The sequence below is a fragment of the Dreissena polymorpha genome, chromosome 4 (genome assembly GCF_020536995.1).
Source record: "Dreissena polymorpha isolate Duluth1 chromosome 4, UMN_Dpol_1.0, whole genome shotgun sequence".
NCBI classification, from domain to species: domain Eukaryota; kingdom Metazoa; phylum Mollusca; class Bivalvia; order Myida; family Dreissenidae; genus Dreissena; species Dreissena polymorpha.
The window spans coordinates 28,293,533-28,415,428 of record NC_068358.1 but is presented as its reverse complement, the minus strand read 5'-3'; the positions used below and the strand labels follow the sequence as shown (position 1 = coordinate 28,415,428).

Sequence of the window (121,896 nt, the reverse complement as noted above, 5' to 3'; positions counted from 1 at the left end):
TATGTAATACACCACTCCTTATATGTGCAGTATGTAATACACCACTCCCTATATGCGCAGTATGTAATACACCACTCCCTATATGCGCAGTATGTAATACACCACTCCCTGTATGCGCAGTATGTAATACACCACTCCCTGTATGCGCAGTATGTAATACACCACTCCCTGTATGCGCAGTATGTAATACACCACTCCCTGTATGCGCAGTATGTAATACACCACTCCCTGTATGCGCAGTATGTAATACACCACTCCCTGTATGCGCAGTATGTAATACACCACTCCCTGTATGCGCAGTATGTAATACACCACTCCCTGTATGCGCAGTATGTAATACACCACTCCCTATATGCGCAGTATGTAATACACCACTCCCTATATGCGCAGTATGTAATACACCACTCCCTATATGCGCAGTATGTAATACACCACTCCCTATATGCGCAGTATGTAATACACCACTCCCTATATGCGCAGTATGTAATACACCACTCCCTATATGCACAGTATGTAATACACCACTCCCTATATGCGCAGTATGTAATACACCACTCCCTATATGCGCAGTATGTAATACAACATTCCTTATATGCGCAGTATGTAATACACCACTCCCTATATGCGCAGTATGTAATACACCACTCCATATATGCGCAGTATGTAATACACCACTCCATATATGCGCAGTATGTAATACACCACTCCCTATATGCGCAGTATGTAATACACCACTCCCTATATGCGCAGTATGTAATACACCACTCCCTATATGCGCAGTATGTAATACACCACTCCCTATATGCGCAGTATGTAATACACCACTCCCTATATGCGCAGTATGTAATACACCACTCCCTATATGCGCAGTATGTAATACACCACTCCCTATATGCGCAGTATGTAATACACCACTCCCTATATGCGCAGTATGTAATACACCACTCCCTATATGCGCAGTATGTAATACACCACTCCCTATATGCGCAGTATGTAATACACCACTCCCTATATGCGCAGTATGTAATACACCACTCCCTATATGCGCAGTATGTAATACACCACTCCCTATATGCGCAGTATGTAATACACCACTCCCTATATGCGCAGTATGTAATACACCACTCCCTATATGTGCAGTATGTAATACACCACTCCCTATATGTGCAGTATGCAATACACCACTCCCTATATGCGCACGAATGGCCGAGTAGTTAAAATGCTAGACTTTTACACAAAAGGGTCAGCGGTTTGAACCCAGTTGAGGATTACTTTTTATTCTTTATTTAATTTTATTCTCTTTTTTACTGGGGCTATTTAGTTCATATGCTTACATTACCAAATCAATTTAAAGCATTTAATGACAAATTTAAGTTCATGCCAAAATCTGTGAAAAGGTCCCTGTAAATACTAGTAGGTGTTAATACTAGTTTGTCGCAAGAATTTAAAGCCGTTTAGTATACTGAGCTTCAATGATTGTATATGGTCGCTTACAATACAGAAATCACATCGCCACCTTGCTCTGAACAGGGACCTATGTTTGTATAGATCCCTGCTCTTAATATGCTTACCAATAATAGGTATAGTTTGTAAGATTACAAAAGTCACATAATGATTGACAACTCATATACGGTAAACAACCAACTTGAGTGAACAAAGACGTTTTTTACAGCTGTGTACTAATTACTAATAAAGAATAAATAAAGATGCATACGCTTTATAGGGAGAGCACAAAACCCCAAACACCTTTAACATATTTAATTCATGATTTATTTATCAAAGATATTTGATAAAATTATTCACAACTGTCACATAAAAAAGCAGTCACTGTTGTTATAGAGTGATCTCTATTTTGGCGGCGTCAGAGAAGTTAGTTTTTTGTTTTTAGGTTTCCCGCCGAATGTAAGTGTCGTCTGCACAGGCTGCTGCTTCAGAATCTGGTGAAAATGCAGCTGTTGTTGCTGCTGCTGCTGTTGTTGTTGTTGCTGACCTGGTGTTTGTCTCTGGATATTCTGTAAAGGGAGCAAAAATTAAGAATGGTTAAGTTAAATGGGATTCATTTGGCTTAGCATATTTTAAATAGGAGGGAAAATATTCATAACACAAAATATACTTTATTAAAAAAGTTCAGAATTAGAAGAAATCATCAGATACTTTGATTACAGTATTACACAAAATTTGACCCAGTATGGACAACAATCTGAGCCGTGCAATGGGAAAATGGGGCTTAATGCACGTGCATTTAACCTGTTTTCCCAGAACGAGGCTCATCTAATTCACATCATACACCTATAACATTTTAAAACAGTTTTCATATACAAGGTGAACTATCTCCAATGTTACCGACTATCAGATCTATGAATTGCTTTCTTCTGAAATATTCAAGACATGTTTAGGAAAGACCAGATGGATCATGAAGTCTTGATTATGGTAAGTTTAGGTTTTCATTGTTGCACTAACAAAACGAAGCCTATACTTAAATGTTCTAGACTTTGTTTAAACAGTATCTGTTCATGTATATCTGGGTACTAGATTGACCAGACAACTGACAGATTTGTAGAAAATACCTGTAGTTGAGCAGGAAACTGTGGCTGGAACACGATCTGCTGCGGTGTCAAGGTCGTGTTGATGGCCCCTTGTGCGGCCCCTTTAACCCCCACTGTGTGCCCCATTCCCTGGGCAGAAAGCAGGGCTGCAAGAACAAATGCTTATTTTATTTTATTTATTAATTATACCAAAGTTTCTTTAAATACCCGGTAGTTGTTTGTTTAAAAATGTAGCCACCAGACCATCAGGTACAAAAATGACTGCAACAGTCTATGCAGTTTTCTGTCCCTCAGTCCATAGGTTGAAAAACAGTGTCCAGTCAGTAAAGTCATCATGTTTAACGCAATTTGAAAGCATTACCTGGTAAGGGTGCATACTTGCAATAACTAGATTTAAAATTTATAATAGTCCACACAGGCTATTTTGGGATCACACTTTCCGCCTACTAAATTGGATTTTCGTTTTGAAGAGACTTCCTTAAAATGAAAAATTTCATGAAAGCTAAGAGTTATCCCTGATCAGCCTGTTTGGACTGCTCGTCTGTGACGACACTTACACATATGCATCGTGTTCTGAGAAAACTGGGAACAATGCATGTGCGTAAAGTGTCGTCCTAGATTAGCTTGTGCAGTCTGCATAGGCTTATAAGGGACGACACTTTCTGCTTTTATGACATTTTTCGTTAAAATGAAGTCTCAATCCAATTTTTGCAGAAAGTGTTGTCCCTGATTAGCCTGTGCGGACTGCACAGGCTAATCTAGGACGACACTTTATGCACATGCATTATGCCAAGTTTTGTCAGAACGCGACACATATGCATTAAGCAGCAAAGTGTTCCCAGAAAGAGGCTCAAAGGACCACAAAGGACGAGGTTAACAAAATTATTGAGATTAACATGCTTGCATACTGGTAGTGAGAGGTCCCTGTGATACAGTGGTGGCCTTGACCCCTAGGGTTCCTTGTAGACTGGTTCCAGGCTTCAGTGTGGCCCTCTGTTGGGGCAGGTTCACAAACTGGATACCAGACTGCAACTGTAACATACACAATGGATTTGTGACAGTGTCCAAAAGAGCAGGATAAACACACAAACCCATAATGGGTTGCAGTGGCATAATGGATATGGTGGCCACCTAGCAACTGGTTCGATCACAACTGAGGGATTGTCTTTAAATCTCCTCCAAACACACCTAGTACTGGTTCTACCAAAAAAATGGACTCAAGAGTTATTTTTATATCAATGCAATAAAGCTGAAATGAATAGGTTTAAACTAAAACTAAACCCCTGACACATGTTTGTACTGAAACAACATGCATGCATTAAAAACTAATTTTTGCCTGTACAAACTTATTCTTAATTTATGTTATACAGTGAAGTAATTGAAAAAAACATGTTATGCCTATATTGGTTGCAGCCTACGCTTGTTCCTTTACAGTCATCTAAACATGAGCATTCAACAGCTGTTAAGAATTGCTGAACCTCCACCCAGCAGTTAAAGAGTTTGACTCACACAATTTTAGAGAAATACATTGACCATTTGACAGAAAAGTGGATTGCTCATTCCTTCCACTTTGTGACATTTAAAAATACTAAAGGGCAAAAGACATGGGTTAGCAGGTTTATCCGTTTCTATTAGGCTGACCAAGTTTGACACTATCTACTAGTACTGACCAAGTTTGACACTATCTACTAGTACTTTTCAAGACCAATTGACACTGCATATGAGCTGCTTCCTGGAAAAACATAGCTACACAGGCTTATCTGAGGCGACACTTAACACACATGAATTAAGCACCATTTCCAGAATGCGGCCAAGAATCATGAAAAATGCATACATTTTAGTAAACCTTATTTCAAGGCCCGCATTAACCACCCCATTCCAGGCCTGTATCAACCACCCATCCTTAAGTCAGTATTAACAAGCAAATTCGTTGAATTGATATCCCCCGCCAATATGCTTCTGGACACAAAAGTATGATTTTTGACACTCAAAAAAGCCTTTTTTCAAGATACAAAGGGCCATATCGTTATTAACAGATGGTGTACACTGCCATTTGGTGTGCATCATCCTCTTATCCATATATATATACTCATACCAAGTTTCAGTGAAATCCGCCAAAGCACTTCCAAGATATGGCTCCGGACACACACAAAAAGCATTTTTTTCAAGATACAAAGGGCCATAACTCTGTTATTAACTGATAGTGTACAATGCCATTTGGCGTGCATCATCCTGTTATCCATATACATACTCATACCAAGTTTCAATGAAATCTGCCAAAGCACTTCCAAGATATGGCTCCGGACGGACGGAAAGACGGACGGAAGGATAACGCCAAAACAATATCCCTCAGCCTATGGCAGGGGGAAAACAAGACTATTTCCAATCAATGATGTCCCCTACCGGTGAAACTCAACCATTTTTAGCAATATTTCCAGTCTATTTGTTGCCATAGCAACATGAATTCTCGACGTAGGAACAAAATGAAATGACGTGCATAATCTCCATATTGCCATCTGTCCATGTTTAAAGTTTCATTAAAAAAATATTTCTATTATATTTGTTGCCATAGCAACCGGAATTCTTGACGTAGTTACAAAATGAAATGACGTGCATAATCTACTGTAAAACCATTACATTTTGTGTGGTACGAATTTTCGTGGATTTCGTTGGTCCGATGAACCACGAATTCAAGTACCAGCGATTATTTATACATTTTTAATCCGAAATCGGTCATTTCCGAATGTCATTACAGACATTTTCTTTTGTCGGTTATCCGAGATATTTGTTTTGTGTAATAATTACTTCACTTAAGTAGTATTTTGAAAGAGAGATTGTTTGATTGAGAAATGATAGTTAATACAATATGTTGTTTTCCTGATACGTGTTTGGGTAATAATACTTTTTAAATCAAGCACAGTATCTAAACTGTACGTCAACACGTTACAAGCGACCTAGTATGTTTAAATTTATTAAACTCCGAAATAGTAATAAGAAAACGACAGTTAGCAATCTATTGTAGAACGTGTTTCAAAAAAAGAGAAAACAATTTGTTTATTATCACATGATTTGTTAAGAAGTACTATAGCTTATACTAACAATTGAGTGTACTATGCTCGTTACATGTTGTTATTAACCATGTATGTAACATGTAACTTTGTTGTTGTTGTTGTATTCCATGTCACATTATAACTTGTAATTAGAGCACTCTCACTCTCCAGTGATAAGTGATTTATTAATTGATGTATGTAATTTGAACATTATTATTATTTATATCCAGCACGCATGTCTGTAAAATTTTCACGTATTTATAAATGACGATAAGCTTGTTATGCTTAAGTCAAAATAAATATTCTGTTCTGTTCTGTCAACGATTGTTCTCTTTTATGTGACGTCGTCAAATTTACAGTTTGCAGATTTATCACACGTGTATTTTGGGGACCTTATTACTCAATTGTTACTACTAGGGGACCGATTGCGCTGAGAATTGCAAATATTGTCAAAACAACATTGATGGCAATTAGCGAGCAGGGACCCACAAGCTTTATCGCTCTTATCGACAATTATCGGCAACACTTTCAAGCTTCAGTGCACATTAACCTCAAGTCTTGCTGTCAACACAGATTAGCATATTATGCTTCGTTATTACTTTGGCTGTTTTAATAAAAGTTTAATTATTATGACGGTCAGTCTTCCCCGAAAATTTGAAATCCACGAAATTACGTGTCAACGAATCAGTTGTTTTTTATTAAACCACGAAATTTCATACCGACGAATTTCTATATGTTTACAGTATATATTGCCATCTGTCCATGTTTCAAGTTTCATGAAAAAATACGAGGAACTTTTTAAGTTATCGCAGGATCCAGAAAAGTGTGACAGACAGACTGACTGACACAGAGAGCGCAAACCATAAGTCCCTTCTAGTTTCACCGGTAGGGGACAACAAGTAAATTTTAAAGCTTAAGAAACCAAAAAACAAAAGTACCCTGCAGCCCATATGAAGGGAACAATGGCTGATTACTGTAATTATATTTATTAAAAAATTTCCACAAAAAAATGCTACAATTTGAAAACCAATTTACAAACAAACACATGCAAACTTACAGTAGCTTTTTTAGAAGGATGGTGATAATTTGAGTGGGCAACATACCTGAAGTTGGAGGGGTAGGTGGGTAGAGCCCCGGATCTGCCCGGCAGACTTGAGGCCCTGGGGTACCAGTCCTGGACCAAGGTTGATGGGCATTGACAGCATACCGGTACCCGGCAAAACATTGCTCTGCTGGCTAATTACACCTGTAGGAGTGGTTGCCATGGAAACAGTCACTGTTTGGTATGGTATGCCTTAACAATGTAGAATTTTAAATGGTAAAATTAATTGAATACACTAAGTTCAATATTTAAGTTATTTATTTATTACAATATAAGTTCAAACTATTATAAAGGTAACTGCCATAATGTTACACTATACATGCTGTATGTATAGCAGACAATATTCACATTGATGGTCATTTTATTTGTCAATGCTAACCCAAAACCAACAACACAGCCTGTGCAGTCGGCACAGGCTAATCAGGGACACGCTTTTATGTCATTTTTTGTTTAAAAGATGTCCTTTCTAATTAAAGGCGGATATTGTCATCCCTGATTAGCCTGTGCAGACTGCTCAGGCTAATCTGGGACGACACTTTCCGCAAATGCATTTAGCCCTATTTTCCCAGAGCGAGGCTCTAATTCACTTAATACACATTTCCAGCTACACAACCTCACATTCTACTAGCCCCTTGGCCTACCTGTCACTACGTGTGTGATAGGCTCTAATTCACTTCATACACATTTCCAGCTACACAACCTCACATTCTACTAGCCCCATGGTCTACCTGTCACTACGTGTGTGATAGGCTCTAATTCACTTCATACACATTTCCAGCTACACAACCTCACATTCTACTAGCCCCTTGGTCTACCTGTCACTATGTGTGTGATAGGCTCTAATTCACTTCATACACATTTCCAGCTACACAACCTCACAGTCTACTAGCCCCTTGGCCTACCTGTCACTACCTGTGTGATAGGCTCTAATTCACTTCATACACATTTCCAGCTACACAACCTCACATTCTACTAGCCCCTTTGTCTACCTGTCACTACGTGTGTGATAGGCTCTAATTCACTTCATACACATTTCCAGCTACACAACCTCACATTCTACTAGCCCCTCGTCTACCTGTCACTATGTGTGTGATAGGCTCTAATTCACTTCATACACATTTCCAGCTACACAACCTCACAGTCTACTAGCCCCTTGGCCTACCTGTCACTACGTGTGTGATAGGCTCTAATTCACTTCATACACATTTCCAGCTACACAACCTCACATTCTACTAGCCCCTTGGCCTACCTGTCACTACGTGTGTGATAGGCTCTAATTCACTTCATACACATTTCCAGCTACACAACCTCACATTCTACTAGCCCCTTGGTCTACCTGTCACTACGTGTGTGATAAGCTCTAATTCACTTCATACACATTTCCAGCTACACAACCTCACATTCTACTAGCCCCTTGGTCTACCTGTCACTACGTGTGTGATAGGCTCTAATTCACTTCATACACATTTCCAGCTACACAACCTCACATTCTACTAGCCCCTTGGCCTACCTGTCACTACGTGTGTGATAGGCTCTAATTCACTTCATACACATTTCCAGCTACACAACCTCACATTCTACTAGCCCCTTGGCCTACCTGTCACTACGTGTGTGATAGGCTCTAATTCACTTCATACACATTTCCAGCTTCACAACCTCACATTCTACTAGCCCCTTGGCCTACCTGTCACTACGTGTGTGATAGGCTCTAATTCACTTCATACACATTTCCAGCTACACAACCTCACATTCTACTAGCCCCTTGGCCTACCTGTCACTACGTGTGTGATAGGCTCTAATTCACTTCATACACATTTCCAGCTACACAACCTAACATTCTACTAGCCCCTTGGCCTACCTGTCACTACGTGTGTGATAGGCTCTAATTCACTTCATACACATTTCCAGCTACACAACCTCACATTCTACTAGCCCCTTGGCCTACCTGTCACTACATGTGTGATAGGCTCTAATTCACTTCATACACATTTCCAGCTACACAACCTCACATTCTACTAGCCCCTTGGCCTACCTGACACTACGTGTGTGATAGGTGTCATGGATGTGGTTGCGGGGGACGATGTCGGGTGCTGGGTCACCATGGAAACCAGACTGGTCTGCACTGGCTGGCACTGGGAAGCAGACACAGAAACATTTCCCCCACCCTGCAGTGGATAGTGAATATACTTCAGAACCATCAGCAACAATAAAATATCAAAATCAATTAGAGCTATTCACACTAGTTTTGACCTACTTATTTGATACCAAAATACCATCATGGCCTTGAATCACTCACCTGAGTAAAAGGTACAACAATTATTCAAGACTTGACCTGGTGACCTAGATTTTGACCCAACATAACCCACATTCAATATTTGCCTCGTATTGTAAAGATTAACATTCTGGCTAATTTTCATCAAGATTGAGTCATAAATGTAGATGCTCAAATGGTAACATTGTATTTTTCTATTATTTGATCTGGCGATCTAGTTTTTGGACGCATGTAACCAAAATTGGAACTCAACCTAGATCTTGTCAAGATTCTGACCAAGTTTCATAAAGATTGGATGAAAAATGTGGGCTCAAGAGTGGTAATGAGCAAACAGTTGCACAGTGGACTCCTGACATGTAGTTAACACATTATCACTAAATGCTCAGGTAAGTTTAAATTGTGACCATTTTGGGTGTGGCATGATTTGACCAAAGGAGGCATAATTTGAGAAAACTTTTAAGAGGACTACTATATAAAATAACTGAAAATGACCAAAATACAGCACCTTTGGTCCCTCTGGTGTCAGAGAAATAGTTTATTAATAAGCATCATGACATAGAAAGTCTAGGTAAAAGGGATGCACATTTTTTTCAATTTTGTATGCAGGAAGATTCAAATCGCACATTCACAAATTAACATTATACTAAATAAAAAATAATGCCTCCAAAATTGAATGTTGTAATTTGAAAGGTGTTGGAAAACACCTGTGAGCACTTTTACGACCAGGGACAGACAGACAGACAGACTAACAGACAGACAAAAAGACATCCATAGTGATTCCAGTATAGCTTTTACTTCATAACAATTTAGGGGGAGGGGTTGGAATTTCGACATTTATGAGAAATACCCCTTAGATAAGCTGCATGTTCAACTATAGTGGGAGTTTGTAACAAGATTGTTATAGAAAATCTTTATTTAAAAGAAAGATGGCTTAAACAATTTTTCTCTTAGGATAAAAGTAAAATCATGTCCCAACTTCATAGGGAACAATGCATGCTAATTGGAATGTTGTACATTGAAAGTTTGTGATGTCCATAGTGAACAAATTAAACTTCTACTTTGCTGCAGGAGGTGTAAGAACTGTACAAGACATCAATGTAAGGCTAAACGTTCAAATATATAATTCTTGATGCATTAACATAGAAGCTTTGGACTTGTTTCAATATTTTCAGAAAAGACGTCTAAAAATGTGATCATTAAATGAAATGAAAATTGTTTTCCTAAAATAATGCATAGATCACCAACTTGTAAAATGATTAGATGCTTTTTGATGGTTTTGGTGGGTGATCACATTTTGTTTCATGAGAGCTTATCGACATTGAGACTTTTTAAGATCAATACCAGGTATAGATCTTAGTGGTTTCCCCTGCGTGTAGATTTAGGCCCTGGAAGGCATGTTAATTTCAAAAGTCTGACTGGGCAAATAGCTTTTTAGAAAAACTTCAACAATTTTACTCACAGTTTATCATTTTATTTTTATTAAGAATGAATTCAAGCTCCAGGGATGTGATTTAAGAACAACTTCAGGGGAGAAAAAGTCCCCACTTACAAAGTTCAACTAAATTCTCATTTCTATATAGATCCAGTCAAGTTTATAACTATTTGTCAAAGTTTGACATTGAAAGGGAGGAAATCAGCTGAAAGGAGGAATAATCACACCCATGAGGCTCATATAAGGGCATTAACCAGAGCAAAATATTTACTATAGATAGTTGCCCGTCTGGGCAACCTCCTGTAAAAAGTAAGTTGCTATCATTGAATACCTGAGTAGATGTGACCAGGATGCCCTGTGGGTTGGTGCTGATCATGCTGATGGGGACAGAGATGCTGCCTCCCCCGTGGACTGACAGGGACACCTGCAGACACGAGGTGATATTTGAGTACTGTTGTGGGAAAACTGGGCTTAATGCATGTGAGTAAAGTGTTGTCCAACTTTAGCCTGTGCAGTCTTCAAAGGCTAATCAGCGACAATACTTTCTGCTTTAATGTTGTTGTTTTTTGTTTAAAAAACATTTCTTCTAAACGACAAGGGCTGTTTGTAAAACAGGCATGCCCCCCATATGGGCTGTCAGTTGTAGTGGCAGCCATTGTGTGAATATGTTTTTTGTCACTGTGACCTTGACCTTTGACCTGAAAATCAATAGGGGTCATGATCAATGTACCTATGAAGTTTCATGATCCTAGGCCTAATTATTCTTGAGTTATCATCAGGAAACCATTTTACTGTTTCGAGTCACTGTGACCTTGACCTAGTGACCTTAAAATTATAGGGGTCATCTGCCAGTCATGACCAATGTACCTTGCAAGTTTCATGATCCTAGGCATAAGCATTCTTGACCTGAAAATCAATAGGGGTCATCTGCAAGTCATGATCAATGTACCTATGAAGTTTCATGATCCTAGGCGTAAGCGTTCTTGAGTTATCATCCGGAAACCATTTTAATGGTTCGAGTCACCGTGACCTTGACCTTTGACCTAGTGACCTGAAAATCAATAGGGGTCACCTGGGATGTCATGATCAATGTACCTATGAAGTTTCATGATCCTAGGCATAAGCGTTCTTGAGTTATCATCTGGAAACCATTTTACTGGTTCGAGTCACTGTGACCTTGACCTAGTGACCTGAAAATCAATAGGGGTCATGTGCGAGTCATGATCAATGTACCTATGAAGTTTCATGATACTTGGCGTAAGCATTCTTGAGTTATCATCCGGAAACCATTTTACTGGTTCAAGTCACCGTGACCTTGACCTTTGACCTAGTCACCTGAAAATCAATAGGGGTCATCTGCGAGTCATGATCAATGTACCTATGAAGTTTCATGATCCTAGGCGTTAAGCGTTCTTGAGTTATCATCCGGAAACCATATTTCTGTGTCGAGTCACCATGACCTAGACCTTTGACCTAGTGACCTGAAAATCAATAGGGGTCATCTGCAAGTCATGATCAATGTATCTATGAAGTTTCATGATCCTAGGCGTAAGCATTCTTGATATATCACCCGGAAACCATTTTACTGGTTTGAGTCACCGTGACCTTGACCTTTGATCTAGTGACCTGAAAATCAATAAGGGTCATGTGCGAGTCATGATCAATGTACCTATGAAGTTTCATGATCCTAGGCCTAATTATTCTTGAGTTATCATCAGGAAACCATTTTACTGTTTCGAGTCACTGTGACCTTGACCTAGTGACCTTAAAATTATAGGGGTCATCTGCCAGTCATGACCAATGTACCTTGCAAGTTTCATGATCCTAGGCATAAGCATTCTTGACCTGAAAATCAATAGGGGTCATCTGCAAGTCATGATCAATGTACCTATGAAGTTTCATGATCCTAGGCGTAAGCGTTCTTGAGTTATCATCCGGAAACCATTTTAATGGTTCGAGTCACCGTGACCTTGACCTTTGACCTAGTGACCTGAAAATCAATAGGGGTCACCTGGGATGTCATGATCAATGTACCTATGAAGTTTCATGATCCTAGGCATAAGCGTTCTTGAGTTATCATCTGGAAACCATTTTACTGGTTCGAGTCACTGTGACCTTGACCTAGTGACCTGAAAATCAATAGGGGTCATGTGCGAGTCATGATCAATGTACCTATGAAGTTTCATGATACTTGGCGTAAGCATTCTTGAGTTATCATCCGGAAACCATTTTACTGGTTCAAGTCACCGTGACCTTGACCTTTGACCTAGTCACCTGAAAATCAATAGGGGTCATCTGCGAGTCATGATCAATGTACCTATGAAGTTTCATGATCCTAGGCGTTAAGCGTTCTTGAGTTATCATCCGGAAACCATATTTCTGTGTCGAGTCACCATGACCTAGACCTTTGACCTAGTGACCTGAAAATCAATAGGGGTCATCTGCAAGTCATGATCAATGTATCTATGAAGTTTCATGATCCTAGGCGTAAGCATTCTTGATATATCACCCGGAAACCATTTTACTGGTTTGAGTCACCGTGACCTTGACCTTTGATCTAGTGACCTGAAAATCAATAAGGGTCATGTGCGAGTCATGATCAATGTACCTATGAAGTTTCATGATCCTAGGCGTAAGCGTTCTTGAGTTATGATCCTTAAAACCATTTGGTGGACGGACAGACCGACGGACCGACCAACATGTGCAAAACAATATACCCCCTCTTCTTTGAAGGGGGGCATAAAGATCAAGTGTATGCAGAAAATGTTGTCCCTCATTAGCCTGTGCAGACTTCACATTCTTATCTTGGACGACACTTTATGCACATGAATTAAGCCAAATTTTCTCAGAATTAGTTGACATTTAATAGAACTAGAACGTTGCCATGCAAGGAAACAAAGCTTTTGCCATTTTATTAATTTATTTACTTGAAATTACTTTTGGCAATCCCAAGCTATAACTTCATGTCAGCTACCTACATGCACATTTTTTGGCGCAATACGTTTATCCGAACTCCAGTTATTGAGCAGAAACAGTTTTTCTATTTGTTGGTAACATAGACCTTGAAGCGAAATGCTCAAAATGCATGCCCAAGCAAGGTCAACATGAAAGTTACCTTCACACACACATTCCAATCTCAATCTAGGTTTCCATGCAAGCTTACTACATCCAAAGTTTCATCAAGGTGGTGTCAGGCTGGGACGACAGTTTTCGCACAATGCATTAAGCCCTGTGTTGCCAAACCTTGGCTCATATAATTGCATTTTCTTAAGCCCGTGTATATTTAGAAGGCCATGCTTGTTGTGTTACCTGCATGTTCTGCAGTCCTTGCAGGTTGGCTATGTTCATGCCAGGCAACCCTGTGAGGTTCTGTATGTTGATGTTTGGGGGGATACCCGTGATGTTCAACATGCCCCCATGCTGCTGCTGTTGTTGTTGCTGTTGATGATGATGAACGATGTTGTTTGCTGATGACACTTGGGCTGAAGAATCTCCTACAGTTGAATATATCACTTGTTTTATGATTTCTTGTAATAGTAAAAAAAGAACCGGAGTAACAAGGTTGAACCAATGCCATGTTTTCAAATGGTATTGTAAAATGGTCGTGCTTTGGTCAGATCCAGCAATTAAGACCAGAATTAATATAAAATACTGTCAGGAAATTAAGGATCACTGGTTCTTATTCTTAATGTTTCTGGATAAAAGGTACAACCATGACCATCACAAAATTTAGATTAAAAGACATTCCAACTATGCAGTTAAAACTATTGCCATTATCTAAAATTGAAACAACATTTTGTTTTCTCTAATATTATTTTTACAAAAGTTTTATGAAAACATTGCATGGTCTGATATAACAATAGAATTACTACAAAGAATAAATATAAGAACATAAAAATTTGCTTCACTTTCTCATTCAACATAAAACACAGCTCAGTGTTTTTTGGTCAAATCTTGGACCAAACTAAGGCCCTATTCCCACTCTCAAAAAGTATAAAAAAAATTCCCAACTGCCTAAAATTAAGCAAATAAATATTTAATAAATCTCAATATGTAGTTTATCTCCATTACCTTATTTAATATAATATTGAAAACACTATTATTATCATATTATATACAGCAAATCAACAAAACCACAAATTTCCCATTTATACTCAAAACGACGATATTTTCCCAATTCAAAAGGTGTCGGTCGAGTTCCCAAAATGGTGAGAAAAAGCACCGACAACTGCTTACCTTGCACATACGAGGATATATTCACATGGTGCGTGGTCTGGGCCATATGGTGTATAGTGGAGGACTCATTGGTCAGACTGGGCTTCCTCGCTAGCTGGCCGGGCATGGACACTATGGGTGGGGGTGGGGTCGGGGTGTGTGTGGGTGTTCGGGAGCCCGTAGGCAGGGAGCCCCCAGGGGTGGAAGGCTGGGCCAGGAAGGGCTGAGTCCCCTGGGAGGTTGGGCTGGTGAACAGCTGGGCTGGAAAAGCAAGACAAGAACACTGTACTGAAATGCTGACGCAATTTAGCAAACAAGTCTCTTTCTGGAATAACTATCCATGTGCATATGGTGTCATCCCTGTTTAGCAGTCTGCACAGGCTAATCAGTGATGATAATTAACACTCAAAAAAGATATTTGCAAGAAAGAGACTTCCTTTAACTGAAAATACCATACAAGTGGAAAACGTGCCTGATTAGCCTGTGCCCACTGCACAGGCTAATATGGCACAACACTTTACGCACATGCATTAAGCTCAGTTTTCCAAGAGTGAGGCTCAAATGTATACAAGCAATACAATGTCAGTATCTTTAAATGAAATTTTAGTTTAAGATAAAACAGAAATCAGATTTATTGCATTGTCAAGTATAAACATGGGATGCCTGGAAGAGACTTAATAAGTAAATCATTTTGAAATTAGAAATGTGTTACAATGATGCCCCCACAACCCATGTTTGGAAACAGATACAGTAACAATATATTCTACAGTGGACAAAAAGATAAAGTGTGAAAGTTTCATCCAGTATAGTTCAAGTGGACTTAAAAACACAAACTTTATCGACTATACAATATATAATGAAAAAACAACCAAGGCCCATAATTCTGACATAACTTATCGCAGCCCTAAATGCCTGCTTTATTATCATATATAAACAAGAAACCGTCGGAGACGGGTGATAATCCCCAATGTTTTTTTTAGTCACAATATTGCACTATATATTCAGATAAAAGGAAACGTCTTGAGGGCACAGTAGTTGGGGGGACAAGAATATTTTAAAATAAAATTTCAAAGGGCCATAACTCTGTGAAAAATCATCCGACCAGAACCAGCTGATAATATGCACATCTCCTCTTGGTAGTGAAGCTTCCCATAAAGTTTCATTGAATTCTGGTCTTAGTTGCTGAGAAATAGCCCGGACAAGAATTGCACTATATGTACAGTAAATGGAAATTTTCAAAGGGCCATAACTCTGTGAAAAATCATCCGACCAGAACCCGCTGATAATATGCACATCTCCTCTTGGTAGTGAAGCTTCCCATAAAGTTTCATTGAATTCCGGTCATTAGTTGCTGAGAAATAGCCTGGACAAAAATTGTGCACGGACGGACGGACAGACGAAGCGGCCACTATATGCTCCCCTCAAAATTGTTTGGGGGAGGATAATAAAGGTAATTCAAGGTAAAAGTTTTAGTGAGATTCAACTGACATATAAAGAGCAGTTGAAAACACAAAATGTCTGGACAAAATATTCTATCGTGAAAATAGGAACAAAGGCTCCAAATTCTGCCAAAATAAGTTTCAGCCCAAAATTTCTTATTAACCTTGATTATGTTTATCTACATATAAATGTTATTCAACTGTGAAAGTTTGAGCAGATCACCCTGTTGTTAAAGAGGACTTCTAAACACACCTTTGGAACATACATACTGCCATACCAAGGGAAAAGTGCAATGCTCAATGCCTCCCAATATACCGAGGGAAAAGAGCAATGCTCAATGCCTCCCAATATACCGAGGGAAAAGTGCAATGCTCAATGCCTCCCAATATACCGAGGGAAAAGTGCAATGCTCAATGCCTCCCAATATACCGAGGGAAAAGAGCAATGCTCAATGCCTCCCAATATACAGAGGGAAAAATGCAATGCTCAATGCCTCCCAATATACTGAGGGAAAAGAGCAATGCTCAATGCCTCCCAATTTACCGAGGGAAAAGAGCAATGCTCAATGCCTCCCAATATACCAAGGGAAAAGAGCAATCTCAATGCCTCCCAATCAGTGGGGGCATAACAATTGTAATATAATTAACTGTGACCTTTTACATCAATGTAAAATTCAGATTATTATACATGAAACAAGAGATGTATTTGTCAGAAACACAATGCCCCCTACTGCACCGCTTTGATACATTTCTTTTTTACATTTGACCTTGAAGGATGACCTTGACCTTTCACCACTCAAAATGTGCAGCTCCATGAGATACACATGCATGCCAAATATCAAGTTGCTATGTGAAGGGACATAGAAGTTATGAGCATTTTTCGAAACCTAAACGCGAAACCTAAACGCATAGTGTGACAGAAGGACAGACGGACAGACAGACGGACGGACGATCCGATCACTATATGCCCTCCTTCGGGGGCATAATAAAAAGAAACCATAAAACAAAGATACTCAACATTAAATAAAGAGGCCAATATCAAAGTGAAAGCAGCATAGTTAAAAGAAAGGTTGGTACTGTAAAAGCATTTGTGGGACATCAAATTTTTAAGTCGCGTTCTGAGAAAACTGGTCATAATGCATGTGCGTAAAGTGTTGTCCCAGGGACAACACTTTCCGCTTTTATGACATTTTTCGTTTAAATGAAATCTCTTTTTAGCAAAGATCCAATTTAGGCGGAAAGTGTTGTCCCTGATTAGCCTGTGCAGACTGCACAGGCTAATCAGTGACGACGCTTTATGCACATGCATTATGCCCAGTTTTCTCAGAACATGACTTATTTTTTTATTTTGTGGATTAACGATCCACAAATTTAACACGAACACATTGGACAATTTCCACTGCATATTCCTCATATTTTATTTCATAATCAGTAATTCAGGAATTTAATTGTCCATAAAGAGGTCATTTTTTTAAAGACCATTCAATTTCATGCCAACAAATATAAATGATTTTACAGCATCTTATCGCCCTCTTGGTGCAATAACATACCATGTGACAGTGAAATCAGAAGGCACATGGTACCTTTTTGCACCAATTGGGTGTAATATAACTACAAAAACCTAATGTCTACAAAACACTGCCCATAACGCCATTTACCGATAGGAGGCTGAGGATTGATAGGACTGGCCATAGGAGTGTTGCTCCGGGACGCTATACTTGTCTGAAAACCAGTCTGTAGTCCCAGCTGCTTGAGCCTCTGGGACGCTGACTGTGACTGGTTGGCCATGTGAGGTAACCGTGGAGACAGGCCTACAGGAGACTGGTTTACACTGGTTGGCAATGTCAGCTGGATCTGGGCTGGTGACTGGGTGGGGGTACCTGGGGAATCAATCGGACATAGTTTTAGGGGTATTAAAGATTTGTTAATTGAATAAAAGATCTTGAACTTAAATACAAATATGAAAAAAGTGCTTATTATTGCTATAAAAGGGTAATCAAATTTATAATAACAGCAAATTACAGGCATGCGCATTGATATATAAATGAACTTAACATGCTGAACACACATTATTTTTTAAACATATGAGACCACATAGTTTAAGATTTATCATGAGTTATCTCACCCTGCTGTGAGATAGATGTCCCAAGGGGTGGAGTAGGGGTGCCTCCAGGGGGCGGGATACTCAGCTGTAGCTGGATAGGCATCTGTCTCTTCTGGGCTCCCAATGCGCCCGGGCCCAGCTCCTGATATGAGATTAGCTAATAGATTTGTTTTTGCTTTTTTGAGACGCATTCTGAGAGAAATGGGCTTAATACATGTGCATAGTGTTGTCACACATAAGGCTAATCAGGGAGCGCACTTTCTGCTTTTATGGGATTTTTCATTTAAAGGAAGTCTATCCAAAAAAAAAAATCCAGTTACACGGAAAAGTCATCCATGATTAGCAAGTAATGCATTGAGTGCAGTTTTCCCAGAAGGAGGCTCTGTTTTTTTAAAGGTATATTGATATGTTGATAAATTGATATGTTGATATATTGATATGTTGATATATTGATATGTTGATATATTAATATGTTGATATGTTGATATATTGATATATTGATATGTTGATATATTGATATGTTGCATTTGACTTGCAAAACGTATGTGATGAGCATAATAAAAACGGGGATATTAAAAATACTGGAAAATTTGATTATCCTGGAATTTATATGCAAATGTTTGTGGCTTAGTTTTTGTTAAGCCTTTCTAAAAAAACTGTTCTGTATTCAATACTAATTATTATCTATGAGCCAAAAATTAACCTTAATTCAATTTCATGTGGGTAAAGCGACATCCTAGATAACCCTATGCTGTCTGCACAGGCGGATCTGTGATGACACTTTCAACCAAAACTTAATTTTTGCGTTTAAACATAAAAGCAGAAAGTTTCGTCAATGGAAAATCTTTGCAGACTTATCTGGACAAACACCTAATGCACATTCATCAGACCAGCTTCTATGTTTTTAATTGAATAACATCGAACAACAAGTTATACAGGGGATGACAGATATTAAGTTTTATATCTTTGGCTACAGCTTTGTCACTCAAAGTTGTATAATTAACTAGAATGCTTGAAAAATGTACAAAAAATAACATTATTATTATTTCTGTTTTTATTATTATTGAAACATGTTAAATCTTTTTAAAATAGACATTCAAGCTCATATTGCATACTGATACCATTTGTATGTACAATATGTAAAATGCCAAACTGTTCTCTGTTGTGCTAATATCCCGCACTGTTCTCTGTTGTGCTAATATCCCACACTGTTCTCTGTTGTGCTAATATATTTTATCATTAAAAATGTGTTTGCATTTATATCACACTGTTTGTTCCATTAATAAATGGTTATAAAGATTTCATAAGTATCAAAAAAAGGTCCGAAACTAAAAACTGTTTGAAATCGTAATTAAAATTAATGTGCTAGAAATATTCGTGTTTAATTGTCTGTTATACACAATCAACAGACCAAAACAAGTACTGGTCGTGTACGTAATGCCGGCCACTTTTGGGACTATTTTAACAAAATCTTTTGTTTTAGGCAACTGATTGAAACTAAACTTCAAATATATAATCCTGGGTTCAAAACTCACCTAGCATGAAATTTCAATAGAATTAAATCAGTGTATGTTACTTTTATTAACAGAAATTAATGACATAAAGTATCAATTTTCGTATGGCAATTGTACCTACAAAATCGGCCACTTTTCAGTTAAATCTGCAGGTACAATTACAAAGCAATATCTTTAGACAAATGTCCTCATTTAAAGAGTACTAATAAAGGTTTACAAAAACAAAATTTTCGACTTGAAACTTATAATATATGCGACATTATTATACCAGTTCCTCTACCTAACTATTTTAATAAATATAAACAGGCACTGTTAATGGGGAACTGCAAATTCATTATTTTTTTTAAAATAGTTATTTTTTTATTTTTTCTAACAATGCTAAGAAAGTAAAAACATTTTGTTTAAAAAGTTGACTTTAGTGTCGATTTTTAGTAAACGCTTATATTTAATTTTACAACATGTAGCCTATTAATATTTTAATCAAGGGAGGTAATTTATATATTAAAAGTTTATATTTAGGTCCTGATTTTTATGTTTTAAATGTATGTTATTAGACAATTAAATGAAAATACCTTAAAGGCTCTATAAAGGTGAAGATACGTAATTATTTACAGATTTTTAAATATTTTTTTCATATTTTATTTATAAAGGTTAGCAAAAAACAATATATATATATATGCTATTGGACATAATAATAAAAAAATGAGCAATACAACTTGTTTTGAGCTCAAAATAAAGTGTCCTCCAAGTCAATTGTGTTTACAAACAATCAGTTTATTTACATCGCTGTTTACTCGTAAAAGAGAAATTGAAAGTGACTCAGGTCACCAAAAATATAACGATGACTTTTAACGTTTTCCGGTATCACTCACAAAGTAGGTCTCTTCTAAATGGTTAAAACGTTTGTAGTGAACTAATAAGTTACTTTCTGCTTGTAAAAAGTTGTTAAAATAGAATTAAAATTGAATTTTCTTTCGGCTATTTTTAGCATATGTCAACGCTCTGAGGCTACACATCATGTTAGTTGCAAAAATGTAAACATTTCTTCCAATTATGAAACGGGTTTATCTTCCATAATTCTTGACAACGTTGTACCTAAGCTGTGTTATTAGAAGTTTTTATGCAAGAGTAACTGAAATTCTGTAAAAATTAGACCAGTTGATATGCATAATAATTGGATTTGTGACCTTTATAGTCTTTAATTAAAGTTAATCAGATAGAAATTATAATAATATTATCAAATATATTTGTTTCTTATATGGATATAATTTTCGCAATGGATGATGACGTCACTTTTCCCATGTGAGAAATATTTCGTGTTATGTTAATGCAAACGTTTACAGTGATATGCTTCTTTAATTTTGCAAAATATTGAGAGTAGGGTTGGTTTTCAAGTTGATTTTTCTAAAAATTATTTCAAAATATATGTGTTTAGATCATGAAAATGATTAAACACAGGTGGCCGTTTTTTTACGTACAGGCCAGAATTACGTACACGACCAGTATACATTTTATTTTCAATCCTGATATTAACCTGCAGTGGTGTGGAGGTCACAGTTTTATTTGTGCCCATGTTGACCCCCACGTTGGCCGAGGGTAGCTCGGTAGGCAGGGTCTGGGTACAGGTGACTATTGTACGCTGTCCTGGCCGGTGGATCGTTATCTTCACCTCACGGCGACCCTCCTCCGTGAAGATCTCTCTGAACTGGTCCAAATACCTGGTGAGCATATGAACAATGTCCCAATGAAAATAACATGGCGATTAAGATTATTGAAATAGGGCCGGTTAACATTTGTGCAAGTTATTTTAGAATCCCTTTATACATGGCAAAATTAAGGCTTGTCCAGGAATTCTAAAATTGTTTTACAGCAAAATGTGACTTTTGACCGTTAAGTGTGACCTTGACCTTTTATGAAGGGAGAAGGAGTTAAACATGACACGTCATCTAATGATGGTAACCATTGTGCACAAAGTTACTTTAAAATCCATCAATGTATGGGAAAGTTATGGCTGAGACAGGCAGTTTCACACACAAATGCACAGACAGGCAGTGCAACTGGAATGTACCCGCCTTTATGCAATTGCACTAATCCCAGTTTTCCTAGAACACAGCTTCAGTTCTCTTCATAAATGTGATCAGAATGTGGCAACTTACTTTTTGACAGAGTCTTTGCTGCCAAGAAGAAATCTGAAACAAGAGATGTCAAATATTAAAGGGACCTTTTTCACAGATTTTGCATGAAATAAAGTTTGTCATTAAACACTTTTAATAGATAACTGTAAACATTTGAACTAAATAGCTAAAATAGCTGCAGTGAACACACAAGAAGAAAATTTAAGAAAGAAAACAAAGAGTAAATCCTCAACTGGGTTCGCACAACTGACCCTCAGAGTAAAAGTCTAGCATTTAAACCACTTGGCCATCCGTGCACAGATAGTGAGTGGTGTATTTTACACTTAATATAAGCAATCCTTGTTATGTCATAAAATATAACGATTACAACAGAACTCTCCACATGATCATACAATAGTGTCGCATTTTAATGTTTTATTGTTTCCAGGTTTTAAAATAGTCAAGTGATGCAGATATTGGATATTTTAGAGCATAGATAACCTTCAGCTTAACTGTTTCCTCGCAAATATCATAACTAAACAGAAAATTTGCCAATCTGGAACAATTTTTTTCATTGTGTCAATTTACCAAAATGTGGAAAGGTCCTTTTAAGAAATCATTATGATAAACTTGCTTTTACAAATCAGTAATTCACTTTATACAAGTTAAGGAATGAAAATTATCAACAAAGAGCTTTTGTAAAACTAGGTGACCATGCATAAATAAATACATATAATGTTCTTCATTTGTGACTTTGAGCTTTGCCAGACAAACATGTTTAATTGAGCGAAAAAATTACCTAATCTATATTAAATGAATATTAAATCTTAACTTTGCTCCAAATTCCTTACAGGAAGTTTTAAGTAACACAATAAAAACTCTGGCATCCAAAAGATATAGATTGAAACCAAATGTGTATGTAAAAACAGAAATATGTATGGTTAACAAATTGAGACCATTTATATATCATATGATATCTAAATAACCCTCCCTCTTTGAAACTGATGTTTAACCCTTTCAGTGCGGGAACCGAGTTATGAAGGCCTTTGCAAACAGTTTGGATCCAGATGAGACGCCACAAAACGTGGCGTCTCATCAGGATCCAAACTGTTTGCTATTTTGATAATATTCTTTGAAAAAATTGGAAGAGAATGCTAATTTTAGAAATTCAGCAGACGACATTTTAGCACACGACAAATTTCCCAGCATGCAAAGGGTTAATACATGTACATAAAGTGTTGTCCCAGATAAGCTTGTGTGGTTCTCCCGGGCTTATCATGAACGACACTTTTCTCTTGTATGGTATTTTTATGAAAATCCAGTTTAGGCAGAAAGTGCTCTCCCAGATTAGTCTGAGCGGACTTGACAAGATCTGGGAAGACAGGTTATGCATATGCATTAAGCCCAGATTTCCCAGAAAAAGGCTTAAACGAGCTCATGAGGTCTAACTAATGGTATTAGCTTGAATAGCCAGTGTTTGGAAATGGTTTGTGTCTGGCCTTGTTTCCATATTGATTGACAGAGATATTGGATAGAGTCTTGAGTGGTATCATATGTACCTATTTATCAATATTATTGGGGTTATATGAATGTATAACTAAACTAACAAGCAAACCATTCAAATGCTTTTGCGCACAATTAATTGCAGCTCTATGAAAACCTGGTAAGATCTATGGCTTTCCTAAGTTTGGAGACCCAAATGGCTTCTACTTTAAAAAAAAACTTTTTAGTTAGCAGACTGTCTGCCATAGGAGAACAAGAGATGTGTTTGTCAGAAACACAATGCCCCCTATTGCGCCGCTTTGAAATAAAATTTCAATATATCATTTGGTAGGTTTAGAAATTATCTCCCTTTTAAAGCTTATTACTTCCCTTAGATTGTATTTTTTGACTTTTAACCTTGAAGGATGACCTTGACCTTGACTGTTTGCCACTCAAAATATGCAGCTCCATGAGATACACATGCATGCCAAATATCAAATTGCTATCTTCAATATTGCAAAAGTTATGGCCAATGTTAAAGTTTTCCGACGGACGGACAGACAGACAGACAGACAGTTCAAATGCTATATGCCACCCTACTGGGGGCATAAAAATACATATTGAGACATCCACCAAGGGGGATAACATTGATTGGGATATGAAAGAAAACATTGATTGGGACATCCACCATGTGGGAAAACATTTATTGCAACTTCCACCATTTGAACAATACTTATTGGGATATTCGCAAAGGTGGAAACATTAGGACATCCACCATGAAAGTAAACAATGAATGGGTCATTATTTATCACCCTATAATATAACTCTAGTCAACTCTCATTATATACCACTAGATTTTATGCCTCTAGCCAAGAGTAATGTTTTACCCCTTGATTGTATAACTCCAGTCAAGTATAATTATTTACATCTTGATTGTATGATGATAGTCAAGTGTCATTACTAACCTCTTGATTGTATGCTGATAGTCAAGTGTCATTATTTACATCTTGGTTGTATTACTTTTGCCTAGTGATATTATTTACCACTTGATTTTAAGCCAAGTGTTAGTATTTAAATTTGACTATTAATATAAACACACAATTTATTAATTGAATCTTTGATGGACAGGTGTCTACTGGCTAATTCAGTGCAGTGTAGCCTAATTGTGTGCAGTGTATCCTAACCTGCAGGTGGCCCCCACAGACTTGTCCTCCCTGTAGTCATGGTCGAGGTAGAGCTCCCCAATGTGAGCGTCGTCACTGGGGCGGTGGAGGATGGTCAGTTTGGCCAGCAGCTTCTTGTCCTGCATGCCGTCACGCTCCAGGACATGCTCCTCTAGAAGACTCTGTAAGATTTGAGGCAAGAATATATATGAGCCTGGAAAAACGGGGCTTCATGCATGTTAAGTGTTGTCCCTGATTAGACTGTACATTTTCCACTTTTATGGATTTTTTGGTTGAAAGCAGGTCTGTTCAATACAAAATCCAGCGTAGACAGAAAGTGGTGTCCCTGATTAGCCGGTGCAAAGGCTTATCTGGGCTGACATTTTATGAACATTCATTAAGCCCAGTTTTCCCATAAAAAGGGAGTTTGAAAATTGATGAAGATGAAGCTGCAGAAACAAGGTGTCTTGATCAATATCATGAACTTCTCCCAACACTCACCAATAATTATTTGTTTCCTATTATTCAAAGTATTAAATCATGAAAAAGTCCTGACACTTTTTCTAAATAAGTACAAATAAAATGTTGGTTTCCCAGTTTCAGGACTGGGTTTTTGTTTAAAAATAAAATCATTATTTTGGAATGATTGAAATTCACCATTCTCCAACTACAGCTTGTCACCATAGGGAATACACCTTGATGTCACATGTCATAATATGTAGCAAGTTGATTCTACAAAGAATTGTTATCCCTTGGGCGTGGCCAGTTTTTATCACAGGGGCATCGTTTTTTAACACTTGGGGCAGGACCACTATAATATCTTTTGAACCAAATAGTGCTTCATGCTTGCAGGAAAAGATCTTATTATATAATAGTTATTATGATATATATGTATAAGTGTATATAAATCATTCTTCCTCAGGGTGTACAAAGTTTTGACTGTAGGGGCATGATTTCATCAATTTTTGTGGGGGTTCACATTTCACTGTTTAATACCAAATATCAAACCTATGGGCCATGAGGTTTCAGATGAAAATGGCTTCTGTATGCCATAAAAGTCTATATTAACTTTGTGAACCAAAGGGCGTTTCCACTTTTACCCATGCCTGTTGACTCCTGGGGAATGATTACAACAAAATGGAGGACCTCGGTGCTATGTCACATGCCAAATAGCAAACTTATAATATGACAAAGATACATCCAAGTTTGAATATTGTATGCTGAACAGGGCAACAAAACGTCTCTGGAAAAGGTCTTGTCTACTTACAAATGGACATAGCTCACCAGGGGGTGTAATAAGAGACACAACATACATGTGTTACACATGGAAATAGGATGAATCTACAATTCTTATTTTAGGTGCAACAATTGAGCCTAATTCTGTGAAAACTGGGCTTTATGCATGTGTGTAAAAGGAATTTAGGCTTTTATGGAATTTTTTGCTCAAAGGATGTCTCTCCTTAACTAAAATCTAGTGCAGTCAGAAGGTGTCCCCACTGATAAGCCTGTCAGGACTGCACAAGCTCATCTGGGACGACACTTTAAGCTCATGCATTAAACCCAATTTTCCCAGAACAAGCCTCAATTAAAGAAAACTATCATTCTGGCTAATGACTTCATTATTCTGTGGAAAATCAGAACTCCAATCAGTTGTTTAACTGCTGATAAAACAGACAAACATTGAGAGTTATGTCATAAACATTACTAAGACCCCTGAACCCCTTTGTCAGCTTTCTTTAAGAGCGTGAAAATCAAGCATGTTTGGGGTCACTTCGGATTGAAAATCTCTTCATGGTAATGACAAATTTGAAGCTTCAATTTAATTTGTTGAGATATGAAAGGAAGTAGTTTGAGTCACAAACAAATATTTTCTGCGGACAAAATTCCGTCTGATAGAGTATACTATACTGAAATTGCTATGGCATTCCTATAACTCCTTCATGTAGTATCAAAGCATTAAAAATGGGGTTCATAACATACTGCCTATACCAGTGTGTTAGACAGTCCTAACATACTGCACATACCAGTGTGTTTTCCTCCATAAATGTCCTCTCCTGTTTCTCTTTAACCTTTGCAAATTTCTCCACGTCTATGACTTCTGGGGTGGATAGAGGAACTTGCTTCTGTTTCCAAAAGTCCACAGTCTGAAAACAGTTGCCAAGAAATGATTGAAACAACAGCTTGCGCAGATTTTGAAAAACTGTTACACCAACAAAATATTGTACTAAAATTAAACAAGAGATTAGGTGATGGCATACAGTTTGTTTTTTCCACTGTATGTCTGTCATCTTACTGCAGTCATAGGGCTCCCTCTGGCTCAAAATTTTCTGTAGCCAAATTAACCTTTTATGTCTTTATCCTTACTATTTTTGATATTTTATGGGTGAAAATATAGAAACCTTGTTGCCAAATAGATTTGTTGTAGTAAAATTTCTTTATTTGTAGCCATTTGCTGATTTGGTGAATGGCAGAGAAAGCCCTAGATCAATTAACCTACTCTTACTTTTCCTGGGTAAGCAGATTTACCTGCACTTAGTGTACATACTCAAGCCAGTAACTAACAACTGCCATACTTCAATTACAAGTAGTGGGAGAATGGAAGTAGACATGATTTTGTGAGATATCACTACACAAGTAATCTTGACACATGCCAGGAGTCAAACCAGATGTTCATAGTTTATTAGTTCAGTGCTATATTGAGGTTGCTTGCAGAAAGAAAATGAGTTTTGTTCATGTTTAAAACTGATTTTATGAATGTGCATAAAGTGTCATACCAGATTAGTCTGTGCCATCTTCACATGCTAATTAGGGACTATACTTTTCTGCCTTAAGTGGATTTTTACTAAGAAGAGACTTCCTTTAAACAAAAAATACCGTAAAAGGGGAAAGTGTTCTCCTTGATTAGCACAAACTGCACAGGTCAATCTGCGACAACACTTTACCCACATGGATCAAGCCCTGTTTTCCAAGACTAGGGATAGAAAAAGATCCATGATTAATAAATCAGAACAAATGTTTTTTTTATGTAAAATGTTATAGGACATTAAATCCTCACAGTTTTACTCAACTTGGCCCCGGGTGAGGCTGTCTTCTTGTCCCGTCTGCTGGTGGTGATGAAGTCATGAAGTTGCAACTCCCGGGGGGCTGGAGACTGGGCAATCTTACGCTTCCGATTCAACGCAGACTGGTTGTACTTTTTCACTGATCTGCACAAAGAGTTATGCAAAGAATACAAAATTACATTTACATATTTCTTTTCCAGAGATGGCCCCTACAATAAGTGGTGAAACCCTACATTTCCTTAATAAGCTCACATGCTCTCTTTACAAGATGTATTTAAAAAACAACAAGGGAAGGCATCCATGGATAGCTAGGCAAGGCAAGCATGACCCATATGTAAACAGTTTTTATGGTGTACAGAAGAAACCCCCTCCGGAAGAAACCCCCTTCGCTAAAAACGGCAGGGCGGAAGAAACCCCCTTTCATAGTTTGCATACGCGGAAGAAACCCCCTCGCTAGTTTTGCATAGGCGGAAGAACCCCCCTCGCTAGTTTTGCATAGGCGGAAGAAACCCCCTTCCATAGCGGAACAAACCCCCTTCCAGACGATTTAGTTACATTCAAACGCACGGTAATTGTTTACAGAAATTCACTTTCATTTTCAGAAAGTTCCCGGGAAGCATGATTGCATGATTCAATTTTTTTTAAAAGACGAATTCTTCGGTTATTGAAGGAAAATATGTACCAAATATCTTCGTCACTATCGGCTCTGGGCGCTAATTTTTTGTTTTTGTTATTTTTATCAATCTAGTACAAGCTAACGCATATAAAATGGTATAATCTCACTGAAACGAGTGCAAGACAAATTCACACGAGCATCTCATCATTAACAACTTGTGAACATACGGCCGGTACACCTCTTTACTCAGCACATAACAGTTTGGAAAAACATTTGCGCACCTTCATTTAATTATATAAAAGGTCCTTTAATGTACCGGCTATTGTAGATAATGATGAGAAGTTGTGTCATGATCGGCGCCTTTGCGGCTCGTGTGAAGTTATGTACAGTTTTGTTTAATTACATTAGCACTTCCGAATGTAAATGTTACCGCAACGTTGAAATATTTGTGCAGTGTAAATTCTATTTTGAGTTGACTCTTTTCTCAATAAAAAGGGCGCGAAAATTATGCAGCATAGAAAGCGTGGGTGTATTGAGCGTTGTAACAAGCACACAACTAGTCAGGGGACTGACAAGGTTTGTGTTAAAGAAGTTATTGAGAGCTTTTATCGTTAATAGTCGGGATTTTACTACCTCTGCGGGAAAGACTTAACACTTAGGAAGGGGGTTTATTCCGCCTCTCTGAAAACACGAAGGGGGTTTATTCCGCCTGTCTGAAAACTCGAAGGGGGTTTGTTCCGCCTATCCAAAACTTACGAGGGGGTTTCTTCCGCGTATGCATAATGTGAAAGGGGGTTTCTTCCGCTATGCCGTTTTTAGGGAAGGGGGTTTCTTCCGAAGGGGGTTTATTCCGGTAATCAGTTTTTATCCCAGTCATTAATGCATAAATCAACTTACAGCATGATATGAGCATATCATGTGAAGTTGCCATACAACTGAAACAAACTAAATAAGTGAAGCTAAAAAGTTTTGTTAATTTTCACTGAATAGCACAATTTTAATATACTAAAGATAGGAAACAGAATTCTGGACTCTCACACATCAGCATCAACAGTCACTCCAGACCGGAGTAGAATGCATGTCATCCACAGAGAAATGTTTATAATGGCTCTGATTGTTTCAATGTGGGCTACTTGAACAGAGCTGTTATGCATTATGCTCCTAAGGATTACAACAAGGGATACAAGAGGTTACAAAAATCATTAACCGGTTAACCTTTTGCTGTAACCGGTTATTAACCGGTTAACCGAAACACGGTTAGTACTAAAATGTTTAAGTATTTGTTAAAAATGTCATACCAAGCGTACATGTACTCTCTATAGAAACGAAAATTATTTGAGATCGCTTGCATTGATAGCATATAAGTTTCTTAATAAAAATGTATTAAAACATTTATTTAAGTAAGTTTGTAAGTGTATGCTTCATATTGTTTTTTTCCTGCGTAAAAGCATATTAGTAAAAAGTTTAAAGAACTATACAATTTTTATTTTCACGTCATGAACTTATTTTTGGTTGGGTCGCTTATATAACGTTCGCGTCGTTACCCGCTCACAAAAATGGTGTGTATCTTTGTTCATTCTGTTTTTATTTTTTTATCTCAAATTAACTTAATATTTTTTCCGCTTTCAGTTCGACATAAGAGGGCCATGTGTGTTCAACGAAACCGCATCACTTCTTATTCTCTAATTAAATATTTTATTGTTTGCATTATAGCGTCTGTAGCCAAACTATTATCATTACAAGTACGACGTTAGTTAACTCAACAAGATTTTAAATACGCATGCATTTCTTCATAAAATTTTTACTTATAGACACTTTATTTTCTCGAGCAATCAGTGTTGGATATTGGTTAACAAAACATCAAAATAAGCTGTCCAATGTCTCATTTAATTTTTATCATGAGTTCGATAAAAGTGTCAATTACGTCCTCCCTCATAGCCCCCACTCCCCGCATTTCGCTCGTTAAATTTTCGCGAGCTAAACAAAAGTGCCAATTATCAAAACGCACCCCCTATTCGTTATCACAAAGGTACTGATTTATTGTTTTATTACTTTGTTTGTTCACACGTTATTTATTATCGGCGATGGTGCAAGCATGTTGTTCTAATTAGTCGCCAGTGCATGTTGGCAGTATGTCACGCACAAAACGTAAATAGTACAAATTATTCCATGAAAAAAACATAATCAATTTTTTTTCTTCAGGTTAACCTTTTCCTGAAAATGAAACTGGTTAACTGGTCGCTTCGTTAGGTTAACCAGTTAACCTCTTGCATCCCCAATTACATATACTTTAAATACAAGGATCAAGAAGGAAACTAAACATTCAACCAGTATAAACAAATATGCAATATATGCATGTTAAATGGTAAAAGACCTAAATCAAAAGAAATTTCATTTAGAATAGAATTTTCAAACAGAAAAAAAAGGGTTTTATAAGAAAATTTGTCACTTCAGACCGTGTTCTGTAAACAAATATAACACTTCTAGCACTAAATAAAATATATATAGGATTTGGCACGAGTTGTCATATTATACCATATTTTCAGTTCAGTTCAGAATTTTTTTAAGTAAGCGAGCCTTTGCCTATGGTATGAAATGACGAGTGTACAATCTTTTTTACAACATGCTTTCAAATGAGCAAATTAAAAAAAATTAACGCAAACATAATGATAAATCCCGAATGTTGTTTATATTTTGTGACGTCATTTGATGTTGCAACGTCATTTCAGCAAAATAACAAAATGCGATTTGTCAATCGAACAAAAATAAGTCAATGAAAACGCTTAAAAAGTATATTACACATGTGTAAGATAAAAATATATGTGATGGTTATATTACATGCGAAACAGGGTATGGCATGTGATAAAAAGATATTCTATAATTAAAAGGTTAATATTTTTTTCTGTAACAGAATAACTGCACATAGTAGAATCCTGTAACATATTAACTGCATGTAGTGATACCTTTTCAGCAAAGGCGTGTTCATCTTGTTGCGGTCATACTGTTGCTTGTTGGCCACCAGGAGGACAGCGGGGGAGGGGTCGAGGCAAAGGGGCTCCTCTGTAGCCAGTAGTAACCGACTCTCCAGCAGGTACAGGTCCTCCTGGGTCCACAGATGGCCGTCACTTGTGAGGTTGTTGATGTCGCAGAGCAGGGTCTGACAGACACAAGTATAACATCAAGAATTCTGTCTTAGTGTGTGGTTAAACACATAGAATGAAAATACCATTTCAGCCTCATTCTGAGAAAACTTGGCTTAATGCATTTGCGTACACAGGCTAATCTGGAACAACACTTTTCAACTTAACTGGATTTTTCGCTATGCAGATACTTCCTTTACAGTAAAAATACCATTAAAGTGGAAAGCGTAGTATTTGATCAGCCTGCACAGGCTAATCTGGGACGACAGTTTACGCACAAGCAATAAGACCTGTTTTCTCTGAGCAAGGCTCAATTCTGTTGTATTGTATGGCTTAACAGATATAAGTTTGCTAACTTTCTCATTCAGCTCCAACTAAACTTGTGCTATGAACTACAGATATTACTCTGTAATATTAGTTTTAGGACGTTATCTATTTAAGCCAAAATAATTATTTTGTGTGACCCCAATCTTAAGCAACTCAGATTCAACCTATAATTAATGACTCCCAATTTTAATGCATTTCATTTTATCAGAATTCAGTGAAGCTTCCCATAAAGTTTCATTGAATTCCGGTCATTAGTTGCTGATAAATAGCCCGGACAAGAATTGCACTATATGTACAGTTAATGGAAAATTTCAAAGGGCCATAACTCTGTGAAAAATTATCCGACCAAAACCTGCTGATAATATGCACATCTCCTTTTGGTAGTGAAGCTTCCCATAAAGTTTCATTGAATTCCGATCATTGGTTGCTGAGAAATAGCCCGGACAAGAATTGCACTATATGTACAGTCAATGGAAAATTTCAAAAGGCCATAACTCTGTGAAAAATCATCCGACCAGAACCCGCTGATAATATGCACATCTCCTCTTGGTAGTGAAGCTTCTCATAAAGTTTCATAGAATTACGTTTATTAGTTGCTGAGAAATAGCACGGACAAAAATTTTGCACGGACGGACGGACGGAGAGACGAAGCAGCGACTATATGCTTAAAAAACAATTTAAGGGTCCAAAAGCATAGTGACTTAAACAACAAGTAAACTGAGCATTTCCTAATATACTGATACACATAACTCTTAACACCTCACTTCCCAACATTTCTGGTGTCAGGTGAATAAAGAATACTATTAGCATACTTAATTTGTGTACACAAAATTATTAAATATATTTGGGCTCTTCTCTTGAATAGGTTTAAATGTTGAATCTCAATTTTCAAATGACAACAACATGCTTTTTAAGACTGGCGGAATTGGAGACAACAATAAAAAGGGAGCTTACCTGAGGATTGGGTTTCAGAAGCACATACTGCATGTCAAACGTGCCGTTTGTGGAACGTCGAAAGTCCCTGATCTCAACAATCACACAGCCGCTGTAGAAAACGTTCACCTGACGAAAAAATACCCACATCACTTAATAAATACCAGGTATCTTTTCTTATTTTTTCCCTAAAACTTTTTGTAACAATAATGTTTGAAAAGTAGATAAGAAAGTTGCATGTTGATACCTGTGCTTTTTCTAATACATCCACAAGAAATGGCGGCAGCTGAAAAGAAAACCAACAACAAGATGAGTAAATCTTAAGATAAGCAATTCAATACCAGGTATGTTACTTTATATTTTGTATTCAACACTTAATGCCAACCATATTAATGAATACATGATAATTGTGTATTCTACAGTTTACTGCAGGAATAAAACTTTATACATGATTGTGTATTCTACAGTTTAATACCAGACATAAAACTGAATACATGATAATGTATCTTATATTTGAAGAAATAAGGCATAATAATTTTAATGTCTTTTCAAAGCCTGTCAACTTTTAGAAAGTGCCACAAAGCAGACCACAAGAAAATATTCAACTGTAGGTCAAAACAAAACTCTTTCATGAAAACAAAACAGCAAATCTTAACAAGATCAATAGTAATACAAGTTTTCAAAAACACACACACAAAAACGCACAGTTGACATTGTTTTATGTTGGTAATTAGAACACTATAGCCACTTGTCCTAATGCATCAAGACACGCAAGTGTCTTCTACGGTTCAGAAACTGAAACACAAAATTTCAGCCTAAATGTGGAGACATTACCTCTAAATAATTATGTCCCTTGTTTATAATATTACTGGTATACATGTACAAAAATCCCAACCAATTCAATGACATAAATCTCAATAAATCTCACCTCAGAATCATCAATGTACTCCAGAAGCTCTGTTACCTGCAGAGAAACAACCAGAGAACACTTTAAATGTCTTATTCTGAATACTATTCACATAATGCTCTCTGTATGGGCAGTGATTGTAACATGGTTCAACAGTGCAATCACTATGTATCTTGAAGGTTGGCTGTAACCTTTTAGAAGCAAAGAAAATGCAAACCTTCAACATGAAGGTTGGCTGTAACATTTAAGAAGCAAAGGAAATGCAAACCTTCAACATGAAGGATGGCTGTTACCTTTCAGAAGCAAGTGAAATACAAACCTTCAATGTGAAGGTTAGCTGTTACCTTTAAGAAGCAAAGGTAATGCAAACCTTTAACATGAAGGTTGGCTGTATCATTTAAAAAGCAAAGGAAATGCACACCTTCAACATGAAGGTTGGCTGTAACCTTTAAGAAGCAAAGAAAATGCAAACCTTCAATGTGAAGGTTGGCTGTTACCTTTAAAAAGTAAAGGAAATACAAACCTTCAACGTGAAGGTTAGCTGTTACCTTTATGAAGCAAAGGAAATGCAAACCTACAAATTACAATTTGAGGGTTGGATGTTACCTTTAATGACCAAATCAAATACACATCTACAATGTGACGGTTCAAAAGTCAGCAGACTCTTCATTTATATCAAACCTTGACCATTTTTTCTCCTCTGTCTAAAGAGAAACATAGTATGTATGCTGTTTTATGTACAAGTAAATGTGTATCACTTATACACTTTAAAGTAGAGAAACATAGAAAGTAGTGCCACACACTATTACATGTACACCTTTAATTATGGTTTCTTTGACACCAAGCTGTGCTCTTAATGGTAACAGATAATACAAAATAAACACTGGCAAAATATACGCTCTTTTATCATTTGAGTAGTGTTCTGGGCAAACTGGATTTAATGCATATTCGCAAGGGGTCATCTTAGATCTGGGTTGGTATTCCAGAAACATCTTAAGTCATATCTTAAATAATTTCACTGAAGATAAAAAAATTGCAATGTTTTGTATTTCTTTACTAAATAAGGAAACACATGTTTTTTTGGTATTCCTAAAATAGCATTGGCATAATGATGCTATTTAAATGTCTATCTTGATGCCAATCTTTTGCAATATGAAATGAAACACTTAAGAAAATATCTCAATTTAAGTATAAGAATAAAATTTAACTTAAAATGCTTCTGGAATACGACCCCAGTGCAGTCCGCACAGGCTCATCAGGAACGAAACTTTTCACTTTTATGGTATTTTGTGTGTAAAGGAAATTTCTTCTAAGTGAAAATTCAGTTAAGGTCAAAAGTGTATTAAGCCCAGTTTTTCAACAGAGAGGCTGATTTGAATGCTGTCTACATTACATCATATGGCAGTTTGCATGTTTCCATTTCCACTCCAGTTTTACTGCGCAGCATCAGGGAGTACCCCTCGTTGCCTGCATAGAGGTTCAGGATGAGACAGGAGAGCTTCTCCCTGCGTACCAGCTTCTTCAGGAGGTGGGTGTTACACTGCAAGGCCTGAATCAAGACAACTGTCAGTGTGATTTGCAGTTTGATCAAGCCTAAGGTAATGGGTCACCCCAGGATTGTTTCTAAGTAAGTTATTTTGAAATTCAGCAATGGGTACTATAAAAGAAGATATCTATAAAAAAAAGATAGTAAAAGTTTATTAGTACTAAATATATTTTGTTTGCAATGAAAGATATTGATTAAAGACATGCCTAGGAATTGAAGAAGTTCTTTAAAGGATCACCCAACATACATAATTGAAAAGTTAAATTGAACAGAATGTTTCAGACAGATTGTTTGAAAAAAAGGCTTGCTATGTGAAATTGAGGCTTAATCCATGTGCATAAATGTTTGTCAGAGATTAGCCTCTTTTTTTGTAAAAATCCAGGTTAAGAAGAAAGTGGTTTCCCTGAATAGGCTGTGAGGTTTGTACAGGCTAATCTGGGACGACACTTTACTCACATGCAATTTATCCTGTTTCCCCAAAGCACGCCTAAAATGTGAACATAAAATGATGGACAATGGATTACTGATGCAGGACAGATTACATCAGCACACCATACAGTGTTTCATGCTAAGGTGATTTAACCCTTTCCCACTAAGAAGCAAAGTAAAAATGGTTAAATACAGAGAGCATAAAACCCGAACAGCCTGCGAGTAACTAGCAGTCTGTTCAGGTTTTATGTTGTTTGCTGCTCATCAGTAACTAAGGGTTGGAAATGAAGCCTTTTAAACTTGAATCTAGTAAGAAAGGTCTGTAATTAAATTTAACTTTTGAAGGGACTTCAATTGTGTCAAAATATGTATCTAAGTGGTAATGGGTTTAACAGGAGGTAAAATATATCTTTTGCATTGCTTACTTAAAGTAAAGATTTTTCTTCTTAATTAAAAATAATTAATAAATTTTGTTTCATTGACTAGTTTGAAAACGCCAAATTATGTTACTCAAGGTAAGGCCACAACAAATTGATGATTTGTTCTACGGATTTTTGCTTCCCAAAAATGGAGCGAGCGAGCGAGCGAAATAAATATAAATTTATTTTTATTCTATTTTTTGTTAAATCACAGGCGAGCGAAAAGCAAACAATAAAAAATACATATATTGTCTATGTAAATTGATATATTTTGCCAAATAAATGCATGATATCTGCAAAATACCAGTACAAGATCATTTAGAAGTAATAATTGAGTTTAAGCCATTATCAAATGTTTGTAAAAATAAATAAAAAGTCTCTAATAGCTGTTCTGATTACTCACACCAGGTAGTGATTACTTAAATTTAACATGGTACATGTAGTTTTAATTATCAAAGTTATATAAGAAGTTCAGTTTTCTGTCAATCATAGTTTAATAACATGACACAATAAATACTACAATAAATATCAAGCACAAGCAGTGATTTTTCTTCGCGTCTTATTTTACGGCCTGTCTTTTTGATTGGGGATAACGTGCGATACCATGAAATTGGGAATATTGAAATTTGAATCATTATTATTATGATTATAGATAACAGTATACCAATTGTTAATAAATGCATGTTTAACTTCTTTCAAAAATGTATATTATAAAGTGCTAGGGCATGAAACTGCTGTATGATAAACTCAATAAACCAATTGAGTTTATAAAAAAAAATGACTTATTTTTTGGAAATTTTGGTGAGGCTTTTAAAAGAAAAAAAGTTACTTTTTGGGGAAACAGCTTTTTTTACAATTTTCAATTTGGACACAGCCTATAAGAGTCTGTAATTTGGGGCAAAACACTGATACTGTATATCTCGAATTTGTATTAGTTCTAAATATCATAGGTTATGGTAATATACAATACTCGATGCATGACTTTTGTTATTTAAGCACTGTAAAAATTAGAAATGAGAAGTTTAGGTTTTATAAGGTAAAAGAAAACATAACTTCCTAATGAAAGAAAAATAAGAAATGGGTAGTTAAAGTTTTGTATTTTTATAAAAAAAAGTCAATCAAATGCCAGTAAAGTTGTTTAGGTCCGGTCCAGAAAGTTTCTTCACTTTCTTACTTATGCAAATTCATGTTTTAGGGGCATAATGTACACAAAGCACTTAGTCATCGACAGATTGAACTAGTAGATAGGTGGCTCGTACAATTTATGTTATACTCGACATGTTTTTGTCCAGTTCAACGGCGACACTCCTTTGCATGTTAATTTTTAAATATTTTAACTTTATCAGTACCAACAAGTTTATGGCAGAATTTTACCAATCAAACGCATACCAGCGACATTTCACATCCTGATGTAGATGCGGTTGAAATTATAAAATAACTCAAACCATCAGTGATGCAATGACGTATTGCCCCGAAGGAAAATTAACATTTCAATTTGTGTATTTTGCCGACATGACAAGACAGACGAACGCTGCCATTTGTTTTTACCATAAACCAATCTAATAACGCAAAGTGTTATAACACTCTATATCGTACAATACGTACGCTAAATGAAACTAAATCATTTAATAAATAGGTGCACAGGAAATTTTTTGCTGAGGGCGCAAAATAAAAATATCTTTATTTAGTTTTAAGATTTTTAGGTGCGGCGAATCCATCAAACATTCAATCAATTTGCTGTGGCCTAAAGATTTGGTTTAGTCTGGTGTTGATGATGGTACACCTTAAGCTGACTTTCCCAATTACCCCCCCCCCCCCCCCCCCCCCGATCAATGGGATGTAAGTTGTTCGTTTATGCGCAGCGCAGTATGCAGCCACTATACATGGGCTTATTTCCCTCTCTTGTATCCATTTATACTCCTGGGTCCTAGGTTGAGAGGATAAAGCGGTGGCCTGAGCGAGATTCTTACCAGGGACTTAACGATTCTTAGACCAGCATTCTACCACTAGACCAATACACCCACATGAGACAACATGTCTGCTTAACATATAACTATACAAATTTGAGTAGGATTGGTTTACAATTAAGTTTTTTACTTTAACATAATATGACAAGAAAGCATGACATAGTTACTTTTACAAAATCGCCTCACAATATGAAGTGTAATGAGTCCTCTAAATAAAATATTGACACACCACAGATATTAATGAATGCTTTCATTGGTCATTTATTTCTCTGTACAAATGAAAAAGCATTGAATTTGCTATGTTATCCAATTATCAGTTAACAGTATGCTTATCTTTTTAACATTGAATTTAAGGCTGAACAGTAGAACTGTTTACCTGGCCTTCAGGCTGTTTGCTAGATTCTTCGATGTACAGATCCAACAATTTTTGATGGATGGATTTGCTGGGAATAAACACAATAATACAATATGTATAAGAAACATTATTTTTGCCTGTATATGTGCATTTTGACAAGAGACAGTTGATTGCAATGAGATGAATTTAACCATAAAATTGTCAATTTATTATTATTTAAAAGTAAACAATCTTGATATTTTCCTTTCCAAAAGGTAAATGAAACACTGGCCCCAATTTCTTAAATGTGTCTTGTTCTGAGAAAACTGGGCTTAATTCATGTGCGTAAAGTGTTGTCCCAGATTAGCCTGTGCGGTCCACACAGGCTAATTAGGGACGACACTTTCCGCTATAATGGTATTTTTAGTTTCAAGAAGGTCCCTCTTTACCGAAAATCAAGTTTAGGCGGAAAGTGTCGTCCCTGATTAGCCTGTGTGGACTGCACAGGCTAATCAGGGCCAACACTTTACGCACATGTATTATGACCAGCTTTCACAGAACAAGACACAAATATTCTTCAGTCTGTTTTAACAAGATAAGCTTAAGCTTCATATTTTTTGGTATTGCAATCACAACTGCCGAAATTCAATTGTTAAACAATCACAAGTCCACACAGGCTAATCAGGGACCACACTTACCGCTTGAACTTGATTTCCCTTTTTACAAAAAATTCATAAAAGCTGAAAGTGTTATTCCTGATTAAACTTTGCAACCTGCATTAACCCCAGTTTTCCTTAAACCAGGTTCATTTAAGAAACCAGAGCCAGAAAAGCATCTGCCTTGCACTATGTTTACATGAGTGTTTCTACACTAGCCATATACAGGACACCTACTCTTTGGATGTTTGTGATGCAGTGCTGGTGATCAAAGCTGCGGGGTTCTGGCGGCCCATCTCCACCAAATACTGAAAACAATAACAATAAATTCAGGGATAAACTCGATTAATTGACGAAAAATGAAATCTCAGTAAATGCTCTGATAATTATCAGACAATTGGAAGGTCAACAAGTCTTCCAGTGGACATTTTTTTCTGAATGTAATTTATAGCACACATCATGTTTATGTTTTGTATAAAATTAATTGAAAAAACTTAACATACATGTTGCCTTAAAGGACATGATTATTGTAGTTAAGATTTTTTAACACTTGAATTAGAAATGTAATGGTTATAAAAAAGTGTGTAAAATCTCTGACATTTAAACTTAGATATCATTCAGCACATTAACAGTCATTATACAAACAGGAACTCTCACCTCTGCGTAGTCTACAGATCGTTCAAGGGCTGTCATATTGCTGTGAGTTTTTACACACGTCTGCAAAGAAACAGGCAAAAATCTTGTAGAATTAGTTTTGAAATGTCCTTAGAAATTAGTGATTTCATGCATTATGGCATTTATTCCAGTTATACCGGTAAGTGAAACTACTTACCGGTATGCCAGGAAGTGATAACTACACTTTTTGAATCTAAGGTAGTGGGAAAAACAATTGAGCCTTAAAAACCAATCTTAAGGCATGTGCCTAAATTTTGTGTCTAAAATGGATTTTCACTAAGGAACTTGAATGCAAAAATACCATTAAAGTATCATTTTTATGATAAGTACCCATGCAAGTTCTATTGCCAGGTCAGGAATCGCTCTCATGCTCATCTGATTCGAAGTCCAGTCCTATTCCATTTAAAATAAGATTTGAAACAAAAAATTTGACCACTATCATGATTACACTGACTTGTCCTTTCAACACTGCTTGACTACAGAGGACAGATATGAGATTTCTCAGACAATCTTACAAATGGGCCATGCTCTGTTAAATGGGGGTATAATGCTTGTGCATAAAGTGTCGTTCCAGATTAGCCTATGCAGTCCGCTTAAACTGGATTTTTGCTCCCAAGAAACTTTTTTTAAAGAAAATACCATAAAAGCGGACAGTGTTGTGCCTGATTAGTTTGTGGGTATGCACAGGCTAATCTGGGATGGCACTTATGCAAATGCAGTAAACCCCCTTTTCACAGAGCACGGCCCATGTGTATATGCACCAATGTAGAAAGCTACAGTATTAGTACTGGTTATCCCCACGCTTTTTGAAAAAAAGGTGGGGATATTGTGGTGATCTCCGCCGTCCGTCCGTCCGTCTGTCCGTCCGTCCGTCCTGGCCACTATCTCCTCCTACACTAAAAGCACTAGAACCTTGAAATTTACACACATGGTAGCTATGAGCATATGTGCGACGGTGCACTATTTGGAATTTTGATCTGACCCCTGGGTCAAAAGTTATAGGGGTTGGGGTGGGGCCGCGTCAGAAATTATCACTCATTTTTTTAGGTTATTTTACATTTACTTCTTTATTTCTACACCGATTCACTTCAAATTGATACTGGACCTCACCTATGACAATACGGTCAATCTCAACCATGCATGGCCCCATTCCCAACCCTGGGGCGCCCCGCCCACATAGGCCACACCCACCAAAAATTTCCATTTACTATAATTTTTTCATTTCTACACGGATTCACTTCAAATTGATACTGAACTTTTGTTATGACATTAGGGTCAATCTCAACTATGCATGGCCCCAATCCCAACCCTGGGGCGCCCGCCCACATAGGCCACACCCACCAAAAAAATCCATTTACTATAAAAAAAATTTAGGTTATTTTACATTAACTTCTTCATTTCTACACTGATTCACTTCAAATTGATACTGAACCTCTCTTATGACAAAACGGTCAAACTCAACTATGCATGGCCCCGTTGCCAACCCTGGGGCGCCACGCCCACATAGACCACACCCGCCCAAAATTGCCTTTTACTATAATTTCTTCATTAATACACTGATTCACTTCAAATTGATACTGAACCTCTCTTATGACAATACGGTCAATCTCAACTATGCATGGCCCCATTACCAACCCTGGGGCACCCCGCCCACATAGGCCACACCCTCCCAAAATTGCCTTTTACTATAACTTCTTTATTTTTACACCCATTCACTTCTAATTGATACTGAACTTCTCTTATGACAATACAGTCAATCTCAACTATGCATGGCCCCATGATCAACCCTGGGGCGCCCTTGGGTCAAACATGCGGCGTGGGGATACGCGTCGGCCTCTGCCGCGCCATTTCTAGTTACCAGCTAAATTGTGATCAGAGATGAAGCTGTGGAAATTTATAACAGATGTGAACTCCTGGGCCTAGTCAAATACATGTACTTTTACAGTTCTGAAATGAAAATCTTTGCAGGAAATGTGTCAGCACAGATTCTTATAGTTCTATAACTTTGCAAAAACACAAATTTTCAAGTTCCTTCATATAGGTAAACGCATGACGTCACGCGCACCTGCAAAGTTTAGACTCTGCACAATGGTTGGCAAAAAGAGATGGAATTCATGTAAGCGCATATATAGACAGTAAACATAATCATCGATTTTATTGATAATCATGCACTATATCTAATATAATTTTATAAAATATATCTGAATAAAACATAAGCATGCAAGAAAATACATTTTAGGAATGATTTTATTGTTGTTATTTTTGTTAAATTTACTAAAAACTAACTAGAACTAGAGTAGAACACAATCTACGAGCTCGGTATGTGGTTACCACAAATATATCTCTGGCTAGCACACCATTTAAGATTTAAAAAAATCTCAGAAATGTAAATTCATCAAGAACAAGCAAATTCGTAGAATTGATATCCCCCTCCAATATACTTCTGGACACAAAAGTGTTATATTTGACACTAAAAACAAGGGACAAAATTGTCACAAAACCAGGTTTTCATTGTGAAAAAAAATCTGATAAAGGGAGACAACTCAAACTGAACTTTTGAAATGAACAAAGAAAATTAACCCCCTTTGTAAGTTTGTTTTAAAATAAATCTATTTTTAGTCGTGGCGACCTTGACATTGGAGATATGCACATGAATTATTTTTTTTTGACCTTTGACCATGAAGGATGACCTTGACCTTTCACCACTAAAAATGTGCTGCTTCATAAGATACACATGCATGGCAAATATCAAGTTGCTATCTTCAATATTGCAAAAGTTATGAGCAACGTTAAAGTTTTCGGACGGACACACGGACGGACGGACGGACGGTCAAAATTTGTGTGCGTATGGAAAGGCGTTGTCCATATACACATGCATACCAAATATGAAGGTTATATCTCAAGGGACATTTATGGCCATTTTTGACCTTTGAACTCAAATGTGACCTTGACCTTGGAGATATCGACGTAATTATTTCGTGCGACACACCGTCCAATGATGGTGAACAAATGTGCCAAATGATTTTAAAATCTGACAATGAACGACATAGTTATGGCTCGGACAAGCTCATTTATGGCCATTTTTGACCTTTGAACTCAAAGTGTGACCTTGACCTTGGAGATATCGACGTAATTATTTCGCACGACACACCGTCCAATGATGGTGAACAAATGTGCCAAATGATTTTAAAATCTGACAATGAACGACATAGTTATGGCCCGGACAAGCTTGTTCCGCCCGCCCGCCAGCCAGCCAGCCAGCCAGCCAGCCAGCCAGCCAGCCAGCCAGCCCGCCCTCATTCGCCAATCTAATAACCAGTTTTTTCCTTCGGAAAACCTGGTTAAAAACATTTTTTGATAATACAAAGGGCCATAACTCCGTTATTAACAGATGGTGTACAATGCCATTTGGCGTGCATCATCGGCTTATCCATATAGATACTCATACCAAGTTTCACTGAAATCTGCCAAAGCACTTCCAAGATATGGCTCCGGACATAAAAGTGCCGGACTGACTGACGGAAAGATGGACAGACGGACAGAAAGACGGACAACGCCAAAACAATATCCCTCCCCCTATGGCGAGGGATAATAAATTTAATTTAATGAAAGAACACAATTAAGGATGAAAACAAACAACAAATAGATCGATTTTATGTAAGCAACATATATTTGTGATTTTAACCTTAATATGTCTGTAAAAACTTACCATGTTTCACATTAAATAAATTCTCTCTGTAAATGAAATTGCTTTTATTTAATTGTTCACACCAATTTTGATGCTGTTTGTTTCATCATGTTTAATCCGGTGTTTAATTGCATCTTTGTTTATCACAAACTGATATCTCGTTATGATCGGATACTGTCCGGACAGTTACAAAGAAAACATGGTGTCATACACCCAGGGACCTATACCTGGGGTGCCTGCATAAACCACATGTGGCAGATGATTTTATGGTCATTAAACACAATTTATGATACCTCCATGTCATCTCTTGGCATATTGAGCAGTCATTTAAGCCAAATATGTAACAGTTGCTTTAATAAAATATGTTAACATATTTAAAAAAAAATGAAGACATTAGTCCGAAATGTATTAGCAGGATTAAGTGTATATATATATATTAGCCAGTTTAATCATAATAAACAGTGTTTAATAACTATAAATAAAAAAAATAGTGCAATTTTACTGCTACACAATTAATGTATTTAACGATTACCGGCCAATATAAAATCGGCAATTGCGTGTAAACATTGTATGTTAATTTTAATTACAGCAGTGCACGGAACACCATCATGAAAACAAGCAATCAAAAATACTTGCGTAAAATAAATTAAATATATAGTGTTATTTATCATAAAATGCTTGATTGTTACATGTATCACTCCTAATCACTTAGAAAAACAAGAGATGTGTTTGTCAGAAACACAATGCCCCCTAATGCGCCGCTTTGAATTATTTTTTTGACCTTGAAGTACGACCTTGACCTTTCACCACTCAAAATTTGCAGCTCCATGAGATACACATGCATGCCAAATATCAAGTTGCTATGTTCAATATTGCAAAAGTTATGAAGAAGGTTAAAGTTTTGGTTAAAGTTTTTGAATTTGTTTTTATGACCTTTGACCTTGAAGGATGACCTTGACCTTTCACCACTCAAAATGTGCAGCTCCATGAGATACACATGCATGCCAAATATCAAGTTGCTATCTTCAATATTGCAAAAGTTATGACCAAGGTTAAAGTTTTTGGTTAAAGTTTTGGGACACACACACACATACAATGATAGACAGGCCAAAAAAAATATACCCTCGATCTTTTGATCCAGGGGCATACAAATTCAATATACATGCAAAGATTGTTCAATGTGCAGAATATGCAGGTTCTTTTCCATTTGTATTCTTGAAATTATTAATATTGTAATTCAATGGAAACGAAACAAAAATTCATTCAATGGAAAAGAAAATGATAAAATTTAACAATTGTTATGTATTCCGCTTTTTAGGCCTTTTGTTTTATAATTGATTAAATGAACCACTTACACATTCGATCGCTGATGAACAATAACAATATCCGCACCACTTATAATTGTGATCAAATAAATATATGTTTCATTATTTTTTAAATATCATTAATAAAAATTTTACTATAAGAAAGAATACGGCTTATTTATTTGTTTTGTTTGTGGGATTTTCAGTATTTAGTCTTCCGATCACGTTTACTATTGGTATTTTTATAAAGACGAAAATATATTTATAAATAAAAATGTATTGGTACTAAATTTGATTTATTTGCGCTATTATTTAAGAGATTTGATGTTTATTTCGGATTATTTTATCGTTTTATTGTCTAAACAAAAGTCCTTTATACATGTTTTACATTACTGTTACCAGTGTTTTTTTGCCAACCCAGGCTTTTTCCGCTCCATTTTGGGAATACTCCACACTGGAATTTTGGGAATTTCGCGTCGTGAAAACCCCCATTTTGGGAAAAAAATTATTCGCAAAATTGGCTCAATTGGGAAAAATTATCGCATGTAAATAGTGTTTCTTATATTTCAAAGAAGCCGTTAACTGGTAAATAACGACTATTTTGATAACTTATTATTAAAATTTTACAAAATATTATGAACATGTGAGATAAGTGCAGGTTTTTTAATCTGCATTTGGGGAAAAGGCCTGGCCTTTTTTGAGGTGAAAAAATCGTGCGAAGCGCCGGATTTTGAGGAAAATAAGGAAAGTCTTAAATAATCATTAACATATTTTACAGTTTTAAAAACAAATTCAAGGCAATAGATAATATAATTATGCAACACTTTCTCATTTCTACACCAGATCAGGTTAACTTATATATTTTAAGGTATAAAAAAAAAATTTTTTTTTTTTGTTTTTTGGGGGGGGGGATTGGGATTTTTTTTTTCAATTGGGAAAAAAACAACCAGATTTGCATTGGGAATGGAGCCGAATTTCGGACCCGTGGCATAGGGAGGAAAAAGCCTGCAACCAGTAAGTGCGCATGCGCGGAAAATCCAGAATGTAAACAATAACAATTTACATCTTATAATAGCATCTATGCCAATGTTATATGAATCTGAAGAGTTTAAGAAACTTTAAGCAGACGCCCACACATTCTGGAGTTCAGCATACTTGGTCCAGCAAATATTACCAATGCAAACATAACTTCGTAAGTTAGTATTTGCAAAGGGTCAATTAAACTTGTTTTGCTGAGTAAGTTCATCAAAAATTCGCTACATCAGCCAAGGAAGGGTACCACAGGACTGAAGACAAGCCAACGTCACTGCCATCTACAAGAAAGGAGCTAGGCAAGATCCTGCCAACTGCCGTCCGGTGTCCCTAACCAGCTTGTGTTGTAAGTTGCTTGAGCACGTTATCGTCAGCCAGACACTCAAGCACCTAGACAAGCATGCAATCCTACATGACTGCCAGCATGGCTTCCGGGCCAGGAGAAGTTGCAAGACGCAACTTCTAACCCTCACCCACGAGCTTGCTGAGTCAATTGACAAGCGGATTCAAACAGACCTGATCATACTCGACTTTAGCAAGGCGTTTGACCGCGTGCCACACCAGCGTCTACTCAAGAAAGACAACAATTATGTCATCAGAGGAAACACCTTAGATTGGATATCGTCCTTCTTACACGACAGAACGCAGAGAGTTGTGGTCAACAGGAAACATTCGGAAGAGGTCCCAGTAGTCAGTGGAGTCCCTCAGGGTTCAGTGTTAGGACCTCTATTGCTCCTAATCTTTATCAATGACCTACCTGAGGGGCTGCTGTCAAGAGTTTGCCTCTTCGCCGATGACTGCATTCTCTACCACCAGATTAAAACTGACCTTGATCGTCAGCTTCTCCAAGCGGACCTGGATGCACTAGCCAGATGGGAAGCCACCTGGGGTATGGACTTCCACCCACAAAAAAGCAGTGTTCTTCGAGTAACAAGGGCTACATCCAACCTTATACAGTCTGAATACGTACTAGAAGGCATCAAACTATCCATCGAATAAACAACTAAATACCTAGGTGTGGATCTTGACTCAGAATTGTCTTGGAGGCATCACTATGACGGAGTTACCAAGAAAGCAAATAAAATGCTTGGTTTCCTGCGGCGAAATCTCCGAAACACCTCTCAACAAACCAAGACAAATGCTTACATTGCGTTAGAACGATCCAACGTAGAATACTGCTGCACAGTATGGAATCCACACTATGTAACTCACAAGTATCAGGTCAAGATGGTACAACGTCCTGCAGCGCGCTTTATTACCAACAGATTCCATAATACAAGCAGTGTTGATAGTATGCTGGAAGAGCTCAACTTAGGAACACTAGAATCACGCCGCATAAAACATCAACTGACAATGCTGTACGGCATAGTGAACAAGCTGGTTGACATTGATGCCAACAAGTACCTGACACCACGAAAAAAGATGCCTAGACACCCGCACGGATCAGGCTTCTTACCAGTCACTCCTACATCTGATACCCTCAAGTACAGCTTTTTCCCACGCAGTATACCACTTAGGAACAATCTACCACCATCCGTTGCTGAGGCCCCCTCTCTGGCATCCTTAAAGAGTGGGCTATCCAGCCTAACCTTCTAAGTGGACACCCTTCCAGTTACAAATTAAGCATTCAGATGACGGACTTGAACTATGTTAACGGGGTCTTGGGCCCTGGTACCGTCACGGTAGTTGCAATAATTCAACTCTCAGCTTTTTAACCCAAAGGTTAGCTGAGAGTTGCTATGGGCCGGCTCTTGCCCATGGGTGCAAAATTCAATCAACAATGCAATGGTTAAGGAACACTGAAACTGCAAGATCTTATCAACGTTTACCTGTCTAAACCACAAACTCATACGAATGGTACCATGAAAACAATAAAAAATTGCTTTTTATTGACTTAGTTTTGCTTTCAAAAGCTGTATCAGCCATATTGGAAAATGGACCCCAATATTGGTTAGGTCGCAGTACACCAATATTTTGCACATCTTGTTATGTGTTGGAGCCTACAAAGTCGATAATGATGTGTTATTCGATACAGAATACACTGTTTCAAATTTAAACATAAAACATGTCAGCGAGGAAAGTGTGTTGAAACATTGTCTAGTTTTTACAGGGTGCATGCAAAGGATAACATCCGTAGGTTGCCATTCAGGTTAATTTAACATGTTAATGAAGTTTACGCTTCATTTTCCTCAATTTATCTCGAACGACATCTGTTTAGTGAAGCGCACGGATTCTCTGCGCTGAACTGCACCCATGTTAATGAAGGGGTGCATATGGACTGCCAGAGCCGCCATAGCAAAAATTATCAAAGACTCTGGGAGTCCGTTTATATGGACTATCAGATGACGGACTTGAGCTATGTTGGCGGGGCCTTGTGCCCTGGTAGTCGCAATAATTCAACTCTCAACTTAGGCTGAGAGTCGCAATGCTCTCTCTCTTGTCCATGGGTGCAAAATGTTATCAACAATTCAAAGGTTAATGAACACTGAAACTGCAAGAGCTTATTAAAATTTACCTATCTAAACCACAAACTCATCCAAATGGTACCATAAAAGCAAGAAATAATTGATTTGTATTGGCTAAGTTATGTTTTGTATGCTGTATCCGCCATATTGGAAAATTGACCCAATATAGGTCAGGTCGCATTACACCAATATTTTGTATGTCGCGTTATGTGTTGGAGCCAAAAAGTTAATAACGATGTGGTATTCGATACAGAATACACTGTTTCAAATTTAAACACAACAATGTCAGTGAGAAAAGTGTGTTGAAACATCGTCGTGTTTTTATCAGATGCATGCAAAGGATTAGTTTTTCTTGAATGCTCTGAGCTTTTATGAGTACATACGTACAGCTCAGAGCTGGGAGTTGGATTATTGCAACTAGCAAAGGATAACATCCGTAGGTTTCCATTCAGGTAAATTTAACATGGTTATGCAGTTTATTCATTATTTTTCCTCAAGTTGTCTCGAACGACGTCTGTAACTCTGTTTAGTGAAGCACACGGATTCCTTGCGCTGAACTGCACCCATGTTTATGAAGGGGTGCATATGGACTGCCAGAGCCGCCATAGCAAAAATTATCAAAGGCTCTGGGAGTCCATTTATATGGACTATCAGATAACGGACTTGAGCTATGTTGGCGGGGCCTTGTGCCCTGGTACCATCACGGACGCTAAATTGGTCTTGACCTGATGGCTGTGAAAAGTAACTGGGGCCTCTATTACAATTTCTTACTTTTTACTTTACTTTCTTCTACCTTTACTATTGTAGCTTTACTTTATACTCTTGCCTTGCATACCGTCAAAGAAATGTCAAGCCATGACAGTTTGATGCAATCATGTAGATGTAGAAGTCATCCTACAATTACTCCTATAAATATGAGGTCGAGGTAGCTTACGTCTAATTATTTGGACTAATCCTACAATCAACAATGTACCCTTTAAGGCTTTAAAATACTCCTATAAATATGAGGTCGATTTACATCGGTAAGCGGGGTAGCTTACGTCTAATTATTTGGACTAGCTTTAAAACTGATTTTCACTTACAAGGAGACTTACATTTGAAGCAAGCAAATGTTTCTACCTCTATCAGCGTGTTGCTCTATTTTGAAACTTGAAAACTGTTTTACATTTCCAATCAACCAAAAAATATTAATTAACTGAAGCACAATAAAACACCTGGATAAGTTTACACTGTGCACCGTTTCAATGAAAGTACATCGACACACCTCAAATTAAACTTGTCCCATTTTAATAACAATATTAAACTAACCTACTGTTATTATTTCATTGGTCTACATTGATCCAGGAAGGATTAAATAGGTTTAAATAAAGTTATGGATCTTTTTACGCATGTTTATGAGCGCGAAAACACACAATTTACAACTTTTTTATGCCATGGAGTATGTGGTGTTCAATAGTATAACGACGTCCATGGCTGCTACCACAACAACAAGGCCGACAACAACAACAAAGGTCGCGTAAACTTAAAAGTAATGTTTTATTGCTTACTAAAAGTGTTGAACATGCACAGCAAATTAAAAATATTAAACATGAGGTTTTTTCTTTTATATTTGAAAAGTTTTTATAAATAATAAAACCGACAAGCTTTCCATGGCAATTTATTTGAAATTGCATAGTAATCGGATAGACAGTTTCGGACAATACGTGCAGATCTGCTAGTTCTTCTTGAATGCTCTGAGCTTTTATGAGTACACATGTACAGCTCAAAGAATTCTTGATAAAAGCAAATTCCAAGTTAAAAATTAAGTCTGAAGTTTGTCTATTAAATCGAATTCAATCAACTTAATACAGTCAAATTAATACATTTTAACAAACACAAAATACCTCAGTGACATCAACTCATTTACCATTGACATCAATTTGCTATGGCGGCTCTGGGAGTACATATGAACCCCTTCATAAACACAATGGCAGTTTTGCTCACAGATTCAGGGCTCGAATTTAACTTTTTTTTCTACTTGCAAAAAATTGCGAGCAGCTTTAATACCAACTCGCAAAATCAAAAACATTCTCGCAAATTTTGATGGAAACATAAAAAACCCTTGGTTTTTAGTTTAGTTCTATTTAAACAAAATAAAAGTACTTAACATGTATACACATTTTATTTCTGCAACCATACAAAGATATCAGTTCCTTGTACCACAAGGGCCCACATTAGGTTGATCGACCATTTTCATCTATAACAAGTTTTAGTCTTATTTTAAGTTATTTTTTCCACTAATTCACTGTTTTCATAGAAGGATTTAAAATCTGTTTTTTCTAACTAAACGGTTAACTTTGCTTTATCTTTTGTATTATGTATATTTTGTGTTATTTCCGTCTGTGGGAATAAAGTGACAAGTTATTTTTCGCTTCAATGAACATGTGTGAATAGTCGACTGTTTCACTTCCTTTGTACCAATACCATCCGCGTGTCTGTATATACCAGTCTACATACAAGGTGCGCGCTTACGCATAAGGGTTCTTGGGCGTTCTATAAATTGACCTAAGATTTAGTGATCATGTGTCGAGCAGCATTATACCTACTCATTTCTTTTCACTATTTACTTGCAAAAAAATACTAGTGGCTTAAAACTTGACTCGCATTCGGTATTTTTTACTCGCATTTTGCGAGTGTGCGAGTGTTAATTTCGAGCCCTGAGATTTCATGGGCATCACTAAACCGACATTGTTAGTTATCTATTAAGGAAAGCCATTAATAAACTTCAAAAACACATTAAATTTACCTGAATGGCAGCCTATGGACGTTATCCGTTGCATGCAACCTTAAAAAAACAGGAAGGTCTTTCAAAACACTATGCTTGCTAACATTTTCCTTTTGAAATTTGAAACAGTGTATATATTCAACACCTGTTTGACATCATTTTTTACTTACACCTAGGTTACATTAAATATCAAGATGTGCAAAAGATTGGTGTACTGCAACCTAACAAATAGCAACTTTTTTGTCAGCAACATTACAACATTTAATTCCCAGCATTTTCAGTGGTGATCAAATTTTGCACCATTGGACAAAAGACGGCACATTGCAACTTTCATCAACTATAAAGCTGAGAGTTGGATTATTGTCAAGTAAATTGTTTTAATTTGAGCATTAAGGATAAATTTATGATCTGTTTGTGTTTATTTATGTCAGAAAATAGTTAATGTTGCTAATTATACCTATTTCCATGAAAAATCTTGTTCCAGTTGCAACTCCTAACGACCCTGAGGGTCAAAAGATGGGTGTTGGATTATTGCAACTAGCAGATCTGCATGCTTAAGTAATAATGACTGTAGAGCTCCAGATAAGATGCATATCTGCATATTTACGCATTGAAAAATAAAAAAAAAACGCTTTAAAAATTGGCACAGTACGTATTTTTACCCAATACAAACCTTGGTACGTATTTGTGATCGATTTAAGTGCGTAACTGGTTTAACCAATAATCTAGTTGAGTTTTTAGTGAAGGTTAATTTTTAATCAAAAGAAAGTCAATCAAAAGTACCTTGCAATCAAAATGTCGTGTTCTAAGTACGAAAAAGGGACTTTTAAAGCGAACATCGGCTCCTGCAGGAAGTAACTGTATATTACAAAATGCCAATAAATAAAAAAATAAATCTTATGATGCTTCTAGAATTGTTAAAATAATTTAAAGCGATCTAATTGTTCATGAAGTTTATAGTTAACTTACATAGACCACATGTAGAAATCTAGTGTGACTTAATTTTCAATTGTACAAGCAGAGCCATAATTTAGTTTAATTGCGAAATGACGTTTGTGTACTTTATTGATACTATATGCAAGAAAGACCCAATCAAGACGGAGATACAACTCATATAATTTGAATATTTTAAAGACAGTCTGTTAACATAATCATTTCATTTTTTTTGTTTGCACTTATTACAAAAAATTAAAAATATTTCTAGATTAAACATGCAATGTACTATGTCAGTTTTCTATAGAAAGGGAAAATACCCCTCAATATTCCTAAATACCCTTTATGGCTGAAACAACGGAGTAAAATACCCTTTAACAATAATATCAGGGGGTAAAATTATCTGGAGCTCTGAATGACTGTATTTATATAAGTATAGGCCATGTGACAGATTATGTAATCAGAGTGCACAGTAAACTTTAAATGCAAATAAGTAATATAAATTTTGAAAATGAATTTCTGTATATGCATTGGTTGAAATATTATCAAAATTAAATAAATCGTACAAACACATAACTTTTGTTTATTAAAATGTCTTAAATACCAAACATGTTTCGGCCATAGTCTTCATCAATAGTACATCAATATAAACAAATACAAATACAAAGGAAGTATTTTTTTTTTAAATATTAGTCAAACTTATCATACATCAGAGTGATTGAAATACTCATTTTTTAAGAACAGAGAATAATAAGTTGTTTGTTATTGTCAAAAATGAAGACTTTATACACTAATTCAGGCATAAGCAGAAGCCATATACTCTTGGTTAAGAATAAACTATATAACATTTAGCAGTGTCATTGCCATTTTGCATTTTTAAGCATCCATAAAGTAGGAGGTATTAAGCAAAGTACTTGTGAGTCTTAAATATAAATAACAGTCTTTGGGAGATAAATTATTGCCCGTTGATCTAGAGGCACATTTCACACCACTTTACGGTTTAAACAAAACCTTAATTTTTTTTCTTGACTATTAATCTAATTGTTCGAGCCATATGCCTAAGCCATTTCCAGGCATCAGTATTGGAGTCGGCATGAGTCTTTGGTGAAGGTAAACATTCAACATCTCCATATCACTACATTTTCTACAGGTATTACATTGAAACTTCACACATGTTCTGTGAGCTCACTGACCAAGGTACACAACTCCAACTTGCAAATTAAGAGAATTATGCCACTCAATGTACTTTGAAAATTCATGCAACATCTCCATACATATATCTCCAGTTCCACAACAGACATTGTAATACAACTTCACATGTTTTCAGGTTCTTTATACACTGCAGTTGCGTTATATGGTCAAGTTCGAAGGATATTACTTGTCAGGTCATTCATGCATATAAATGTATGCATCAGTATAGTTTTTTCGATTTAAAAACATGTTAGTTAGCTCCTGTAGTGTATTATGTGTTATATCCATATGATATACATTCAAAAAAAGGAAACCTTTTCTCTGAATCAGGGGTGTCTGAAGCAAATTGACATTGGGGCGGCGAAGGTGGGGGTCCATGATTTTAGCATCAAATGGCGCATTCTGGTGCGTTTTTATGCCTGATACCTGACCTTATACACATCTATTGCAGGCATATTCTGAATGACAAAAGTTGTGAAAGACAAACAGAAGATGGAGAAGTGATCTCCATATGTCGCAGTTTGTACTTTGTAGCAGGCGACACAATAGGGATCATGTGTGTTGAAAGAACATTCTTTGGGATTTTTTTCCCTAAATTCCGTTTTGGAAATATGAAATTTTTTGCTTGGTTTTGAGTAGACATATTGAAATGACACAAAAGTTGGTAAGAAACATTAAATATGTTTATTAGAATTATCGATTTACCTTGAGTTATTACAATTAATTCAGGTATCTTTAATATTGTGATAATTAAGGACTATTGGATATCGGCACATTTTTTTATATCATACTTTCCTTCATATTAATAAAATGAAGCAAAGGCCTAGATCATACTGACAATTTATTCCCAGGTTTAATAACTCAAGAATAAAGGGATTATTGTTATAAAAGAGACCTACCAATTAACAACATAATTGAAACGTACATTACCGCGGGTGGGTGATGACAAACAAAATACATGTGTTTTAACTGCGAAAGTGTGAGTACCTTGCTTTGTGGTAAAGATATTTACAAAAATATGGGTATTGAAATGAAAAAAAGGTCTTTGTGGAAATATCATGTTTGCCAAAAATAGTCGCCGCCCCAGCTCCGACGTCTCTGTGCATTAAAAACAAGACTTGGAGATAGGTTAGTATTGATCTGTAACATTTACAGTTATTGTATACAACTTCACATGGGGACAGTGTGTTTACGGCTTCCCGAGTGCTGATTGGCTGTTAGGATTACCAAGAATCATGTCAGTTTAAAGCAATATCAATAGAGAATGTTGCCATCCCCCTGCCCCATTTCCAAAATGGTAAAAAAACAAACAAAAAAAACCTGAACATTTAGGAGCATTACCAATATATTTTGATAAAATAATAATTTGTAAAAATTCAAGTTTGAACATTTGTGGTAAATCTCGTTATAAAGTTCAAGCATTCAAATATCAAAATAAATACAGGTAAATAAACATTATTAATTTTGCATTGCTGGAAAAAGATAATGGTTTTCCATGACTGTTTTTAGCTCACCTGAGCAGAATGTGCTCATGGTGAGCTTTTGTGATCGCCTTTTGTCTGTCATGTGGCGTCAACATTTTGCATTGTGAACACTCTAAAGACCACATTTATTGTCTGATCTTCATGAAACTTGGTTAGAACATTTGTCCCATTGATACCTTGACTGAGTTTGAAACTGGGTCATGCTGGGTCAAAAACACTGTAGAAGCCACATTTGATGCCCAATCTTCATGTAACTTTGTCAAAATGTTTGTCTAAATGATATGTTGGTTGTGTTAAAAAATGATTCCGGTCTGTTGAAAAACATGGCCGCCAGGGAGCGGGGCAGTATTCCTTATATGGCTATAGAGAAACCTTGTGAACACTCTAAAAGTCACAATTTTTGCCCGAATCATCATGAAACTTGGTCAAGGCATTGGTTTCATTGATATCTCGGACAAGTACGAAAATGGTCAGATCGTTGAAAAAACATGGCTGCCAGGGGGCCGGGAAGTTTTCTGTATATCTATATAGTGAAAACATGTGAACACTCTAGAAGTCATATTTTTGGTCCAATCTTCATGAAATTCGGTCAGAAAATTTGTTTCTTGGATATGACAGTTGAGTTCAAAAATGGTTTGGATCGGTAAAAAAACATGACCGCCAGGGGGGGTCTTTTTCCTTATGTTTATATAGTAAAAAAGCTTGTGAACACTCTAGATTCCTGATTTTCTGGCAGTTTTGTCTGAGTTTTCCTCTTCCTTCCTTCTGGTTTACTTCTTCCAGACATTTTGTGAAGCTTTTGTCTTATAACTAAGAAATATATCTGCAGATTAATGTAGATTTTTTAATTTCGATTTTATCTGTAGGTTTAAGCCTTGGAATCCAATACCAGAAAGGAAGTGATATCAGAACTTCCTATTTATAAAATGAGCAGTAACTCTTACTCAGGAATTTGAGAGAACTCTTTATTCATAACCATTCTAGTATGCTCAAGATCGATACTCTCCCCTGAAGGGTCCACATTTCTGCTAAAATAAACTGGGTTTTATTGTTTAATTCAATAACCCACATTATCAAATATTTCTGTTTTAAAGCGGATTTATTGTTTTTTTAATTGGGAAAATAATTGCAAGGTGAGTCTGAAAATACTTCATGTTTGTTTATAAACAAGGCTCTTAGGGTGTGGTCGTTTTTTTGTATGTCTACAGTTATTTATAGCGAAACATCGTGACTACTTTCAGTCACATTTTTAGTTCAATCTGAATGACATCTGAGTGCAAATGTTGTTATCATATCTTGATTTAGTCTACTGAATTAGTTTTAATATCATCTTCACACATAGTGACAATCTTTATGAGCATAATATTTTTTGCTCATGGTGAACTTTTGTGATCACCTTTTGTCAATTGTCTGTCTTCCGTTGTGCGTCATGAATATTTGCCTTGTTAACACTGTAGCGGCCACATTTATTTTCGGATCTTTATGAAACTTTGTCCCAATGATATCTTGGACGAGTTCAAAATTGGTTCAGGTCTGTTGAAAAACATGGCCGCCAGGGGAGCCATTTGTTGTTCATTCTTCATGAAACTTGGTTAGAATATTTGTTCCATTGATATCTTGGACTGCAAAAAACAGGTCATTTCTTTTTATCTCAGGTGAGCGACTTTGGGCCTTTCAGGCCCTCTTGTTTAATAAAATCATATAATTTAAAATCATATTATTTGTTTAGGCATTTGTTTAGCATAATATCAATCTGACTTTTGAATTTGACCAATAACAGCATTTTTTATAATTGAAGTGTATTGAATAATAATGCATCAAATATATTTTTCATAGTTTTGTGCATTCATTTGATTTTGTTTAATTTTCCACTTCCTTACTGTGCCAGGGGGCATGTCCACATGTCATGAGTGGGGATTTGCTGTGCCTGAATTAACTATAGACATATGAAGTGTTTAGTGTGATAAGACCATATGTTGGAGTGTAGAGGAGTTTCATAGAAACATTATTTAATTAAATAGGATTTATTCTTAAGTAGTAAGGTATTGTTTTTGTTTATAAAGACTTGATAACAAGTTTACCTATGTTATATATTTGTTATATATTTGTTCCTATTGGAAAAAAAGAACTGCAATTGATAGTTAAATTAACTTTTACTATTTTCCAAATGTATATTTGTGCAATTACAGAAATGATCTGTTAATGTGTTGAATCTGCAACTTTTGAACTTATATTGGTATAACACTTGTAAGAGTATTTTTCAAACAACTTTAAATGTGTATTGGTAAAATAATTTTTAAGAAGATTTCTCTGTTGGATGATGCAGAAGTATCTGACATTTGAAATATGATGACTGTTAATATTTTTATTTTGCTGTGAGTCCACGTTATTCCAGTTTCAGTTAAATGTCAGTTTTATGGAATGGTATGATTTGTTTTATAAAGTGAAACGTAAGTTGTAACTCAAAGATTGCTTAGGCAGTGCCAGGTATTATCACAGACTGAAAAACACATTACGCGGTTGAAATATAATATTTGGTGTGTAACATTGGGGGTAAAATACAGTGATGCGCCTTGGGTCACATTACCGTAGATATATAGACTTGTGTATCAAAATGACTTAAATATCTGTCTTAAAGTTAAACAACAAGTCACAGAGATGTTATATTTGGCATGCAGTACCATATGATGGTTCTTTACTTTTTTTTCTAGTCATCCCACTGGGTCAAAATTGGCCCCTCTTTGTGGGTAACTTGTTCAAATGTTATAACTTCCAGGATTGAAAATGCTTACGGTAAATTAAAAAACATGGCCACCAGGCTGGGGGTGCAAGTTTCCTTATATGGCTATAGTGGAATAATGTGAAGTCACATTCTTTCTGAAATCATATTGAAATTTGCTTGGGACATTTGTTCTTATTATATCTGGACCCAAATTGAAAATGGCCGGGAAGCATCCCAAAAGCTACTCAGAACAGTTCAGTCCTTCAAAGTCTTAGGTGAGTCAGCAGGTCATATGATCTTATGTCTGTTTTCTTGCAGGAGTGGGTGATAATGAGCCGACTGGACTGGTTCTGGAGATGGTTTATTGTCACGAAAATCTACACCAAAGGCTGGGGAAATCCAGAGGACCTCAAAAGGTTTGATCTACTTATAAGCGGGTTTATTTGTTTCATTTTTATCATTAAATTAAAAAAGTCTGCTGGTAAATAAGCCAAAAATATCAGTGAAGATAGTTAAACGTGACAAGACCTAACCTTGGTAAAAATATATTTTTTTACAATCACAACTTCCAAGGGTAATATAACATTATTAAAACTTAAATAATCTTTTAGAAATTAAAAAAAATTCTAACATCAACTTAACTTGTACACTGTTTAAGTATTGTTACTCAGTTATTTCTGCATTTCTGTATTAGAATAGTGCTGCTGCGCAAACAGCTTGGGAACAGAGAATCTCTAGAGAGGGTTTTACCTAAGGACTATCCTGTGTACATTGACAAGGTTTGTACGGACCATTTGAGCCCAATACTAGAAAAAATGTGCGAAATAAATGTGGGTTTAATGTTGTCCTTGATAAACCTGTTCAGTGTACACAGGCTTATCAGGGACTGGGCTTTCCTTCTAGACTGGATTTTTTTTTTGCCGGAACAGGGATAATTTAAATGTTTGATCAATGTTTGTTGCAGCCTCATTAGGGAATTGCAGTCTGCAAAAACACAGTTTAAATATTCACTTTTAGCTTGGGTTTTCCCCTGTATATATATATATTTATAGCATGTTTTTTTTTCTTCTGATGTACCAACTACATATTCTTCTCCAGTAAGTAGAAATCAAAATTATAGACCGTTACAAGTTTTACCAGTCAGCTATGATTGCCCATAATTTTGTCATAATTTAACCATATTTATTAAAACAAAATAAAAGCCTAACAATATTTTGTTCATGTACCATAATAAATCAGTACAAACAGATGGATAAAATATTAAGTTCACAGTCTCCTCATGGTCCATTTTTGATGACACTTTTCTATAAGTAACTATTCTCATTATAGAAAGACCCTAATGTTAGAATATAATGAGCCACATTATGGGAAAACAGGGTTAAATGCATGTGCTTAAAGGGTGGTCCTTGATTAGGCTGTACAGTCCACGAAGGCCAAACAGGGATAACACTTTTTGTGAGTTTTGTTTAGATGAGACTTTTTTAAATGTAAACTTCCATAAAAGCAGAAAGTGTCATCCCTGATTAGCCTGTACAGACTGCACAGTCTTATTTGTGACGACACTTTATTCACAAGCATTAAACCCTGTCTTCCCAGAGCATGTCTCAATCTAGTTATCCTGTATTTCCAGGAGACTGTCAGTGCCGATGGCAGACTATTAGAGGGCCACTTCCTGTGTCCAGTCAACGAGCACTGCCCGGGGATCATGCCCAAGGAAGTGGAGACCGCAAGGTATATTGGCAATCATGTAGTCAGAACAGGCTGATTCTACACACTATGACTTGGCCATGGATTGAAGGATTTTCAAATTAATGTGCACACAAATCTGCTTACTGTGAAACCATTATTATTCGTCCGACATTAATTTTCGCCTTTTTCGTCCTTCGACCTATGGACGAATTCAAGATCCGGACGAACAATCATGTCCCATATTTGAAACAAATAAGACTGAATTACCGTAGGCATGAGGCATTAAAATCCAGCGTAATCCATGCATATACACAGGGCTCGAAATTAACACTCGCACACTCGCAAAATGCGAGAAAAAAAGATTGCAAGGTAAGTTATAAGCCACTAGTGTTTTTTGCAAATAAAGAAATAGTGAAAAAAAAACGAGTAATATTGCTTAATGTGTTCGACGGCGTGAACGCTAACCCGTAGGTCAATTTTTTGAACATCCGAATACCCATATGCAGAAGCGCGCACCTTATTTGTTGACTGGTATACTTAAAATACAGATACACAGATGGTATTGATACAAAGAACATGAAACAGTCGACTATTCACACTCAAGTTAAATCCGGTTTTGACACAAAGGGGTGTTCATTATACAGTGTACTGACAACTGACATTTCCTGTAAAACGCGAATGCAATAAGGCTGTATCGACTGGTCGACTTCGTTTAGGTATAATAGTGTTGATTAGCGCTAATTGTTAACAACTTTATTACCCATTGTGTGTATTGTGTTTTTCAGGGGTGTTGCAGATTATACAGCCTACACACGGCGAATCCGGATTAAAGACAATACTATTTAACGCAATTAAAATATGACGATGTGTGATCAACACCTGACTGAAATATATTCTGCGCTTTGTTACAAATTAATAAAGAACATTTTGATTTGTGTTTAGTTGTTTGGTTTTAACTGCATCTACTATTTTTGTACATATACATAAAACCCGTACCTTTGTTTTTTTACGATTTTTTCGCAACCGCGTATTACATGTATTACAAACAAATCGAACGTTGTTTTTTTTCAAAACCAGAAATGGACGAATTTAAGAGCGGACGAAATAGTCATTTTTATGAAAAGGGCGAAATTTTGTGCCGACGAAAATAAATGGTTTCACAGTAGTTGATGTGAATTGTCTCAAAATGTTAAGTTAAAGGTTCAAAAGACTAAATGACTTTTTGCTGGTGTGGTATTTAAAGTTGTTTAATAGATTTTAAGTCATTGGGAAAATTTGTTGAATTGACACTAGAGTATGTTTATAATGAATCACATCATTAGGCACAACTACAGGTGGCATAAGGTAACATCTGTTGTGTCTGCTATCCAAGCATAATTTCTTCAACATTATAAAGGAGGACATTGGTTGCCATTGTATTATGAAGCCAATGCAAGTGGTTGCTTCTTTATCAAGGCTGCTAAAGTAACACAATAACCACTATCAAATATGTCATAATCACATGAGAACTAATGAATGTCTTTCGAACAATTTGATAAACCATCTGTAGTAACTGATGTTGGGTTTGTTCTAACGAGACTCTTGTTCATGCTATTGTATTCTTGCTGTAATCACTAGCTGTTGTGTTTTTGCTTTTGCATTCTTCAGCTTGCCAGTCTTGATTACATCAACAGGTTTGAGATGTTACCATGGTAACATTGACAGTTTTGAGATGTTACCATGTTTAGATTGACAGTGTTGAGATGTTACCATGGTCCATTATAAGGTTTGAGATGTAACCATTGTTACATCGACAGGTTTGAGATGTTACCATGGTTACATTGACAGGTTTGAGATGTTGCCATGGTAAAATTGACAGTTTTAAGATGTTAACATGGTTATATTATCAGGTTTGAGATGTTACAATGCTTACATTGACAGGTTTGAGATGTTGCTACCCAACAAGTGGAAGACGGACCTTCATCCTATGTGTCTGCACATGGGCGGTACAGGAGATCATGTGAGTAGTAATATCTTACCTCAAACAGAGAATATGTGTTTTTCATTATAGCTCCTTTTAAAAAATAATATAACAGCTAATTATTGCATAATGTAACTTTATGTCTGAATGGCTTATAAAAGCCCTAAGCTTATATAATTATAATTTATTCTCGTTCCGTAGTATTCAGGTTAACAAGTGGATACTGAATAATCTCTGTTCAATTGGTCAAATTATAATATAAAAAAACATTGTGAAAAATCAGTATCGCAGGACAGTATACTCTAGTGTATTATCTTGCAGGGTTTTGGTCGGCGTCGGCGTATGATGGCCAAGCCATTACTGAAGGAGCACGGGATAGGATCAGTGATACTTGAGAACCCGTACTGTATCCTTTCTTGCTTAAGTTGTGTGCTTCATGCATGTTCAGTGCTCCAGCAAGGAGTTGAAAAAGGCAGGGAGCTCTTTTGTCAAAAGGGCACTTAAGCAGTCGTATTATCCAATTTGGAATATGTTTGAAAACATTTGTTATATATTTCATGCTACTTTTATTTTCATTTAAAAATTATTATCCCCTGCCAAAAGCAGAGGGATAAAGAATTGGCATTGTCCGTCTGCAGTCAGTCTGTTCCTCGGGCAGTAGGTCTGTCTGTCAGTCTGTCACACAATTTATTTTTGGCAGGGGATTTAAATTCAATGATTTGCTTGCTCTTATATTTGCCATACAAGAATATGATCCATTAAATAAAGGGCATGATTTTAATAGGGATTAAATATAAAGTCATGATTTTTATTATTATATCAGAGATGTTTAATGCGCTTGTTATTTTCTGAAAAGGTATAGGTATAATAAAACAGCAGGTGGTATGTTGCAAGTTGATTAATGGTAATGTTCTATTATTGGAGATAAAATGTACCTAAAAACGATAAACGATGTGCTGAAGATTGAACACAAAACTGTTGAATATGCTTTGCATTTGATCATTTAGAACAGTACACGGCTAAAACACGGTATTGGTGCTGAAAAAAGGAATTTTCATGTTTTATGCATGAAATAGAAAAATTAAACAAGATATGAACCAATTTTAAATATTTTAATTTAGCCTGGCATATACCTCTCTTACTTTCCTGAAAATTTGAAGAGGTTAGTGTAACCCATTGTTAAGATATGCATGGAAACAAGGTCTAAAAATGGCCATTTTTTAGCGTTATGTAGTCTCACTCGAAAAAAGCTTGAATATAAAATAGAGAATTCTATAAATATCATACTGAAATTATGGTTTTATGCGAAAGTCTATCTTGCAAATATTGCTTCTTGAATTAAAAAATTTGTAAAATATTATGGATTTCATAAGCAAAATACCGTCCGTAGTTTCCAGTTCTAAATTTTGTAGTGTCTGTAGCCTTTACAAGTTTATATGGCAATAATTTTGTTTTTTCAATATGGTAAAGTATTAATCCTACAAAGACTCATGTGTGTCCATGTGATGCCCAAGTTGGCCAAAATTGGTGGTGCTGTATTGTACCATAAAAAACAGCAACTAAATAAAACAAGAAACCGTCGGAGACGGGTGATGCTCCCCAAATTTTTTTTTGTCACAATATTGCACTATATATTCAGATAAAAGGAAACGTCTTGAGGGCACAGTAGTTGGGGGGACAAGAATATTTTTATATAAAATTTCAAAGGGCCATAACTCTGTGAAAAAACATCCAACCAACACCCGCTGATAATATGCACATCTCCTCTTGGTAGTGAAGCTTCCTATAAAGTTTCATTGAATTCCGGTCATTAGTTGCTGAGAAATAGCCCGGACAAGAATTGCACTATATGTACAGTTAATGGAAAATTTCAAAGGGCCATAACTCTGTGAAAAATCATCCGACCAGAACCCGCTGATAAAATGCACATCTCCTCTTGGTAGTGAAGCTTCCCATAAAGTTTCATTGAATTCCGGTCATTAGTTGCTGATAAATAGCCCGGACAAGAATTGCACTATATGTACAGTTAATGGAAAATTTCAAAGGGCCATAACTCTGTGAAAATCATCCGACCAGAACCCGCTGATAATATGCACATCTCTTGGTAGTTAAGCTTCCCATAAAGTTTCATTGAATTGCGGTCATTAGTTGCTGAGAAATAACCCGGACAAGAATTGCACTATATGTACAGTTAATGGAAAATTTAAAAGGGCCATAACTCTGTGAAAAATCATCCGACCAGAACCCGCTGATAATATGCACATCTCCACTTAGATGTGAAGCTTGCCATAAAGTTTCATTGAATTCCGGTCATTAATGCTGAGAAATAGCCCGGACAAAAATTGTGCACGGCCAGACAGACAAAGCGGCGACTATATGCTCCCCCCCAAAAATTTTTTGGGGGAGCATAAAAAAAGTTACAGACACTACACAAACAGGTATAAAAATAAAAATGAAAGATAAAAGAATTGTTCTACTTGTCATTAAAACATTGTATTTCTCAATAGAAAGTTCCATCTGATGTGATGTAATGTTGCATCATCTATTTAACTTGCTCTGACTAGGGGACATTCTAGGGTATACAATGAGCTTCATAGAAATGTTCAATCAAACATTTCAATTTTTAAGTGAGTGAGACTACTCTCAGCACCAATACAGTGTTTTAGCTGCACAGTAAATGGGAATTTCTTGTAACAATAATTCATCAATAAGCTTTTGTAGGTACTTTTAAAAAACATCCGTAAAATATGTCAAGTTTTACTTTTTCTTAGTCAAGACAAGTGCGCTGTGAAAATGAAGAAAACATATCTCCTGCAAAACAGTATACTGTTTCTATGAACAGAAAAATGGGCAAAGCAAAGAATGTTTGAGTAGATGATTTATATATGTTCCTTCACTGGCAATATCAGATGGTTGTCGCAAGCCCAAGGACCAGTTGTAAGTATAACTCTGCAAAAACTGATTTGAACGTTTTGCGTAAACTAAAATAATAATAAATACTGCATATACCTAAAATTATTGCAAATGATAAAACATGAGTTATATATAGTTATAAAAGGATGTTAATTTATTTTGCGTTCCTTGGTAGATATTAACGTCATAATATTGTCTGTATCAATTATGGATTACAGGAGAAGTAATGTAGAGCATATGATAAATGTTCATCAACATTGTGCATAGACTTTGTAAACATAAGTAGCAGTTCTATTAAACTATACAAAATTGTTAATGTTTTTCCAAGAACTAAATCTTCCTTCCATCTTGTAAAAATACCCATCCGCAGGCCCCATCATCTTTTATCCAACGGTAAAAAAACATACTGCATAATTTTTCTTCCCTGGCCAAAAAAATACTGTTTTAATTGCTGCTTTGTATTTTTGAAGACCTAAAAAAATCGCTGATCCGTAAATATTGTTTTAAACATTGCTTTCTATTCTTGTTTCCTTCTTAAAAAGAATCCCAGTCTTATCTTGGCTCCATTTCACTGTATCTGTTCAATAAAACACTTGCTTCCTTAATACTCTCTTCATTGCTACTTTCTAAATACCGAATAACTGATTTCTAAACGTTTTCTTTACTATTGCTTCCTAAATAGCAGGCTTCCTGAAAAGTCCCAAAAAGTGCCTGTCAACCGGACAGGCTGATGTAAAAGTTAGCCTGTTTGGACAAAAACTCACCCGACCGAACAGCCTTAGTTTATAACTGAAGAATTAAGTAAAAACATCAAAGGGAGAGCATACTTAAGAACTAGCGACGCATTATAGTTCCTAATGACAAAAAGGTTGGAAATTAACGAAAAGAGATATTCTAATTGGATGTTTTCGTTCTTTTGGCAATTATAAGACTTTTCGGTATTTTGTCATAGTTTTTTTGGCCAGTCACAAGGACCGGCGATATTAGAAACTTCGCCGGACCGTAAAGAATTTTGACCGGCAAGACCGGCGGTCCGGCCTTTTCAGGAAGCCTGAAATAGTGTCTTATTTGCTGCTTCCTAAACACTGTCTTAGTGGCTTCTTCCTAAACAACGTCTTAATTGCTGCTTCCTTAACACTGTCCTTATTTCTGCTTCAAAAACACTGTCGTTGTTATTGCTTTCTTAAGACTGTCTTAATCACTTCCTCCTAAACACTGTCATAAACACTGCTGCCGAACCATGGTCTTTATCTCTGCTCCCTAAACACAGTCATAATCAATGCTTTCTAAACTGTACTGCTTCCTAAACGTGTATCTTAATCGCTTTGTCCTAAGCTCTATCTTGATTGCTGCTTCCGAAAAACTGTCTTAATTGCCGCTTCCTTAACACTGTCTTGATTGATGCTTCCTAAACACTGTCTTAATTGATGCTTCCTAAACACTACCATAACTGCCGCTTCCTGAACAAAGTCTTTATTGCTGCTTCCTAATCACTGTGTTAATTGCTTATTCCTAAACACTGTCTTATCACTGCTTCCCCTAAACACTGTCATAATCATTGCATTGCTCCGTAAATACTGTCTTGACTACTGCTCCCTAAATACTGTTTCAATCATTACTCCCTAAACACTGACTTACCCACTTTCTCTATATACTGCTCCCCATTATTGTAGCCGTTCCAGCCTGCATCATGTGACTGACCTGTTTGTGATGGGGGCAGGGTTGATCATGGAGTCCAGTATTCTGCTCAACTGGCTGGACCGCCAGGGCTACGGACCACTCGGAGCCACTGGGGTATCCATGGGAGGATATGTACGTGCCCTTAGCTTCAGATGAAATTAGCTTTATTCGTGGAAAACCAGGCTTGATGCTTGTGTGTAAAGTGTCATCCCAGATTAGCCTGTGCAGTGTGATCAGATTAATCAGAGAGGATACTTTCCGCCAATACTGGATTTTTATTTGGGAGAGACCTCCTTTTAACAAAAAAATAGATTAAAGCGGCTAATCTGGAACAACAGTTCATGTGTAGACTTCTTATTTTCTATTTGAAAATGCTTAGTTAAACACAGATACAAAAGTGTATCAGTAAAGGTAAAATAACTAGCTTTTAACTAACCAGATAAGCATTTCTAGCTGTAAACCTATGTTTGCATATACTAAAATAACTACTCTAGCTATTCATATAAGCTGCATCATGGGAAAAACTGCAGTGTGCACAGGCTAATCAGGCAACAACTCCGTCAGCGGACTGCACAGGCTAATTTGGGATGACACTTTACTCACATGCATTCAGCCTAGTTTTTAGCTCCACTGGCCAGAGGCCAGCGGGGCTTATGTCATGGTCCTGTGTCTGTTGTGCGTGCGTCCATGCGTGCGTCCGTGTGTTAACTTTTTCTTTAAACATCTTTTTCTCCTAAACTAAAAGTCCAATTCTGATCAAACTTCTCACTATTGTTCCTGTGGTGAACCTCTTACAAATTTGTTCAAATTATGCCCCTGGGGTCAAATTTGACCCCGCCCCGGTCAATAAATTGAACATATGCTTATATAAAGCCTTTTTTGTGCAAACTTTAAAAATCTTTCTGTCCATTACCATTGGGCCTAGTGCTACCACATTTGGTATGTAGAGACATTTAATAGTTCTCTACTTTGTTTGTTCAAATTATGCCCCTGGGGTCAAATTTGACCCTGCCCCGGGGTCACAAAAATGAACATATGCTTATATAAAGCCTATTTTGTGCAAACTTTAAAGATCTTCTTGTCCATAACCATAGGGCCTAGGGCTACCAAATTCAGTATGTAGTGACATCTAATAGTTCTCTACTTAGTTTGTCCAAATTATGCCCCTTGGGTCAAATTTGACCCTGCCCCGGGGGTCACAAAAATGAACATACTCTTAAAGGCCTATTTTGTGCAAACTTTAAAATCTTCTTGTCCATAACCGTATGTCATAATGCTACCTAATTTGGTATGTAGTGACATCTAATTGTCCTCTACCAAGTTTGATCAAATTAGTCCCCTGGGATCAAATTTGACCGTTCCCCAGGGGTAACAAAATTGAACATATGCTTATATTGGGCCTATTTTGTGCAAACTTTAAAAATCTACTTGTACATAACCATTGGGCCTATTTCTACCAAATTTGATATGTATTAAAATCTTAAAGTTCTCTACCAAGTTTTTTCAAATTATGCCCCTGGGGTCAAATTTGACCCCGCCCCGTGGGTCACAAAAATGCACATACGCTTAAATAAGGCATATTTTGTGCAAACTTTTAAAATCTTCTTGTTCATAATTATAGAGCCTAGGGCTACTAAATTTGGTTTGCAGTGACATCTTATAGTCCTCTACCAAATTTGTTCAAATTATTCCCCTGGGCTCAAATTTGACCCTGCCCCTGATTGCTCAGGTGAGCTTTTGTGACCGGTCTTTGTCCGTCGTATGTCCGCCCGTCCGTTAACATTTGCTCGTTAACACTCTCGAGGCCACATTTCTTGTCCCATCTTCATGAAACTTGGTCAGAAGCTTTGTCCCAATGAAATCTCGGCCGAGTTCGAAACTGGGTTGTGCCGGATCAAAAACTAGGTCACTAGGTCAAAAAAAGAAAACCCATGTAAACACTGTAGAAGTCACATTTCATGCCCAATCTTCATGTAACTTTGTCAAAATGTTTGTCTTAATGATATCTTGGTTAAAAAGTGGTTCTGATCCGTTGAAAAACATGGCCGCCAGTGGGCGGGGCAGTTTTCCTTATTTGGCTATAGAGAAACCTTGTAAACACTCTAGAAGTCACAATTTTTGCCCAATCATCATGAAAGTTGGTCAAAACATTGGTTCAATTGATGTCTCGGACGAGTTCGAAAATGGTCTAGATCAGTGAAAAAACTTGCCGCCAGTGGGCGGGGCAATTTTTCTCTTAATGTATATAGTGGCAGTTTTCCCTATTTGGCTATAGAGAAACCTTGTAAACACTCTAGAAGTCACAATTTTTGCCCAATCATCATGAAAGTTGGTCAAAACATTGGTTTGATTAATATCTCGGACGAGTTTGAAAATGGTTGGGATCGGTGAAAAAACATTGCCACCAGTGGGCGGGGCATTTTTCTCTATATGTATATAGTGAAAACATGTGAACACAGTAGAAGTCACATTTTTGGCCCAATTTTCATGAAATTTGGTCAGAACATTTGTTTCCTTGATACGAGAGTTGAGCACAAAAATGGTTCCGGTCAGTTGAATAACATGGCTGCTGGGAGGGGGGCAGTTTTCTCATTATGCCCCCCCCCCTTTCGAAGAAGAGGGGGTATATTGTTTTGCTCATGTCGGTCCGTCCATCCACCAGATGGTTTCCGGATGATAACTCAAGAGCACTAATGCCAAGGATCATGAAACTTCATAGGTAAATTGATCATGACTCGCAGATGACCCCTATTGATTTTCAGGTCACTAGGTCAAAGGTCAAGGTCACGATGACCCGAAATAGTAAAATGGTTTCCGGATGATAACTCAAGAACACTTATGCCTAGGATCATGAAACTTCATAGATACATTGATCATGACTCGCAGATGACCCCTATTGATTTTCAGGTCACTAGGTCAAAGGTCAAGGTCACGGTGACCCAAAGCAGTAAAATGGTTTCCGGATGATAACTCAAGAACGCTTATGCCTAGGATCATGAAACTTCATAGATACATTGATCATGACTAGCAGATAACCCCTATTAATTTTCAGGTCACTAGGTCAAAGGTCAAGGTCACGATGACCCAAAATAGTAAAATAGTTTCCAGATGATAACTCAAGAACGCTTATGGCTAGGATCATGAAACTTCATAGGTACATTGATCATAACTCTTAGATGACCCCTATTGATTTTGAGGTCACTAGGCCAAAGGTCAAGGTCACGGTTACCCGAAATAGTAAAATGGTTTCCAGATGATAACTCAAGAATGCTTATGCCTAGGATCATGAAACTTCATAGGTACAATGATCATGACTCGCAGATGACCCCTATTGATTTTCAGGTCACTCGGTCAAAGGTCAAGGTCACGGTGACCTGAAATAGTAAAATGGTTTCTGGATGATAACTCAAGAATGCTTATGCCTTGGTTCATGAAACTTCATAGGTATATTGATCATGACTCACAGATGACCCCTATTGATTATCAGGTCACTAAGTCAAAGTCAAGGTCACAGTGCCAAATAACGTATTCACACAATGGCTGTCAAGGTCACGGTGACTCAACTTAGAAAAATGGTTTCCGGATGATAACTCAAGGATGCTTACGCCTAGGATCATGAAACTTCATAGGTACATTGATCATGACTAGCAGATAAAATAATGATGAAACTTGACCAGGATGTTTGTCTGGACAATATCTAGGTCAAGTTTGACATTTGGTAAAGATTGAATGAACCGACTCCTCTCAGGTGAGTGAACTAAGGCCATCTTGGCCCTCTTGTTTGAATGACATCATTTAATGATTTATAAACAGATTGCAAACAATATTTGTTTGAGATTAACTTAGCAACATTGAAATAAGTGATTTTACTATTCAGTATCAAAAAAGTAAGGAGAATCCAACTTAAAAAAGATGTATCTATGAAAAGTATATTCTACCAATGCCGTAAACAATCCCCTTGCTTATAACATGACTGCCGCTATGTCTATTAATAGCAACCTATCAGAGAATAGATCAGATACCTTATTTCAATATATGGCAATCCTAGTATTTTTCAAAAACAAACATGACACGTAACCAACTTCAGATGGAAAAAGTAAAGGAAAGGTAGGTCACGCTAATTGTTTGTCATGATATCTCTTTAAACCTCACGTCATATGCAAGTAGTGTTGCCATGATCACAACATCTTGAAGAATTCTTATTCAATTTTTTGTCTCATAAACATTTACTTTGTTTAACAAACAACACATACAAAGTTATCATTCCTACTGCCTTTCGGCACCTCATGAACCTGAAAAACTCGTAACCTTATGTTTCCTCAGGCAAATATCTTCTTTGTACAATAAACAATTGTTTCACCACGTTAACAATCCTGCTACACTCATTTATGCCTCAGAATGAAGTAAAGTTCAGGTGATCTATGTCATTAGGTATTTTGCATATGTCATGAACTATATAAGTTACAAAAACTTTGAAACCTACAAACACTTTTTGGAATTTTGGAAAAAGATTCATGATTGAATGAAGGAACTTTCATTAATCTTGTAGAACATGCGTAGATTTGATCTTCAGCAACTAAAAATATGTGAAATAGAAAGAATGACTATATCTTTTGGAGAGATAAATGTACCTACGTTATAAGCAAAGGACCTGTGCGACAATGCCTGGGCTTTTAAGTCTGTTTAGATAACACCGTAGTAACGTTTTCCATATATAAAAATGCTCACCCTTCCAACTTTAAGAGCCCAGTGGGACGAGGGATAGAAAGAGAAAGTCACATGCTTGAGTATATTTCAACCCATGCGCATTGCACACTTTTTTCGCATAAAAAATCAGTGGAGCAATACAGGGCCATCATGGCCCTCTTGTTAAAGAATGCATCTCACATGTATTTTTATCAGTTATTATTCAGTGGGTGTTGTGTTACAGATGGCGTCCCTGGGTGCCTGCTCCTGGCACAAGCCTGTCTCTTTGATACCTTGCATGGCTGGCAGCACAGCATCAGGGGTGTTCACACATGTAAGTAATAGTGAGTGTTCACACTTGTAAGTCATTGTGAGTGTTCACACATGTAAATCATAGTGAGTGTTCACACATGTAAGTCATAGTGAGAGTTCACACATGTAAGTCATAGTGAGTGTTCATACATGTAAGTCATCTTAAGTGTTCACACATGTAAGTCATAGTGAGTGTTCACACATGTAAGTCATAGTGAGTGTTCACACAAGTCATAGTGAGTGTTCACACAAGTAATTTTATCTGGGGTCTTCCAATAAGTTATTCATTTTTGGTATTCAAACAAGTAATTTATTTTGGTGTCTTCACACAAGTAACTTATCTGTGGTCTTCACACAATAATTCATCTTTGGTGGAAACACAAGTAATTGGTATGTGATGTAAACAAAAGTAAGTCATCTGTTATGTTAACACAAGTAAGTTGTCTGTGATGTTAACACAAGGAAGTTGTCTTTGGTATTAACACAAATAAGTTGTATGTGATGTTAACAAAAGTAAGTAATCTTTGATATTAATACAAGTAAGTCATGAGGTGTGTTCAAATAAGTAAGTTATTTAGGGGTATTTACATGAGTAAGTCATCTTAGGTGTTCATGCAAATTCTTTTATCTTTTCATGGTACTCAAATTACAAAAAACGTTTTTATACCCCCACAAACGAAGTTTAGGGGAGTATATAGGAGTGAACTTGTCTGTCGGTCGGTCTGTCTGTATTAAGTGTCCGCTCTCTAATTCAAGTAGTTTTCATTCGATCTTCACCAAACTTGGTCAGAAGTTGTTTCTACATAATGTCTAGGCCAAGTTCGAACATGGGCCTTGCCGGGTCAAAAACTAGGTCACGGGGTCACTTAGTGCGTTTTAAACATTCAGCATGTTGTCCGCTCTCTAATTCAAGTAGTTTTCATCTGATCTTCACCAAACTTGGTCAGAAGTTGTATCTAGATGATCTTAGGGCCAATTTCAAACATGGGCCTACCGGGTCAAAAACTAGGTCACGGGGTCACTTAAGGCGTTTTTTTAACATTCTGCATGGTGTCCTCTCTCTTATTCAAGTAGTTTTCATCCGATCTTCACCAAACTTGGTCAGAAGTTTTATCTAGATGATCTGAAGTTCGAACATGGGCCATGCCAGATCAAAAACTAGGTCACAGGGTCACTTAGTATGTTTTACACATTGAGCATGGTGTCCGCTCTCTATTTCAAGAAAAGTAAATCCGATCTTCACCACACTTGGTCAGAAGTTGTAACTAGATGATGTGTAGGTCAAGTTCGAACATGGGCCATTCTGGGTCAAAAACTAGGTCACGGGGTCGTTTAGTGTGTTTTAAACCTCACCATGTTGTCCGCTCTCTAATTCAAGTAGTTTTTATTCAATCTTCACCAAAATTGGTCAGAAATTGTATCTTGATAATGTCTAGGGCAAGTTTGAATATGGGTCATGCCGGGTCAAAATCAAGGTCACAGGGTCACTTAGTGTGTTTTAAACATCACAATGTTGTCCGCTCTCTAATTCATGTAGTTTTCTTCCAATCTTCACCAAACTTGGTCAGAAGTTGTATCTAGATGATTTCTAGGTCAAGTTTGAATATGGGTCATGCCGGGTCAAAAACTAGGTCACGGGGTATCTTAGTGTGTTTTAAACCTCACCATGTCGTCCGCTCTCTAATTCAAGTAGTTTTCATCCAATCCTCACCTAACTTGCTTACAAGTTTCATCTAAATGAACTCTAGGACAAGTTTGAAAATGGGCCATTCTGGGCCTAAAACTAGGGCACGGGGTCACTGAATGCGTATTTTAACATTCAGCATGGTGTCCGCTCTCTAATTCAAGTAGTTTACATCCGATCTTCATCAAACTTGGTCAGACATTTTATGGAGATGATCTTAAGGCCAAGTTAGAACATGGGCCTTTCTTGGTCAAAAACTAGATCAAGGGGTCACTTAGTGCGTTTTAAAAATTGAGCATGGTGCCCGCTGTTTTTTGTGAAGACAACATGCAAAATATTATGTGTCAATGCGGCATGTGGGGGTATTCGTCACGTCTGTGACAAAGCTCTTGTTTAGTTTGTTCTTTTCCAACAATTTGTTTGTCAGTTTATCAAGACAAAAGCTTACTTACTTTGGAATTGCTGAACACCTTGAATAACAGTAAGTATGAACTATGTACTCCTACATATCATTGAATACAAGTAAGCTATTGCATGAACTATGCTCTTTGTACATATTATTGAATACCAGTAAGCTATGGTATGAACTATGCTCTTTGTACATATCATTGAATACCAGTAAGCTATTGTATGAACTATGCTCTTTGTACATATCATTGAATACCAATAAGCTATGGTATGAACTATGTACTCTTACCATTGAATACAAGTTAGCTATGGTATGAACTGTGTTCTCCTACATATCATTAAATACCGGTTAACTATGTTATGACATATGTTCTCCTAAACATTGAATGCCAGTAAGCTATATATTCTCATGCTTTTCAGTTAATACCAGTAAGCTATGGTATGAACTATGTTCTCCTACATATCATTGAATACCAGTAAGCTACTGTATGAACTATGTTCTCCTACATATCATTGACTACCAGTAAGCTATTTGATGAGATATGTACTCTTACCATTGAATACCAGTTGGCTATGGTATGAACTGTGTTCTCCTACATATCATTGAATACCAGTAAGCTATTGTATGAACTATGTACTCTTATCATTGAATACCAGTTAGCTATTGTATGATCTATGTTCTCCTACATATCATTGAATACCAGTAAGCTACTGTATGAAATATGTTCTCCTACATATAATTGTATACCAGTAAGCTATTGTATGAACTATGTTCTCCTATGTATAATTGTATACCAGTAAGCTATTTTATTAAATATGTTCTCATGCATAATATTGAATGCCTGTTAACTATGGCATGAATAATGTGCTCTTACATATCATGGAATACCAATGAATTCAGGTATGTTATGTTTAATACTACATATAATTGAATACAATGTAACTATGGTATGAAGTATGTTCTGGTGCATATCTGTGTGGTTTTGGTTGCAGGGTGTGTTGAGTACCGCCATACCATGGAGGATTCTGGAGAAGCAGTACCAGGATACGGAAATGTTCAGACAGGAAATAGTGGACCTGATAGAGTCACCAGAACCTGTAAGTGTAGTGTGGACTAGCCTTGTCTGATGGACCTCATAGAGTCACCAGAACCTGTAAGTGTAGTATGGACTAGCCTTGTCTGGTGGACTTCATAGAGTCACCAGAACCTGTAAGTGTAGTGTGGACTAGCCTTGTCTGGTGGACCTCATAGAGTCATCAGAACCTGTAAGTGTAGTGTGGACTAGACTTGTCTGGTGGACCTCATAGAGTCACCAGAACCTGTAAGTGTAGTGTGGACTAGCCTTGTCTGGTGGACCTCATAGAGTCACCAGAACCTGTAAGTGTAGTGTGGACTAGCCTTGTCTGGTGGACCTCATAGAGTCACCAGAACCTGTAAGTGTAGTGTGGACTAGCCTTGTCTGGTGGACCTCATAGAGTCACCGGAACCTGTAAGTGTAGTGTGTACTAGCCTTGTCTGGTGGACCTCATAGAGTCACCAGAACCTGTAAATGTAGTGTGGACTAGCCTTGTCTGGTGGACCTCATAGAGTCACCAGAACCTGTAAGTGTAGTGTGGACTAGCCTTGTCTGGTGGACCTCATAGAGTCACCAGAACCTGTAAGTGTAGTGTGGACTAGCCTTGTCTAGTGGACCTCATAGAGTCACCAGAACCTGTAAGTGTAGTGTGGACTAGCCTTGTCTGGTGGACCTCATAGAGTCACCAGAACCTGTAAGTGTAGTGTGGACTAGCCTTGTCTGTTGACCTCATAGAGTCACCAGAACCTGTTAGTGTAGTGTTGACTAACCTTGTCTGATGGACCTCATAGAGTCACCAGAACCTGTAAGTGTAGTGTGGACTAGCCTTGTCTGGTGGACCTCATAGAGTCACCAGAACCTGTAAGTGTAGTGTGGACTAGCCTTGTCTGTTGACCTCATAGAGTCACCAGAACCTGTAAGTGTAGTGTGGACTAGCCTTGTCTGGTGGACCTCATAGAGTCACCAGAACCTGTAAGTGTAGTGTGGACTAGCCTTGTCTGGTGGACCTCATAGAGTCACCAGAACCTGTAAGTGTAGTGTGGACTAGCCTTGTCTGGTGGGCCTCATAGAGTCACCAGAACCTGTAAGTGTAGTGTGGACTAGCCTTGTCTGGTGGACCTAATGGAGTCACCAGAACCAGTAAGTGTAGTTTGGACTAGCCTTGTCTTGTGGACCTCATAGAATCACCAGAACCTGTAAGTGTAGTGTGGACTAGCCTTGTCTGGTGGACCTCATAGAGTCACCAGAACCAGTAAGTGTAGTGTGGACTAGCCTTGTCTGGTGGACCTCATAGAGTCACCAGAAACTGTAAGTGTAGTGTGGACTAGCCTTGTCTGGTGGACCTCATAGAGTCACCGGAACCTGTAAGTGTAGTGTGGACTAGCCTTGTCTGGTGGACCTCATAGAGTCACCAGAACCTGTAAATGTAGTGTGGACTAGCCTTGTCTGGTGGACCTCATAGAGTCACCAGAACCTGTAAGTGTAGTGTGGACTAGCCTTGTCTGGTGGACCTCATAGAGTCACCAGAACCTGTTAGTGTAGTGTGGACTAGCCTTGTCTAGTGGACCTCATAGAGTCACCAGAACCTGTAAGTGTAGTGTGGACTAGCCTTGTCTAGTGGACCTCATAGTCACCAGAACCTGTAAGTGTAGTGTGGACTAGCCTTTTCTAGTGGACCTCATAGAGTCACCAGAACCTGTAAGTGTAGTGTGGACTAGCCTTGTCTAGTGGACCTCATAGAGTCACCAGAACCTGTAAGTGTAGTGTGTACTAGCCCTGTCTGTTGACCTCATAGAGTCACCAGAACCTGTTAGTGTAGTGTTTACTAGCCTTGTCTGGTGGACCTCATAGAGTCACCAGAACCTGTAGGTGTAGTGTGGACTAGCCTTGTCTGGTGGACCTCATAGAGTCACCAGAACCTGTAAGTGTAGTGTGGACTAGCCCTGTGTGGTGAACCTCATAGAGTCACCAGAACCTGTAAGTGTAGTGTGGACTAGCCTTGTCTGGTGAACCTCATAGAGTCACCAGAACATGTAAGTGTAGTGTGGACTAGCCTTGTCTGGTGGACCTCATAGTCACCAGAATATGTAAGTGTAATGTGGACTAGCCTTGTCTGGTGGACCTCATATAGTCACCAGAACCTGTAAGTGTAGTGTGGACTAGCCTTGTCTAGTGGACCTTATAGAGTCACCAGAACCTGTAAGTGTAGTGTGTACTAGCCTTGTCTGTTGACCTCATAGAGTCACCAGAACCTGTTCGTGTAGTGTTGACCAGCCTAGTCTGGTGGACCTCATAGAGTCACCAGAACCTGTAAGTGTAGTGTGGACTAGCCTTGTCTGGTGGACCTCATAGAGTCACCAGAACCTGTAAGTGTAGTGTGGACTAGCCTTGTCTGGTGAACCTCATAGAGTCACCAGAACCTGTAAGTGTAGTGTGGACTAGCCTTGTCTGGTGAACATCATAGAGTCACCAGAACCTGTAAATGTAGTGTGGACTAGCCTTGTCTGGTGGACCTCATAGAGTCACCAGAACCTGTAAGTGTAGTGTGGACTAGCCTTGTCTGGTAGACCTCATAGAGTCACCAGAACCTGTAAGTGTAGTGTGGACTAGCCTTGTCTGGTGGACCTCATAGAGTCACCAGAAACTGTAAGTGTAGTGTGGACTAGCCTTGTCTAGTGGACCTCATAGAGTCACCAGAACCTGTAAGTGTAGTGTGGACTAGCCTTGTCTGGTGGACCTCATAGAGTCACCAGAACCTGTAAGTGTAGTGTGGACTAGCCTTGTCTAGTGGACCTCATAGTCACCAGAACCTGTAAGTGTAGTGTGGACTAGCCTTGTCTGGTGGACCTCATAGAGTCACCAGAACCTGTAAGTGTAGTGTGTACTAGCCTTGTCTGTTGACCTCATAGAGTCACCAGAACCTGTAAGTGTAGTGTGGACTAGCCTTGTCTGGTGGACCTCATAGAGTCACCAGAACCTGTAAGTGCAGTGTGGACTAGCCTTGTCTGGTGGACCTCATAGAGTCACCAGAACCTGTAAGTGTAGTGTGGACTAGCCTTGTCTGGTGAACCTCATAGAGTCACCAGAACCTGTAAGTGTAGTGTTGACTAGCCTTGTCTGGTGAACCTCATAGAGTCACCAGAACCTGTAAGTGTAGTGTGGACTAGCCTTGTCTGGTGGACCTCATAGAGTCACCAGAACCTGTAAATGTAGTGTGGACTAGCCTTGTCTGGTGGACCTCATAGAGTCACCAGAACCTGTAAGTGTAGTGTGGACTAGCCTTGTCTAGTGGACCTTATAGAGTCACCAGAACCTGTAAGTGTAGTGTGGACTAGCAATGTCTGTTTTCCTGACTTGAATAAAAAAAAAAAGAATTTCTGTGGCGAATAATGAAAGTTATCAAAAGTATCTTAAATGAGGTATCGTAAGTATCTTGACTTATTTGAGGATTTGTTGAAGCAGAACAAAATATAGTATCTGCTTATTATTAACATGTATAAAGTATAAACTTAAGCAAGCCTTCTGTGAGCCTTAATAAATCAAAATTACTTCAGATTGATTTTTAGAAATCATGTTAGAATGTTCTGATTCCTATAAATAATGATGAGAAACTATATTATTGTTATCTGAATTTCCATAATTTGGGAAGAAATCATATCATAAGGTAAACACAGATGCTATACTCATTGTAAGTAGTATTATGATAGTTTCATTCAAATCATTACAGTTGACAGAAATAATTTTTAATGAGTTAGCACGTGTTATACAGATCAATGTTTTTTTCTTAATACAATATGGCACATTCTGAAGTAATGTTACAGTATTGGACCTCACGTCGGTCAATGTACCAGGAAGGAAAGGACTTCATTCACAAAATGGAGAAAAATGGGCCTGCAGACAACACCAACCAGTCAAAGATGAAAACCTTAACTCCTCAAACATACCAGGACTTAAATACTCAGGGCAGCTCAGTGAAACATTCAAATTCACCAGATAGTGCTGTGCAAACATTGACCCATTCAGTAAATTCTAGTAGCTGTGATTCAATTCCTGTTCATAATTCAGGAAAACTTTCTTCTGGAAGCTTTTCAAATAAAACTCTAAAAACTGAAGGTGGTTCTTCTGAAACTTCTGCAAAATCTAGTCCTAGTTTTGTCGGCAGAGTGAACAATGTGATACAGAGCCTTCCTGAATATCTCAATGTGTATCGAGGCAAAGATGACGCAGCAGAAAAAATGAAGAACCAGTTGGAATTAGACTGCAAGCACTTCATGAAAGGGGTTATGGACGAGTGCACTCATATCAGCAATTTTTCTCGCCCACTAGACCCAGAGTTGGTGATCGTGGTTCTAGCTGAGGACGACCAGTATGTGCCGCACTCTGGGTACATGAAACATGAGGAGGTTTGGCCGGGTGCCAAGGTGCGCACTGTCCCTGGTGGACATATCATGGGCTTCCTGGGGAAACGAGAAATCTTCAGGTGAGGGTTGGAGCTGGGAATCAGATATTTATATGAGTGTTTATCTGGAAAAACAGGGCTTAATGCATGTCCATAATGTCTTATCCCAAATAGGCCTGTGCTGACCCCACTGGGTAATCAGGAGCAACACTTTTACTTTGTAGATTATTATCATTATAAAGAAGTCTTATTTTAACAAAAATCCAGTCTTAAGTGTGGTACCTGGTTAGTCTGTGCAGACTGCAATTTCTAATTTGGGACGACACTTTATGTACATGCATTAGGCTCCGTTTTCTAAGAGTAAGGTTCAAATGTGTTTCTATATCAGTGTGACTTATATTTGATTTTCTACTTATTGATGAAAATTCATTTTTGATGCTGAGGCTTTTTATTCAAAAGCATCGTTGTTTCTGTTGTTGTTTTTTTGGAAAAAATATGAATGCTGCCTGCCTTGGAACTGTTTTGATTGCTTCAAATGAACAACTACTACTACTAGTGAACTACAGATTTCATGACATAATTTTATTGCAAACAAAATTAGATTTTCGCATAATAAAAAAATAAACAGCAAATACATTTGAAGAAAGGCTGTTTTGACATTTGAATTTACAAAAAAATAAAATAATCTACAATATTGTGTTCTTGTTTACATTTCAGGCAGGCAATCGCTGATTCATTTGCTCTCAACACACAAAAATACTTCAGTCCTCAGCTCAGACAGTCCAGCTGACCCCACACATCATTAGATAACACATTCTGCTCAATATTGGAACAGGGATTTAATACAAAAACTGGTTTGGTATTGTCTACTAATAATAACACTAGAGTTTAAATTTAAAGCTGTATTAACACATTGTAAAGGGTAAAGATCAACTGTATTTACTTGGTCCATTTTATATGGTACTTCAACATATGAAAATAGACTGATCCCGGAATTTGCAAGAGTTTGAAAACCCACTAATCTCTTGGTACAAACAACGTAAGTCCATTATATCAGCCAATGATAGCATACTTTCAATAATAACAGTTAATATGGTGTGTGATTTTGAAAGGATTATTATTATGGGTCATCTTTTTTTGTATCAGCAGATTTTTTGGGTTTTCCAAAAGGTTGCTTTTGCGGGATACATATATTGAACAATATATGTAGTGTTGAGCAATTATTATTTATTAATATGCGATAACTGAATTATGGTTACGGTGATAGAAATAATTGAAAACTAAAATCTGCATCCTGCATTAACAAAAAGGCTTAATAAATGAATGGCAATGATGTTCTTACTATGACAACAAACACGTGGAACAGGACTGAGGTCTTGTCCATAAACAAGCTCTTTTTTTCCAGCTGTGATCTGTTACAAGGTTTGCAATTTTATTATATTAATATTTTTTTGTGTTTTGTATACACATGTTTAGTTTCTTATGTTGTGTGTGAGCAAATTTATTGCGCTGTTTGCATTATTTTATTTTGTGAAAAGCATTTATATAAAATGACGTTACAGTATTCTTTATGTTTTGTGTTAATACATTATAGTTGAAGCAAATCTTTTTATTGGATGCTACCCTTAGTGTTTAGTGCTGTATAAATTGAATTGTTAGATTACACTTGGTATTAACAGATCATTATAATCACAATGTTGGTCATCAATATAACTGAAGTATTTGTATCATTTTACTATGACAATGCAGGCCAAGCAATGATCTCATGCCTTTTTGGATGCCAAGTGCCAGCCACTGCCTTACATTTCATTGTTAGCATGTTCAGCTTTTAACACAACTCAGTTATGACTCATTAGTTTATCATTAAAACTGAAAATGTAGTGAACAATCCATGCCTATAAAATTCAGGGAATTCGACCAAATCTTGTGCACTGTTACAATTGATAAGATTATGTTTTGTATATTAAAATTATTATGTGCAAGTAATAAAAAAACATCAGATGAAATTGGGGAAGAAAATATCCGGGCATTTTACGTCATTTATTTTTGTGGTGATGGTAGAGCCAGTTTGGTAAAAAATTGATAGATTAAAGGGTGTTATTCTGAAAGTGTTCCTTTTTTCTTTAAAAAAAACTTAAGTTGTTTGTGGCAATGTTTTATTGATCAATTGTTTTATTACACTGGTTGAATGGGAAAAGGTGAATGCATTTAAGGTCAAGGAATTTATTTTATTTAACAAGTGTAGCCTTATATATGAAGATATACGAGAGCAATACATATTATGATTTGTTTTATTATATTATTTGTTGAACACTGTTTTAAATGTTATTTAGAAATATTATAAATCTAGATGATTTTAGAAAATTAACATTGTTTATATAAAATGTCGGGTTACAGTATTAAAATGTGTTCTTAGTCTGTGTGTACATCTAGTAGACATGTTAACGTCTTTGAAATAAAACAAGAAAAAAAGAAACAAGTGATTGTCTTTGTGTGACTTAAAACTGGCAAAAGGGATTTGTGTAGCTGAACACTATTAATATGTTGTGTAGCTGAACCAGTGCTCAACATTACCCTAAAAACCAGGTACTTAGAAAATATACCTTGCCCTGAATGTAAAGCCACTTGGCCAAACATGAAATATCACATTTATGGTAAATCTCATATTTTTTAATAAAGATCAAAATGATACACCACAAAACATTTTTTTATTTTTTCACATTAAACAAAATGATTACAGCAATTAATGTCTAATTAAAAGTCTAAATGTAGATTTGTGCCAATGTTTGATTATGAATGAAATAATTAGTCATTCTCCTCCACGTCTTTATCAGCAAACACAGGACTATGTTGCCTCTGTCCTCCGGTGTACCAGATGTTAACTGCTCGGGTGCAATTTTCATTGGATTTTGCAGACTTACAGTTACATGTACTTGTAAAGCAGAAGCTAAATAAACTAGATATTTCTTGTCTGCTAACAGTACTATAAACAACATGTGAACCGTAACCAAAATGTCAATTGACGTTAAGCAAAAGATTGTTGAAAATGTGTGTCGCAAAATATGAAATATATATATATATATATATATATACCGAAGCTATTTGTTGTTGTATCCATATTGTTATATAATTTTAGTAGTTTTCTTGTGACTGAAAACTACACTGAAAATCACCGAGGTAAATCCGTGTATTAGGCAAATCGTTCGTGATTATTGGTACTATTTAACCACAGAAACACATGTTTTTTTATGTGTATTTTGTACTTGCCAGTGCGGACAACTAGATTATAAAATAACTTGCCCGGACCCAACTTTTACTTGCCAGGGGCAATCGGACAACCGTTAATGTTGAGCCCTGCTGAACACTATTAATATGTTGTGTAGCTGAAAACTATTAAAATATTGTGTAGCTGAACACTATTAAAATGGTGTGTAGCTGAACACTATTAAAATGGTGTGTAGCTGAACACTATTAAAATGGTGTGTAGCTGAATACTATTAAAATGTTGTGTAGCTGAACACTATTAAAATGCTGTGTAGCTGAACACTATTAAAATGGTGAGTAGCTGAACACTAGTGTAGGGAAACACTTTCAATATGCTGTATAGAGAATCACTATTAATATGGTGCATAGAGAAACACAATTAATATGTTGTATAAAAAACACTATCGAAATGTTGTATAGAAAACACAATCATATTGCCCTAATTTTGTTGAAAACATAACTGTCTCACATGTGATGAACTTGTGTTGGTGAGGGATAAAAGGTCACTGTACCTATTAAGTGGCTGAATATACAGGAATAGGGACTGATATATTAACATTTATTTTCCAAATAAAAAAGCGTTACTATGTTTCATGCGTAGTTTTTATATTAAAGAAATTTAACTGACTGATAACGTACTAAATTTGCAAACCAATGATGAAACTGTTCCCATAGAAACGTTAAGTTGATGAAAATAATAACAACTATTAAAATTGTTTACGTGGATTACTCAATAATAAAGGAGTTGTTAATCTTTAATATAGTGGTAATAACAACAGCAGCAGAGGAAGTAGTAGAAGTGATAGTATTTGTTTCTTTACAATAAAATAATGATTTTTAGCACACCTGATTGCTCAGGTGAGCTTTTGTGACCAGTCTTTGTCCGTCGTATGTCCGTCCGTCCGTTAGCATTTGCTCGTAAACACTCTAGAGGCCACATTTCTTGTCCCATCTTCATGAAACTTGGTCAGAAGCTTTGTCCCAATGAAAACTCGGTCGAGTTCGAAACTGGGTTGTGCCGGGTCAAAAACTAGGTCACTAGGTCAAAAAAAGAAAAACCTTGTAAACACTGTAGAAGTCACATTTCATGCCCAATCTTCATGTAACTTTGTCAAAATGTTTGTCTTAATGATATGTTGGTTGAGTTTAAAGTGGTTCCGGTCCGTTGAAAAACATGGCCGCCAGCGGGCGGGGCAGTTTTTCTTATTTGGCTATAGAGAAACCTTGTAAACACTCTAGAAGTCACAATTTTTGCCCAATCATCATGAAAGTTGGTCAAAACATTGGATTTATTGATATCTCGGACAAGTTCGAAAATGGTCCAGATCGGTTAAAAAACATGGCCGCCAGTGGGCGGGGCATTTTTCTCTATATGTATATAGTGAAAACATGTGAACACTCTAAAAGTCACATTTTTAGCCCAATTTTCATGAAATTTGGTCAGAACATTTGTTTCCTTGATATGAGAGTTGAGTTCGAAAATGGTTCCGGTCAGTTGAATAACATGGCTGCAAGGGGGGGGGGGGCAGTTTTCCTTATTTGGCTATAGAGAAACCTTGTAAACACTCTAGAAGTCACAATTATTGCCCAATCATCATGAAAGTTGGTCAAAACATTGGATTTATTGATATCTCGGACGAGTTCGAAAATGGTCCAGATCGGTGAAAAAACATGACCGCCAGTGGGCGGGGCATTTTTCTCTATATGTATATAGTGAAAACATGTGAACACTCTAGAAGTCACACTTTTGGCCCAATTTTCATGAAATTTGGTCAGAACATTTGTTTCCTTGATATGAGAGTTGAGTTCGAAAATGGTTCCGGTCAGTTGAATAACATGGCTGCCAGGGGGGGGGGGGCAGTTTTCCTTATTTGGCTATATAGAAACCTTGTAAACACTCTAGAAGTCCCAATTTTTGCCAAATTGTCATGAAAGTTGGTCAAAAGATTGGTTTTATTGATATCTCGGACGAGTTCGAAAATGGTCCAGATTGGTGAAAAAACATGGCCGCCAGTGGGCGGGGCTTTTTTCTCTATATTTATATAGTGAAAACATGTGAACACTCTAGAAGTCACACTTTTGGCCCAATTTTCATGAAATTTGGTCAGAACATTAGTTTCCTTGATATGAGAGTTGAGTTCGAAAATGGTTCCGGTCAGTTGAATAACATGGCTGCCAGGGTGGGGGCAGTTTTCCTTATTTGGCTATTGAGAAACCTTGTAAACACTCTAGAAGTCACAATATTTGCCCAATTGTCATGAAAGTTGGTCAAAACATTGGTTTTATTGATATCTCGGACGAGTTCGAAAATGGTCCAGATCGGTGAAAAAACATGGCCGCCAGTGGGCGGGGCATTTTTCTCTATATGTATATAGTGAAAACATGTGAACACTCTAGAAGTCACACTTTTGGCCCAATTTTCATGAAATTTGGTCAGAACATTTGTTTCCTTGATATGAGAGTTGCGTTCGAAAATGGTTCCGGTCATTTAATTAAACATGGCTGCCAGTGGTGGGGGGGGGGGCAGTTTTCCTTATTTGGCTATAGAGAAACCTTGTAAACTCTCTAGAAGTCACAATTTTTGCCCAATCCTCATGAAAGTTGGTCAAAACATTGGTTTTATTGATATCACGGACGAGTTCGCAAATGGTCCAGATCGGTGAATAGACCAGTTCACGCGTGACGTCACGCGCACCTGCGTGTTTACATCCGGACTATATTGGTAGTCAAAAAAAGATACAATCAATGGGGAGAAATAGAGCGTGATCGGTTATATTTAAACGATTATATTTAGATTTTATTTTTCAACATGCCAACAAGTTGTTCTACGTTACTGAAACAAAGTAGATTGAACACAATGAATAAATAGATCAATTCCAAATAAAAAACATTTACAAATTAACCATAATGGTATTTGTCTGGGCAGGGACCTATACCCTGGTCCGGGAAAACTAATATGTTGACACATTAAATAAACATTTAATTAAATTAAATGCAATAGTTTTCATTTGATTGTTTGCATCAATCTTAAAATCGTTTAAGCCTTTGTATTCCGGTGTTTAATTGCCCCTTTGTTCTGCCTAATCCGATTATCTCGTTTTGATCAGATATTGACCTTATCGCGATGACGTCACAAAAGGGGCAGTCCCTTAGCGACGGTGAAAACAATGCCCTAGATACGGTCGATTTACTACGCTGATTGAGCACCTCTGCTGATATTTCGTCAATTGCATTCCTATTGGTAAGTCGATAAGTAATTAAATGTCCTGTAATTGGTGTTTAAAATGTCTTTTGACTATTATGAAGGGTTAGATTGCACTTCGAAAGCCCGATATGATCAGAAAATAAAACTAATTTGACTAAATGAATGTCCGTACAAATTGCAAGCTGGATGTTGGAAAAATGACCCGACCAAGTGGCCGATGATGGAGTGCGGCGACATTCATGATTAACTTTCTCACTGAGACACCGGGTAAATTCGTTTATTCTGTAATAATGGGAGTATCCTTGTAGATGTTGATGTAATGAGTATTGTCGTTCTTTTCAGGGTTCATTCATCTTCGAACATTATAATTATATTTCTACTATGTCAATTTATCATGCTAATGTGAAGCTGTAAAATACGTAGCGACATCTGGTACATGACTTACTGAAAGCCTTAGTTGTGTTCATTGTAATGAGTACGAGTGACAAATATTAAAATTAACACACATATATCTGTATAAATATTTGTTTTTCAAACATTATTTACCCCCGTTGCTGTCAAACGTAATTTCTTTTTTATGATGTCGACCGTTTATTGTCGTAACATTAAATCTTAATACGGAATGACGTCTTTTTAATTAACTGATACACGCTAAATACGTTACTTGTTTTTTTTACGTAAATTTTATAATTATTTAATACTTTAATAAATTAATCGGGCTAGTATCTTTACGGTGTAAATTTCTGATAATCTAAATTGGACATGACTTTATATTTGACCATATTTCAAATATCTAATTTAAGCAACTGTTAAGTACATCGGCGTTAATTATTCATCCAAATGACTGCTTAATACTACCAGAAAGAGGAGACATGGTGGCATCTATCGTGTTAAATGACACTGTCTGGACCACCCAGTGTGGTTTATGACACCTTTTTGTCAGTTAAGTTTGGACAATATTTGATCAAAACCAGATAATCGGATTATGCAAAACAAAGGGGCAATTAAACACCAGAATACAAAAGCTTACACGATTTTAAGACTGATGCAAACAATCAAATGAAAAATATTGCATTTAATTTAATTAAATAGTTATTTAAGGTGTCAACGTGTTTTTTAAAGCAACTGTATATTCAATTATTTCGGCATTAAAAATTTGGCTAAAATGACTGCTCAGTATGACAAGAGATCACATAGAGGTATCATAAATTGTGTTTAATGACCACATGTGGTTTATGCAGAGCCCCAAGTATAGGTCCCTAGCTGGCTTTATGACACCGAGTTTTCTTTGTCTGGACAGTATCCGATCATAACGAGATAATCGGTTTGTGATGAAGAAAGGGGCATTCAAATACCAAACATGCGCAAACAAAAAGTGTCGAAATTGGTGTGAATTAAATAAAAACAATAACATTGATCATGATAATTTATTTAATACGTAACAAGGTAATAAGGTAACAAATATAGAGGTTCAAATCAGCTACTATATGTTGCATATATTTAAAACGTATTGGTTGTTTGTTTTCATCCTTATTTGTGTTCGTTCATTAAATGAAATTTATAATGAAAGAATTTCTATTTCTGGGTATTTTTATTCTAAAAAATGGTCGCGAAGATGTGCCTTAACTTGAGAAAATTGCGAGCAGTGTTAAATTTTTCAATGCAAATAAAATGGCGACAGCGCTTTTGTTTTTACCGTTGTCAAGGGGCATGTAACTCTAACTGACGCAAGTGCCCGGATGTTGCGATAAGGTCAATTGTCCCATTCTATACATAGATGGTGACGTCACTACGTTATTGTCACCTCTATACTTAGACGCATCACGCACCTCCATTTGGAGGCATTTATGACTACGACACAAAGAAGTCCGCGGATGAATGAAGAATTTGCTTTATAAGTAAACTTTCATGTTATGATTATAAAGTTAAGTATTATTTTGTTCAGTCTTACGGTCTTATGTTAGTATCAATTATAATTTTCGTTAGTTTTCAACAATTTCGCTCTTTATTCATTTTATTTAAACAGAACTTTCACTTTCGGTTGTATAACAACATGTATCCTTTATTGACGAAAGTTTGCAATGAAATAGCGTTTTCAAAACCGCTTATAAAGTTTCAGAAGGTGTGTCTGATGCATATTTTGTTTTGAAAAGACACAATGTCATAGCTATATTGCCGACTAGTATGGGAACAATTTGATATTTCATATTTGCATTGCAAGAGAAGTTCAAATTGACTTGTTCAGTTTGTTAAATTTTGACACCCTTATTATATATTTTTTTATAAGTGCCTGATAGATTTCTTTCTTTAAATAATTGAAATCATTGAAAAATTTAGTAAAAGCACAGCATTGATGTTCTATGATGGTCATTTTTAGTGGAATAGCATGTTACAATAAAACAATTTTAACTATTGTATTCATGAATTTAGATTAGGTGTCATTTTTAAATGGGGTAGTAATTCATTATATGAGATTAGCTGAAAAATAAATAACACTTTAATGACTTACCATAGTGAAATAAAGTAGCATAGAATATGTTGCAGGTCATAAAATGTAAAACTGAAGTTCAAACTCAGAAGAAGCTTTACAAATATTTTACACTGACAACACTGTTGATTTTCCAAAAAAAATCCTTCCTATCTTCCTGCCCTAGTTTTTTGGGGAAAATTTAAATATTATTAATATCATTGAGTTAAATTATTAAAATATCAATATGTTTTGATTACATTAGCTAATTATAGTATTATATTATTAATAATGAAATACTTTGCAAGGAAAGTCCAATTCTGTTTTAATTAGTCTTAATTAGCTACTAGTAAAATTGAAAATATCAGTGACATCCAATAATTGGATTATATGCGTGTGAATGCATATGTTTTTTTGACAGTTACATAGTAACCTATTTAATTGTATAACAACAAATAACTATAGTTCCACAACCCAGCCCAAGTTTACACAAACTGAATTAATTCATCAATTGATCCTATTTAATTATATTAAAAACAAAATGTGTAAGATTTTGAGAATATCCCATGTATTCCTCTAGTATTCCTTTAGTACACCCAGGGTTGGCACCAATCGACCGCCCCCGGTTTTAACCGGCGGTTTTTACCTGTCAATACTCCCAAATTTGTCATTACTGGTCAATACTGGTCGATTGAACTTTACCCCCAATTTTGATTAATATTCCATGCTTAATTAACAATATTGATAATATAAATTAAACAGACATGTTGCAAATAATGTCTTAAGCTATTAATACCCACTATTTTATACCTGTTCATGCAAATAAGTCAAAGTTGGTCAACTGGATTTTTCTGGTTGATTGATTTTTTTTTTCAATTCTAATGAATCATGAATGCTCAGAAAATTCTGTGCTTGATTCAACACGAACCTGTCAATTACTGTGTATTAGTTGTTCCTCATGCCCCACTGTCCCCAATCTTCTCACAGTCTTCTCACCTATACAGGTTAGGGCATCCAAAACTGATAATAGGGTCTTAAATGGCACCTTCTTGACACAACCCTTACTTGTCACGTATTCTTGCCTGGATTTCTTTAAGTACTTTTTAAACAAAATAGTGAAAAAATATTTTATTTTCCATTGATATAAAAATTAAAAAAAAAACATAATTAGAAATAATTATTAAAAGAAAGTAGAGTAGACCCACAATTGGTAAACATTATTTGTTGGCAAAATCAAGAACTTTGATTGCTTATTCATTTGAAGACCAATTGAACTTTAAAATATGAAAACCCTCTTAATACAGAAAGGAGACAAGTTAGAAGTAACTATTAAATTAATAGCAAGTTATCTCCTTTTGTGTGAGTGAAATGAAATAGCCTAAGGGCAGATTTGCTTCATTGTCACTTTCAGAGACATAACACTGCATGCATATTATTACCAATTAAGGCTTAGGGGCCAGATTTATGACCCTAGAAACCACACTAGTTCTGTTTGTCATTCTGCCTATCAAATAGATATATCAATAGATCAGTGAAATGATTTATTATTGTTGTTTTTAGGGAAGCCTCAAACAAATTTTACCAATTAAATAGATCTAATTAGAATTGTTTTTATAAGTACCTGAATTTTTTCTTTTATTTATTGAGATCCTTGAAAAATTGAGTAAAAACACAGCTTTGATGTTCTTTGATGGTCATTTAAAGTGGAATAGTTGTGATTTTTAATGAAGAATAATAACTATATCCAAGTTTTAACTGAAACACAAATTATTTTTAATAAATAAATATCATATTGGGATATTTATTTTGAGACAAGTAAATAAAATTGTTATGTAATTTTTCAATTATAATGTCCCAATACAGCTAGTGTGAACATTTAACATTGATTTGTAGTACTCAGGTGTTACCTCTCAAAAATATTCTTTAAAAATTAAAGGAAACTCAACGATGAAAATATTTTCAAAAAGCAGGCAAATAATAGGAAAGTTATGTTTTCACTAATATTAAGTAACAACACACACCTACCATTGAACAATATATCAGGCACTTATGGTGCAATATACAAGCATTAATAGGATTAGCAAGTGTATATAACAAGATAACAGCTATTGTATAAAGGGGGTACTTATGGTGCAATATACAGGCCCATTAATCAGCATTAATGAGATTAGGTGACATCTTTGAAGGGGGATAGTCATTCATAAGATGAGAGTAGCACATTATCATACAAAAACATTTTTATATAGTTTATCACTGTTTTAATTATTATTAATAAATTGCTTTGAATTTACCTTTTTTTAATTCATAAAGTTATTAATTTTTCCTTTAATTCCACAAATTCATTTAATAAAAACGGGTAATTGTGTTTTGTGTTTCTTATATCAATAAGTTTTTATTACATTTGCTAATAAATTATATTATTAATAATGAAATAATGTGCAAGGAAAGTTCAATTCTGTTTAAATTAGTCTAAATGAGTTATTAGTAAAAAATAAAATATCAGTGACGTCCAATAATTTGATAATAAACATATGAATGCATGAAAAAAATGTTGACAGTTACAAAGTAAATATATATTAATCATATTTAACTGTTACAAGGAAAACAGTTTCGAAATTAATTTAAATTAGATTTTACCATTTTTCAATTCATCAATTGACCATATGCAATTGGATAAAAAACAACAAACACTACATTTGCACAACCCTGCCCAGGTTCACTCAAACTGAAATAAGGTGTTAATTGTGTATTCAAAACGGGTCTTGATTACACATTATTCTTGGTTGCATTTGTGTTGAGCAACATGTATAAGATACTCAGTAAGATTTTGAGGATATTCCATGTATTCCACTAGTACACCAACATGCACTTACTAATGATTTACATGCAATCATTATTCACAGTTAAACCCTCCAAAAAACAATTCTAAAACCAAAAAACCATACAAGCTGCTTCATAGATATTAAAAGTTAATTAAAGACTTCATAAACAAAATAATAATTTTGATAATAAACAAAGATTTCGGAAACGTCTGGAGAGGAAACGTCTTTGGGGGGAAACGTCTTGGGAAGGAAACGTCTTGGGGGGGGGGGGGGAAATGACAGGAAACCATTCCCAAAATGGTTAAAAAAAACACTGGCATATAAATTAAATGGAAAACATACAATATTATGTCAAGAAAAATAAAGATGTAAAAATCTCACCTGCTTGTCTTTGATGTTGCTATTAGCACATTCAGCATTTTCAGTATCTACTAAATAAATATATGAAAGTGCCAAATGTCCAAGATACCATGACGTCTTCCTCAAAATGTTAGATCCTTCGAACTCCATTTTATTTTATCCCTGACTAATCCTCTCACACATTAGGCCTACATGTAAGATTTCTTGTAATGTTCACAGCGTTTATTTTAAATCGTTTACGTTCTCAAATTTCAGCAGGTATTTAATTATAAATATTTATTTATGATTTAGATTTATTTACTATTTCGAAGATACAGTCTTGCAACATGTTTAGTTAGTCTAAGTTACGTGTTTAGTGATTCTTACAAACAATAGACTGACATGAAAAGTGGCTCCTTTTGAAGCACAAACTGCATCCAACTATATATTACAGCTGGCCCGGTTTGATGGGGCCTGTTTTTGATAATAATTAATTACCATTTTTCACTTCCGTGTTTATTATGTTTACCAACGCCATGATGGAAAAAAGTCCGTTTCCCACAATGCTTAGCGCGCATTCACACAGGTCAGTAAAGACCGGTGTGACACAATGCAATTGTCCAGACCTAACTAACAACATGGTGTCATAAATCACACTAGGTGGCAGATGACAGTCTGGTCATTAAACGCAATTGATGATGCCACCATGTCTTCATTCTGGTATTATTAAGTAACTAGTTATTTGGTTGAATAAATTTACCGCCGACATACTTAACAGTTGCTTAAATTAGATATGTTACATATTGTACAAATTTGAAGTCTATAGATTATCGGAAAATGAACACGGTAAAGATACAAGCCCGTTTTATTTATAAAAAATAAAGTATTTATGAATTATAAAATTTAAATAAAAAATATTTAACGTATTTAGCGGGCATCGGTTTATTATAAATACGTCATTCCGTATGAAGATGTAATGTTACGGCAATGCACGAAATACACCATAAAAACAAGAAATTACGTTTGACATCAATGGGGTAAGTGATAATGAAACAATATGTATATATTATATTATATATGTATATATATATATATTATGTTGTGTGTGTGTGTGTGTGTTTGTGTGTGTGTTAAATGTTAGATAGTTGTCACTCATACTCGATCACTAGTAACGAGTTTTCAATATACATTAATACACAGTTCAATTTGCATCATGTGAGGTTGTGTTTTTCAGTTGTATGTTAATATTCCTCAAGTCATTCTCTGAACAACACCCATCCAAATTAAAATTACATGTAAATACCGTCATGACCTTCGCTTTTAATAGGGCTTTGTAGTACGTTTATTTTCAATGAAACAATGACACATTCTATCACTAATTTTTAATTACTCTAGTTTACGCATGCAACTGATAATTATAATTTTATAATTAGATGTATCATTAGTTTTATTGAAGCTTTTCTGCAAATAATTATACGGCTTATGCATAGAGCTCTTTGTTGTGTCGAATTGTCTGTCGTTCAGTCTTAAGACAATCTTAATTACTTTGATGCTAATGACGCGTTCTTTTAAAATGCAAATAAATGTGTTAATGCATTCATTTGGCACTAAATATTTTATTTTTTAAATATTATTTAGGTGTTGTTTTTTTAGTTTCTTTTCGACTTATTGACTAAACAAGTCTCGTTATCCATATGCTTTGCGTTAGCTGTAAGCAATGCTTTTGACTACCAGTGCATTGCGCATGCGCGAAAATCAGGAATCAAAACAATAACAATGAACTGGTCTATACTCATGGATGCCAGTGGGCGGGGCGTTTTTCTCTGTATGTATATAGTGAACACATGTAAACACTTTAGAAGTCACATTTTTGGCCCAATTTTCATGAAATTTGGTCAGAACATTTGTTTCCTTTATATGAGAGTTGAGTTCGAAAATGGTTCCGGTCAGTTGAATAACATGGCTGCCGGGGGGGGGGGGGGGCAGTTTTCGTTGTTTGGCTATAGAGAAACCTTGTAAACACTATAGAAGTCCCAATATTTGCCCAATTATCATGAATGTTGGTCAAAACAATGGTTTTATTGATATCTCGGACGAGTTCGAAAATGGTCCAGATCGGTGAAAAAACATGGCCGCCAATGGGCGGGGCATTTTTCTCTATATGTATATAGTGAAAACATGTTATCACTCTAGAAGTCACATTTTTGGTCCAATTTTCATGAAATTCGGTCAAAACATTTTTTTTCCTTGATATGAGAGTTGAGTTCGAAAATGGTTCCGGTCAGTTGAATAACATGGCTGCCGGGGAGGGGGGGCAGTTTTCTTATATTTATATAGTAAAAAAAGCTTGTGAACACTCTAGAAATCACATTTTTTGCCTAATCATCATGAAACTTGATACAAAGATTTGTTTTATATATATCACATAATTAATGCCATAATTATTGCCCTTAGATTGTCCAAATTTTCATTATATTATACAAAATCCTTGTAAACACTCTAGAGGTCACAATTTTGTTTCAGATTTTATTAATCTTGGTAATAATATTTATTTTTGTAAGCAAAGTTTGATGTTTTGTAAGGGGGGGTCAACTCAAAATATAGGTCACCAGGTCAAATCTTACAAAAACTAAAACACTCATTATGCCAGAGTTTTGGTTCAATAATGATGAAACTTGACCAGGATGTTTGTCTGGACAATATCTAGGTCAAGTTTGATGTTTGGTTAAGATTGAATGAACCGACTCCTCTCAGTTGAGCGAAGTAGGGCCATCTTGGCCATCTTGTCTTAATTATAATTTTATTTGAAGATTTCAATATGCATTATCTTTTATCTTGAAGCTATGTTATTGCATGAAATACCTGAGTTATCTTATCCACGCCTGTAAATTCATTATTTCTTCAAAACAAACACAATTTGCAATAAAAGTTGTGTGTCCAAAATTCCTACTGAATTATCGTGTCCATAATACCTTTCACTTGGGGTCGCATTAATTTAAGCATCATCAGGCGGCCATTTGACCATATGCTTCGTTTTATATAGCATTTAATGTATATTTGCTCTTAAAATGCTTTTGGATTTGTTGCTGAACGCCAGTTTTGTCAAAATGCGCTACAAGCAAAAAACATCGCAACTCGCAGTTTAGTGGTTTGTGCCAATTCGGTGTGAGGAAGATCAACAGTCGAGTGTTTATCCAGACCAATGTCTGTGTTCTTTGATCATTATACCAAGCACATGCTCATTTTGTAGCTTTCATACGAAAGTGCTATTGTAAAAAGTGCGACATGCGATGAGTCTACGTTGTATGTTGATGCACATATATTACACGTGTACAACATCGTCCTTTCCCACTTCTGCATATCAACTCAGACAGCTGATAAGTTTTTCCAGCATAGCATATTTACTATTATTGCAAACTGTGTCGTTTGAATTACATATATTTTAATTGGATGTGCACTCAATCTTCTAAAATACATGAAATACGCGTTTATTTTTTTACCAAGTCCTGTAACCTATATGTGCGCCGCGTCCTTCGAGGTATCTCTCTTGTGCAAATTTCATCTCGATTATTATTTTAGAATTTAAGTAAACATACTCGTAAACATTTCTACAATTAAGTAAGTTTTAATTGAGACAAAATCTCGGTGTCAGTTCTGGTCACTTTCATTAAAGTGTTTCTTTAAGCAAGTAAACCTTACAAAGAAGAGTACGTTAACGCTATCAAGATAAGGATCTGCTTATTTCTTTGGAAGATCGCTAGGTTACAAATCCGCGGATTGTGTGGTTACATTCCTGAATAGTCATATCGTGTTAATGTCAAAGAAAGTAAAGCTGCAGACAGCAGTTAAGTATAAAACAGTAACACAGGGCAATAACCTTGCAAACATGGTATCAAGAGCGATGTCTCTTGTACCCTGCACCACCCTTCAATGAATTGAGTCGTGTTCTGAGAAAACTGGGCATAATGCATGTGCGTTAAGTGTCTTCTCAGATTAGCCTTTGCAGTCCGCACATGCTAATCAGGGACGACCCTTTTCGCGTTTATTACATTTTTCGTTTAAATGAAGTGTCTTCTTCGCAAAAATCCAATGAAGGCGGAAAGTGTCGTCCCTGATTAGCCTGTGCGGACTACACAGGCTAATCTGGGACGACACTTTACGCACATGCATTATGCCCATTTTTCTCAGAACGCGCCTCAATGAAATCTATCTATTTACCTATTGAGTTTTATGTTCACGCCTCTAAAAGATTTTCATTTATGTCGTTGAACTGAGACAGAAAAAATCCAGTATATAAACCCCTCTTACTTTTTTTTTTGTGCTGGCGTATAATAATAAAACGAATTTTTTTAATTATTTAAATACAACGCAAACGTTATTAAATGATTCTCTGACAAGTTTAACAAAAAATATTTTGCAAAATTAACAAAAAATATTGTGCAAAATTGCGATTACGATCTATATGGCGTTCTCTTCCACCATAGAAATGCATTCGTAAGCGATTCAACTAGAGCTATGTAAAGAGCAAATCAATAAACTCGAAATCTTAAGCTTTAATCATACAAACAATAATATTAATTGCTCGCTCGTTTAAATTATACCTATAGAATATATTATAGCGTAATGTCGCCATAGTGTAAAAATTGTGTCACCGTAAGATATTTGATTTATGCCAGATCTTTAATAATATATCGTAAAGATCGGGTAACAGAGTAATGTGTCGTAAGAACTTATCTTCAAACACTTTGTGATTTCCCTAGAGAAAACATGTCGTTTGTACATGAAGGACTTTTTTGCTGTACATCAGAAATTATTTGCAAATGAATAAGATTTGTCTTTCGTTTATGTTTTGGTACCATTTCCTCCAACTTGAACTCTAGTTTTTTATTCATCAACGCATATCTGTTTGAAAAAAATGTAGAAGTTCTTATATACTGGCTCTAATACGATGTTACAGCTCGGACGATCTATTGGTAAAGGCGCGAGCATTATACTCGAAATGTCCGTGGCAAGAACACATTGGTTACACACAAACAACGTTCTCTTAAATGTTCTTTCTTAAATTCTATTAATGTGTTCTACTGGTGCTCTTTAGTAGCGATGTTTACATTTAGCATTTAATGACGAAAAAACGCAAAATGTGTTAACAAATCCCTTTAATTTCAATTTGTAGCGCACCATCGAATTATTGATAATAATACAAATAGCTTGTTTTATGTCTAACCCCAGCGGACTAGGTTGTAAGATGATAATCATTGAAAGTAATACCAGCAGCAATTATTTGAAAACGTTCTCTCGTTCTGGTAATGAATAGAGTAAGACCGGTCCTAGCGAGACTCATTAATTTCAACAAAATTAATATCTAGTGTCAGGTCTATTTCTAATCGCTTTTATTAGTGCGTATTTTTATGTTGGTTGAACACGTATTCAACTAATGCAAGATACGTGAACGTTGGAATAATAATACAAATAATTAACCCATATATTCCTAGTGGACTCTCCCATCCTTCTAAATTGAATCAATTTATCTCCAAAATTAGGGATTTCTAGTACATGTATACTTATTTCTATATTTAGAATATTTCTTACAGAAACTCCTTTAAGCAAACAGCGCAGACCCTGATAAGACGCCGCATCATGCGGCGTCTCATCTGGGTCTACGCTGTTTGCCAATGCCTTTTTTCTAGACGCTAGGCATAAATGGGTTAAAAAAACGACTATGATGTCATTCACCACACCTGGTTCATGGCTATGATGTCATTCACCACACCTGGTTCATGGCTATGATGTCATTCACCAGTGTCCGACAAATCCATTGCCCGGAGCCCGGGGGCTACAGAATTTTTTCATCGGGCTACTGAAATGTTCCAGCTGACGCCCGCCGGGCTACTATAAATCTATAAGAGCGGTAGCCCGTTTTATTGACAGACATACGTAGAATAAACACGCTGACCATGTGTTTCTACACCGTGTCTTGTTTATAATCCGATAACAAAGTGCAATCAATTATCTTATCAGTCACCGATCACTTGCGGTAATGTCGTAAACAGTAAGAGTGAATTTTAATCATTCAATCAGAATCAACATTTGTCGTCTGCTAATAATATAATGAGAGCCGGTTGAATAGTTGGCGCACATGATGCAACATCATTTCGCAGTTTGGAATTCTTTGTTAACCGCAACTATGAGTAAGAGCGACTACGTTTTTGATGTCGTTAAATATCCAAGGATGCCGAACATTAAATAAATCAAAACAATAGCGGATTCTTCAAAACGGTAACGAAACCGAAAATGAATATTAATAACAACGCGGTTAACACCTGCTAATTAGTTTGCATTGTCAATTAATAATTGGATTGATCGACTGTTAATCAATAATTCCATATATGCCCAATTTAATTTTTTTTAAACCAAATTATGGGAGGGTAATATAGACATTGAGAGTCATAAACACAAACGTTTGAAATTTTCTAAAGTGTCAATTGAATTTCGGCATATGATTCTATTTAAAGATATGATGAAATAAGCTCCCAATCAGGACCGTTCAATTGCAACTTGCGTAAATCACCTGCGACGGTTTGCACACGTTGTGTACAGTTATTTTAGGTTACAAAATTCTACATTTAATAAATGAATTTCTTTGTCCAGACAGGGACCTATACAAACGTATAGGCCCCTGGTCCAGATAAAAAGCGCGCACAAATTGGCATGGGTGTATTTATTTGTAAATAAAAATTTCGTAGCGGGTACATCATTGAGATCATTTAATTTCCATTAAAAGTTTCGTTGTGAATTTCAACTAAAGTACCGGGGTATCTCGCGAATTATTTGGCATTGACATTTCCTCTTAATAAAATATAATGTAAACACGCTGTATCGTTACCGTTACACTGTATCAGTTCCTTCATTATTGAAACAATTATTGTATTGTATACTGACTGCACACTAGTGTCGTAACATACGGATGCAATACGTAAATTCGGACAGAACTTAAAGTCGGACACAAGTAAATAAATGATTTAATACTCTTGATTTCTTGAAACTCGGTATTTGTTGTTAAAAAGAGCTATTGCATTGATTAACACCATACGAGTCAGTCGTATTGATCATCTAAACGCTTTATTTACGTTTCCAACTTAACGTGCTGTCCGAATTTAAGTACACATACATGTGCACATACATGTAATATCTACATGTAGTATATGATTTTCTTTGGTACATTTACATTTAAGTACAAGGTGCCTGTACTGTAACATTAATTAACAATATTGACTGTGTACATCAGACTACTTGCTGTATTATGTATATGTATGTATACATATTATGTATATATGTAAATGAAGAAATAAAATAAAGATGAAAACCTGCATCTTATCATTTTGTAGGAAAATTATATGGGCTACCAAATATTTTTATTGGTAGCCCAGTGGGCTCCCTGAAAAATAAGAAATTTGTCGGACACTGCATTCACCACACCTGGTTCATGACTATGATGTCATTCACCACACCTGGTTCATGGCACGACTATGATGTCATTCACCACACCTGGTTCATGGCTATGATGTCATTCACCACACCTGGTTCATGGCTATGATGTCATTCACCACACCTGGTTCATGGCTATGATGTCATTCATCACACCTGGTTCAGGGCAGTGCCGTGTTGTTGCTGCTGTGGTCTGACATAAAAATTCTTTTTAAACCTTGAATTCTATTCTACGATAGGAAACATACTGCCTTATGGAGCTTGTGGTAAGTACAAATAATTGACCTGCGTCGATTCGAAAATTCTTGCAGTCTAATTGAAGATACCTTGACAGATACTAAGACCTCGAACCCTAGAATAGCTTAATTGCGGAAAGCCAGCGCGGATACGGATGCTGTTTTGAGCATAAGCCATATTTTTGCATAACGCGCCCTAATTGGTGTCAGTTGTCTACTGGTTGTATACTCAACCACTTTATGGCGAGCTCTATTTGGTGTAAGATGTCTACTGGTTGTTTAATTACACACTTAATTGCGAGCTCTTTTTGGTGTACGTTGTCTACTGTTGTATAATTACACATTTTATGGCGAGCTCTATTTGGTGTATGTTGTCTATTTGTTGTTTACTTATACACTTCATGGCGAGCTTTATTTGATGTAAGTTGTCTACTGGTTGTAAACTTATACCCTTTATGGCGAGCTCTACTTGGTGATTCAAGTTGTCTACTGGTTGTATACTTATAGACTTTATTGCGAGCTATATTTTGTGCAAATTGATACTGGTTGAATACTTATACCCATTATTGCGAGCTCTATTTGATGTAAATTGTCTACTGGTTGTATACTTCTACACTTTATGGCAAGCTCTATTTGGTGTAAATTATTCAGTGGTTGTATACTTATACACCTTATTGCGAGCTCTATTTGGTGTCTACTGGTTGAACGCTTATACACTTAATGGCAATCTCGTTTTGATGTACGTTTATTATTGGTTGTTTACTTATACACTTTATGGCGAGCTCTATTTGGTTTAAGTTGTCTACTGGTTTTATACTTATACACTTTATTGCGAGCTCTATTTGGTGTTAGTTGTCTACTGGTTGTATACTTATACACTTTATGGCGAGCTCTCTTTGGTATAAGATGTTTACTGGTTTTATGCTTATACACGTTATGACAAGCTCTAGTTGGTGTAAGTTGTCAACTGGTTGTTTACTTATTCACTTTTTTGCGAGCTCTTTTTGGTGTAAGATGTCTACTGGTTGTTAACTTATAAACTTTATGGGGAGCTTATTTTTGTGTAAGTTGTCTACTAGTCGTATCAGCGCCGTAGCCACGCTGAGGCACACCGAGGCAGTTGCATCGGCTAAAATTTGCAGAGCAATGTTGAGATTACATGGTAAAAAAGGAAAATTTATGTCAAAGAATAAACTCTATATAAGAAATTGAGGCAATTTAATGAATTTAGGCACTATGATTACAAACAAATATTATCATTGAGTACAATTGGCTCATGTTGAGGCAGATAATTATTTCATTTTAATAACTTCTATTGATGCCAAATGTCTCAGCAAAATGAAATTAAATGATTAGGAAAATCCGTATATTAAACAAAGCGCCGCATTGTACACTTCGATGTTACAATGATTGTGGCCATCGGAACGTACCGAGCGAGGATCGGGTGTTTTACGGCCAGATCTGGGTCTATTCTGGACCTAGACACACTTCGGGTGGTTGGCGTTTTCGCCTTAATTGGAATTCTCCTCTTTATGGCCGGCGTCGAGTTTAATCCGGGACCGTTTCAGGTGGTAAGAATCTTTGTTTACATTAGAATTTTCAAATTATGATATCCCGCGTATTAAACTTTTTTGATATAAAGAAGTTCAAGTCTTTTCTTTTTAATAGTCAATGAAGTTGATGATAAAACTGTAAACTGACAGAAAATGATGACGCAGTGCTAAAACAAAATGTTACACAAGAAAATTGAAAAAAATGGCCAAAAACTGTACTGATTTAAGTTAAATATTTGTACTCCTCATATTAAGCAATAGGCCCCTGTGACGCGATCGTTAAGGCGTCAGACTTAGGATCCATTGCACATTATTATATTGTCACTGCGTTGGTTCGAATCCCAGTAGGTCCGTGTTTAAGTAAATTTCATCAATGATCCTTTTTATATGTGTTTATGATTGAAAACGCTTTTGATTTAATGCATTTAAATATTTCATTAAATAGCCCTATTGTGCGTTCAAGCTCTAAATGGAAAAACAAATCGTCCACGATTTTTTTCACGGTGAACTTGTCTGAACTACAACAGCAAGTTTGCGGAAGCTGATTTGATGTTATCTTAAGAATTAATATTTTTTATTGGTTCTTGTACATGTGAGCGGAGTTTTAGCGCATTGCTAAGGCTTAAAACGTGGACACGTTCTACTATGAAAGAGGAACGGCTTAATGGCATCGCGTTAATGTTTGTGCATAAACACATTCCAGTTGATCGAAAACAAATTCTAAAAATGTGGGATTCGACTGGATACAGGAGAGTTGAATTAGCGTTCAATAAGATTGATATTTAAAAGTTGAAGAATAAAAAAACATGTTCATGAAACATTATTCGCTAAAATGTTTGACAGATCTGTTTCTTCATATAATAAGGTAGATCTATTTTATTTTAGTATTTCAATAATAAATATGTAAAGCACATTCTATTATCCATATACATACTATGGCTTGTTTGAGAGAGCTGTGTCTCAACTGTTTGTTTCTATCTGACTTCAAATGAAGTATATGACTATTTTCCTGTAGTTAAATTTGTTACATCATTGTCACTTCAAACACCGTTTATGGTACCAGAATATAAAATTGACAATGAACTTGTAGCAGATTTTTTTTGTTAACTTTATTGATACCAAACGGTATTATATAGCGTCCACGATTCCGATAATTTAGGTATAAAATGTTGTTTAAATGGCCTTTAAAACGCACCAGAGACGTTCTAGGGATAAAAACAATTCCGGGGAGGCATGCCCCCTAGAAGGACCTTAGATACTGCCTCGGCTTAAAGTTGGGTCAGGCTACGGCACTGCGTATACTTATACACTTATGGCGAGCTCTATTTTGTGTAAGTTGTCCACTGGTTGTGTACTTATACACTTCCATGTGAGCTCTATTTTGTCAAAGTTGTCTAGTGTTTGAAAATTGCACCTGCCATATGCATGGTTAGCTCTTTTATAAGAGCGTTGAAATCTGGATACGTTTTTATGGACAACGTATATTTACCATCAGCTCAAGCCTGTGTTAGTCACACATGATTATTTAATCAACGTTATGTTAACAGTACCCACGGAAGCTGAACGGCATAGGCTTGACTGGGCATGTAGTGACCAAGGTAACGTCGTCTCAAACTTCCTAGGACCTGGGGAGTATGGGCAAAAACTGGTTAGAAAATATCATCGATGTGATACATGCTGTTTAACAGCACACTGATACATGATTTGATTTGGAATTTGAGGACGGTCGTAATTTGTATTGATGACAATGCAACTCTTTTAAGAGTCAATCTTCAATGATATAAAAGCGTTCATGTTGTATCCGATGCCACGCGATAGAATGAGTCCCACTGGAGCGGGACGCAGATTAGTATCGGTTGTATGTTGCCGTAATGCGCTATCGTATTATGAACACTTTGATATCGGTTAAAACTAATGACTCTTTATTACGACCACACTGATGAATGAAATGAACACTCCTATCTAAATTGCATCTCATATTTATGAATGGTTCAAATGGCACGCTATAGGCCACATTAATTGCTCAATATTTATGAAACTTTGTCAGACACTTTCTGTTTCAGTCTTTTGTAAAACCTTTTGAGCGCTACTTGCTACGAACAGTTAAGACGTTGGTGTCACAGAGCGTCTCTGGGGTTTAGGTCCTCTCATTTTTAATATGTTGGCAGTATGCCAACAGACTACTTTGTCGAAAATCAGAATATCAGAAACACGTTTCGCAGTAACGTGGTATTTTGTGCGGTCCGAAAAATGCCCGGCGATTGGTAAATATACGCCGATGTTACCTTTTTTTCTGATTGCTTGGACGCAAGTGTAAGATGTTAGCGTCTGTTTTCGTTTTTTGAAATTTCATATTTTTCATAACTGTTTAATACACTGATTAAAATTAAACGATTATTATTTTAAAAGTAGGTACGTTTCTGACAATTATTGAAATGAACAATTCACGGATGCCAACAGCGACCTTGATTCGAGGCTTTACATGAAAGTCTGCTTGGCGCAGTGGTAGCGCGTCCACTTAGGCTGCCAGAAGACATGGATTCGAATCCCGGCTATGGCAGTTTTTTTGGTGAAGTAAAGAAAAAGAATTAGTAAAGACTTTTATAAACATCATATATTTGTTAGCAAAAATATTTAATGGCATTTGAAATAATGCGATACGCTGTGATTATTCCCTTTAAAACGTGGATGGGAACGAGATTTTAATTAAATTATCGTAGCTCAACAGCTAGTTTCATAGTTGCCATATTGCCAATAAATCTGTTCCTACCAGTTTAAGCTTACTTATTGCATACTAATTTATGTATATTGAACAGGGTGAATCTCGTCGTATTTGATGTATTTATTTTATTTTATCAATATATTTTTTAATGGGATACGTTACTTTAAATTAATATAAAATTGTATTGTTTCTTGAATGTCTTGCGAGATTTTTAGGGCTGTAAACAAGTTTAACTTTGTGACGGCAAACACTTACCTTGCGCTTTTTTTTTGGGGGGGGGGGGTGTCAAATTAAAGTATTTTTTAAATTAATCTGCAAAATATGTTGCATATTATTTAAAATTCTTTGAATAATTTCGATAACGATGAAAAACTTCAGAACGTGTGCGCAAAAATACAGCATGCACTAATATGCGTAAGTAACGTGGTCGGTAAATATAACAACAACAACAACAACAACAACACCACAACAACAATAACGAAGTGTTTCTTTCTGCTTAAATAAAAATTAAGCGATCGTAACAATTTAAAGATCTATAAGAAACAAAACAACAACAAACAATAACAAAGATGTAACTTTGACCTTAGCTTCCGAACGAAAAAGTCGTTCAGTCCCGCAAATAACAATGATGTTATAATGACGTCAATTACCAACCAGTACAACAATCTTAAATGAACCTGTTATAGTTAAGAGCAATATTTACTTCATATTTTCAATAAACAATCAACGGGCATATCTGTAGGGAACTATTTTTCTCCAAATTAAAACATTTCTATCCGGGTATTTACTTGCTCGCAAAATACCAAGTTCCCCTGATACGTGTTTCTTATTTTCCGATTGATATAGGATGTTTTGCAGCAACATTTCATCACTTCGTGTTTCATTTATTTGTACTTATTCTTAGATTAACTTTCTCTTGTATAGAATTTTAGATTTTTACTAGTTAACTGTTCGTTTAACATTTACTTCAGCAGAAACTTCCCTTTATCTTGCAAACAAACTTTCAATGCCTTTGTCGCTTTGCTTTGTAGCTGTATCGGAAATTCAAATGTCACTGATCGGCGATTCTATTCAAAGTTCACTGGTCCACGAGTCTATTCGGATATCACAGGTCGGAGAGTCGATTGAAATACATGTATCACAGGTCTGCAAGTCCATTCAAATTTCACTGGTCAACGAATATCACTTAGTCGGCGAGTCAATTCAAATTTTGCTGGATGGCAAATCCACTCAAATATCTCTTTTCGGCAATGCCTTTTTATAAAATAAGCGTTCAGATAAATACAAACCATATTGTAATAAACTGTTCGCTCAATATTAGGTATATTAGGGTATGCTAAAATAATTTGTTAAGATTAATTACAAAAATACTCAATAGCAAGCGCAAAGTAAAAGTGTAATATTTGTTACTATACGTGCAACTACATTCTTACACATTTACCTCTTTAACCACGGTCAAGTGTTTTGACCATGTTGAGGTCGTCTGCAAAATAAAACATAAAAAAGAATTAGCACATGCATGCGCATATATTAAAAAGTCATGGTCGTTTGCGAAAGGATATTTATCACTCATATTCCAAATACCGTACAAATATTTCTCGTGCGCCCTTTTTGAACGTGAACTTAAACGAGAGTTCGGTACCCCCAACTTGTGCGATCCTTTCGAACGCTTTGTTCTCCACCTGGCATCCAAACGGAAGAGGAAACTTTATAACTGCTTCCCGGTTAACAGAAAAGTGAGTCGCTAGAGTAGGAAGATTGGGAACCAGACCACACGAGACTATTCTGACTTCCTGTACTTTGTCGTCTGCAGACAGCGGTATGTCATTTTCGTGAATCGATTCATTGTACTTCAATTTACTTCCAGCTCTGATAATCGGATGAAAACTATCGGTGCACATTTTGATGCCATTTATATCGACTGTGTTGCCTTCCTTGTGTTTTGATTCGTCGTAAGGTACCGTCATGTGGAGTCCATATGTAACTGATACGTATCGCGATCTCACAAGCGATTCGTCGTTACCGAACAAAACTGCTCCTTGAACAGTGAACACGTCGCCGTCTTCCGGAAATGACACTTTGGCCAGCCGGTCCTGTAGCTGCTTCCGGAAAATCGGACACTTGCTCATGCCTCCGACAACAATCACGTGATCGAAAGCTCCCACGTGTGTAAGGAGGGTATCCACCGCGTTTTTGACATGAATGACCGTGAACTGATACATCCCCGCAATGGCGGCAACCATCACCTTTAAGCTGTTGCCATGGAGTTCAAAATGACCGCCACAATTGGGAGTTGAAATCTCTTTTTCAAGTTCTGATGAGTCTGATATGCCTTTACTTTTGCAAGCCATGTCAACTATTTTTTTAGGGATTGTGAATGTCCGAGTTGAATCACCAGCTTCCATGTTTTCTATATCCGTCATCGCCTTATGCACAAAAGAGAGCCAGTTGGCCAAGTGAGTCGACGCGTAGGTCTCCACTACAGACAACCCAAAAAGAAGTGAGAAAAACGACTGGAAGCACGTGACTGCATTCTCTCCTCCCCACAAGCCGCCGCTAGGTGCGCCCAATGATTCCACGTGACCGTTGTCTACTGACTGATGGGCGACAATGTCCACAACGTCTCCTGTGAAATGACTACATGAGCATCACGTTTTTATAGTTACATGCATCCTCAATAATGACTCTTTTCAGATTATGTAATGTGTGTGTGTGTGTTTAAAGCAATAACAAAGAATTTAACATTTTTTACCAGTCTAGAAATCCAGTGAAATTAAGCAAAACGAATGTTTCCATCAGAATACATTATGACCGACACGGATTTATATAGAGCAACAAATCGTCACTGGTTTTCTTACCACCTATGTTGACAACCATATACTTCGTCCCTTTCTTGGATACGGATCCAATCATGCGCTGAGCCCACAGGGACGCCATTTCACCTTCGTAGGCAAGGGCTATCCTGTTGGCTTCAATGCCAGCCTAGATAATGAAATAAAAGCGCTGATAGCATCAAAGACCGCTGGCGATAAAACGAAAGAAGCCAAATTAAAAAGCAAGGAAGTCCAAATATGTTCAAACAGAAATTAGACTTTGTTTGAATAAAATTTCAACAATGTCCCTTTACACGTGATAGCACAAACACATGGTGAATATTAAGCTATTTTTAAGATCGCTTATTGCAATTAAGAGACTTATGCCGCTCATAGGACGATATTATGTCTTGCACATCAACGTAATACGTAACAAATGTCATAATAGGCAACCATGCAACTTACAATGATAATGTTCGATAACAGTTAAATTGTTGGGATATATATTCGTTCGTGTTTGTTTGACCTGAATGTACAAACCTGCATCATCGCTTGTCGAACAAACCACTTTGCCCGGTCTGTCGCGAACGCGGGAACCACGATGACGTATCGAGCCTCGTTCTCGCTATATGTGGCCACGTGACGGTTCAGCGCGCGTATAGCGTGGTTTTTGAGGTACCTGATGGCCATTACAAACAAATCGTACACTTTCCGACTGGCCTTCCCACTGACGTCATCAATGTCTGTCCTCTTGTTTAAACCCTTGCAAAAGTAAAGTTCATAATACGTTTCCGAAATTATATTACAACACCAATAAAAAAATGAAGGCTATTTAAACTGAATAATCCAGCCTTTTTTGCAGCCTAAGACATACACCTACATTTATGTAGAGGGCACGCTTGAAGTTTCGGTAAAGCAGACCAATCTGACTTCCTGCTAAATTTGTCGTCTGGAACTGAGCCTCGGCATCGTGTCCAAATGACAGGAATTGACCGTCTGCAATACGCATGCGTTGATCATGTTGGAAAGCGGTTGCAACAAGCACCGAGTTTTATACTCAAATACCTTACACCTAGGGTCTAACCAAACAGAGACGAATTGGTAACAGAGAGCCTTTGAAATGTTGTATACATCCGATTCGCTCATTATTAGTAATTGTGGGCGTGTCTGGCAAAACTCGACGATACTCTGGATCAAACGTGTTAATATATCACATAAACTTAAAAAGTAATTAAAAAAGTTAAATAAACTTGGTTAATTAGCATTTAAATATCGATATAACTTACGAGCGACCAGCTAACGTTACCTTTGTTAAGCAGTATACTAGAAGCCGTCCTTGTGACGTCACCAAACGAGCTACAAACCACGTTACCGGGGTCATCCGTGAGGGAATAGGCGTAACCGGAATGGCGAGCACCGATATCAAGCGCTATTGTCAGCTTGATTGAAGACGAGCTCATGGTTCCCTTCGTTTATGGTACAATCAGAACAGACAGGCTGAGATTTAAGTTGCTTAAAAGGAATTATTGAAAGATTTACGGCTTTAAATTCGTAATTGTTGACAGAGATCCATCCCCTCCAAAAAGGTGTGTAAACATTAACAAAATATATGATTAACAGACATAGATGAAAATTTTATTTATTTAGATTTTTGTTATGTTATTACTATTTATTTCACTTGATTAAATCTGTGAATTTCATATATTCTTCTAAATGTGCCTATTTAGGTAAACACGTCTTTATAACACTTAAAATCTCATAGATTTATGTATCACGGACTGCCACTGTTACTACTAGTATTATATTTTCCAAATGAATAACCCGTTATATTTCATCCAAACACCATATCGTTTTTATTTATTTACCCAAAATATCCAGAACTAAAACACAACGTATAAACACAACATCGATATTTTAAAGGTCCTTAGAGTGGTATGATTTCAATTATAAGTGAATAGATCTTTTAACAATGCAACGTTTGTAAGCCGATATTAGCGGTCACATGTACACTAAGTATGTTATGCAAACATAAATTGATCATTGACATACATTCCTCGTATGAGATTAGCCTTTAACTCTACTTAACAAGGCCGTATGCCTGCGTTGAAAAAATTAATAAAATAATATTGTTTTGCACATGTATTGTTGTTTAATGCATACGTGAAACGGTTCAATTATAGTTATCTATCAAAACTGAGCAAGTACAGCTTTTATGGATTTTTAAGTATTTCAAATTTTTCTGTAAAATATGTTCAAATGCCAAATCATCTGATTTAGCATAAGTGTTAAATCGACCCTCCACACATAACAAAATCCAAAAATAATGCTAATTAATTAGTTAATTCGTATATCTAAGTCGATAAGAAATGCATATCATACCAATAGTGTTCCTTACCTATACGCGTATTGCGTCCATAGCAAGATACGATCTACTACGAGCAATAAGCAGACATATAAAACAATCACACGATTGCAATCTGAGTTAACAAACGTACGAAGCACGTTTATGACATGAAATGCGGATACGAAACTATAAACAACCCGATTTTATTGCCATCAAACTGACAGATCGCCAAGTTGGTAATCCGATATGATAAGTGAATAAAGTATTTAATGAGCCAGAACATGATCATTTAAAAGAGAAATTATCAATCTTTACCTTTATGTTCTACGTTGTATGTTTTATATGATAAAACATTTTTTTTTAGAAAAAAACCCCGACCATCAACAGTATTAGAACCATCACTCAAATAAAGTGTTTAAGTGTGAAGACTTATTTGTTTTAACTAACCAGAAGTACTGTTTTGATTTTTAAATTGAGTGTTTTATCATTTTTGATACAATTGATCATTATTATTTATTAACCTTTAAACAGACGTATTTTAGCATGCATTGCAGTTTACCATTAAATGCTTTAAGCTCTAGTAAAAAACAATAATACAATAAAAAAAAGGCAACCTCAACTAGTCTCGTACCATTTACCTTTTGAGTAAAAGTCTAACGCTCAAACACTCGCATATCCGTGCTCATACAGTGCGTGGTGTATTTTATACTCTATATAAGCAATCCTTGTAGTGTCGAACAATATAACTTAACTATCCATTCAATCGTTTTGCGTTTGTAACGCTTTATAATTTTCAGGTGTTTAAAATCCAAAAGATGCATATAATAGATATTTTTAGCATGGTAAATGTTCAGTATTACTGCCTTCTTGAAAATATCATATCTACAACAACGAAATTGTGTGAATCTGAAAGTTTTTTTTCTTCAATTGTGTCAATTTACAACGAGAAAAGGTCCCTTCATCATGCCCTGTTGTTCGGTGATGTCAGTGGAAACAAACAACTTATTTTATGTTGGCCTTATAGATAATCCACCACTCGATCGATATAATATGAATACCAATATTGTGGATTTTAATACGAAGCTATCTAACACTCCATTCAAGATTCGATGCATGTGTGTTCAACTATAATTTTTTGCTTTTATACACCGTTACTCAATTAATATCCTGTCGTGTTTATGATGTAACCCTTGATTAGTGTGTATGGTCCAGGCAAAAAACGAAGACGACAGAACAGAACAGAACTTTATTTTCACCCAAGTATATGACATATACAATATGGGCAATATAACAAAGTACAATATTAAGTACAGTATTTGGATTTCCGATAATTTTTACAACAGCAACACATACTATACAGTGAGAGTGGAGGAATGAACGGTATAATGAATAGATATGTATGAAAATATTGAATTGGTAGGATGAAGCAAAACCAATAATCATACATAATCGTTATTCCCCGCGAATGATGTTATGTTTGGTTATTAATTATGTAGCCCGATATGTCGATGATTCTAGTATTGTTAGTGATCTTTAACCTTAATTGTGCGGTGTCGTTTTCTATAGCACGCGCTGATTTGGGATCCATTTGCTTAAAGTAAAATTTCTTATTTCAAAGGTAGTTGCAATAATTCAACTCTCAGCTTAGGCTGAGAGTTGCAATGCGCTCTCTCTTAACAATGTGTGCAACATGTTATCAACATTTCAAAGGTTAATGAACACTGAAACTGCAAGAGCTTATTAAAACTTACCTATCTAAACCACAAACTCATCCAAATGGTACCATTAAAGCAAGAAATAATTGATTTGTATTGACTAAGGTTTTGTTTTGTACGCTGTATTCGCCATATTGGAAAATTGACCCAATATAGGTCAGGTCGCATTACACCAATATTTTGTACGTCGCGTTATGTGTTGGAGCCAAAAAAGTCGATAACGATGTGGTATTCGATACAGAATACACTGTTTCAAATTTAAACATAACCATGTCAGCGAGAAAAGTGTGTTGAAAATCGTCGTGTTTTTATCGGATGCATGCAAAGGATAACATCCGTAGGTTTCCATTCAGGTTAATTTAACATGGTTATGAAGTTTATTCATTATTTTCCTCAACGTGTCTCGAACGACGTCTGTAACTCTGTTTAGTGAAGCGCACGGATTCCGTGCACTGCACTGCACCCATGTGTATGAAGGAGTGCATATGGACTCCCAGAGCCGCCATAGCAAAAATTATCGAAGGTTCTGGGAGTCCGTTTATATGGACTAATTTTAAAGGTGCAAGTTAAATTAGCGAGAATAAAGCAATATTGCTACTTGCTGTTGATAGATTTAGTTTCTATTGTTCGAATGGTTTAAGTCATTTTGACATGGTTTATACGCTCGACTGCTACCGCACACGAGGGCAATTTACAATGGGATTTGTCAATGGCATAAATAAATCATGGTCGACTGGATAATGTCCAATTAGAGATACCCGAGATGTCAGCTGTGCCTATCGCGGGAACAATAGGTAAGACCGTTAGGATTAAGCAAATTGATGCATTAATTGTGTGTACAACATGTTGGAAGAATGAGCTTAGCCTAGGGGTTATTAAGAAGTGACTTTGAACCACTTAATAATGAATTAAATAATGGTTACATTAGACAGCCAGTTAAATTATGAATTTTTAGCTGGTTTATAAAGATCCGCAAAAGTAGTGATATAAAAAGCCAGGGCTATAAATAGCAAACAAATTTATGTACAGATTTGTAACGTATCTAAAAGATGCAGGCTTTTTTTATCAAATAACCCGTGTAGAAAAAATAAAAACAAAAATAAAAAATATGCTTATGTCAAACGCATGGGAAAATATAGGGGTACAGTCATGATAAATACATAATACAATATAAGAAAAACAATATAAGCAAACACAGTGCAAAATCAATACAATCATATGTAAACGGATGAAATAATAATATAACACATTTAATTGAATTTCACACACTGATAAACACATTAAGTATTTTCAAGTAAGTAAAGGGAGGATAGGTTATACATTTGTATCTTTGTTGGTAGAGCAATGTAATGATGAACATAAATCGTTACCCTTAAATCAAATATAGAATCTTACTATTTTCCCAAATTTGACTCATAATGTGTCAGATCACCTAAACAAAAAATGAAATATATAGGTGATCTTTGGGAATAGAGTAAAAAGGTGAAAAGAAAAATGATTTCTTAGACATAGCAGTTATATATTTATTAACATTTAAGGGAAACTGCGCTTATACATTTAAGAGCGTAAATATTAATGAACTTTTGTCGGTTGTCAATATGATCATTTTGTTCCCCTGTAACGACCACCTAACCGAAACGAAAAAGGATTATAGATGGTCTATGGGGAACTATCCTGATAGAGAATGTGTAAATGCACCACTTTTTATTTATATAAAATACTAAGACACTACAATACAGTAGGTAAATTACGTCATGTAGAATATAATTCTGTATAATGTATTTACATGTAAAAAATGATAATACAATAACATTAATAATGGCTAGAAAATATATTCTAGGGCTTCATGAGCAATAAACAATGTATAAGTGTATTTAGACATAAATGAGACATTATTGATAATAAATGGGTGGCTACAGTACACAGGTTTGAAACAGAATTTCATTTCTAAGTGCATAATAATGCATAAGGGTAAAAACTAAACATACGCTTGCGATCAATTAATGCACTTTGGTAAAAAATATGGTATGATTTTTGAAGTCTGGTGGCATTTGCATTTATAAGCAAGTATGTTGTAGTATTTGATCTTTGTTAGCGTTTAAATTTTACTGAATATGGAGCGAATAAATTTACTTGTACTTTTAAGTACAGGTACGGATTGATAAGAATGAGCTTAGAGTAGCATTGCGGAGGTTATTACCTAGGAATTGTTTTCTGTCAGTATTAAAGGAATCACAATTAAGCAGATAGTGGTGTTATGTGCCAACTTGATCTGAGTAACATAGCCTACAAATTCTATCTTCGTATGGGGTTCCGTCATAGCGACCTGTTTCGACTGGGAACCAGTGGTTAGCAGTCCTGAATTGGAAAAGGTAAGTGTATTCATTTTTGGTAAGTTTAATGAAGTAGTTTTCAAGGGATGGTGATTGTTTGAAGCTGGTATATATTGGTCCTTTGTGTGTTTGCTGTAATTTATGGTGCCATTGGGTTTGGAACTGAAGAAGTAACTTTGATTTACCTAAGCGGTGAATATTATTTTGGTTTATTTGAAACTGGTTATCCCATAGATTACTTAAGTTAACTGATGTGAGTATTTCTTTTATTTTGTTTGACCATTTAAAGGTTGGATTTGGAAGGTTCATCATTAGAGCTGCAACGATTCGATCCGATTCATCGAAAATCGATTCGAAATGCTTCGATTCGATTACGATACCAAACCTACCAAATTCGATTCGATTCTTTAACATATATACATATATATACATAGATACGTAAAGCGCGCTGTATTCAGCCTATTGATACAGGAAGGTGTAGGTTTTATCTTTACCTGTAATTACGACGCGCGCGATTGGTTGCTTATTACTTTAGTCATCCAATCAATAAGCCCGTTACGGTCTACTTTCGGAAAAAACGTCAAAATGGCTGAACAAGTTGTTGCCGACAAAATGAAATTATCAGATGCGCCTAAGAAGCTAAAATCAAAAGTGTGGCAGTATTTTGGGTTTCGGGATGGTAGCCCTACCGATAAAGCAAAGGGTAAACTGTGCAACTACTCAAGTCGCCAGCCAGAAAAGTAGTTCTATTTCTGTTGGAGTTTTGTTAAGTTTATTAGAGAATGTGATTTGTCCTACAGGTAACAGGTGATGTTGTCATGGCACACTGGTAGATATGCTTATAGCGGTTTTGGGTAAAAGTATAATAGTGATAATACTAACATTCAACTGATTCTAGATACGTTCTTATGATTATTTATTTATTTTTTATATTATTGTGTAATCAACACAATTTTCTAGTCAGAAGTTTTTATATTAAAATTGAGTGCTAATTTGCTATTCTTTTTTATGTGTTTTATTGAAATCACATTTGAACAGAAATGTTAATTTTGAGGCATAAGAGTGAATATATGATAAAACTAGGTTTGAAGATGAATCGAATCGAAAAAATCGTTATCGGAGTGTCTGAAATCGAAATCGAATCGAATCGAGCTGTTGGTGAATCGTTGCAGCTCTATTCATCATATACTTATAAATCTGATATGATTGTTTTTGTTCTTTGCCTTGTAGGGTTCTACACCAGAACGAAATCATACGGCTTTGGATATTAATTGCAATAGGGTGCCTGCCAAGTTCACCATACAAAAAAGCTATAGGAGTAGATTTTCGGGCTTTAGTTATTTTTTTGAGGAAGTTGTTGTGGACTCTTTCCAAGATATCAATATTTTCAAAACCAAATATTTCTGAACCATATGTTAAAATTGGTAGCACAGTGTGATCGAAGAGTTTAAGAATTAAATCAATAGGAAGTTCGGCATTGTTTGCTCTTGTATATAAAAGGTTCAATCATTTTGTTGCTTGTTCAGCTAGGTGTTTTCTTGCATTAAGGAAAGAGCCATTGCTTGAGTGTGTTATGCCTAAATAGTGATAGCGGTCAGTTATGTTTACAGGCTGGTTGCCAAGTGTAAAGTGTAAGTTTTGAAGTTGTCTAGCACCAAAAATGATTATTTTAGTTTTGCTGAGATTCATTTTTAGATGCCAGTTTTCACAGTAATAATAAAATATGCTTAAACAGTTTTGGAAGTCAGTTTCTGAGTCAGAGAGAATAACAGTGTCATCAGCATAAAGTAATATGAGTAGTTTCGCCACAAAGTTAGGTCTATAGGATTAGTTAGTTCAATACCAACTGAGCCTTGAAGGTGCATATGTGTTTGCAGATCATTAAAGAAGAGGGAGAATAGAAGAGGGGAGAGGTTTTCACCTTGTCTTACGCCAATTTCTGATATGAATTGTTCTGATATGTTGCCATTAAGTGATATACTAGATTTGATGTTGCTATACATGTTTTGAACTAAAAACAGGAATTTACCAGTTATATTTTGTTTGGTAAGTTTCTGCCAGAGGCCAATACTCCAGACTTTATCAAAGGCTTGGGAGAAGTCTATAAATGCGCAGTATAATTTTTGTTTCTTTTTTTCATTAATTCAATAAGTGAGTTTAAAATAAATATGTGATCAGAGCAGGAATAGCCTTGCCTAAAGCCAGCTTGATTTTCATCCAAGATATTGTTTTCGTTTAAGAACTTAGTAAGTCTATTGTTAAGTATTGAAGTAAAAAGTTTTCAAAGGCAGCTGAGGATAGTGATGGGTCTGTAGTTACTAGGATCTTTAGGGTCACCTTTGTTTTTGAATATGGGTATAATGATTTCATTGAGCCAGTTTATTGGGGTGAACCCGGTTTCTAGTGTATAGTTAAATAGTTTGCAATAAACAGGCATGAGTAGATGTAAAGTGGACTTGATGAATTCATTTAGAATGTTGTCAAATGGGCTAGGAGTTTTTGAGTTTTTAACGAAAACCATAAACTGTATCCAAATCGTTTAATTGTTTTGCGTTTGTAATGCTTTATTATTTTTAACGAGGATTACACATTAACGAAAACGTATTAGTCATCAGTTGCATTTCCCTCCTTGATGTACACTGTACTTTACCTTTTCAATCTGTTACAGAAAGTTGCAATGTGTCATCTCGACAATCTGTTTCACCAGTCGAGTAACTAATGCAGTTAATAAATGATAAGATCTGATTATAAAACTGTATTCGAGGAAGTTGCATAATCACTTTATAAAGTACACAACTCATTTATGAGGTGTGTTGTCTCGGATACTGGAGTCGATGACCCTTATATATTATTACTATTATTATATATTGCAATTTGCAGGTTACTATACTTTGGAAATTGCTATTTAAAAATAAAATAAAATCTTAAATCACAATTCTACGCTAACGCAGTCGCCATTGACAACGCATGGGGGCGTGTATTGATAATACGTGCATGTCGTCTTATCTGCGAACTACATGAAGGACAACACTCTAAGCCTACATTCCAAGACCATATTCTTAGCGACGATTTTATGGGAAGATCAGTTCCGAAAACCCATCTCGACCCTCTTATCAGCTGGGACAGCTTTATCAGTATTTTACGGATTTCTACTAATAGAAATCAATCGCCATTTTAGAGCCCTATCATATCTGTATATCAGTTTTGGAGCTCGGCAGCTGTGAAAATGATACCCAAGGCACATGAAAAAACGGCTTAACTCAAACTCGTGTTGTTGTTGTTAATGTAACAATTCCGCGTGACAGAAACGTTAAGCCTCAGCATTTTTGTATGCTTGGCAAGTTGTTCTCCTTAAAAGCCACACAAAGCTTTTGCAATAATTATGTTATTAATGTGAACAATGTAAACTTAACTTTCAAAGTATATTAAGGACATTAACACATTTACATACAAACACACAGACACACATGCGTACATTAACATAAATACATATAAATATTCCAAAAATGAAATACAGGGAAATGTAGACAACAAAAGGCATTTAATATAAAAGTATTATTTAAACCGTGGTCATCTACATGAAGTTTGAAAAATCAATCCAAAGAATTAGGGGTTTTGGACTTGAGGTTATTTATGTAGTTTTCTTTATTCGAACACGGCTGATAGTTGTGGCACATTTTGTGCTATTACACATGTATCTACATATTTCAATCACATAAATGTGATGTTTGAACGCATTACTTTTTTTTAAATAACGTGACACAATATATAATTATGTTTTCAAATGAGCTTTACATCATATCCAAACAATTTAAAGTCCAGATTATACACTGCTTGCACTCTAGAGAGAAGCTCTGATGACGTTTGCTGATACGCTTCCAACATCATGTCTTTCTTTTGTGATCCCATCACTAAGTCGCTGTCCCTCTGAAAGTTCATTGCCAATATCACTTGCTTTAAGAAAGTCTCTACCGGTGCAGAAGTAAAATTGCTCATCTCTAATCGTTTCCATGGAAATGCAATTGAGCGGTGAACGTATCCGTTGAACTGAAAAGCTTTCCAAAGACGATGGGCTACGTCAAGTTTGTCAAAGCATCCTTCACGTATTCGAGTCTCTAGATTAAAGTTGTATTTTGTCAACATTTCCACTTCCTCTTTAATGCGATTTTCTTTTGCAAACATTTTCGTTGTAATATTAGCAAGACCAATCCTTTTTAAGATGTATTTTGTGTCTTCTAAGAAAGTTTCTTGTGTCCCTATAACATCATAATCTATTCGACATGGGTTGCAAAGTTTGAAAATTGGCTGCCAATGTTCATTTAAATTTACAGGATATTGTATAACAATGAACTTAAGGAACTCCTGAAATGACAAATTATTGGCACACTTAAGATCGTATTCAGATGCATTTGGTCGAACGGCACGTATCATATTCAGAGCGTCTGTTCTCCAGAAATCGGGAAGCAGAAATTTGTCAATATATGCCGACCACAAGCGTGTGTACGGGTTACGACTAATCATGAATGAAAACTCGTGTTTCATGCGGGCCTGTATTACCGGATCAATTAATTTTGTCGCGTTAATATTTTTCAGAGGATAATAGTGTACAAACATTCGGTCAATGTCAGACGGTGTATCCACTGTAGACCTAATACGGACGTCGCCAGAGAGGAAGCGAAATATCTGCTTCCAGGTTGTACATCCAGCCTTAGGGGTAATGCAGTAGTGAGCGACGGGCAACTTTAGTGACCACACCACACCTGTGGGGCGCAGTCTGGACATAAAACGAGAATACCTGGCACAGACTGATCTAAGCATCACTCGCCTCTGCTTCAGGTTATTCATGGTTTCGCTGAATGGGTCTCGGTGGTCTTGTGAAGTCTTGGTCTGAATAAATAAAAAGCAAAATGCACTATTATATCGTTGAATACAATCGTTAGCAAATGTCAAGAGCTCTAAGTGGCTGTTCGAATAAATAGCTGTGATAAATCGTTAAGAAATATACAGGAGATCAAACAGAATAGAAACGCAATCCATCTACATGCTCAATAGCAACATTCTTCATCGACTTTTATACGTCGTTTGTTAAGAAATATACTTTCACGTGGACACTTTATTTCTGATACTATATGGTCAGCGTGTTAATATTTGGTATATTACAAATATGTCCAAATCATGCCCTCTTAAAATGACTGTCAAAACTCTCGGAAAACTAATGATATTAATGTAACACAATAACTTCCAAAATCTTCATTAAACAACAAAATCCAAAACTTTGATGTTTGGTATGAATATCAAATGTCATGTTGTTGCCTTTTCTAAATAATTAATACCTTTGCTCATAACTGGCCATTCTTGATGCGCCACATTTTTATGCAGGTGGTAAGACTAATATAAATTTAAAAAAAACTTTTAAGAAACCATAATTTCGGAGGTGTAATACTTTACATTTACCATCTTGTAAAGATTTTCTACAAAGTTTCTTCTGATCATGAACATTAACTAAACAAGGTCATGGCAAATAAAGACTTGATTTGCTTTTTTTCTTCAAACGCATTACAAAATCAGTTGAGTGATTGAGGGACAACTTCGTCTCTTGGTCTATAAATGTTTGAATATGCAATTTTGTATGTAATTGAACTCGAGCAGCGCGGTCTGTTATAAGCACACTCTGTGCTCGAGTCTTAGTCGAGCGAGTTTCCTCTATATGAACAGCCGTTGGCGCCGGTGATTTACTGGACCTCACCTCCTCTCTGTGTGAAACGCCAACCGTTCTCAAGGCCTTCCCGACTGTGGTATGCGTTAAGGCCTGGATAAGTCTGTCCATTACTGAAATAATTGCAGTTATTGCTTTAAAAATAGTATGTAATGGGTAAGGAGCCAAACTTGTGCTCTGATATGATACTCATTATTCAGAAATAACATGTCTAGAAATAATGCGGGTTAGTATTCGAACATGAAAAAAATAGTTGAATACGTTAAAAAATTAAGGTGTCTTTCTGTTTAAATCCATGCATTGAAGGGACCCGGGCTTTTGACGCGAATGAATCCCCCTAATATTTCATAAATATGAGAAGGAAACACACAACTTTAAAGGGACTTGTTCACATATTCGAGCATGTTTGAGTGCCAGTTACTGCTTAAAATCACTATTTTTTCAACCACGGTACTGTAGATCGATTGTAATGACAAGAATGTAATTTATTTTTTATCTCGACTGTTATATTCACAATAACATATGTGTCTCATTTAACCAATTCACGTGTTGTACCGACATTTAATGTAAAAAACAGGATAGTTCCAAATGATTCAATCCTTTCGCGCTTGAAACGCTTTATAATTTTATCAATGTTCATATGTTGTTAACTCATAAACGAAGCTGTATTTTCGGCATGCGCCTACCTTTTAATGGTATTTCGCTCCCTGGTTTATAGTGCTTGTTTTTTATTTGTTTACAACAAGATTTTAATTGTCATTTCGCCAATCAGTGGACAAGTAACTTTTAAGCCCTCGACCAAACATTAATATCAAATTGTTTATGAAAATCCGAATTCTGACATTGTATGTCGCGACAACACATTTCTGGAGGAATCTGGCAGATTAAAGTGTACTTATGACTATGGAATGTAGGCATCAAAAGAATCGTAACATACAGCAAAGTTTCGATATCTTTAATAAATACAAGTTCAGTAAGAATAATACACGCTAGATTTATAACATATGCTTCTTTGCAACAATATTCATAGATTACACGTAATGTTTAAGGCCGACTTTGCTCTTCTTGAAATCCTCTTTTCAGTTATGCCTTTGCTTAAATAATTTATTCATAGAATGTAATTATTCAAAGATAATTGTAAAGGTTATAGCAGCTTCTAAAGTCTGAAGTAAAGTTTGTAATTGTAACTAACGTAAATATTTCAGGAGATATTAAACAGCGAAACTTTGACAGATTTCAGATTTAAGGCCGAGTATTTGACAAGTAGATATCTGCCTTTGTTTAATACTTTATCATTTCTGTATAAATACGTCTATAGTTCCGGCGATACTTTGTAAGATTGAAAGCCGATGCACTTTTTATTACATAGTAAAAATCGTTGGTTGTCTACACATTTACAATTTCGTTATGGACATTTATTATTAGAGTATCATTTGAAAGTTGAAAGTAAACATAAAAATCTATAGCCGAAATAAAGCTTGTGATTTGAACTTAAATTGGTCCGACAATATTTATTAGAACGAAACTTGAATTAACAAGTTTGAATCTCGTGTAGTCTAAAACTTAAGTCTTTTTATTAACATCTAAACTTTATAAATCTCTTTTAATCTTATACAAAAATCTCGAGCCGGAAATGAATTTTGTGGTTTAAAATGAAGTAGAACCGGAGATATTCATGAGTGAAACTGTGTTGACTTGGAAGATATTCATGAGTGAAACTGTGTTGACTTGGCAGACATTCATGAGTGAAACTGTGTTGACTTGGCAGACAATTATGAGTGAAACTGTGTTGACTTGGCAGACATTCATGAGTGAAACTGTGTTGACTTGGAAGACATTCGTGAGTGAAACTGTGTTGACTTGGCAGACATTCATGAGTGAAACTGTGTTGACTTGGCAGACATTCATGAGTGAAACTGTGTTGACCTGGCAGACATTCATGAGTGAAACTTTGTTGACTTGGCAGACATTCATGAGTGAAACTGTGTTGACTTGTCAGACATTCATGAGTGAAACTGTTTTGACTTGGCAGACATTCATGAGTGAAACTGTGTTGACTTGGCAGACATTCATGAGTGAAACTGTGTTGACTTGGCAGACATTCTGTGAAACTGTGTTGACTTGGCAGATATTCATGAGTGAAACTGTGTTGACTTGGCAGACATTCATGAGTGAAACTGTGTTGACTTGGCAGACATTCATGAGTGAAACTGTGTCGACTTGGCAGACATTCATGAGTGAAACTGTGTTGACTTGGCAGACATTCATGAGTGAAACTGTGTTGACTTGGCAGACATTCTTCATATGAAACTGTGTCGACTTGGCAGACATTCTTTAGTAAAACTGTGTCGACTTGGCAGACATTCTTTTGTGAAACTGTGTTGACTTGGCAGACATTCTTTTAATGAAACGTACATTTCAGCTTTTATATATAATTTTATTTTTATATCATTATTTGAATAACATTTTCGAGTAATATAAAGTATGTTTTTAATTTTTCGTAATTAAGTATTCATTTAAGATAAAAAAAATAAGTGATATTTTTCTTCGATAATTACGAACTAAAGTAAGTTAAGCAACTTTTATTACTATTATTGAAACGATAGTTTTAATACTTTTAAAAGAATGCATATGAACCTTAGATTAAACCAATTTATTTTAGCTCGATTGCATAGAAATCTGGACTTAGTGTCTGCAGGGCAAATCTAAAGAACGCTACCACATTGGGGATCGAACCCATGACCTCCCGATCGCAAGGCGGATACCATATCCACTACACCAGGAGTGGTGCAGATGAACCTTGCTTCTATAAATCACCTAATTCTTCGGTTAGAGGCAAAATAAGACAGTTTCTCATGTCCATTCATAAAATATAGAATACTAGTGGGGCCATTTTGTTTGATTGTTTATATTGATAATGCTTTATTTTAATTATAAACATTTACTCTAATTTGATATAAAGCTGTGCTCATCTAATGATACCAAACATAATAGTTCAGTACATGGTTATATCAATCATTCAATGTTATGCAGGTTGATAGTGAACACTTATGCTTCAACACATTTTATATTTATACAATTTGATAAAATAATAATATTATTATATTATTGAAGATTATATTAAAAAGACATATTCAGTAATACTGTGATTTTATACCGGTATACTTTTAAAAGGACCTTTTCACAGATTTTGACATATATTGAAGTTTGTCAATAAATTATTTATATTGATAAATGTAAACATTGGATCTATAAAGCTCCAGTTAAAAAAACAAAAATACAATTTAAAAAAAAGTTACCCTCAACATGGCTTGAACCACTGACCCCTGTAGTAAAAGCCTAACGCTTAGACCACTCGGCCATCCGTGCTCATAAGAAGAGTGATGTTTTTTGCAAGGTGGTGAAAATAAATAAAAATTAGATTAACGACGCGGTATTTGGAATATTATTACGCTCACATTTGTTGTAAATGTTTTTAAGTGACACTAATGGGGCAAAGAAATAGCAAATACCGATGAATCCGTGATAGTGACATAAACAAATAAAATAAAAAAAACAACCAAAGCAAAAAGGCAATTCAGCGGATATTCGACTTAGTGATATTCTTAACAAAGCTAGTGCTGTGCTTTATGATTCTGTGGATTTAAATAGCAGTGTTTAGTGAACGAGCCTGTGAATCTGTTGGACAATATGGCTGATCTTGAGATGAGGCGACAAATCGAGATATCATGAATTGTTTAAACGCCATTAAATGTCGGCCAGATACTGTTGAAAAAAGGCTATCGGCTATTGCCAAACTCGGGGAACGCTTATCAGGTTTCGAGAAAGACATTAAATGCATGTGCCTAGCTCTTGAAACTCACATTAAAGGCGTCGAAAAGCGTATCGACCGACCGGAGCACGCTACGGAGGGCGCGGGCATCACTGCTGCCAAGGTAACGAGTCGGGCGGAGCACCTGGAGAAGGAGCGCGACAACTTCCGAGACGATATGGTATATCTAAAATCTCAATCAACGAGAAATAAACCATATTTTTACTGGTGTAACGAAAGTTGACGGTGAAACACCGAAAGTGACGGAAACTAAGTTCCGGATGCAGCTACACGAGGACATGAAGATCGCCAAGGAGGTTGCCGACTCCATGAAGCTTGAGAGGGTACACCTCTCTCCGGGCCAACCAACACCATGAAAGACCAGATAAATAGTGGCAAAGTTCGCCTTCTTAAAGGACCGCGAGGCTGTTCGGCAGCATTGGCAACAACTGAACGGTACAAAATTAAACGTTTTCGAGCAGTTTCCACCGGAAGTGGTACCCAAGCGTAGACGGCTGGTACCGAAGATGAAAGAGGCGAGTGGCAAGGCAAACGATCATGGATAGTCTACGATACCCTTTAACTTGGCGGTCGTCCGGTCAAGGAATAGGGACACGATGGAGGAGAACTAGCGACCCTGTCGTGGAATGTGAATGGTCTGTCGCAATCCGAGATTGACGATCCTTTATTTGTTGATGTTTCGTTAAAATATGATATTTGTCTTTTGTTCGAAACTTCGACTAATTCTTCAAGTAACATTTCTATAAATGGATATATTTCTCCCAATTTTTATTGGAAATTTCATAACAATAACGCACGTAGATGTAGTGGTAGTTGTATTTTTTAAAGAATATTTAAAAGATGATATTGACATAATTAAAAATCATCAAGATTCAATTATCTGGTTAAAATTAGATCGACATTTGTTTTGTTTGAATGAAGATATTTATTTTTGCGGATGTTATGTTCGGTGCGAAGATTCACCTGCATACAATATCATTGGTGTAGATTTATTTGATTTTCTCATTAAATTAAATGTCTACTTACGAAAATAAAGGACGTGTTTTACTTGGTGGTGACTTTAATAGTAGGATTGGGTCCAAATCTGATTTTGTTATTCATGATGTTGTAAATAGTTCTATAGATGATGTTGATTATGACACAGATATGTACTCTGTTTGGTACGGAAACGTATATGGTACACCCTAATAATGTGGTCATGCCGGAATAATTTATA

The 121,896-nt window shown here is 36.2% G+C and overlaps 3 protein-coding genes across 6 annotated transcripts; 1 reads left to right on the top strand and 2 right to left on the bottom strand.

Annotated features, from left to right (window-relative positions):
* Positions 1–1,754: 1,754 nt before the first annotated feature.
* Positions 1,755–39,837, bottom strand: LOC127878311 (transcription factor SPT20 homolog). Its single transcript, XM_052424833.1, has 24 exons — positions 39,775–39,837; positions 39,427–39,486; positions 39,007–39,077; positions 38,156–38,222; positions 34,812–34,967; positions 33,440–33,475; positions 32,759–32,797; positions 32,533–32,640; positions 31,075–31,268; positions 27,489–27,639; positions 26,458–26,577; positions 24,455–24,615; positions 21,831–21,863; positions 21,209–21,392; positions 18,182–18,302; positions 17,715–17,936; positions 14,639–14,878; positions 13,712–13,896; positions 10,734–10,826; positions 8,731–8,863; positions 6,700–6,890; positions 3,455–3,578; positions 2,568–2,692; positions 1,755–2,012 (listed from the first exon to the last, which is right to left on the bottom strand). Exons 1-24 carry the CDS (start codon positions 39,817–39,819, stop codon positions 1,848–1,850), a joined length of 3,024 nt encoding a protein of 1,007 aa, XP_052280793.1. The 5' UTR covers positions 39,820–39,837; the 3' UTR covers positions 1,755–1,847.
* A 9,488-nt stretch (positions 39,838–49,325) lies between these two features.
* Positions 49,326–80,300, top strand: LOC127877781 (protein ABHD18-like). Of its 4 annotated transcripts, none has more exons than XM_052424019.1 (12): positions 49,328–49,461; positions 57,346–57,443; positions 57,722–57,806; positions 58,658–58,758; positions 60,637–60,715; positions 60,998–61,082; positions 63,586–63,613; positions 65,263–65,401; positions 70,200–70,289; positions 73,353–73,457; positions 77,257–77,915; positions 78,552–80,300. In XM_052424019.1, the coding sequence occupies exons 2-12, from the start codon at positions 57,358–57,360 to the stop codon at positions 78,622–78,624; spliced, it is 1,530 nt and encodes a 509-aa protein (XP_052279979.1). In that variant the 5' UTR covers positions 49,328–49,461; positions 57,346–57,357; the 3' UTR covers positions 78,625–80,300. The 4 variants fall into 4 exon arrangements, with proteins under 4 accessions (XP_052279981.1, XP_052279980.1, XP_052279979.1 ...); XM_052424017.1 differs by having other exon boundaries at positions 49,352–49,444; XM_052424021.1 differs by lacking the exon at positions 57,722–57,806 and having other exon boundaries at positions 49,326–49,444.
* Positions 80,301–102,515: 22,215 nt separating this feature from the next.
* Positions 102,516–106,349, bottom strand: LOC127877780 (heat shock 70 kDa protein 12A-like). The gene is made up of 5 exons (XM_052424016.1): positions 106,047–106,349; positions 105,621–105,736; positions 105,281–105,502; positions 104,786–104,909; positions 102,516–104,553 (listed from the first exon to the last, which is right to left on the bottom strand). The coding sequence occupies exons 1-5, from the start codon at positions 106,198–106,200 to the stop codon at positions 103,493–103,495; spliced, it is 1,677 nt and encodes a 558-aa protein (XP_052279976.1). The 5' UTR covers positions 106,201–106,349; the 3' UTR covers positions 102,516–103,492.
* Between the last annotated feature and the right edge of the window lie 15,547 nt (positions 106,350–121,896).

Coding starts and splice junctions, on each gene's coding strand:
- LOC127878311 (XM_052424833.1), bottom strand. CDS start 39,819: ATGAGCATGAGAGCGATTCCTGACCTGGCAATAGAACTTGCATGG. Junction 18,303..21,208: donor TGACCTCCACACCACTGCAG/GTTAATATCAGG, acceptor ATCTCATATCAG/GAGCTGGGCCCGGGCGCATT. Junction 17,937..18,181: donor GACATCTATCTCACAGCAGG/GTGAGATAACTC, acceptor TTGATTCCCCAG/GTACCCCCACCCAGTCACCA.
- LOC127877781 (XM_052424017.1), top strand. CDS start 49,367: ATGGAGTATGTGGTGTTCAATAGTATAACGACGTCCATGGCTGCTACC. Junction 60,716..60,997: donor TGGGCGGTACAGGAGATCAT/GTGAGTAGTAAT, acceptor ATTATCTTGCAG/GGTTTTGGTCGGCGTCGGCG. Junction 73,458..77,256: donor TGATAGAGTCACCAGAACCT/GTAAGTGTAGTG, acceptor GTAATGTTACAG/TATTGGACCTCACGTCGGTC.
- LOC127877780 (XM_052424016.1), bottom strand. CDS start 106,200: ATGAGCTCGTCTTCAATCAAGCTGACAATAGCGCTTGATATCGGTGCT. Junction 105,737..106,046: donor TAGTATACTGCTTAACAAAG/GTAACGTTAGCT, acceptor TGCGTATTGCAG/ACGGTCAATTCCTGTCATTT. Junction 104,910..105,280: donor TTCGACAAGCGATGATGCAG/GTTTGTACATTC, acceptor TTCATTATCTAG/GCTGGCATTGAAGCCAACAG.